General features: G+C 32.1%; 11 protein-coding genes and 3 pseudogenes across 13 annotated transcripts; 3 read left to right on the top strand and 11 right to left on the bottom strand.

Annotated features, from left to right (window-relative positions):
- The first annotated feature begins 9,855 nt into the window (after positions 1-9,855).
- On the top strand, positions 9,856-14,649 carry LOC148195581 (patatin-like protein 1). Its single transcript, XM_088095565.1, has 7 exons — positions 9,856-10,073; positions 11,388-11,572; positions 11,923-12,088; positions 12,247-12,393; positions 12,525-12,815; positions 13,396-13,571; positions 14,363-14,649. The coding sequence occupies exons 1-7, from the start codon at positions 9,897-9,899 to the stop codon at positions 14,472-14,474; spliced, it is 1,254 nt and encodes a 417-aa protein (XP_087951691.1). The 5' UTR covers positions 9,856-9,896; the 3' UTR covers positions 14,475-14,649.
- Positions 14,650-16,642: 1,993 nt separating this feature from the next.
- On the bottom strand, positions 16,643-27,682 carry LOC148195580 (helicase-like transcription factor CHR28). Its single transcript, XM_088095564.1, has 12 exons — positions 27,564-27,682; positions 27,391-27,493; positions 25,370-25,544; positions 24,643-25,292; positions 23,944-24,015; positions 23,790-23,867; positions 22,801-23,698; positions 21,893-22,023; positions 20,686-20,907; positions 17,921-18,514; positions 17,473-17,682; positions 16,643-17,056 (listed from the first exon to the last, which is right to left on the bottom strand). The coding sequence occupies exons 3-12, from the start codon at positions 25,467-25,469 to the stop codon at positions 16,952-16,954; spliced, it is 3,060 nt and encodes a 1,019-aa protein (XP_087951690.1). The 5' UTR covers positions 25,470-25,544; positions 27,391-27,493; positions 27,564-27,682; the 3' UTR covers positions 16,643-16,951.
- A 7,467-nt stretch (positions 27,683-35,149) lies between these two features.
- On the bottom strand, positions 35,150-37,064 carry LOC124826532 (patatin-2-Kuras 1-like). Its single transcript, XM_088095248.1, has 7 exons — positions 36,885-37,064; positions 36,612-36,796; positions 36,328-36,481; positions 36,102-36,248; positions 35,735-35,983; positions 35,440-35,609; positions 35,150-35,279 (listed from the first exon to the last, which is right to left on the bottom strand). The coding sequence occupies exons 1-7, from the start codon at positions 37,062-37,064 to the stop codon at positions 35,150-35,152; spliced, it is 1,215 nt and encodes a 404-aa protein (XP_087951374.1).
- A 9,906-nt stretch (positions 37,065-46,970) lies between these two features.
- LOC148195579 (patatin-17-like) lies at positions 46,971-49,254 on the bottom strand. Its single transcript, XM_088095010.1, has 7 exons — positions 48,771-49,254; positions 48,495-48,679; positions 48,211-48,364; positions 47,981-48,127; positions 47,614-47,862; positions 47,360-47,529; positions 46,971-47,200 (listed from the first exon to the last, which is right to left on the bottom strand). Exons 1-7 carry the CDS (start codon positions 49,146-49,148, stop codon positions 47,071-47,073), a joined length of 1,413 nt encoding a protein of 470 aa, XP_087951136.1. The 5' UTR covers positions 49,149-49,254; the 3' UTR covers positions 46,971-47,070.
- Positions 49,255-54,429: 5,175 nt separating this feature from the next.
- Positions 54,430-56,503, bottom strand: LOC148195578 (patatin-17-like). Its single transcript, XM_088094881.1, has 7 exons — positions 56,244-56,503; positions 55,968-56,152; positions 55,684-55,837; positions 55,454-55,600; positions 55,087-55,335; positions 54,839-55,008; positions 54,430-54,678 (listed from the first exon to the last, which is right to left on the bottom strand). Exons 1-7 carry the CDS (start codon positions 56,421-56,423, stop codon positions 54,567-54,569), a joined length of 1,197 nt encoding a protein of 398 aa, XP_087951007.1. The 5' UTR covers positions 56,424-56,503; the 3' UTR covers positions 54,430-54,566.
- Positions 56,504-64,421: 7,918 nt separating this feature from the next.
- LOC148195577 (uncharacterized) lies at positions 64,422-80,112 on the top strand. Its single transcript, XM_088095247.1, has 5 exons — positions 64,422-64,477; positions 64,730-64,812; positions 64,865-64,950; positions 77,691-78,338; positions 78,692-80,112. The coding sequence occupies exons 1-5, from the start codon at positions 64,422-64,424 to the stop codon at positions 78,707-78,709; spliced, it is 891 nt and encodes a 296-aa protein (XP_087951373.1). The 3' UTR covers positions 78,710-80,112.
- A 602-nt stretch (positions 80,113-80,714) lies between these two features.
- On the bottom strand, positions 80,715-84,781 carry LOC124828851 (patatin-1-Kuras 2-like; annotated as a pseudogene). Its single transcript, XR_015780850.1, has 8 exons — positions 84,429-84,781; positions 84,164-84,348; positions 83,896-84,049; positions 83,227-83,373; positions 82,886-83,142; positions 82,395-82,564; positions 82,108-82,243; positions 80,715-80,955 (listed from the first exon to the last, which is right to left on the bottom strand). The product of XR_015780850.1 is annotated as a patatin-1-Kuras 2-like (transcript).
- Positions 84,782-90,232: 5,451 nt separating this feature from the next.
- LOC148195576 (uncharacterized) lies at positions 90,233-90,877 on the bottom strand (annotated as a pseudogene).
- Positions 90,878-94,783: 3,906 nt separating this feature from the next.
- LOC148195575 (patatin-17-like) lies at positions 94,784-96,865 on the bottom strand (annotated as a pseudogene). The gene is made up of 7 exons (XR_015781040.1): positions 96,663-96,865; positions 96,394-96,578; positions 96,131-96,284; positions 95,878-96,057; positions 95,548-95,790; positions 95,247-95,417; positions 94,784-95,116 (listed from the first exon to the last, which is right to left on the bottom strand). The product of XR_015781040.1 is annotated as a patatin-17-like (transcript).
- Positions 96,866-97,034: 169 nt separating this feature from the next.
- On the top strand, positions 97,035-99,407 carry LOC148195574 (patatin-like protein 5). Its single transcript, XM_088095246.1, has 5 exons — positions 97,035-97,127; positions 97,218-97,364; positions 97,496-97,786; positions 98,364-98,539; positions 99,121-99,407. Exons 1-5 carry the CDS (start codon positions 97,035-97,037, stop codon positions 99,230-99,232), a joined length of 819 nt encoding a protein of 272 aa, XP_087951372.1. The 3' UTR covers positions 99,233-99,407.
- A 1,990-nt stretch (positions 99,408-101,397) lies between these two features.
- On the bottom strand, positions 101,398-112,435 carry LOC124826544 (helicase-like transcription factor CHR28). The gene is made up of 12 exons (XM_047299379.2): positions 112,317-112,435; positions 112,144-112,246; positions 110,123-110,297; positions 109,398-110,047; positions 108,699-108,770; positions 108,545-108,622; positions 107,556-108,453; positions 106,648-106,778; positions 105,441-105,662; positions 102,676-103,269; positions 102,228-102,437; positions 101,398-101,811 (listed from the first exon to the last, which is right to left on the bottom strand). The coding sequence occupies exons 3-12, from the start codon at positions 110,220-110,222 to the stop codon at positions 101,707-101,709; spliced, it is 3,060 nt and encodes a 1,019-aa protein (XP_047155335.2). The 5' UTR covers positions 110,223-110,297; positions 112,144-112,246; positions 112,317-112,435; the 3' UTR covers positions 101,398-101,706.
- Positions 112,436-121,100: 8,665 nt separating this feature from the next.
- Positions 121,101-123,017, bottom strand: LOC148195573 (patatin-17-like). The gene is made up of 7 exons (XM_088095245.1): positions 122,838-123,017; positions 122,562-122,746; positions 122,278-122,431; positions 122,052-122,198; positions 121,685-121,933; positions 121,390-121,559; positions 121,101-121,230 (listed from the first exon to the last, which is right to left on the bottom strand). Exons 1-7 carry the CDS (start codon positions 123,015-123,017, stop codon positions 121,101-121,103), a joined length of 1,215 nt encoding a protein of 404 aa, XP_087951371.1.
- Positions 123,018-132,855: 9,838 nt separating this feature from the next.
- On the bottom strand, positions 132,856-135,139 carry LOC148195572 (patatin-17-like). Its single transcript, XM_088095021.1, has 7 exons — positions 134,656-135,139; positions 134,380-134,564; positions 134,096-134,249; positions 133,866-134,012; positions 133,499-133,747; positions 133,245-133,414; positions 132,856-133,085 (listed from the first exon to the last, which is right to left on the bottom strand). Exons 1-7 carry the CDS (start codon positions 135,031-135,033, stop codon positions 132,956-132,958), a joined length of 1,413 nt encoding a protein of 470 aa, XP_087951147.1. The 5' UTR covers positions 135,034-135,139; the 3' UTR covers positions 132,856-132,955.
- A 5,174-nt stretch (positions 135,140-140,313) lies between these two features.
- Positions 140,314-142,367, bottom strand: LOC148195571 (patatin-17-like). The gene is made up of 7 exons (XM_088094865.1): positions 142,132-142,367; positions 141,852-142,036; positions 141,568-141,721; positions 141,338-141,484; positions 140,971-141,219; positions 140,723-140,892; positions 140,314-140,562 (listed from the first exon to the last, which is right to left on the bottom strand). The coding sequence occupies exons 1-7, from the start codon at positions 142,309-142,311 to the stop codon at positions 140,451-140,453; spliced, it is 1,197 nt and encodes a 398-aa protein (XP_087950991.1). The 5' UTR covers positions 142,312-142,367; the 3' UTR covers positions 140,314-140,450.
- Between the last annotated feature and the right edge of the window lie 1,812 nt (positions 142,368-144,179).

Genomic DNA, 144,179 nt, shown 5'->3' with positions numbered 1-144,179 from the left:
AATACCACCTAACGAGTAACTGAACCTGACCGAACGGTCAACAACGAATGCTCGATTTTCTACATAATTCTGCAGAAGTTCTGCAGAATGAAATACACACTAGAATTTACCAAAACTGAATATTTTTCTTAACCCAGAATTCACTCCAAAGTATGTATAATCTACAACTCAACAATCACAACATTTAACATGTCAAACAACCAAAGTCGAACACCCAAACATTCAATTTCACCCACATGCAAAACCATCAAACAACGTTTTCATACATCATCAACAAAACAATTAAATTAACTAGCTTCACTTACCTCTTAACCAAATCGAACAGCTTCTACCCTTCCAGAAATTTGATCACTTCCAGAAAATCCTAAGAACACCTTTAACTCATTGATTGGTGAAAAGAAACCAACCAAAGTACCAAAAAGGAAGTTAGAAAGAGAAAGAGAAGACTAATGAACACATGCAAACAACAAGGTTTACTTGCATGTGCCATTAATTCACAAGAATTATAGGAACGAAGCTTACCAGCTCTAATCACTACACCGACCAGTGAAACAAAAAGCTCTTGTCTTCCAGATTACTTATGCATAATCTGATATTTAAACAGATGAAGTGAGACTGAAGAACTTTAGAGAGAAGAAGAAGAAAAGAAGATAGTAGAAGTTTTGGAGAGATGGATGTATTAGAGAAAAGGAACGAAACTTTTGAAAATTTCATTTATATATCAAACTTATTTTAATAATAAACGTTCGGTCTCATCCTCTGCCTAGTGGCTTCTCCACTAACTTGGTTCTCACACCTTTCATTTGAGAATGAGAGCACAAGGTTAATAATTTCAACAATATTGTCTCAAATATTTATATATACAACATTTTTTTTAAAGAATTTTGATTTATTTTACATAATAGTTTTTTTTATTTTTTTATATAAAAAATATACTAAATAAAAATAGGAAAATGTTAAAATAATTTTTATATTAACATAGCTATAATCCAATTTTTAAATACAATTTTGAAATTTATTTTAATTATGCACATAAATATTCATGATAATAAAAACTTGGATAAAAAATAGAAAATATGTTATTTGTAAAAACAATATTTTTATAAATTGTTGATTTTTTAATAAAGTGTTATTTAAAAATATAATTATTACATTTATAAATATTTTAATTATCGTATCTATTATTTACAAATCAATACTCTAAATTCTATAAAACACTTTTCACTATATTACTTAAAATTTTATTTTTCTTTACTTTTTTAAAAAAATTAAAATTAAAATTGTTAAATCAATCATTTACCACTAGGTATGAAACTATACTTGATACTTATGGTATAACTCTTTATGCTCAAGAGTATAATCCTTGTCCTTTCATTTTTAAATGAAAAAAGTTTTTGAACTGATTCTTTTTATACCAAATTACACGTCAAAAGTTCAATTTCTTGAAGATGGAATTCCAAAATGTTATAGTAAATCGTGTTATTTGGATAACCATTTGATACAATATTTATTTTTTATGCTTTTACCTTTTATAAAATGTTACATATTGCAATAAATATTTTGTTTTTCAATTTAAATTTCAGTCATACTTAATTGACTTTTTTTTTATATAAAAACTGCTTCCTACATAATAAATCAATTAAAAATTTCTTAAAAATTAATATACTATATATATATATAATTAGTCGCATAAATTTTATATGAGCATATATAACAAATAGAATGGTCCAAATTAGTGTGGACAAAAAAATCAAAGTTCTGGGATGTTCGTGTTTACGTGTGGCACCTTTACTACCTTTGCTATTTGTTGTTTTATTGTTGTTTGAAATGAGATACAGAATATATGTATGTATGCTTTTAAATTCACATTATAATCACGTGAATTCAAATTGGCTTAATTACCTACTTAGTCCCCATGTTAGGAGGTAATTTTCTGTTTAGTACCCGGTTTTAAAAATGTAGGCATTTGGTACCTATGTTTTGAAATTTGTATCAATTCAATCCTATCCAGTTAACGGCGTTATAATTGATGCGAGAAATTAAGGACGTTAATGATAGCCTGGGTGGGTGGAATAGCTATCAAATGTTTGAATGCATCTTCATTAACGTCCTTAATTTCTCGCATCAATTATAACGCCGTTAACTGGATAGGATTGAATTGATACAAATTTCAAAACATAGGTACCAAATGCCTACATTTTTAAAACTGGGTACTAAACAGAAAATTACCTCCTAACATGGGGACTAAGTAGGTAATTAAGTCATTCAAATTATTATACTATTTATAAATTTATTTTATTTCTGTTAACTTTTGAAATTTTAAAATTATTGTCAAGCTTCGATAAGCAAATAATTTCGGTTAAATTATTTTCATCGGTTCCCATTTTCTTTTATCGAAATCGCAAATTGGTTTCAATACTTTTATTTGTTTCGACTTGATCTCTAATTTGAAAACTTAATGTAAATTTTTTTTAGTATTTAATTAACATTATTAAAAAAGTTTCACATCTCAATTTATAATTTTCTTTAAATATATTTTTAATTATTTTTATTTTTTATTTTTTAAATTTTAAAAATTGTCATGTGTCAATATGATATCATACCTTATGAGAGTAATAGTGTGATGTTACTATCATACCAAATGTCATTGTTTTAGTCTTAATTTGATCTTATATTTTTGTTTTTTTTCTCTTAATGTTTTAAAATTAAACAATTTTGTCCATTTTCAAATAGAAACTATAGTAGCACAACCTTCTTACCTCACACCACCAATTTCCTCTTCTTTTTCTTTCCTTCTTGGATAGCCCCAAAGGTGACCCTCGAGGAAACCATTAAAGGAGGAGCGACAACGAGAGGTTATGGTAAGGAAACCCTCTCGTCAAAAGAGGCAGAAGAAAAACCCTCATTCATGGGGATAATTTTCCTAGCCAGCAAGGAACAGCAACGACTGTAGCCAATATTAGGAGAAGAAGAAAACATACCTAGAATGAGCAAGTAGACTTGAAGAAGAAGAAGAAGGCAAGGAACACAAACTCAGCATAAGCGTGAAGAATGCTCGAAATGATACGAGAACAAAGAAATAAATCAAGTACAAGAATAAGGAGTTCAAAATGAAACAACTTTCATTCACATTTCCCTTCGTGTGTAACTCTCGACATTTCATCCCTCGAATTTAATCGCTAAGATGTAGCCATGTCAGCCTTGATCAAAACCAGTGCAAAAGAACGTTTTGCATGATAGGACAATCATGCGATGTTTAAAAACATTAAAAGATATATATATATATATATATATATATATGTGTGTATATATATATATATATATATATATATATATATATATATACGTATATATATATGTACATATATATATATGTATATATATATATATATACATATGTATATATATATATATATATATATGTGGTTAATTCCTTTTCCATACAAGAAAAAACATTAAAAGAGCTTTCATTTGTTGGATAAGAACATCTTTTGAGAAGTATTGGAGCATTCTTGAAAGAGCAAAGAAAATCAAGGTTAAAAGTTTTCAAGAATAAAAGAAAAGATTTAAGAGGCATCTGAATTTCACCATTAAAGGTGTATCATGTTTTATTTTTCTTGTAAAAACTCTTAGAATTTTTGTTTCCTGAGTGTTGGCAAGGTTCTTGGTGTAAATATGTGGAGTTAATTTTTGTTTGGTTAAAGATTAAGATTACACACAAGAATCTTGTAAGTCTATAATCTTGACATTCTCCTGTAGTGAATTTCCTTTTAACTCAGATTGAACAAGTATAAAATCTTCTATAATTTCTTTCATTTTCTTTGCTTGATAATTTTTAATTCTTTAAAAAGTTGAAAAGCTCGTTTAAAACCGTTTAATACACAATTAAAGAAGAGTAAAACCAATTTTAAATCAATTCATACATTTTTGGTTGAAATATTACATTTTTAACAAACATGATAATATATATTATTTAGAATATAGATGAAAGTAGAAAAATATAAAATAAAACAACATCTATAAGAGGCAACAAAAATAACATACAACATTGTGTATACACATCTCACATTGTTCAAGATATTATTGTCACAGTTAACAATTAAAAATACATCTTAACTTTATTTATACATGTTTGTTGTTCAAGTAGGAAAAATATCACTTCATTTATATATGTCATCATCATAGGTACGTGGCTCAAGCACAAAAATCTCACTCGAATGAGTAGCATAACATAAAATAGCCAAGGTCTCATCAATTTTTTTTTGTTTAAGCTAAAATTATGCTAAACAAAAGAAAGAGATTTAAAATTGGTGATAATCTAGCGCTTAAAAAAAATACTAGAAAATAGAAATCATGCAACATTGCTATTAAGGAAATTTTAGTTAATTAAAAGATGGTGATAATATGTTAAAATAATTTTAAACATTTTAATTGATTAAGTCTTCTATTAAAATAGCTTAAAACCTCAGTCTATAAAACTCTCATCGGTCTAAACATTTTGAGTACCAATTTTTTTAAATTTTTTTAAGAAATCTAAGAAATCATTTTGAGAGTTATTATTGGAGAAAAATAAGTTCTTGATGAAAATCTTAGAGAGCTTTTGAAATTGTACTATTGCTGCATATTGTGTAATAAGGTGATGTTGCTCTCTTTTCTCTATTTCTTTGGTGTGTTTTGGTTTTCGGTTTTTCTGAATAATGATTTTAGAAGGTTTTTTCTTGAGTAGGATGGTAATGAGCCGCCTCCTTTGGCATGTAAAAAGTGGACCGGTTGGGTCTATCCTGAATCGATGCGAGTTAATTTTTCTTTTTCATCCGGCATAATGTTTAGTTCACGAGTACGTGAGTCAGCCCGTGACTTGTATAATTTTTTTTTTTTTTTATAAAATACTAAGGTGTATGATTATAATTACTTTATTTTTATTTAATTAAATTAGTAAGAATATAATTTTTATAACTTCATCTTTTAAAGAGTTAAATATGTTTTTAATCCAAACTTTAAAAATGAATGGATATGATCTATTTAATCCATTTATGTTAAATTTCTTTGATATATTAAATGTATTTCATGTTAGAATTTTACTTGTTTAGACCGTTTGACATATTTGCGCTTCAGTGTCAACTAAGAAACATGTTTGACATATCAAACAAATTTAATATAATTGAATTAGAAAGGTTATATCCATTTACTTTAAAGTTTGAGGACTAAAATATATCAAAATTTCAAAGATGGATGATTTCCAATTTCGCATCAAAGTTGAGACAAACATACTTAATCCTTTTTTAAAATAAGTAACATTCATAATTTTATAATTTCTGATTTTTAGGTACAAGCCTCTTGAAAATAGAATTAAGGTTTAATCATTTAGATAGTCTCTATTTTTGGTGACATTTCTCAAATAGGTCCCTCACTTTTTTTTTTGTCTCAATTGAATTCTTATTTTTGAAAAATTGAGATGATTACGTCCTTGACATTAGTTCCGTACTAACACTGTTAAAGAGAGCGCCACGTGTCAGCTCATAGTTTTTTAAAAAAGTTTAAATATTTTTTTAATTATTTTTATTTTTTATCTATTTTTTTAATCTAAAAAATAAATAAAAATTCCTAAGTGTCAAGTTAACATTGTGCCACATTGCAATGATAGTGTGACTGACACTGATAATGCCACGTGTCATTGTTAGGCCTCGTGTTATTGTATTTGTCTCAATTTGGTCCCTATATATTTATATACATATTTAATAAAAATACTTGTATATATTTATATACATATTAAATTTTGTTTGAATTTGGAGAGGGACAAAATTGTTTAATTTTAAAAAAAAATTAGGACTAATTTGAGACAAAATAAAAATACAGAGACCAAATTGAAACAAAATAAAAATACAGGGACTAAATTGAGACAAATGCAATGAGATATGGTTTGACAGTGTGACGTGGAGTGACACGTGGCATTGTCAGTGCCATGTCACACTGTCCACTAGTACAAAAATCGTGTATAACGTCGAATATTTTGGGCTTTTAATGACTAATTCGCGAACAATGTCATATTAGGATACATTAAATTGACGTCGAATTTTTTAAATTCGACGTCAAATTAACGTCGAATTTTTTAAATTCGACGTCAAATTATCGTCGAATTTTGTAAATATACAACGTTAACTTAACTTCGAATTTTGTTAATATACAACCTTAATCAATTTTTTTTTTGTTTTTTTTAATTAAGGCTTAAATGCTTACTTCGTCCCCATGTTAAGAGGTGAATTTCTGTTTAGTATCCAGTTTTAAAAATGAAGACATTGGGTCTCTATGTTATGAAAAGTATATGAATAAGGTCCACAAAGAAAGAACAAGTTCAACAAATCATCAAAGAAAAAGCTGAACAAGAGAGAGAAAAAGCTGGACAGTAAAAGAGAGAAGAGAAAAAGTACGGTCACATTAGCATGGACTTAACGCCGTTGCTGTCAACTTAACGGACAGGACCTTATTCATACACTTTTCATAACATAGGGACCCAATGTCTTCATTTTTAAAACCGGGTACTAAACAAAAATTCACCTCTTAACATCGCACGAAGTAAGCATTTAAGTCTTTAATTAATTGTGATAATTTTTTACAACTCTACAAGACTTGAAAAGTAGAAAAACACAACAAATTTCAGTTTTTGGTATTTTATAATGCAAGAACTATGAACGTAGTATCAACAACAAACAACAATAACCAACAACAAACAAGTTCAACGAAACAAAAACAAACAAGTTCAACAAAAAACAAAAACAAGTTCAACAAAAAACAAAAACAAGTTCAACAAATAAGTTCTTCAAAACGAAAACGAAAACTAACCTTCAAATAGAAAACCAACTTACTTTATTTGAGAAACCGATCAAACAGAAGTGGATAACTCGTCTCAAATATCACCTTAGCGAGCTCCCATCTTCAAACAAATGTATGATGAGAAAATCTAGAGACAAGGGAGAGATCTCTAGAGGAAAAATGGTTTAGGAAAAAGGGTTTAGAGAAAATGGTTTAAAATAATGAAAGTTGTTTATAAGAATTATATTTATAGTTTAAACTTTTATTATTAAAAATAACCAAGTCTCAAACACAAAATCAATTCTAAAACATAATTTTCTAAACTCTTATAAATGCTATTGAATTGTTTTTTTATATAGAGGTATCTCAAATACACCCTTTAACATAATTAGATGCTTATAAAGAATGATCTTCCAATACTTTACCATTTATTTGTTATCGATGAGGAAATTAACTACTATTGTACTTGAATGTGAAAGTATAAGAACTGAACCTGAGAGGTAATAAAATTTATTACAGAGGATTAATGTATATGATTGGTATTTTTTTTTATATGTATAGTTAAACGAAGTGTTAGAGTTGAATAATAATTCACAGTCGAAACATTTGGTTTAGCATTATTTTAGTGTTGTTAAAACGGGTCATTCGGCCCAACCCGATCCGGCCCATTACGGATTGACCACTTAGTGAGTCAACATAGCCTGACTTATTTATTAGTGTGCCTAAAAAGTTCAAATTCGGCTCGGCTCATCATGGGTTGGTGGGTTAAATAAGTTGGCTCACTGACTCAGTTAATTACAAGTTTTTTTTTAAATAAAAAAAATTACAATTTTTGTTTGTAATTCAAATTTAAATAATTTCACTTTAAAATGGTATTAAACTTCAAAGACAATTCAAAATAAAAAAATTAACATACAACTCAAATATAATCCAAAAGACGCTGGAATAGGCAAGCCTTTTTATGAAAAATTTATCTTTTCTTCAATATGATTGATAATTTTAGTCCCATGTAAAATAGTACTCCTTCTCTTTCTTAATATGTGACATTTAAAGTTTGATTTTGCAATTCAATAAAAATATTAATTTTCATAATTATTAAGAAAAATAATTTTCAATAATTCCTTTATTATTTTGACATTTTTTTTACAAAGAAAATAACTAAAGTATCAATTGTTTTTTCTCGATGTAATAACTTATCTTCTTTCTTTTGGAATAAAGTTTCAATGTTCAATTTCCACCAAAGAATAACGTGTGCAATAGAGTATTGAATTTTTCTTTTCATTTCAACTAATTTTAAACACTACTTGACACCTAATGTATTATTGTGACTGGGCTTTGAATATTATTACAATCCAAATGTATTTCTATTTTATAAAAGATGTCCATTCAAAGTTTGACATAAATATTAGTTCTACTAATAAAGCTTAATTATATTTTTTATCCTTTAATTTGTTTGAAAATTAATAAATATATGTAATTTTTATTTGATGTAATTAAGTTTGTTAGTTTTTAGAAATGATCTAATTGGTCATTTTCATTAAATTTTCGTTAACTTTAAAAAAATTGTCACTCTCTCAAGTCATTGTCATGCTATGTGATAGTGGTATCAGTAGGGATGGCAACGGGTCGGGTCGGGCACGGATAGTGCCTACCCGCAACCCGACCCGACAAAAAAAAATCCACCCGCTACCCGACCCGCTACCCGCACGGATATCCGCTTAAAAAATATCCGCGGGTATTTTAAAACCCGCGGATATCCACGGATACCCGCAAATATTAAAAAAATATATATTTTAATAAATTAATAAAATAAAATTTAAATAAAATGATAAAAAATATATAAAATATAATATAAATTAAATTAAATATAAATTTTAATTAAATTTAATATTGTAAAATATAAATTAATGTTAATTTTAATTAAATTTAACTTAATAAAATATAAATTAAATTTTTATTTTTATTTTTTGCGGGTAGCGGGTATCCGCGGGTACGGATAGTATAATATCCGCACCCGACCCGATTATAAGCGGGTATTAAAATATCCGCTACCCGCGGGTTGCGGGTAGTAAATATTCGCGGGTATCAACTATCCGTCGCGGATTTTATCCGCGGATATCCGCGGGCGCGGATTTTTTTGCCATCCCTAGGTATCAGTATGTGTTTGTAGAGTGTCCCATGTAAGTATTAATGTCACATAATTGTGTTTTGAATTTAGTTTAGTTTCTATATTTAAAATTTTGACTCAATATAAGAAAATAATGTTATTTTTCTCTAAAATTAGATCAAATTAATAACTAAGCTTAATTAGAACTTACATATAATTAATAATTTAAATAATTTTTTAAAATTTATACATCAAATCACTCTTTCTACATTTTGAAACTAGTTTTATTTTCTATATGTTTTTAGTTTAAAAAAAATCCTTCTTTTAAAATTATAATTTTTTTAAAATATTAAAAATGTAAATATAAAATGATACTTGTAATTTTAAAATTTTAATATGTAAACTAATTTAAAAAAAATGCATTTCTTGTTAACTTATTTATAAATTTAATGTGACAAATATATTTATATGTTTTAACTTACTATATAATGAGTTTAATATTATTATATATTCAGCGTTGAGGGCGTGGGAACATTTTGCAGATATATAAATTGAAAAGACGAACAGTAGTACAAAAGAAAATCTATGAACAATACTCTTACAGAGAAAGAAGAGTATCTTAAACTAAAATTACATTTAGATCCTTGTTATAAATAAATAAAATAAGGTGTAAACTAATTCCAAACGAGACACTCTAAATGAAGGATTTCAAAACTTTTTATTTTTTTAAAACACACATTAGTAATATTCAAATGCATAATGATTTTCCAAGAGTGTCTAAGAAGATTGTTTTCAAAATGATAATTAAGTATATATATATATATATATATATATATATATATATATATATAAATGTATTAGTATTATTATTATGAGTGAAAAAAACGTGGCTAATGTTCCATTGGTTTAAAAAGTCTATAAATAGGGTTGTTATATGCAGAGAAGAAAGTGAAGGTTTTGAAGCAATTAGAGGAAATCAATGGCTCCTTTTCTTTTTCTTTTTCTGGTGTTATCTTCTCAGTTGGTAGGTGGAATGAACACAAAGCTTCCATCTCCATCCTATGGTAACCTTATAACCATTCTCAGCATAGACGGAGGTGGTGTAAGAGGTCTCATTCCTGCTGTAGTTCTTAATCACTTGGAAAAATCTCTTCAGGTCAATCACTCTAATAATATATATATATATATATATATATATATATATATATATATATATATATATATATATATATATATATACTTTCTTTTCTCAACTATTACTCAACTTCATTTATCTTTAGGATAATGATACTTTGATAACATTTTTTTGACAATATTTTAACACCATCTACGTGTCATTATGTGATTGGTTCATGATGGTGTTTATGATTATTATTATTGATTGTGGAGTAATTTTGGATCAATCACAGAATAATGACACGTAGATGTTAAAATGTTATCAAGAAAATGTTGTCAAAGTATCATTATCCTTATTTTTTTCTATACATTCTTCATTATCATCATATATTTTACACATATATACAAACACATACACACACATATATTGGAAATAGTTTTTCCAAACATTTGGATTAAGGTAATTTTAGAGAGTTTTCTAGAAACTTTGTTAAAATAATACATTGTTATGAGTTAATTGGTTTGTATATTATTAAAAATAAGAAATTAAAGAAATTGCATAAGAGTTTATGTAAATAAGCTTATACATAAATTAATTTTAACCACTGATAGAATTTATTTTATTTTACTTTTCTAAGAGTGCCTGTACGGAAGTTGTCCAAACAAATAATTACAGACACATAAAAAGATTGGACGAAGCTAGATTGTACCAAAAGTGGGAGGAAAATGAACTAGAGATCACATATGGTCATCTCTATAATTGAATTCAATCATTATATATTATCATTTTATATATCGTTTATATAAAGATGAGAATATATATATATATATTCTTTTGCCCTAATGAAAAAGAATTACAAAGTACACTGTCATAAAACCTGAATGACAACCATAATTTATTTTCCAACAGCATCTGTTTTATAATAAGAAACAAGTATTAGATCATCTATCCTATAATCTTTTTAATTGTTCTATAAGACTCCTTGACCAATCCCAAAATATGAAAACCTAGTTTTTCATATACTAAACAAGCACATCCAGATCTAAAAATTTAATCAAGTGTCACACAGTTTCAAGATTTGAGACTTCATTTTTCTTAAAGCAATATAACACTATTTTCTACGTAGTCACAGGACCATAAAACAGCCAAACAAATCACCTAGGAATACTTGTATTAATTGGTTTCTTTAATGAACAACTAATGTAAAGATTCCACTGTAATTCTCTATATGATGATGCATAATGATGATGATGATGCATAATGATGATGATGATGATGTGGTTCATGGTTCATATATACTTTTTTCCCTTTAACCCTAGAAGAAAATAAGAAGTTAGTTTGGTTGAGTTGCAGGCATGGGATAAAAGTGCATTGCTAGCAGATTATTTTGATGTGATAGCAGGGACCAGCACAGGAGGACTCATGACTGCTCTGCTATCTGCACCTAACCCACAGGACCCCACTCGTCCTCTCCTCAACACCACTCAAGTCATAGACTTCTATCAAAATTATGGCCCTTCTATCTTCGACCCAAATAGGTATTTCAAATCTATATCATTCTCAATATACTTATATAATCAAAATCACCATGCAGAATATTTTATTCAATATCAGCACTTTACAACGACAGATCTTTCCTTCTCATTCTATAATGTTTCAGTTTTGGTGTTTTTTTTTCTCATGTATATGGTCAATGTGTATGTATATGTAAGCATGCACTTTTAAATGTGTCTTTACACACGTTTTTTTATATGTATGTTTAGTCAAGACTCATGCAGACATTGTTAGGTTATGATATCATAATCTTATGATTTTTAAATGTTTATGGTTAGGGTAAATAAAAGCCATTAGAAACATTTGATTAGTTTTGTTTGAAAAACATGTGCAGAGTTTGGGATAATTCATTCCCAGGTCCCAAGTATGATGGCAAGTTCTTGCATAATTTAGCAAGTGAATTACTGCAAAACACACGACTCAGCGAAACACTGACAAATGTTGTGATTCCAACCTTCGACCTTAAGAAACTTCACCCAGTTATCTTCTCAAACTTTCAGGTTAGTAGAATTCATATTATAGTACTGTTTTCTTTTCACTTCAAAAGCTGATGTTTGATGATTTTAAGGTGTAGATCGCATAAAATATAACATTATATACTACAATAGTTCTTATTTTATCTGCATTTTTCTTACAATTTTGCTAATTGATGATGCAGCTGAAGGAAGTTCCTAGCTTTGACGCAAAATTGTCTGATATATGCATTGGAACCTCAGCTGCACCAACTTATCTACCACCTTATTACTTCAAAAATGGCGACACTGAATTCAATTTGATTGATGGTGGAGTTGCAGCAACTAATCCGGTGAACTATCTCCTTTTGAAACTCACCTTAATATGAATGATTTCACTTGTTTAATAATGTGTGATCCCAGTATGAAAATCTGGTGGAAACTCAATCATTTGTTCATGATGAAAAAAGAACACTGTTTGCAGGCTATGGCTGCTTTGACAGAAGTGATAAAGCAACAGAAGGAGAAGAATCCTTACATGACTCCTAAGAATTCAAAGGAAAACATCAATATCTTGTTGCTGTCTATAGGTTGTGGAACTGCAGAAGCTGTTGGTGTTGATGCCCAAATTGCAGAGCAGTTCTCAGCAAATCAATGGGCAGCGACAGGCCTTGCAACTGGTGCTTATGATTATGGTTCCAAAGACATGACCGAGTTTTACATTTCCACTGTCTATCCTGGCCTCCAATCTTCAGACTACTACCTTCGAATTCAGGTGTGCTTCATCTTTGGATTTGTAAAACAGTGATCATTACAGTGGAAAAGTTTGTTTGCGATACTTGAAAAACATGATCAAACGTAGTTTCTGTCAGTTTTTGAAACTGGTTTTTGACAGAAAATAGGTTGTTCAGTGTTTGTTTGGAAGAATCTTTCTTTGCAACCTTTTGTAAAAGGAAAAAAAGTAGTTTATGGATAAACAAAACCCGTTTTTCTAAACTAAAATTAGATCATGTATGAGTTCCAAATCGGATTTTAAAGAGTTTTTACTGTAAAAATATTCAGTTTTTGTTTTATATTTTTCTTGGAAGTTTATGATGTTAAACTTATTAATCCATCTGAATTTGTTCATTAGACAAGAATCTTGGGTTTGAAACCTAAAAGTTATGCATGAGTGTTTCTGACATGTTAATGAATAAGGTTAGGTTAACGCAATTAGAGTGGGGTTCTAAAAATAAAAAGATCAAAACCATTTACATAATAATGTAACAATTAAGATTAAGTTTAATAATTGAAAATTAATGGAAATATTATAACATTGGGAAATATTGAAGTGCATGTGGAATGTTGATGTGCAGGAATATAACTTAGATCCATCCATGGATGCCCTTGACAATGCCACTGCTGTGAACTTGAAAAATCTTGAAAAGGTTGGCTATAACCTTCTGAATGAACCAGTTTTGAGAAAGAATGTTGCCACTTTTGTCCCAGAGGAAGAAGAAGAATGGGGTACAAATGCTCAAGCTCTTGAAAGGTTGCACACTGTGTTCTTGTTCTTTCTCCCACACATATATATATATATATATATATATATATATATATATATATATATATACATGTATATATGTACATACATACGTGTATATATGTACATACATACATGTATATATGTACATACATACATGTACATACATACATACATGTACATACATACATGTACATACATACATACATGTACATACATACATGTATATACATACATACATGTATATACATACATACATGTATATATATATATATATATAACATTGAGTTTTGTTTTATTTATTTAACAAAGGGTTTTTTTTAGAGGGTCAAAAATTTGAAAATCTTTAATTATTTATTTGTGTTTTTTAAAGTTAATTATTTGTATTGTTCACCTAATTTTTTATGAATTTAAATATTTATCACAAAAGTGAAAATAAAAGAGAATTAGTATTTATTTATTGCAGAGTATAAATGATAAAACAAAAGAAAAATCTTCATGAGAAGTTGATTAATATATGTTTATTATTTGTGAATAAAAAAAATTAAACTACATTTATGAGGAAGCTAGTGTTTTCTAAATTCCAAGTGTCATTTAGAAAATTCTCAAAAGAGATAATTGTATCGTTTTCCCAAATATTTTAACTATATAGTATATGTGTTTTTACCAACATGATTCTAAGTCCACCATTAAGTAATATGTACGAGTTGTTGTGGTTTTTTTGATGTTGATGTTCAATTCTCATAAATAAAAACCCTAATATAAGAATTGTTTTTGTTTTCATAACTTTTTTTGTGAAGGTTGGCTGAGGTTCTGTACAGAGAGAAAAAGCTTCGTACTAAGAGAAAGAAATCAATGGAGAAAATGGGACGACCATTTATTAAAAATGTTGTTGGACAGACAAGTTATTAGAAAGGCATGATGAATAAATGTACTAATAGGTGCATAGACTTGTGAGTTCTATGCTTATGGAAAATAAACACATGAAATAAATCATGTATGGTGAATGTTTTGAGGACATTATGGAATTGTTCCTTAGTTTCTTTCTTGTTTTTTTTTGTTAATGAATTTGTATTGCAACACTATACTTCCTGAGTAACCTTCTTATGCCATTTATCTCTTAAATGTTTTTGTTTTACATTTATTTAATTTATGCTTAACGTTTGTCTTGGAGTATGCTTTAAAGCATGAACTAGTTGTTGGGAGTGGTAGGAAATGGGTTTTCAACAATTGAAATAACTAAATCAATCCAAATAAAACCATATGCCAATGATGGAACTGTTTTTAGACCCTAACTTTAATGCAAGTATTATTGAAGAAAATTACATCTAATTCTGTTAAAAATTCAATTTCTTGAAGATGGAATTCCAAAATGTTATAGTAAATCGTGTTGTTTGGATAATTATTTGATATAATATATCAGTTGGATTAAAAAAAATAAAAATGTTATTTTGGAAAAAAAATCTAACTAAAAAAATGAAAATAAGTATAAATAACCAATAAATTCATAAATATTATTCATATTCGTTTTCATTCAATAAAAATAACAAATATCTAACTTCTTTTAATTTGGATATAAAAACGAGTAAATACATGCTTATCTCGTCTTCATTTTCATACTAATCCTAATGTTTATCTATGTAAATTACTAAAGAACTCATTATTTATTACATAATATAAAAAAATTGTATATATATATATATATATATATATATATAATATTCTTATAATCCTACTTTTTTGTTTCGTTACACAGTTAAAATAGCTTGTTTTCTTACAATAACATCATTAGTAAATGAAAGACAACGTTTCAATAAAAGTAAAAAAAAAATGGTAACATTCATGGTTGGTCATTTGGCCATTGAGCATTTCTATTACACACAATTGCAGTGGCACTAAAGACAAAAAATGCATACAAAATAAATAGTTAATAAGCATGTATTAGACTATCAATTCCCTTAACAAAAATAGTATGTCCAATCAACAAGAAATAAAACATGAATGAATGACACAGCACATGTTCACAGTTCTGCTTCTCCTCTCATTCCTTCTAAGCATCTCCTCTTCCCACAACCAAACTCATTCCAACCCCAAACCCAAAACAACCGTCCAACCAACACCAAACACCCAACACTGTCACTCATTCATCATCAACAAAATCAAAACTAAAACTAGTCCACAGAGACAAAGTTCCCACCTTTAACACTTCCCACCACCACCACCAGACCCGATTCAACGCCCAAAGAAAGCGAGACGCCAGAAGGGTCGCCGCCCTCCTCCGCCTCCTGGCCTCCGGAAAACTCACCTTGGACTTGGAGGCATTCGGGTCGGATGTGGTCTCGGGTATGGAATAGGGAAGCGGAGAGTACTTTGTCAGAATCGGAACCAATACGTGGTCATAGACTCAGGCAGCGACATTATATGGGTCCAATGCGAACCCTGCACCCAATGCAGCCACGTGGACAACGCCGGCTGCCACGAGGGATGCTGCCGCTACGAAATCTCCTACGGAGACGGGTCCTACACAAAAAGGGAACATTCGCTCTTGAAACACTCACCTTGGGACGAACCCTGATCCGAAACGTGGCAATCGGGCACCGCAACCAGGGAATGTTCGTTGGCGACGCTGGGCTTTTGGGCCTCCGGGATGGGCCCATGTCCTACACAAAGGGAAATGATTTAACTTCACTACCGATGGGTGGACATTGCTGACATCTTTTTCTGTTTTTCCTTTTTCTTTCTTTCACATATAGAGATTCCCCAGTGTGAAGACTGGTAGAGCAATTGGATGATGAGGGAAGGGGAGCCACCACCAAACCATCAATAGGTCTCTGTTCTCTGCATTTTGTTGGGACCTCAGATTATTAGCACCAAATTCAGCCTTACATGTTTCCATTCACGTCAATGTCAAGTACATAAATAAGGTGTTTAATAAAAATTCTAAATTTTGCAAACAGTAATGATATTCATTTAAAGTTTTGAATTTGTTCTAAAATAAGAGTCCACATTGAGTGGGTCAATCTATACAGCTCGACCCACAGTATAATCAGTAATTCAAATCTAGCTAGAAAACTGTACACTGCAACAAAAGGTCATATTTTCATAAACCATATTATAATTTAATAAGAATATTTACAGACGGCCTTCAGCTATATAATAGCATGGAGGACAAAATTGCCCTTGTGGGCTTCAAAACAGATTAAATTACCACTTGGATCAACCAAGCCTCTCCTACCAAATTTTGCAAAGGGTGTAAGCAGGCACCAAAAAAAGTCATACCCTCCTTCAGAACAACCATTCCAACTCCATGCCAAATCGCCCAAAACAAACCAAAACTTCAAATTATCCATCCGTCATATGAGAAGAAGAAGCAAGGAGAGGTCTTGAGTCTAGACCATGAAGAGATATTTCAGATCATCCACTGTAAGGCGAGTTCCAGACCCACCAGCATGGTCTTCCCCAAAAGCAGATGCAACCATTTTTCTCTTTTCTTCCTGCCAATGGTACAACACAAGAACACTGGGAATTTATTTGACAGATACATTCTATCTTCATCTCAATCACACAAACTCCCCCCTCCCATATATATCAAAGCCTACTCGATAAATAACCTTTTTTTTTAAGAAAATATCACTTCATGTGCTAACTTCCCCTTAACTTTTTACAAGATTGACTTTTCTCCTTGAACCACAATAGAACTTCTGTTAATTTCGCAAGTCCAATTTTGTTTAATGAATAACAAAAGTAAGCAATATTAAAAGGAGGTTAAAGGTGAAAGCGAAAACAACTAGGGACTTGTAAAGTCCGATTGGCTGCTAAACATCACTCCTGCTCACCTAAATCCGAAATGGCCACCATGCATGAACTCATTTTGGCACATATAAGAAAATTAAACTGACGGATATTGTACCTGAAGAGACAGTATCCGATCTTCAACGGTATCTTTTATAGTAATCCTTGTCACAGTAACAGGACGAGTTTGTCCAATTCTATGGGCTCGATCAATAGCTTGATCTTCAGTAGTTGGATTCCACCAAAGATCCAAAAGAATAACATGACAAGCAGCAACCATATTCAAACCAAGGTTTCCCGCCTTTAGTGACATCAGCATGACAGTTATCTGAAACAAATTTCAATTAGTCAGCCAATTGAAACACTTAAAACACAGTAGATAATCGAAGTCCAAGTAATAGCAAAATATACCGATTAAAATTGTAACAACATGATTGATATAGCCATTAAGAGGATTAAATTTCATACCACTTCATCTACTATCGATAGTTTCTCATATTGCTTTATCCCATTTATTGATTCGCATATAAAAGTTACAGCTATAACAATGTTGGGAAGGGCCTAACCTCAGGTTCAGAATTGAAATCCCTAACAGCTTTGTCCCTTGCACCCAGAGTCATCCTACCATCAAGTCTCCTGTACACTATACCATATTGACACAATGATGTCTCAACTAAATCCAACATGCTAGTCCACTGGGAAAAAACTATAGCCTTTATCGATCCTTCGGTTGTAGACCCTGAATACTTTCTCGTGTGTTTTGCAACCCTAGCCTCTGAATCACTGTCATCAACATCTAGATCAACAGAAGACGACGGCGAATTTCTACAACATCCAGAGTTCTGTAAGTCAGAATTGGATATTTTCACGTTACAATTTGACTGCAAAACCTCAAGAACAGCTTTGATTTTAGATGAAATGTAATCATCCCGCTGCACTTGCGAATAATCACTAAGATGTGAATTTGAAGAACTAGAAGTGCCTCCCTCATCAGAGATACAACTTTTCAAAGTAACTTTGGAGAAAACAAGATCATCACCGATTGTTTCTTTACAATTAACAGCAGGGCAAGTATTATCATCACCAGACAAATATTCCTGTACACATTCATAACAGAAGACATGGCCACACATGGTAATAACAGGGCGATCAGGGTGATCCTGTTGAAATCATAGAGCATATCAGCCAGAGCCATTATTGACATCAAATCACCACTTACCACCCATTATAACAGGTTAAATGAGTAATCAAAATCTAAAAATTACTTGAAGTATGTAGGGAAATAAAGAACTATGTTAGTGATACCAATCACACAAATCACATTCTCATCATCACCTCCATTTGTAATTATTAAACTCTCTAAAAAAAGAAATACAAAGATGCTGAAATGAATAAACATATTTTGAACATATTTTTTCCTAATCAATATGGAGATGTTGATGATATTTTTATCCCAATAATCTGTTATTTATATTACTCTCTCAAGTCGGTAAATAAAGATCCATCATTTCCAACTTATTTACAAGATCCTAGAATCTATCCTGAAGTAGCTCATTAATGTAAGTGTCTGCTATTTGTTATCCCATATCATGTCGTATTGGATTGTCGGTAATAGTCATGTATCTCCTCCTTCAAACATGAGAATCATCCAAGTTTCTTCTACCCTTACAATGAAATTACTTTTGGTAGACGAGGTAATTTTTCGTTCCCCTAAGATTTGTAGGTTTATTGGGTGGGTCATATTCATGTAGGAATTTAAAGATTTTACCTCACGGCTTCAGCATGTGTGGTGACATCTATTTTGTATATCCTCAAATTTTGGTGCTAATGATTTAGTTCAATCCACAACCCATTCAAAGTTCTATAATATTCCAATGCAGAGAGGGAAACACGTTAAGAATTAAACACCCTACTCTCGCAATCTCATAGCATGCAACAAATCCTTCTTCAAAGAAAAAGTATTATTCAAGTCATCACATATCCCTTTAGCAAAGAAATCACAAAATTAGAGACATTGGACATCAACCCTCCACCATTTTCTAATCTTGACTGTCCCTTGAGAATCCTCTAAATGTACTGCAATGTGATGAACTTTACCACAAACAGTGAAAGAATCACATGACAAAGAAGACTTGTTTGACACAAAATGAAAACTCATATTTACTCTGATCAGAGCCAAAAGGGAAGCCAGTACCCCGTGGAATAGGCTCAGGACATGACCCTGTCTGTAAAGGCAGGGGTGAGTGACCATCAAAAAGCAAGGGGCTTGGGCTACACACGCCGGTACTAATAGGGCATGTGACAACATTTGGCAACTCTGTCGGCAAAACAGTTGTCTACATTGTGATCGCCAATATGAGTTGCACCTTTCTAGGCTGCCATTAACCTCAACAACAACAGAGGCAGGGCAGACACCAGCTGTGTCAATGGGTTAAGTGGTAGCGGAAACAGAACTCACAATATGGGGAGCCCTAATACCAACTTGAACTGTGTAGGGCAATAGAGAATTACTTTATTGACAATAATCAAACAAATTACATTTTCATCCCCTTTATTTGTAACAATCAAACTTAAACTAATTAAACAAAAATAAGCTTAAATGAATATGAATATTCTAGAGACTTCTTATCATAATCAATATGGAGATATTCAAGGTATTTTTATCCTAATAATTCTCTACTACCAACAAAATTCAACTAAGCAATTATGATAAATGTCACATAGATACAACATTCAATCAATAAAATATAGTACCACTAAAAAGCAGATAATATCCTTGTATAATATCTCTCCATCTCAATGAACTTTTCTTTTATCAACAAAAATGTCAGTTGCATGAAAAAATAATACTGAGACACGGATAACAGCAGTAAACTTAAGATTAAAAACAATTAGGTGTGAAATGCATTGAGATGCAATTGACAGTTGTGGATGTTTTCCTGCACTACTAAAACATCTTTAAATAGAAAAGCATTTCCCTAAAACTATTTCTTATTTGTTTGGGATAATAAACATGTCTATTTTTGAAAAACCAACAACTTTTGCTAAACTCATAACTATATTCACATTACTTAAATAGAACACAGGTGTTCAACTTAACCCAATTTAGTAAACAAACAACGTCCATGGGAAGTGCAAAATGCACCATACTCCTAAAAAAATACCCATACAAATTTCAGTTAAAAGTCCACTTCCAAATGTTAAAAATCGCACAATATAGGAAGAAAACACCATAACTTATATAAGATATAACCAAAAGGATCTAGAGTACCATCATATTCATAACAAATGACACAAATACCAAAAAATATAGCATCTGAACTTAACTCACATTGCAAACATGACAGATAGTAAAGGTTGCATCCAAACAACTAAACAGATTAATCAGCAATTCCCTTGGAAGAGTTTTTGCCATTTCAACAGAATCCTTCCCAACAGGATCAGAATCAATATCTTTAACAAGACGTGGATGATCACAAGCCTGTCGGAGACGTAAGAGCATTAAAAGAATATTAGCATAGTTTTGATTGACTGTCCCAGCAGCAGCATATGCCTACAAAGCACGAGCTTTAAGTGTCAGATCCACAATACTTCAGAAATATAAAAATCAAATGAACCAAAATAATTCTATAATTTACACAAATGTATGCTACATTTTGATAAATTAGATACAAAGAATGATATGGGAAATTTAAAAACCCCACCAACCCAGCACTTCTTATATATTAAGTGTATGACAACCCATAACTGATTCACCCATGCAACAAGGTGGGGAATCTGACAGAAATGCACTTATCAGGCTTTTAATAAGTACAAAACTGAAGCTTCTGCCTGTTTATGGAAGTAAAACAATTTAGTAATCATGCAAGATTTAAGAAAATCACCAATGAAATTATATTAATTGCATAATCATATGCATTTCAGAACTAGTTATTAAAAGACTCAACAGCTACATTAATTTAAAATTTTACCATTAAAAATATCCTATACCTGAGTGCTCTAAACATATGATCAAACAGTATGTGATGTGTGCTATCCAAGGTATTTGTGTTATGTTCTAGTTTCTTAAATAGGATGTGTGATGGACTTGATTCATTCTATTAGCTTGTTAGAATTTCGAGAATATACACACATATACATACACACAAAATACCAAATGTATTGGAATATCTTAATGTTATTTTAGAACATCTATAAGAAATAATCTGACATCAATTTTGTTAAACACCACAGAAGAGAGAAACATTGAGATGAAACCGTGTTTCTAAGACAGCACAAAGTGCAATATTTATATTGAGAAAAGAAATACAATAAATAAAGAAGAGTTTATATCCTCTAATAACAAATATATGATACGGAATAAATTAAACTGTCCCTAATGATACATATCTAATCTAGATATTCTTGATTTTATAATTATAACACTACCCCTCAACTTGAAGCATATAAGCCATTTATAGATGTTGCACTTAAAAGAAACAAAAAAGTATAATTACAAAAAGTCTTGGTATTAATATAAACCAATTTGAAGAACTAACATTAAATTGATTGCGTGAGTCTGATTCCAACTTAGTATAGAAGGCTCGCTCCTCAATGGAGAAATCCACTTTACTGAGCTCAATTGTTTTAGGAGGCAAATTGATTATTGGCTTCCCATCAAGCAAAGTTCCTAGACAAATGCAATAAATTGATGTTATATAACAGAAAAGACCAATACTCATACTATATTTGACTATAAATCAAAGGGAAATTCGCCTCAAATACACAAATCAAAACCTAGATGGCTGAAATGTTCTGTCCACACCCTAAAACAAATAATATTACATTCATAATCAAACATAAAGAAAAAGGATTAAGTTATTACATTCTACACAGTGGGAATGGTAATAGAAATTGGGATGAGTTCGGTAAATAAAAGGAATAATTCCATCATATAAAAACATCTGAAAATCTTCCAAAAAATGTAAACAGACTGACAATGCAATATTATGCACAGACTATACTTTAATTGTAAATAAATTAAATTCACTAATCCAGCAGCAATGAAGGAAAAGTATCCTAGCAGATCTGCTTTTATGTTATGGTCTTTGATTAAATCCCTGTGTGATCCTGCATTGGCAGGTCATCCGAAAACTACCCAATATAAGCCCACGTAGCTAACTTACAGTGGAGCAAGTTAAGAGAAAAAAAGATTTCCCAAAAAACAGTTTTTTAATATGCTATAGAAGGGCTTGCAACACTACACCAAAGTGGCTACCTTTCTTGATGCAGGAATAAGTAGTCCCCTTATCAGATGAAGTGAGAAACCAAAACTGACATCTAGACTTAAGTAGAGATCAATGAGAATTTAGCAATGAGACTGAAAACCCATACCACCGGCAAAAAGGTAAACATGTACAACCCATCGTCAATTGGTGCATGAGAAATCAGAATATAGTAAATTCACCTTTTGTACGACGTAGCATTATGGCCCTTAAAACTGCTTGAAGTTTCTTGTAACCTTGAATGGAATCTCGGGATATAGGAACCTTTATGGTGTTGTAGAATGATTTATATACAGCATAAGGATCATACTTCAGGAATCTAAAGTAGCTATACAAATCATCAATAGTATTTTGAATAGGTGTTCCAGATAAGCACCACCTTCTTTTGGCTCTAAGGCTGCAGCAAGCTCTAGCCACCTGAGTTCTGTGATTTTTTATTGTTTGAGCCTCATCTAGAATAACCCTAAACCAACCTACTTTTGCAAGAGGACCAGAACCACATTCCGTAGAACTGTCAATTCCTTTTCTACCCTTTTTACCCTTCTTATTTCCGTTAAATTGTTTTTTCCTTTTTTTAACAGAAAACTCAGAAGATAACCCAAATCTTTCCCCATTTTTGTCCTCAATATCGTCATCCTCAACTAATGGTTGCTTAGGAACTTCATTAGTCACAATAGAGTATGTTGTTAGAACCACATCAAATTTTGCAAGTTCAACATGATTCTTAGTCCTACTGCCCCCATGATAAACTAAAACAGAAAGCTTTTCATCTCCAACTTTCTCATCAAGTTCCCTGGCCCACTGTCGCATAACACTGGCAGGGCAGACAACTAGGGTACCAGCAGCTGGCCTTTTTCTACCAGGTGTCTGTGTTGAACTGCTAGGTTCTCTACTAGGAAACAAATCATCAGCTTCCATACTATTTTTATGCTTTTCCACATCTATACCACCATTGTCATCATCGTCATCCAAATTCAAAGCTTCAGTTTTATGATTGAACACATCATCTGTTTTTGATTTTGACTGTAATGACCTCAATGCCAGAATGAGGGAAATCATTGATACTGTCTTTCCAAGACCCTGCTTGAACAAGGTTTTCATAGTCAGGTAACAATAATCTGAATTAAAGATAAAGTGCTGTAGCTTAAAAAAATTATCACCAAACATTGACCTGATCATCAGCCAAAATCCCCCCCAAGCAATGCAAACTTTTGGTTTCCCTCTGAAGCATCCAAGCCAATGCAATTTTCTGAAATATAAAGTACTCAGAAATAAATGGTCCAGAACAGAAATAATAAAAGAAATTGAATACACAATCCAGATACCTGATGTCTCAGAAGAGAGACAGACAATACACCAGCAGGTAAGTCATATTCTGTTTTAGGTTGACTGATATCCTGTGATAACCAAATTCACAATTGACAATTATGATTCTCTACGAGTACAACACATACTGATGCGAGCACTGAAAAAGAAAATTTGAAGCAGCTTCCACAAATCACATTGATGTAGGACAAACATCAATAAAGCATAAGATTAAACACTAAACCAAGTGAAACTCAACATTTGGCTTAACTGTTTTACTTTAGAACTAATTGTCCGTTCCACACTAACTATTGTTGTGGGGTGTTACTTCATTTAGAGTATGTTTGGTAGAGGTGAGAGAAAAAGGTAAGATAGAAAAAAGCAGGTAGATTGGAAATAGATGAGAAATAAAGTGAGCATTAGAGGTGTTTGTTTGAAGAAAAATAGAAAGGGAATAGGAGAGGGAAAGAGAGATGGGTAGAAATAGGTGAGAAATAGTAGATCCCACGAATTTCCCAATCAGTCAACTTTGACAACCCATCACATACAAGTCCTAAACACAGATTCAAACTCAAGTAAATATTTTTCATAAAACTTGAGATAAAATATGTCAACTAGTTGATTTCTGCTCAAACTAACAGAGTGATTATCTTCTTCATACAACTTTAAGAATTTAAGGTGTTAAATATACAAACACAATGATAAACATCATGTAATACCTGTAATGCTGCCTCATAAATAAGTCTCTCGTCATTTTCGGCAGACCTTTCATCACCTATTCCAGAACGATATGCAGATTCACTATATGTGACATTCAAAGTTTGTGGAGTTATGGCCTTTCCAAGCACCAAAGATGATGGAAGAATCCTGTTCCCACCATTTTGATACAATAAATGACCTTCGTCATAGCCCCTGATAAAACTATCACGAATGTAGGCCCTATCACCGGATATGCTAGGCCCTATTCCCTGGCGACGATTCTTATATGTATCATGAAGATGACTATTGTCTGTGCTATCTTTTAAGTTGCTTAATCGGATGTCTGGTGCATATAAAGGAGAAGGAAGAGCCCTTGTTACAGAAGGCTGAAGAGTTGAAGGAAGGGTCCTCTTGAAAGCTTGATGAGATGACATTTTCTCATAATCTGCACCATGAGACTTTGAAATTCGGGAATTAACTGGTTGTTGCGGACTTGTATTTCCATTCTGAGCATGGTATGAAGGTTCATCTCTTCGCACAATTCTGTGGTTTAGTGCATTGGTACTGGACACAGGTAGTGTAAGAGGTTTGCTTTGTGAATGATTATACAAACTAGAAGAACTTAGGTTTGAACTATTAGCCCCTGTTGAAGTATGCCGCCGACCATAATCTGCATATATTATTGCAGGTATGATGATTACTACAAATTATATATATCACAAGGGAGCTTTACTAAAGATCACGCACCTGAACTCCTTTCATTAGTTGTTGGAAGAGTTCTCTTTTGAACATCTATCTCCTCCAACTCATCATCATCTGACGAACTAATAATATATATCTCATCCATGAAATTGTAATAACAATATATCTTCCCTCAGCCACCCTAGAATCTACAAACAGAACCATAAAAAGTTGTGCCAACCTGCAGTCATAAAGTTTCATGAATATCCAACTCCACATGACAACACACGATAAAGCCATAGGTACCAGTTACCAGATACCCATACATAGATAAATAACCCTCTAAAATCACTATAACAGGAAGCACACTGACCACTAATTTGAATATACTGCAAACTAAAAATGTGTACTACTCCATGCAAATATAAAATACTAAAAAAAAAATAAAAACAAAATTAAAGAAACTCAAGATAAATAGTCACGGTTTGCAAACAATCACAATCAACGTATGAGCAATAAGAACATGTTAATGAAGTAAAAAAGAAAATAAGGAAAATGATGGTGAAATTAATAGAAAAAAGAACATGACAAATTAGATGGAAAAAAAAACGTGGCTGTAAATATAAAGGAAGAAAAAACTAACTCAGTATAAAAGTAGTCCTAAAAGGTGGGAAGGAATAGAGTCAGAAAAGAGGTAGGTTATGTAGAATACTTCCCCCGAAAATACCCAAACAAAGTTCAGGGTGTATAAATGGATTTCTGGAGTCAAAATATATCATGATAGAGCCACAACACAATGCAAAAAGACACTTTTGTGGCTACTAATGCAGCCATTATGACTACTGTTAGAAACCACTGCATCAATTGACCACTATAGATAAGCCTTCCCAAAATGAAAACACCTTCCCTCAGATACTCAACTGTTCTATACACCTTTGCTATTAAATCAAATACTCAACTGCCCATAAGCATTTATCCTGTAGCAAACCACACAAGGGTACACCTTGAGTTCTATATAATTTCTACTTTTTTCCGACAAACAAATGCAATTAAGATATTATAAAAATGTGGTAACAATCTCATTATTCCTTTTACATGTAAATCCAACCAGTAAAGGGGAGCGGGTAAGAAAAAGAAAGTATAACACGACATAAATATCACTATATTATAAGGGCAACCTGTGAAATAAGTGTTGAAGCAAATGAGTTCCACTAACAAAACTCTTACAGATAAAAATGATGATAATTTTATTGGCAGAAGATAATAGATATCGCAAAATAGTTAACAATATTATTACTTAGATTGAAGTACAAAATATCCAGAGCAACTTTCCTCTATTTTCATTGAATATGAGTAAGAAAATGCACCCAATAAAGTATTAACAGCTCCATTGCAAATGAAGTATGAACTAAGATGTATCAATGAGGATAAGCACGCGGTTAGATCTTTTAAGTGAAGAGAATACTAAAGATTATTAAAATAACTTTTGCAAATTCATAGACCTACGCAACTCTTTGGTCCAAATTGTATGTTACTTTCATTTTATCTCATCCTTCCATCCCTCTTAAAAGATCTTTCCAACAAACTACCAATTAAATTCACAAGTAGAGTTCAAATTCAAACAATCACTGAAATACCTAAATTTTTCCCTCCAGGTAAAAAACATAAAATTAAGTAATACCAAAATCAAATCCTTTCTCTTCCTTCTATCTATTAGTGTTCCACCCTATCATCAATCAATTAAACAAAAGTACATCACCAATGAAATTCACAATAAACCGAAACTAAAAGAAAATTGTAACTACCATACACACTGCCATTCTATATAAACAATCAAACAGAACTGCTCTCTCACATTAAAACGACCAAGTTCATGTATTTCCACTATTTAAGAAATCCATGCCCCAAGCGACAGCAACAATTGTAAAAGAAGACCAACGAAAATAAAAATCCGAGGCAGATCAACCACATTGCACAGGGAAGAGCGAACCAAAATTCAAAAAGCGTGCAAAACCACCAAAACCTCAACCATTGGGGAAAAATAAAAGGTAAGAATATAAAATTGCTAGAGAGTAATTGAGGGTTGCCTTTTGAGTTGAGAAATGCGTGAAAAGGAAACGATCTTTGGAGAAGAAATTGAAGAACGCAGTAGAGCATTCACAGAGACTAGGGTTCTCCCTAGTTTTGCACCTAAAACCAGCAATCGACAGTAAGAGAGGATCAAAACGACATAGGTTGAAGATAGTTTGAGTTCACTTACGCAAAATCTGAGAAAAACACGGAATGAGAAATTGCAGTTCCTACTTCCTTCAGGTTCCAATTCTTTCCCTCTTTCAAAGTATCTGTATACTTCAACTTTGACCTTTACCACTGTAATCTCATTTGTAAGTTAAGTTGTTGTGATTTACTTCATCGCTAATTTATATATATTAATTTATAATTAATGAAACCAATTTATTAAATAACTTTTTGTTTAAAGATTTATTTTTTATCATACAAATACATTAATCTATTAACACAACAAAGATTTCACACATTTATAAAATAATAAAAGCAGTTATAAGTATTTACTGATACAATAAAGATAAAATTATACGATAAAAAAAATAGGAGTCCATCACTAAAATATGTATACCAAATCAATTATCAAAATTGATATCCTGAAAATCAGGATTTTTAATATTTAGTTTTAGTGGTTTATGTACCAAATATAAAGTGAATACTTCCATATCAGAATAAAGGGTAAAGTAATATAAGAAAATATATAACATGGCATAGATAATTTATGGTAACTCTTCATGCTTTAACAAGTGCATTATAATTTAATTTTTTTTTATGAATTTATGTTGATTTTATGTTGTATATAAGTTACATTGATTTTATTGTTTTGTATTATATTAAAAAATAAAAATATTTTAAAATATCAATATCAATGTAGTTTTAAAAATATGACAAATGGACATTAAACAAAACGATATAAAAAAAACAAATAGTTGAGAAACCCAATTTTTGAAATATTTTGTTTGATATTACTTTCACCCCTTATCTATTTATAATAGACTGAACACAAATGGACATAAAATAGATAGTGTTAATTATTAGCATATGACTTAATTATTAAAACTGATATTTAAGAGAATAACATAATTAGCAGTTAGTTTATTTAAACATTAGTTTGTATGTTTTAAATTTATAATTTTTTTATTTCTTACAACTTAATATTGTAACATAAATTATTTGAACAATTATTGAAACAAAAGAAGTTTTGTTAAAGCTAAAAGTTCATCATTAATATGATCACAAAAATAATTAACATACCATTTTTAATATATAACTTTAATTAATCGCATCATAATTATACATAGTGCATAATTCAATCAGCACATTAAAGCGTCAGATAGTTATTACGTACGTTTAATTTGCAAATAAATAATGGCTTAAACATAAAAAAAAATATCTGTCACTTATATATAAGAAGATTAATTTACGAGAAAGAAAGGAATCCGAAAACCTTTGTAATAGATTTTATATATGATTAATCTCTCTCTTACTATATAAGCGGTTATTTGTAAAAAAAATATAAATATAATGTATTCATTATCTAATTTTATATGGAAGTTTTGAAATAATATTTTGTGCATTGAGATCGAAAATAGTTCATTTTGCTTCACGTTAATAAACATATTTTTATTATTATTACTATGTATAAATATTAGAAAGTGAGTTTTAAGTCTAACTCAACCCCACAAAACCGGCATGTAAGGTGAGGTTTGCACCTCAACTGAGTGAAATAGAATAATAGAATGCCCACATAAAATACCATATTAGAAAGATGGGTTTTGAGCCTAACTCAACCCCACAAAACCGGCTTGTAAGGTGAGGTTTGCACCTCACTTATATATTATATTTTGGCCTTATCTCTAGTCGATGTGGGACTTCCAACAATAAAGATGTTTATCATAATAAAATCATAAATACATTATACCAAAAACATGACCAAAGAAAATAAAAGTGAATGATTTTTAATTTATTATCATAAATTATTATAATAACACTTTGTTTTGGGCATAGGATATGGGATGTAGGATCGAGATCAACATCCAACATTTAGATAATAATTCAAAAGGATTCAAATGATATTCTTTGCTTCCAATTTTTTATATTTATTTGTTTAGTACTATTCAGAAACCTTTGTAAACGATGTTTCAATGCTAAATTTAGTTTAACGTTTAACAATTCAAATATTAATGTCGCAATAAATGCAAAATCACTTACCTCGTTAACTCAAACCTATATTTATAGATTTTGGAGTGGGCATTTAATTAGCAACGGCCTAATTGCGGTCCAATTCAATCACATTTTACTTTAAGTTATTCAGCACTAGAGTTAAACTCTCTGTCAATTGACCATTTAGTTCGTCTTTATGGTTGTCTAGTCACGAGGATGGTCTGTGGAGGAGTCCGACTAACGATTGACTGTCTAGTTTGTTGTTGATCGGACGATCATACGATACACAGGCTTCCTAAGTCTGAGCTTGTCATGACAGATGAAGGGGTTCGTAATAAGATGGGGCTTCTACCTTTCGATCTTTTATGAAGTAACCTCGACCCTAGTCGCTTGTCTGGTTAGCCTCTGGACCATTCAATTAAGCGGTTAACAATTTTCAAAAATTTGAAATGTTACCATTGAGGTAAAGACGTATGGCACTTCGAGTCTTATGACAATCAGAATTCACAAGGTCTGATGTTGAGAGTCGTTGGACATCCAACGGTTGAGGATGGTTGATGGGGAGGTTCCTCTTGGATATAAATACGAGTGGCCTTACTTGTCATTTTCACCTTTGCCTTCAACTTTTCTTTGTCAACAATTGTTTAACTTTTCTTTATCTTTTAGGCAATAATGACAATTGTTGATTTATCATCGTTTTCTGCATTTTTCCTTGTTTTATGTTGTCAATGGTTGTTGTGCTCCTTTCCTCTTGGGTTTCTAGCCTATGCTTCGCTACCGCTCAAAGGTATGGTGAGGACATAACGCTCGTGTTCCAAAGAACCTCTGTTTGGTGCGTGCTCAACAACCTGTTTGAGGCGCTCAACACCAATGGCTCAGGGCAAATTGGCCCTGGCCCTTCTGTGTTGTCCATTTTTTATGTTTTTCTGTGTTTACGTTTTGTTTTGAATATTTCTTGTTTTCTAACTCTTGTACATATGTGTGTATTCTCAAAAGAGGTTGAACAACTTAGGAGCCTACCCTGCCCCTACCAACATTGAAATAATAACAAAGTTTTATGCAAATGCAAGAACTTACTCTGATGAAGTTGAGCCTCTATTGAGTTATGTGCAAAGGAAACATGTTCCTTTTGATGCAGAGGCAATTAACTCTTTTTCTGGCACAAATTTGCAGATGGGCAACAATCTATGTTAGTATACCCAATTAGTTGAAGAAAGAGCTAATTTTGGAGAGATCGAGATAGTAGTTTGTCGACCACGGGGTGCCTTTCAAAGAAGCAAACATCAACAGTCTGTCCATATCAAGAGATTTGTTCTTACCCCGGTGAATAAGTTTTAAACGATGTTGATTCTTGCTAACCTCTCTGCTTGCTCTCATGTCTCTAACATCACTGTGGGTCGGTCTCTCATCCTATACAACATCATTTGTGGGAAACATGTGGATGTAGGCTGACTCATTCTAAGGAGATATGTTAGTGCGTTCATGCTTTTGGTACAAAATCTCATGTTCGACACCCTTCCTTAGTCAGTCATCTTTGTCAGCTAACGAGGGTGAATGTCTTCATCCTCCTTTCGACTGACATCCTCGAAAGATTGATGTAGCTGAGCCTGATGAGGAGGAAGATGACTATAACTCTGTTGGGAGTGGAGAAAACATTTCTTAAGTTGTAGCTGGAGACTCTTTTGCAGGATTCTTTTTGTAGATAGACTTGAGTTTTAATTTCATTCTTTATTTTCTCTTTTTTTTAATTCTAGTTTTAGTTTCTAGTTTTTAATTTTGGAACTCTTTTTAACTTGTTTGGTGGATAGTTCTGATGCATTTGGTTTAATGACTTGAGTGAATGATACATATGTTTGATTTGATTGAAAATCTTTTATGCTTGCTTTTTACTATTATGAGTTTTGCTTTGAAAATTTGATTGAGATGATGTTGATTGAACTTGTTAAACATAAATTGTGGTTGCTCTTATTTATCCTAACTTTGATGGATGCATTGTTTTTATTGTGATCAATATTCATGACTTTGTGTTTGACAAATTTTGGAACCCTGAGTAAACTTGTGAGATATTGTGCCTTAGAATTTTTGTTGAATGTTATCACTTGGGAGTCACAATTGATTTTTCTTGAGTTTCTCTCTTTGAACCATTCACTTGCATGTTACATATGATCAATGTCATCTTTTTCTTTTACCTCTTCTACAATATTTAGCCAAAAAGAAAAGTTTTCTCATTCTTGGAACCTTGAGCTAAATTAAAAGTTCTTGACCACCATACCTTAAGTTAAGAAGAGCATAAAATTCAACATTAGGGAAGAAGTTCAAGTTTGGGGGCGTTCATGTAAAGGAGCATTGAAATAACAAAAAAAAAAGAAAGAAAAAGAAAGAAAGAAGAAAAAAGAACGAAAAAGAGAAAGAAAAAAGAGTTTAATGAACGAAAGTTGGGAGATAAGTTGGGAAGTGGTATATTTGGTTTTGAGTAAAAGAGAAATCTATGTTATATCATGATTTTACTTGTTTGCTCTCTTAGCTCAAGGTGCTCTATATATAAAAAATCCAAGTTTTCTTAAAGTCCTGCCACAATACAAGTCACAAAAGTTCTTCTGATGGTAACTTGCTTGTAAATGTTAATTTTCATCATTATCTAAGCCACATTTTATTAACAAAATCAATTTTTCTCTAACTTGTAACTTAATCTTCATTTTTATTTTGCTTTTATAAATACCTTTATTTTGGGCTACATTTATTAATTTATATCTCTAATTTTTTATCTTATTTTGTAATAGGAAAACCCTTAACCAAATCAAATAGCTTGACAACCCAGATAATCAAGAAAAACATAAAAAAAGGGAGATTCTAAAGTCCAGGTAGCTCAAGGTATTTTCTATTTGAGTTATTTTAAATCTTAGACTTTTATTTTATTTCATTTTTAAACACTTATTTTAAACTTATTTTGTTTTTCTAATTTTAACGAAAAATGATTTTTTTTGTGTTTTTAAAGGTATGAGTATTTATGTGATCGTCTGCATCATACTAATACGTAATATTTTTCTTTTTCTAAATAATTAAATAGTATTTTAAAATATATGAGTACTCATGTGACGTTCTAATACTTAATACCTTTATTTTTTACAAACATGCCAAAATTTCTAAAAGAATAGAAAATCTTCAAAACCTAAAAACATCAACATTTTCAACGAATAATATTTTCATTGAGAACTACGTGATCTTAAGTTTTTCATCATGATTGAAGATATGTAGGAGCAATGTTAATCTTTTGTCGAATATGGTTCGTGGTGTTGTTATGATTTGGGTTGCAACACAAGTTATCTCAATTTTTTTTTTACCAAAATATTATACATGAATCAAAAATTTATTTAAATACTATAGTGCTACAATTATTTAAATAATGTCTTTTTTTCTAGTTATAATTCTTTTTTTAAAGAGTCTTCTAAAGTTTAATTGAAAAGAAATTGGTTGAAAGAAAGTTGAATTCTCTGCTAATTTTTTTTTTCTAATTTTTCAATTAAAGAAGAAGAATAGAAGATTTAGGTTTAATGTCTTAGTAGGTTCCTATTTTCGTTCGAAATCTCAAATAGGTCCATTTCTTTTTTGGCGTCTCAATTGGGTTCTTGTTTTTGTAAAATTGAAGCAATTAAGGGCTTTCCGTCAAATTAAGAAGACGTCGTTAAGGAGGGTGTTACGTGGCATGCTGATAGTGTCTTTTTAAATGATGTGGCATTAAAACCGTGTGTGAAGTGTATTTTTTTAATTTTTGAATTAAAAAATGGAGTGCAAAGAGGGAAAATAAAATTTAAATAAGGGCAAAGTGGTTATCTCATTTCATAGAATACATGAAAAGGTCTAAAAGCACTGCCAGTACCAAACATTGCTCCTGGAATGACATCCTTCATCTTCTCTGGCAACCAAATCACGCTTCCATGGCAACCACCGTAGACAGAACTACAAATTGCAGGAACCCAATCGCGAATTCGCCCAACATTTTCACCACTGCGAGACAAAATTAGAACCTGCGAAAATTCCCAAATCAAAAACCAGAAAAAAGATGTATGTGAACTGATGCAAAATTGACAAAAAAAAGTTCAATCTGCGAAAATTCCCAAATCAACCACCACTGTGAAGCATCTTCACCTGACCACCTCGTTAATGCTGCCGCAGAGACCACCTAAACACACCAGCGCCTCTTTGTGAGCTACTCGCTAGACTGCCACCAATCGTGATTCGATCTCCACTGTCTTCGCAACCTGAAACGCACAAAAACCAGAAACGAAAGAGGAACCCTAAAACGTAGAAAAAAAATCCCAAAATCAGCGAACCCTAGTCGCGCAAGCACGATCGAGACTCAGTAGGTGAAACTCAAGAGTGTGATTCCTTTTGTTTTCCACCATCATCGCGAGAGATCATTAGAATCGTGAAACACCTGCAAAAATAAAAACGCATCCACAAGAGAAATTTTTCTCTCGTGGACAGAGATCTCCATGGCAATTGGCAGCAGCACACTTCGTGGTGCAGGCAGAGGAGGCAGAAGCAAGCCTTCCAAATCCCAATTCTGAAACCCTAATTTGGGTGAGAAAGGGACTTCCACGTGGCAAGCCCCCATTGATACTTATTTTAATTTGATTTCCCAACTTTGCCCTTACTTATATTATATTTCCACTATGTAAACTTCATTTTTTAATTCAAAAATAAAATAAATACAATTGAGACATGCTTTTAATGCAACATCATTTAAAAAGACATTGTCAACATGCCACGTAACACCCTTCTTAAGGTCTTCTATATTTGACGAAAATCTCCTATTTGATTCAATTTTACAAAAATAATGACCCAATTGAGACGTCAAAAAAGAAAATGACCTATTTAAGATTCTGGACAAAGATAGAGACCTACCGAAACATTAAACCGAAGATTTACTATGCTGAAAAGTTCGAAAATGTTCTTTATAATCATTGATTGATTTATAAATATTACTATTTGTTACTAATATGATGGGTTGATTTTTCTAATATATATATATATATATATATATATATATATTATATAAAAGTTTGTCTTCACTTAAATATTAAATTTTACTAGTACGTATTATAAAAATTAAAGATACAAAATAAGCTAACAATGGCAACGGAGATATATTTTTATTTTTTGTAATATTGCAAAAATCAAAAGAGTTTACACAAAAGGAACATTAAACATAAATTTATAATATAATTTTTATTTTGATTTTAAAATGGGAAGTGACCCATTTCAACTTTTCAATAACCAATCAGTGGTTAAGGTGACATGAGGTCTCCATTTTTTTTTCTTATCAGTAAAAAAATATATAAAATAAGATAATTGAATTGTCTTATCATGTAAAATATACATATAATCAATCTCCATATTATGTAATGATAGATCTTTGAAGAGATCAATTATCATGCACATTTTCATCTTAATTGAGAGTGTGATTTATGTGCGGGATTCAAAAGCTAAATAAATATATAAAGAATTCTTAAAATTAGCATGGAACCTTTTTATTTATAATAGGAAAATGCTTGGTACACTATTCATGGTTCTAGTTTATTATTATATAGATATTACAACAAGGTCATATAATTGACATTAAATATGTATGTTCTTTTGGAATGCCCAATCTGCTTGAGCAAGGGTTTCAAGAAATGGTCTTCCTCCTTTTTCCATATATTTGCTTCTCCGACGACGTTGTCTTTCTCCATGCAAAATATCAGCAATCCTTCACAAAATTATAAAACCAAAATAGAATTCCATATTATATATAAATTGAATCGAAAAATACAACATAATTGAAGCCTCAATCACTGTAGGTTTTAGCCATTAAAATTATAAATAATAAATAAATAAATTAAAAGGTTATTTGTTCTTTTTCTTTTCACCTGTCAAGAGCTTGAGCATATGTTTCTAAGCCTTCTTCTAAATCAAAAGTATCCAAATTAAACGTCACCATTTTTTTCTTTAACAGTTGTTTTCCAGTCTCTTCAAGACCGTCCAAGCTTGCTTTTGTAACATTAACTGGGTCGGAGAGATCAGGATTCAAGTCGTATTCCTGCCATTCATTACCTTATTCATCAACTTATTATCCAAAACTTTATGAATATGGAATAAAAAGTATTTAGTTAAAGTTAAATGTAATTAGTTTAATATTTTGTTGTAATGAAAAGAAATATTTACTTGGACTCGAAGGTAGGTATTGCGAGATTGAAAACCTGAGAAGATTGAAGAAAGATAGTATTCAGTGATTGCTGTATAAGCACGACCTTGAAAATTGGTATCAATAACAGCCCATGTTTGTTTCGGCCATGTGGCAGCCTGGTCAGCATCAAAAGTCTCCTCAATTTTTGTAGCTCCAGTCCCCAAAGACAACACTAGAATTTCAGGATCCTCATTCTGCTGTAGCACTTCACTCACTGCTATTTGTGTCTGCTCATATTAAACATAACATTCTTAAACTTCATACATAGATCATATGGTATATCTATATAGGTATATGCATGCATGGAGGATAAATCATAACCTTATATCTACTAAATTAACTTACTGGATTCACAGCTGCTTCACCACCATCAACCAAATTGAACTCAACACCATTATTCTCAAAATAGTAAGGTGGGAACTGAGTGGGTGCAGTTGAAGTGGATATGCATATATCCGACAAAAAGGCATTTAAGTAGGGAACCTTCTCAAGCTGCATCAGAAAAAACATTATATTAATTCGTGTTTGGAGTTTAATGTAGGAAGAAATATATGCATATGCTGCTAATAACCTTGTAGCTTGAGAATACAAATGGCTTTTGTTTCTTGATATCGAAAGCTGGGATTACAAGATTGGTCAATGCTTCACCAACTCGTGTTTCCTTCAATGCTTCACTAGCTGCGCCATGTAAACCCTCTCCGTCGAACAGGGGACCGTTTCCTGGTCTGCATGTTAAGATTGTTGTTTCACTTTATTATGACAGTTCCATCTAATTATTGACACATTAATTACGAATTAAGACAAAATAGATAGAGTTAATCTGCATTAGCAACTCTAATATTGATATTATTGTACCTAGATGAGTTGAATATACGAGGACCATTTAGTTTGTAGAAGTCTACTATCTGTGCAGGAGTATAAGCAGGACGAGTAGGATCGTCAAGGCTTGGGGTGGCTAACATGGCTGTTGTGATTGAACCAGTGCTGGTTCCTCCCATCACATCAAAGTAATCTGCTAAATCTGCTTTTGGATCCTTAGCCTGCAACTCAACCAAATTCAAATTAACCTCGTAAACATCCATTCACTCCATTTCAAATTCTTACGTAGTATTAGCAATAAGAATGAACCTTAAGAGCCTTGTCTAAGTAATCAAGAACTGTTGCTGGAATGATGGCCTTGATACCCCCACCATCAATGCTCAGAATTGTTATCAGTTTTCCATTGTTGGACGGAGGCTGCTTTTGGGCACTGAATCCACCAATCAGTTGCCCAGCAAAGATCAACACAAAGAAAACCAAACGAGCCATTAATGGCTTCCAAAGGTATAATGTAGAATTAGTAGAGAGAGAGAGTGGTGTGTGTTTTGTGCAGAAATGTTAAGTTTATATTTATAGATATATTTGGAGGATGCATGGATATACTGTGTTTCAGAAAAACCTAGTACGGACTATTTTACGCATGAAAATCGTGCTGCAAAAGGGTAGACCTCCTGGTCCAGCTTTTGAGTACGTGCTGGGAGGAATGACATGATGTTTTTCTATGTAACATTATTATTATCTGACCTACATTTGATCTGGGGTAGTAGTGAGAAGGGAGAAGATAAGATAGAAAAAGAAAAGAATACGAGAATGTTAGGCTCTTTTGAATTGTTGGATGAAAGGAAAGTGAGCGAATTTGAATTAAATTTCAGTGAAAATTTTATATTCAATAATTATATTATATAATAAATTACTAATAAATTCTTGGTGGTATAATTGTATATAAAATAAATAATTTTGAACTAAATTAGGTAAGTAAAGAAAAAAATATTTATATCTAAATTAATGTTAGTTGACATTCGTCCACGTCCAATCTTAGTTCAACTTGTTTTAATTCTTTTGTCTACACTATATATATTTTTTTATTTTGGTTTGACTCAACTCAAATTTTGAGTGTTGGTTTCACCTTCCGTTTGTATCGATTTTTGGTTAGGATTCAACTTGGCTTGACCTTAGTCTAAATTGATTTGGTTTGATTTTTGACCTAAACTCACTTAATTAGATTTTCGACCCGATGATCCTTCTTGACCTTTCATTAGTGTTGATAGATATATCTCAACTTTTGACTTATACAAATCCTTCTTAAAGTTCGATTCGATTCGTATTGATTGAACTTTAAGCCTAATTTAACTTTGTTGTGCTTTTCGTCTAAGCTTATTAGACTAAGTTTTTAGTCTTAATCAATTTGATTGAGTCTTTAACCTAAACTCATTTGGCTCCACTCAATGTGTAGAATGAAAAGTAATAAAATTTTTATAATTTTTAAAATATTTAAAATTCTTTTATTTTATTCATTTGAATTACTTTCCAAAATTTATTAAATTTCAATTATGTTAATTATTTTATCTAAAAAAATCATTTTACCTCATCCACACAAATTTTCTATTTCATAACAAAACTATATAAACTATAATTAAATATATTTACAATTTCATCAGTTATTGTTTTTGTGATTCATCACCATCTTCTTAAATTTTTTTTTCTTTCTTGAAGCCTTACATTACATTGATGGCTAAATTGACCCCTCTTTTTGAAAATTCTTAACAAGTAATATCACTCTAGACCTTTATTTGTGTGTTCTTTATCTGAATTTTGATTTGCCTCGACTTTGATTCCAAGCCTTTTGGTTACTCTTCCTCTAATTTTTAGTACTCAGCTAAACCAAAATTAAAATTGGAAGTCCCAAACGTTTTGCATTGTTACAGTATTAACGATTAGTTATTAATAATTGTTTCAGTTAAAAATTATATTAACTAGCTATTAGAACAAAATAAAATATTTTAATTAATGTCTATTTAATTTATTTTTATATTTATTAATGTTAAGTTTAGAGTAAAGTAGAATTATTTGTTTAACTTTTTTATCAGTCTAATTGACCTACGTTTGATTTATTTTTAACATTTATTGAAATTAATATAAACTTAATTCATCAAGTTAAATTTATTTTTTAATATTTATTAAAGCTAGTATTTTGTGTACTTTAATTTTCTATTACTTAAATTTAGTTTACACAAGTTTAATTTATTTTTAATATTTATTAAATTAATCATTTTATTTCTTACTATTTATATTAGTATATATAGACTTAATCAATTCAGGTCTAATTTATTAGAGCTAATTAGAATATATTTCTTTTTTTAAATTTTATTATGAGTTTATGTGACTTGAATATTAAAATACTTATATTTATTTTTAATATTTCCTCGTACTCACAATCCACGTGACTAAATTTGCGCATCGTGAGTACGATGTCTGTCAATCAATACTTACAAATCTTTATTTTTCTTTAAAAATAAAATAGGATCACATCATCGAAACTTATTCATATTTCTATCTTTATAAATGATTTGTTCTTTCTGACAAACTTTTTTAATTATTGACGGTTGACACTCAATAATTCATCTATAATTTTCTTGAAATGAAACATTAAATAAAAAAATAAACATGAAGGGATAACACTAAACCTATGTAAAAAAATACAAAGCAAATTTTTATAAAAATTTAAATACAACAAAACATAGAAAGTTGAATCTTGTTAAGAATAAAACTCAAACTAATAAAAAAATAAAGATGTTCAATCCATTTGAAATCAATTCTATTATCAATTCCACAAATAACAAGTTTACGAGACAAAATATTTTCTTTTTATAAATTTAAAAAATCTTGGTTATCATCTACTTACAAAGTTATGTTGAGTTAGAAGTTTCCAATTACGAGTCTAAAAAGTTTAACCTAATTAAATTCATTTTGTTTCACCATTTAATTTGAGGAGAAATGGATCTTTTAAGTTAAAATATGTCCAAATAATGTAAAATATAATCTTGAGAGAGAAAAAAGAGAATTTTTTGGTAGAAATTCTATTGCATACTTACTATAAAAAACAATGATTCTTACTTTGTTCATCGTTGGATTTGACTAAAATTTTGATAGCATGTTAGCGGTGTAAGGTTGTTTATTCTAACCCTTGAGATCGTCAATTCAAGGTCTGAGGTTAGAGATCTCAATTCTTTAGAGTAGCTTTATATTTTGGTTTTTATTTTCTTTGTTCTTCATATTTGAGAGAATTATTACACTCACTGATTATAAATATATGTTTGTGCTTTTGATTTGACTTTGTCGTACCTATGCTTGATTTTAGTGGAGTTTAATTTATTGGCTTGTTCTTGTGGACTTTTACTTCTCACATTGGAAGGGCTTTTTCACGTTAAAAATATTGCTGTTTTTTTTTATGATTATTGTTGGCATTTTATTTTATTGTTCTTCCTCATAGAATTTTACAAGTTTGGGAGGATTTTTTCCACTACCACTACAACAAAATTGGTAATTAGCTAGGAAAATTAGTGAGGAAAAATATTTCTCACTAATTTCTCGTTTTAAATAACGACAAAAAATATTGTAGCTAATTTGAAGCTAATTAACTATGATTTGATAAATGTATGTTGTTACGATAGTAATTTCTCGAAAAAAATTTAATATTTTTAGCTACGAAATAATTTTGTCAGTAATCCGTAGTTAACAAATGAAACTTATATTTAGCGATCAAATAATATCCAATCTATTCTCTCGCAAATTTATATATATACAAAAAATTTCACAAAATTAGATTAAAAAGGAATAATCTCTTAAAGAAATTTAATCAATAATGTGTTATAAAACTATTGTTGATATATTTTGTTATTGTTAGCAACAAAGGTTGAATTGGAGGCAAAAGAGTTTTGATGATGAAGCTGACCTTGGGATTGAAGATTAGCAAAACTGTTATCATATTAAAGCTTTTATTTTTAACTATTTGTAATTTTATTCTAGATTAACTTTTGTATTTTAGACTTATTTTTGTCAAGATTACAACAAGGCAAAGAGAGCTCAAAAAACACTCGATTACCACTTGGGATAATCGATTATTCTAGAAGAACAACTCCTTTAATGGCTTGTAGATAATTAATTATCACTTGAGATAATCAATTATCTCAGGAAAAATACTTTGAAAACGTTCGTAGATAATCGATTATCACTTGGGATAATCGATTATCCATGACAATTGTAAGAAGACTCTTGAGCTTTTGACTTATTTTCAAATTGAGCCTATATATAGCTTATTTTTTAGCTCTTCTAAAGTTATGAAATCTTAAAACTTTCTTTAGAACTAAGTGTTTTGTCAGAACTCTCTGTGTTTTAAGTTAGGTTGAGAAACTTGGTGCTAAGTAGAACGGAGTGTTGGTCTTAGTGTGTCTAAGTGTGGTAACACATCTATTGAGCAAAGTTTAGCTTGTCCATCCTTATGTGTGTCAAAAGGAGGTGTTGTAACTCTCTTGTCAGTCAAGTGAGGTTTACTTCTCAACCTCTACTCTACTTCACTTTGTAAATTGTTGGTTTATTTCTAGTTATAAGTTAATTCCTCTTTTAGAGAGATTAGCAACTAGGCGTAAGATCTTTTTTATCTGAACTAATATAAAATTTACTTGTGCAAGTTGTTCTTTCTTATGATCTTTTATTTACTTGTTCTTACTTGTCTTGATTTTCTTCACTGTGAAGTTGTTTTTAAAGGGAAGTCCATTTAAAAAAAAACTAGTTTTATCAGAAAAAAATTCAGGCCCCTCTTAGTTGTTGTCAAACTCCAAACATTTCGTCGTATATTTCGAACAATTGGTATCAAAGCTTGTTTTGATAGTTTTTCAAAAAGTTTATGAAAATGGCTAGATAAAAAAATTATGCTAAGGATGCTTCTATCAATAGATCCCCACTTTTTACAGGTGATAATTATCCTTTCTGGAAATTTAAATATTTATGAATTCTATTGATAAAGGTGTTTGAGAAACTGTTTTAAATGAACCCATTATCCTTACTATTATTGTGAATGATGTGCATGAAGTTAAGCCTTACTTGTAGTGGACTGATGAAGATAACAGGCAAGCTCAACTTGTCGTGAGAACTCATAATATAATTGCCTCTACTTTGGTGTTAGATGAATATTTACAGGATTTATGTTTGCAAGACTGCTCAAGAGATGTGGGAGGTCCTTCATGTCACATATGAAGGAAGTGACGAGGTGAAGCATGATAGAAAGAACACCTTGATATAGAAGTACGAGATAATATGGATGTAACAGGGTGAAACCATCATAGATGTGCAAAAGCGATTCACGCACATCGTCAACCACCTCTTTGGATTGGGTAAAACTTTCAAAATTGATGAACTTAATGTTAGAATACTAAAATCTTTGAACAAGACTCGACAACCGGAGGTTTCCATGATATTCGAGTCTTCAGATTTTACTTCATTGTCAATGGTGGGGCTCTTTGGTAAATTAAGAGAGCACGAGCTTGAGTTGAGTAAATTAAGTATTGATGAAGATCAAGGCAAAAAGAAGACTTTGGCCTTTAAATCTGAAATCTCCAAAAAAAAGTCTGAAGAAGGATGAGGACTTTGAGGATGAAAACATGAGTCTTATTACTAAAAGATTTACCAAGGTCATGAAGTCCAAGGGTAAATGTAAGTTTTGAAAAGAGATAAAGGAAAATCAAGCTATGACGTCTAACTACAAGGGTTACAACTATGGTGAGAGGGGACATGTAAGAGTCGACTGTCTAAATAACAAAATAAGTTAGGACAAGAAAGAAAAGAGGTATCACAAAAAGAAGAAGGCTTACATCGCTTGCGATGACAATGATTCAAGCTCATCCAGCTTAAGAGACTCTGATTAGGAAGCAAACTTGTGTTTGATGGCAAACAATGACAATGGAAGTCAAGTAAGTATTTCCAACTATAATGGTGATTCTGTTGATTTGCAAAAAGCCTTTTCAGAATTACTTGATGAGTGTGAAAAATTAGATGTTGTTCATGAAAATCTTCCATTCGCAATAAATGTCATCACCTATCTCCTTACCTCAAACTTGTATTTATAGATTTCAAGATAAACTAGTATAGACTTAATCATGGCCCAACAACCGATAAACATGTTTTACCTAGAAACTTGATTATTGATAATACTTAAGGTGTCAAAATGTTTATGATCGTTCAACAATTCCTGGAATCTGACTTAACTATTGGCTAATTCGAACTCTAATTATCATGGATCATTCAATCAATAGTTCACCAGACGGTCATATAATACACCACCCATAACATTGGTTTAATACCTGCTTATAAACAGATCGGATGCGGGTATTATACTATCCGTACCCGTAGATATTCACTACCCGCAAAAAATAAAAATAAAAATTTAACTTATATTTTATCAAGTTAAATTTAATTAAAATTAAAATTTAATTTATATTTAATTTAATTCATATTATATTTTATATACTTTTTATAATTTTCTTTAAATTTTATTTTAATAATTTATAAAAACATATATTTTTAAATATTTCTGGGTATTCGCGAATATCTATGAACATCCACTGCGAGTTTTAAAATACTCGTGAGTATTTTTTAAGCGGATATCTATGCAAATAGATTTTTTTTTATTGAGTCGGATTGCGAATAGGTATTATCCGTGTCCGACCCGACTCGTTGTCATCGCACCTACAAGTCAAGTTTGAACATTAATGAAAAGGGACAACATGAAGACTTTAATGATGACAAGACCCTAATTTGTTTTCATATTTATATAAATTATTATATAATTTAATATTTTTAAATATATTTTTTATATATTTTATATATTTAACATCTATTTTCTTTTCTTTTAACATCTATATAAAACTTTGGACATTCTCAAAATATTTATTAAAATTCATCACTGGTCACACGTATATAATCAAGGAACCTTTGCATCAAAATAAGGAACAAAGTATAAGAATTGATGTACTATATTTTCATACTTTTCATTAGTATGCCATGCATTTATCCAACTTCAATACATAACTATATAGGTTATAAACTCATTTATTATCAAGGCGTAATATGAAATTTTCACTTTTATAATTTAAAGTAACATTGTACTCATTTGGGAAATATTTTCTAATATTCTATAACACATACAAATAAAATCTGTTATCTCAAATTCAAATGTTGAAGGAACTATGGAAAACAAAGGTAACAAAATTAAGATAAAAGGTGTTAAGTTTATTATAGGAAGGGGTTCATTAGGATTAACCATACTTTCAATCCAAATAATTATGTGTGGCTTTGAGTACTTTATTTGGAATGAGAGATGGGAAATAATATTTCAACATCTTTGGAACACTTGGTTTGTTTTAGTTATATAGATATTAACACTAGTGCAGAAATGACCTTTAACGTCACATATAACATCTTACCACCGAAAATCTAATGTAAAAAATGACCGATGACATTTTTGTAAATAAACCGTGATTATAGAAGTAGGTTCCCCAGGGTCAAACGTCGAATCCTCGTTTAGACGTCGGCCCCCTCAGATCAGACGTCAAAAATGTCCAAAAATATCTCATTTTAAGCGGTAACATTTTTTTTTACGACATAGACGTCGACCTCCCCAAATCAGACGTCAAATCATTCTTTAGACGCCGGCCCCCCAAGATCAAACATTAAAAAGGTTTGAAAATATCTTATTTTAAGTGTCCATATTAATTTTTTTCACGACATAGACGACGGACCCCCAAATCAGACGTCAAATCCTTCTTTAGACGTCAGGCCCCCATATCAGACGTAAAAAAGGTCCAAAAATAAACGTCGATGCCCCCAGATCAGACGTCAAATCCTCTGCCAGAAGCTACAAAATCAAAATTGAAAGGTCACTTTGCAAACATTAGACGTCGAACATAGAAGGGGCCAGCGTCGAATACACATTAGACGTCGGATCCCCTTCCCCAGACGTCATTAAGCTGTGAAAATATCCAAAAAGTAAGTCAAAAATGGATTTGTTTAGCAATTAGACGTCGGATCTAGAGGGGGACCAACGTCAAATTCCCTTTTAAACCCCAAAAACTCAGAATGTGAGCCTCACTTTCTTTTGTGTTTTCGTTTGAGTTTTTTCTTTGGTCGCGTTCGCCACTTACACGCTTTTTCTCTCGCTGCGTTCAACTTCTTCCTCTGCTTTCTATCGTTTGCCATTAACATTTAGGTAAGTTTTCTTCCACTTTGCATCGTTTAAAATCATTTTGCACCGATTATATTACGTTTGGAACCATTATCTTTCATTTGAACCCATTAAAATTTGTTTTCATTGACTTTTGGTGCAGTTCTTGGACGCATTCTAGGACAATTGGAACTACAATTTTTGAACCGTTATTGTGCGCGTTTTTCTTCTCACCCTCATAGCGACATCTGTGTACTCCCTCACCTAATAATATTTTTTTTTAAAGTTCATTAAATGACTACAAAAGACGTCAATTAACGTCTGTTATAAATGCAATAGACGTGAATTGACGTTGTTCAAAGACAACATATGTTAATTTAACGTTTCCGCTATGACATTATACATTTAACAGACGTCAAAAACCTAAAATAACAAACGTTAAAAGCTTATTTTTGTATTAGTGTAATGTATTTACTACGCTGAAAAATTCGAAAATGTTCTTTATAAGCTGGTGGTAGAATTGAGAAATAGTAGTATTTTTTTTACTAATATGATGGTTAATTTTGTTAATATATGTACAATGACAAATTTATGACCTTTATGCAACTTTTGTATTTATTATCTTTTGTATACTAGAACGTTCAAATGCTTTTATTCAATATATATATATATATATATATATATATATATATATATATATATATATATATATATATATATATATATATATTTATTTCAGAAAAAAAAATGAAAAATTCTATCACAATAATCAAAGTAAAAAAGAAATGCACAAACCCTGCCTTACAAATGTTTTGACTGAATTTAGACAGTAAGAACCTTAAAACAATAATCAAGTGTGTTTTTCTCATTTGTTTGACTCAAAACAATAGGTCAAAGAAAAAGAAAACCTAAGGTACGAACAGATAATAGAAAAGTTAGGATGATATAGTGTTTGTAGGAAACAAAATGGGCTGGGGAGAAAATTGAAACAAATATAAAGATAAAAAATTTAAAAATAAAAAGTGACAAGAATCGAAAAATAGGCACCAATAAAATTGTACAAATCATTACCACCTTCCCAAGATCTCACCAACAAATCAGCAACACATTTTCCAAAGTTTCCGGAGATTCCACACCTCAACACATGTAATGCTGCGCACAGGATGGGGTGTAGAAGAAATTGATGGAGTGCATCAAGCAATTGCCAACCATAAGTTCCAGCTATGTACAAAACTAACATAACCATAATATTAATATAATGGAAAAGTGTCCACATAATAGACATAAAATAATATAACATTTTTTTAATATTTTTTTTCTTACTCGATCTAATAGAAAAAAAAAAAATACTAAAAACCATTATCTAACAAAAACTCAAGCAAAACTCAAGTCTCTTGATTTTGAAAGAGTTAAAACTTATGTCATCTGAAATAATATTTACATCTAAAATCTAATGTTAGCTGTTTAATATTATATTATTATTTGTGATAATATATAATTCTATTATTATTATTAATTACATCCTTATTATATATATGAGATAAGTATTATTTTAATGGAAATATAAACATATTTAATCCTATAAATATAATTCATAATTCAGAAAAAATATTTATTTAATAATCATTCGTACTCGTTATATTTGTAAAAATTGAAAGTGCCTTCTATCTCAAGGGATTCAATTTTAATTAGTAAGAATTTTCAAAGTTAATGTAAAATATTTTTTTTCGTAAATATACAGATGAGACACGTAAGAATAAACATGCCTCAAAAAGCTATAACTCAAGGTTTTTTTGTATCCTACTAGTCAAAGACTGGACCAGGCTGAGGTCTACCAAAGAAAAACGTTGAAAATTCAGCATGCCCGTGATGAGCACATGGGTTTCTATCTATTATATTAAGAGGGAAGGGTGTGTGGGTCTACTACAATTATAAACTTACAAGAATTTACATTAAGCATAATTTATAATATTATTTTTATTTTTATTTTGAAATGGGAAGAGACCCATCTCAGCTTTTCAATAACCAATTGGCTAGGTTAGCTGTTAAGGTGATCTTAGGTCTCCATCTTGTGTAGTGGTAGAGTTTGAAGTGACGAATTAGGTCTAACATGCACATTTTCATCTTAATTGAGAGTGATTTATGTGAAATAAAGAACTTCTTAAAACTAACATGGAGAATGAACCTTTTTATTTATAATAGGAAAATGATTGGTACACTATATATGAATGGTTCTAGCTTATTATATATAGATATTACAACATGGTCATACAATTGACATTAAAAATGTATGTTCTTTCCGAATGCCCAATTTGCTTTAACAAGAGTTTCAAGAAATGGTCTTCCTCTTTTTTCCATAGACTTGCTTCTCAGACGACGTTGTCTTTCTCCATGCAAAATATCGGCAATCCTTCACAAAATTATAAAACCAAAATAGAATTCCATATTATATATAAATTGAATCGAAAAAAACAACATAATTGAACCTCAATCACTGTAGGTTTTAGCCATTAAAATTATAATTAATAATTAAATAAATTAAAAGGTTATTTGTTCATTTTTTTTTCACCTGTCAAGAGCTTGAGCATATGTTTCCACGCCTTCTTCTAAATCAAAAGTATCCAAACTAAACGTCACCATTTTTTTCTTTAACAGTTGTTTTCCAGCCTCTTCAAGACCGTCCAAGCTTGCTTTTGTAACATTAACTGCGTCGGAGAGATCAGGATTCAAGTCGTATTCCTGCCATATTGATTCCCTCATTCATCAAAATATATTATCCAAAACTTTATGAATATGTTATAAAAACTTTATGAATATATGTACCTGGACTCGAAGGTAGGTGATGCGAGATTGAAAGCCTGAGAAGATTGAAGAAAGATAGTATTCAGTGATTGCTGTATAAGCACGACTTAGAAAATTGGGATCAATAGCAGCCCATATTGGTTGTTGCCATGTCCCAGCCAGACTAGCATCAAAGCTGTCCTCAATTTTTGTTGCTCCAGTCCCCAAAGACAACACTAGAATTTCAGGATCCTCATTCTGCTGTAGCACTTCACTCACTGCTATTTGTGTCTGCTCATATTAAACATAACATTCTTAAACTTCATACATAGATTATATGGTATATGTATATAGGTATATGCATGCATGGAGGATAAATCATAACCTTATATCTTCTAAATTAACTTACTGGATTCACAGCTGCTTCACCACCATCAACCAAATTGAACTCAACACCATTATTCTCAAAATAGTAAGGTGGAAACTGAGTGGGTGCAGTTGAAGTGGATATGCATATATCCGACAAAAAGGCATTTAAGTAGGGAACCTTCTCAAGCTGCATCAGAAAAAACATTATATTTATTCGTGTTTGGAGTTTAATGTATGAAGAAATATATGCATATGCTGCTAATTGATAACCTTGTAGCTTGAGAATACAAATGGTTTTTGTTTCTTGATATCGAAAGCTGGGATTACAAGATTGGTCAATGCTTCACCAATTCGTGTTTCCTTGAACGCTTCACTAGCTGCGTCATGTAAACCCTCTCCATCGAACAGGGGACCGTTTCCTGGTCTGCATGTTAAGATTGTTGTTTAACTTTATTCTGACAGTTCCATCTTATTATTGACACATTAATTACGAATTAAGACAAAACAGATAGAGTTAATCCGCATTAGAAACTCTAATATTAATTTTATAATACCTAGATGGGTTGAATATACGAGGGCCATTTAGTTTGTAGAAGTCTACTATCTGTGCAGGAGTATAAGCAGGACGAGTAGGATCGTCAAGGCTTGGAGTGGCTAACATGGCTGTTGTGATTGAACCAGTGCTGGTTCCTCCCATCACATCAAAGTAATCTGCTAAATCTGCATTTGGATCCTTAGCCTGCAACTCAACAAAATTCAAATTAACCTCGTTAACATCATTCATTCATGCCATTTCAAATTCTTACGTAGTATTAACAATAAGAATGAACCTTAAGAGCCTTGTCTAAGTAATCAAGAACTGTTGCTGGAATGATGGCCTTGATACCCCCACCATCAATGCTCAGAATAGTTATCAGTTTTCCATTGTTGGACGGAGACAGCTTTTGGGCACTGAATCCACCGATCAGTTGCACAGCAAAGATCAAAACAAAGAAAACCAAATGAGCCATTAATGGCTTCCTAATGTATAACGTAGAATTAGTAGAGAGAGAGAGAGAGTTGTCTGTGTTTTGTGCAGAAATGTTAAGGGTGTATTTATAGATGCTGTGTTTCAGAAAAACCTTACGGGTTATTTTACGCTTGAAAATCCTTCTGCAAAAGGTAGAGCTCCTGGTCCAGCTTTTGGGTACGTGCTGGAGGGATGACATGATGTTTTTCTATCAAACTTTGTGTAACATTATTATCTGACCTACATTTGATCTGGGTAATAGTGAAAAAGGAGGAAGAAAGATAGAAAAAGAAAAAAAAAACAGAAAACAAGAATTGTTGGATGCAAGGTGTACCATACGGTCCATACCCACCAACCATTGGCTACCGTATGGTATCCCGTCCAACCAGGACGTCTTTCTAGGTTGTCTTTTCAGTGTGTTCAACCAGATCATTCTTAGGATGTCAAGACCGTTCTTTTAAGTTCATCCAATCAGGACCTCTTTTCAGAATATTTTTCAAAGCTGTCTTTCTAAGACAGCTTATAGTGCTTTGAACAAGGGATTTTAATCCTATACACAAAACATTTTGCGTTCGTCATCTCATTGTAGCCATAAGAAATCAGTAAGTGGTGTTTTAAAAGACTTCAATTGTTGCTTTAAAAGACTTCAATTGTTCAACTGTTCGGCCTCAATCGTTTGGTCATACTTTAGTTTCAAGTGTTCGGCCTCTCATGGCCTTACAAGTAATTAGCCAAATTTGGCCCTAAATATTCGGCCTCGGCCATGCAACCTTGGCCATCCAGCTTCGACCATTTGGCTTCAACCATTCGGTCATCCGGTCTCGACCATCCGACCCCAGTAAAGATAAAAAATGACAATGCTCTTTGAAAGAATCGATTATCACTTGGGATAATCGATTATCCCAAAAGAACAACTCCTTTAATGACTTGCAGATAATTAATTATCACTTGGGACAATTGATTATCTCAGGAAAAATATTTGAAAAGGTTCGTCGATAATCGATTATCAATTGAGATAATCAATTATCCATGACAGTAATAATCGATTATCCATGATATTTGTAAGAAGACTATTGAGCTTTTGACTTATTTTTGAACTGAGTCTATATATAACTTATTTATGAACTCTTCTAGATTTACAAAATCTTAAAATTTTCTTGATAACTTAGTGTTTTGTCTGAACTCTCTCTGTTTTAAGTAAGCTTGAGAAACTTGGTGTGATCTTAATGTGTCTACGTGTGGTAGCACATATGTTGAGCAATGCTTAGCTTGTTCATCCTTATGTGTGTCAAAATGAGATGGTGTAAATCTCTTGTCATTCAAGAGAGGTGTATTTTTATACCTTTACTCTACTTCACTTTGTAAGTTGTTGATTTATTTCTAGTTATTAGTTAATCTCTCTTTTAGAGAGATTAATAATTGGACATATGATTTTTTTATCTGAACTAGTACAAAAATTACGTATGCAAACTTTTCTCTCTTATATATTTTTATTTATTTATTTTTAAAAGAACCTAGATTTATAAAAAACCAATTCACCTACTCTTTGTTATTGTGAAAGTCCAAAATTTTCTATTTCCATAAATTATTTAAATTCATAGCTTTTTATTTATTAAATAATTTTTAAAAATTGTAAATGATATTTAACTAAAACCATATTATTTTCTTCTCAATTTGAATTATAAAAAATATTAAAACAACTTTCATTAATTATATTTGAAATAAAATTATTAACTAATTTATACTTTTAATCATTTATTATTTTTGATCTTAAAGTTTTTATATGTCAATTTATTCAAAATAAAAATTGATTAATTAATTTATATGACTAATGTTTATTATATTTGGTTTTACAATTTTTTATATCTTAATTTATTTGTAAATTAAATTCTTATAATTTGTAACGTCAAATATAATAAATTTTAACGATATAAATTAATAAATTAATTTTTTTGAATAAATTATATTAGTTTTTTTGTAGTCAAAATCCTAATAGTTTAGTTAATGTTAGTGATTAATTTATAATTTAATTAGTTATTAATTATAATTTTTTTATTCATAATAGCAGTTATTTTAAAAATTAATAATTTTTAGTTTATAAATTAGTAGGTAAATTAGTCAATTGTGACCAATTATTTTTTATCTCAATATTATTCAAAGATTTTTTTATAATAAATACTATCTATAACAATATATTAATATACATTTCATTAGTAAAAAAACAGTCTTTTAACGTGTCTAATACGCCTAATTTTTTACAAAACCGAAGCATATTAAAATGTGGTGATATTTTTGTAATTATGACGAACTTATACGCCTCAGTTCACTAGGAATCGAAGCCTATTGATTCTACTCCTTTGGTTGTCTAGGAAACCAAAGCATAAAACTGAACGTTCATTCTCTGAAACCGAACGTTCCAATCTTTTTTGTCGACTTCTACGACTTCAGTCTTCTCTTAACCACGACCTAAAGGCCTTACTGACTCGGTTACTTGCAGAACCGAAGCTTATGCACTCTACTGCCTCAGTTATCTACGAAACCAAAGCATAAAACTAAATGTTCATTCTCTGAAACCGAACGTTCCAATCTCTTTTGTCGACCTCTACGACTTCGGTCTTCTCTGAACTGCGGCCTAAAGGCCTTACTGACTCGGTTACTTGCAGAACTGAAGCCTATGCACTCTACTGCTTTGGTTATCTACGAAACCGAAACATAAAACCAAACGTTCATTCTCTGAAACCGATTGTTCCAATCCCTTTTTTAGGTCTTTAGGCATCAGTTATCAGATAAACCAAGTTAGTTGCTCTTTCACTAGTTCAAATTAATGAAACCTGAAAAGAGTTTACATAGTTTTCTTCTTCCCCTAGCGCGCCTCCTCGTTCTTCTTCTTCCCCTACGACCTCCAGCACCATTGGGAGAAACCCTATCCACCTTGCCGTCAGCCACCTAGCGCTGCCGCTATCATTCATCAACGCGCCACCATAATCAAGCCCTCACTATCTTCATCGCGACAGAGAATCTTCCATGGCCATCTTCACGAAGCTCCGCCGTCATCCTTGCAACCTCCATCTACATCACAACTTGATCATAGAAATATGCACAGCGGCGCAAGAGGAACGCGCCACCATTCATCTTCTCCGTCATGAACACACCTGCATAAGAACAGAAACCCTAATCCTCCTTTGCCGTCAGCTATGCCGCCGCTGCCAGGACCATGTCTTCGTCGCCAACCTCCATGGTTGCTGTGAAATCAACTCCATCATCACCTGCAAACCCAGAAATCAGAAAATCCCAATTGCCATGGAACCCTAAATTGAGTCGTTGTTCAACCTCACGAGTTCGTCTACTCGCAATGGTACCTGCAACAAAACCTAGAAATCGCGAACTCTTCTCGAATCAAATGCACGAGCCTCATGCCGCTATGAACCCTGAGTTTGTCATGAATCTGCTTTCTCAGGTGCTCACTTTTTTCACTTTATGGGCATTATTTGGACCCAAACATTTATTCATATTTGTTTCGTGGTTTTTGTACTTTCTTTTCCCATCACCACATGCTAAAGTGTGGCGTGTGATTTGTTTTCCCATTGTTGATGGACTTTGTGCTTGTTTGTAGAGGCTTTCTCAAGATGGTTGACAATTTGAATTTTAAAGACTTTGTGGCCTTCTTATATGCATTCAGTGTCAAAGCTAATGTACAACAAAAAATAAAGCGTACGTTTTAATTACTTGGAGAAGGCAAGAGGGGTTGAAGTTGTTTGAGGAGAGGGTGAAGGAGGGGGTGAGGCCGAATATGATTAATTTTGTGAATGTTCTGTTTGCGTGTAGTCATAATGGTTTGGTTGATCATGGGCGGTTTTGCTTGGAGCTTGCAATATGAGAGTCGAACGTGTTGCGAAAAAGAAAAAACCCCTCTATTGCATCGGTTGGATTGGAACCGAGGTAAAAACACACACCCCTCTACTGTCTCGATTGGATTTGAACCGAGGCAAAATCACACATCTTTTTGCCTTGGTTCAGAATTGAGACAAAAAACCTACTCTTTTTTGTCTTGCCTGTATATGTCTCAGTTGCGGAACCGCTGCGTATAAACGAAAATAACCGCTATTATTTTCTTTTATTGCACTAATGTTTATATGTCTACTAAGATATATATATATATATATATATATATATATATATATATATATATATATATATATATATATATATATATATATATATATATATTGCATATGTATTTATATAATTACTTAGGAATAATCATAATTCACACAATAAAATAATATGAAATAAGTAAATAAAAAGAAATAAATTAAGAATATTTCACATAATAAAATAACATGAAATGAAAAAAAAGCTATATATAAAAATAGTAGATATCTCTTCCCCTTACCTTAATAATTGTTGTGAAAGATAAGTGAGTTGTAGTAAAAATTTCGCCATGCTCTCATTTTTTTCATCTCTGCTTTCTCACATTTGATGCACTTAGTTCTTATCCTCTTACCCCCTATTTATAACGACCAAGGTAATTATTGTTACTTGTATAAACTAAGTTTTCGTTAATGTTTTAATTTCTAAAAATATTATTACTTGCATGAGCCTAGCCCTCACTGTATTTTTAATTTTTAATATTAATACCACCCATAGCATTGGTTTGACCCTTGCTTGATATCTTATATTATACAATCGTTGATTCACCCCCTTCACATATTAGTTTTTTAAAAAAATTTCTACTAGCTGGGATAGATCCTCAGTACGCAATCAAACAATTTTAGTTTTAAAAATTTTAAATAATGGTCCATTGAAACAATACTCACGTATTATTAAGCTTTTTCATGTTGAAATAGTTCGATGTCCATTAAAATAATATTTACATATTATAATTAATTTTAATAATTTAATATTATGGTTATTATTTACGATGATACATAATTATATTATTATTAACTACATTATTATTAGATAAGTATTATTTTAATAAAAACATAAATTAATATTATAAATAAAAAATATTTACTTAATAATTATTTATACTTACTTTATTCAATTTTGACCTATAAAATTGTCAAGTCACTTTCAGTATTATGGTAAAATCATTTTTTTTTCATAAATATAGTTGATAATAACTAGTCAAGATTGGACGAGGCTGAGGTCTACTAAAGACAAACGTTGAAAATTCAAGATGCCCGTGATGAGAACATGGGTTTCTATCTATAACATTAAGAGGTGTGGGTCTACTACAATTAAAAACTTAAAAGAATTTACATTTAACGTAAATTTATAATATTATTTTTATTTTTATTTTGAAATGGGAAGAGACCCATCTCAGCTTTTCAATAACCAATTGGCTAGGTTAGCTGTTAAGGTGATCTTAGGTCTCCATCTTGTGTAGTGGTAGAGTTTGAAGTGATGAATTAGGTCTAACATGCACATTTTCATCTTAATTGAGAGTGTGATTTATGTGAAATAAAGAACATATCTGAAAACTAACATGGAGAATGAACCTTTTTATTTATAATAGGAAAATGATTGGTACACTATATACTAATGGTTCTAGCTTATTATATATAGATATTACAACATGTTCATACAATTGACATTGAAAATGTATGTTCTTTCAGAATGCCCAATTTGCTTTAACAAGAGTTTCAAGAAATGGTCTTCCTCTTTTTTCCATAGACTTGCTTCTCAGACGACGTTGTCTTTCTCCATGCAAAATATCAGCAATCCTTCACAAAATTATAAAACCAAAATAGAATTCCATATTATATATAAATTGAATAAAAAAATACAAAATAATTGAAGCCTCAATCACTGTAGGCTTTAGCCATTAAAATTATAAATATTAATTAAATAAAGTAAAAGGTTATTTGTTCATTTTTTTTTCACCTGTCAAGAGCTTGAGCATATGTTTCCAAGCCTTCTTCTAAATCAAAAGTATCCAAATTAAACGTCACCATTTTTTTCTTTAACAGTTGTTTTCCAGTCTCTTCAAGACCGTCCAAGCTTGCTTTTGTAACATTAACTGGGTTGGAGAGATCAGGATTCAATTCGTATTCCTGCCATTCATTATCTCATTCATCAACTTATTATCTATAACTTTATGAATATAGAATAAAAACTTTATGAATATGTACCTGGACCCGAAGGTAGGTGTTGCGAGATTGAAAGCTTGAGAAGATTGAAGAAAGATAGTATTCAGTGATTGCTGTATAAGCACGACCTTGAAAATTAGGATCAATAACAGCCCATATTGGTTGTTGCCATGTCCCAGCCAGACGAGCATCAAAAGTCTCCTCAATTTTTGTTGCTCCAGTCCCCAAAGACAAAACTAGAATTTCAGGATTCGCATTCTGCTGTAGCACTTCACTCACTGCTATTTGTGTCTGCTCAAATTAAACATAACATTCTTAAACTTCATACATAGATCATATGGTATATGTATATATGTATATGCATGCATGGAGGATAAATCATAACCTTATATCTACTAAATTAACTTACTGGATTCACAGCTGCTTCACCACCATCAACCAAATTGAACTCAACACCATTATTCTCAAATAAGTAAGGTGGGAACTGAGTTGGTGCAGTTGAAGTGGATATGCATATATCCGACAAAAAGGCATTTAAGTAGGGAACCTTCTCAAGCTGCATCAGAAAAAACATTATATTAATTCGTGTTTGGAGTTTAATGTATGAAGAAATATATGCATATGCTGCTAATTGATAACCTTGTAGCTTGAGAATACAAATGGTTTTTGTTTCTTGATATCGAAAGCTGGGATTACAAGACTGGTCAATGCTTCACCAATTCGTGTTTCCTTCAAAGCTTCACTAGCTGCGTCATGTAAACCCTCTCCATCGAACAGGGGACCGTTTCCTGGTCTGCATGTTAAGATTGTTGTTTCACTTTATTCTGACAGTTCCATCTTATTATTGACACATTAATTACGAATTAAGACAAAACAGATAGAGTTAATATGCATTAGCAACTCTAATATTGATATTATTGTACCTAGATGAGTTGAATATACGAGGACCATTTAGTTTGTAGAAGTCTACTATCTGTGCAGGAGTATAAGCAGGACGAGTAGGATCGTCAAGGCTTGGGGTGGCTAACATGGCTGTTGTGATTGAACCAGTGCTGGTTCCTCCCATCACATCAAAGTAATCTGCTAAATCTGCAGTTGGATCCTTAGCCTGCAACTCAACCAAATTCAAATTAATCTCGTAAACATCATTCATTCACGCCATTTCAAATTCTTACGTAGTATTAACAATAAGAATGAACCTTAAGAGCCTTGTCTAAGTAATCAAGAACTGTTGCTGGAATGATGGCCTTGATACCCCCACCATCAATGCTCAGAATTGTTATCAGTTTTCCATTGTTGGACGGAGGCTGCTTTTGGATACTGAATCCACCAATCAGTTGCCCAGCAAACACCAAAACAAACAGAACCAAATGAGCCATTAATGGCTTCCCAACTTATAATATAGAATTAGTAGGAGAGAGCTATGTGTTTTTGGCAGAAATGTAAAGTGTATTTATACTGTGAAGATACATGCATATACTATGTTTGAGAAAATCCTGGTACTGCACTTCTCGTACAGCTTGGTGGGAGGGATGATCCGATGTTTTACTATCAAACAGAGTGTAATATTATTGCCATCTGACCTACGTATTATTGTTTTTTTTTATCTGGGGTAGTAGTGAAAAGGGAAAAGGAAGATGAAAAAAAAAAGGTAGAAAGTTATTATAGCTTCTTTGGATTGTTGGATGAAAGGAAAGTGAGTGAATTTTAGTTAAATGTCAGTGAAAGTTAATTTTATATTCAGTAATTATATTATATAATAAATGACTAATTTATTCTTGATGGTATTTTATGAATTGTGTATATAAAATAAATTTGAACATTGAATAATTTTGAAGTAAATTTTTTTAAGAGTTATATATATATATACATATATATATATATATACATATATATATATATATATATATATATAAGTAATTAAATAATGATTTGAAAATTGGGTTGGAATTCTTTTCTTATATAAATATAAAAAAAGATGAAAAAAATTGTAATATATGAAATTTGAATTTAAATAAAATTGTAAATTGTGACTGAAAATAATGTGACATGAACTAATTTTAATTAATCATGAAAAATGTCGACAAACAATATATAAAGAAAATAGTTTCTTATTTAAAATTTAAATAATTTATTTTTGAAATATGTTTATAAAGCAAAAAGGTTTGACGTTAAGAGTTACTAATTTTGAAAAATATTTTTAGTTGATTACATGTTATAAAATTAGATGAGTTGAAAAATAAATAAATTTTCTACAGTAATTTTATATTTTTATAGAACTTTAATTTATTTTTTAATATTTATTTATAAGAAAAAAGAAAAAAAATTAGTAATATCAAATTAATATTTTAAGATCAATTTAAATTAATAAAATATCAATTATATATATGTGTGTGTTTTACACTAAAATATTCTCATGTTTTATTTTTGTTATGAAATTTAATTTTTATATTAATTTATGAAATTAAAATTTTTTATAAGAAGTATAAGAAAATGTATATGAATATTTTTTCTTTGTAAGTGCAATATTGAGTTGTGGAGAATGTAAGACTTAGAAAAAATAAAATATCTAAAAAGAAATGTAAGGGCGCACAGGGTAATAATTAAAATTAAAAATGATAAGTTATACAAAAATAAAATGTAGCATAATTGATTAGAGATCTTATAATGAGTTACAATTAACTCATTATATATCATATAGTCATATAGTTATGTACATGAAGAGGAAAAAACTTGATCCATGATATCATAGTCATTCTAGCCATACATATCTATAATCTCTATTTCAAATTATCTCTGTTAGGAGGTGAATTTTATACTTATATCAACCCAAAAATCTGACTTGAGCAAGGTAAGGTTTGCATTTATATAAACTTTTCTTATCTCTAGTTGATTTGGAATTTTCAATCGAGTCTCTCACGCCAAGTCATATACATATCAAGGATGTGATTAAGTATTAATTGATGATTCGATAATGGATGATACGATATGTCAAACAAACCACAACTCAGATAAGATTAAACAATCAGATATCATATTAAGAAATGAATTTTAAGTCTAATTCAATCTCACAAAATCAATTTGTAAAATGAAATAATACTTATTTACATAATGTAAACTTTTCTTATTTCTAATCAATGTCTATGCTTAAATAATTTTCATAATCAACATGATTCTCATAATCTCAAATCATACTATTAAGTGTATAATATCTAAAATAAATAAAAAATAATATACATCGATATTATATTAATGAATTAAGAATAAATTGCATTTATTAAAAGTTAATTTAAAATTCGGTAATAGATTAGTGTTAATTTTTAATATTGATATTTTTAAAGTGCATTTCGTGCTATACAAATCTACCAATATTAACTATTCATAATCAACTGATAGTATCGACTTTTTTAATTGATGTTAAATATTCTTTTCCTTATAATACGTTCTTTACAATACCTAATACGACAAAAACTAAGATTCTATTATTAAAAGTTAAATATTGAATATAATAGATAATGTATGAACCATAAATTTTATTTTTATACAAATTCACTGATTTATCATCTATACTTGAAGTTTTGTAAGCTTATTCCTACCTATTTTTGGTTTGTTGATAGATCAACTTGTGTCGTCAGAATTCAGCTCTGTTAATATTGCAGTAGATTTTATACCATTGTTAAATTATTATAAATTATTACATGCGATAAATATTTCTCAATTCAAATTTTAATTATACTTACCCTTTTAGAAAAATCTTCCCTAAGAAATCAATTAAAATTTTCCTAAAATAATAAATCAAAATTTATATTTATATCTTATGAATGAGTTACGTAAAAGTGTATGCAACATTGAATTAATAGTGGTATAGTTAGGTGGCATGTTTAAAGAGTACTCTATTACACTGCGTCAGCGTGGACGTGATCAGAACTAGCACATTTCAAACATGTCAATTAAATTTAAACTAATATTTATAAATTTATTTCAAGATTATTTAATCTTTCTTTAATTCAAATTCTTAAAATGATTTAATAGTGAGAATCAGTTAAGAAAAGTTAAAAGTTATATTATATTTAGTTTTTATGTAAATTGCCAACATGAAAAAAATACAACAATAAAAAGTATGATAATTGTCTTTTGTTGAAGGTGAGATCCCGTCTCTGTTATTTTTATAGAAATATTTTTATGAATCATGCTATTTTTATTGAATTTATCTCTATATATTTTAATATTATTTTTGTTAATTAAAGCAAATGTAAACCGATTTTTTTTATGACATTTTAAACTACAACTCCTAAAATAATATATAGCAGCAGCATATTTATGCGTATACATAATTTTAAATCAGATAATATTATTAACAATTTAAGGTACCTAATTTATTATTAATATTTTTCACCAACCATCATCTTCCCGTTATTCATTCCTTTCTCTCCGTACTGTTGCTCATTCAATTAGAAAGCCTGCACCAGTTACAAATTATTGAAGGCATTTTGTTTTTCATCCCAAAAAATACTAATAATGAAAGACTTTTTGTTTGTCATAGAAAAATAAATGTTGTTGAATGATTTTCTTATATTGTATATATTTGTTCAGCATGACATAAGCATGACATAAACAAGCTAGTACAATGTTATCATTAAGTTAACTTTCTAACTATTCAATTTTTTCCGTTATGACTCTTTGCTTATTTATGATTTTTTTTTAATAATTATATTCTTTCTTTTTAGTTCAATAAATATATCCAATAAGATTTATTAAGTATTTATATTTTGATTAGTCTAAACATACCTTGTGACAATACTCATATATGATAACTAATATCGATACTTTGATATTATGGTTATTATTTATGATGAGGAGGTATCATTTCATTATTATTTGTTAAGAGAACGATGAAAGCAATCGTCATCATCATTTGTGAAAAGTGTAAAAATGGCTTAGTGAAAATCATTCCCATGTTGTTGTAATTGTCATTACTTGGAGAACAATTTCCTCAAGGTTGAATTTGGAGATTAGGACAACGATGGTGTCGAATTCAGTAAAAACGTCACCACATGAGGTCAAACTCAGCTCTCCCACGAGATGGAATATAACCCGGTGGTCTCCAACATACAAATGAACAATAGACAATACGATACCCAACTTGAGGCCTTATGTGCTCAACAAAGGTGGACCTCCATAACTCCAAGGACTTCAACAAAGGTTGACCAGCTTAGAGAATGGGATATCATCTCCCCAACCTCGACCATACTCCCGTATATAAGGTCTTCACAATCCCCAAATGGAGCACAACCCACTAGCTCAACAAGGTTCACATGGGAGCTGAGACTACTATCTTTAACGATTGGCTCAAAGAGAGTGAAGCAAGTCAACCCAGCATAAAATAGAAGAAACTCGTGGTTTCTCTCGCCACTCCAAACGAGAGCACTACAAGCACAAACATCGAAGCCTTTGCTGAGATGCATAATCAACGTAATCTTAGGATTCTAGAGAACACCTTAGAAAACGGATAAATAGACAAGAGTCAGGAAAGTGGTAGTCGATCTGCTTGGCACAAACCCAAAGATCTTGAAGCAAATCAATTTGGTGCGTGATCGAGAGACTCATGGACGTCCTACCACTCAAGATGAGATCGCAGTAAATAAAGGCATCACCGCTCTTACCAGGACAAAAGCCTTCGGTAATTACCGAAGGGCAAAAGCATTCGGTAAATCCTTCGGTAAGATCCAGGCAGATCTAAGTCATAATTGTATTTTTTTTATCCAACCAAACAAACCTGCATAAAATATTCACAGCCTAGACAGACCTGCATAACATTTTCAAATCATATATAGACCTCCATAATATGCATCCCAAAATCATCCAATCATTAATGACAAAAACAACAATATAACATCATTTGTATTGTTCAAATTTAAGAACTTGTATTTGTATAAGAAACATGAAACATAAAACAATATCATCTAGACATGAGCAAATGTAATATAGCAGAATCATAAAATGGGTCAAATATGATGGTTTGACATACTAAATTGCATACAGGTCGTTCTAACTTCATATCAATGGTTCTAACAACTTTAATACATCAATTTGGACTTGTTTAAACTTCCAAACAGCACATAATCACAGCAGAACGAAATTTGACCTGTAATGACTAAATTAGGTACTTTTTACTACACTTTTTAAGGTTTTAAGTAGTGATTTTGAGTTTTAGGGAATTCTTTGCTTATGACCACTTTCCTACCATCATTTCACTACTTTAGACTTGTTAAGATGTTAACATTACTTAAAATTACTCTACTTTAGGTGAATTGGCAATTTGTCACCCTTTAAGTGAACTCTTTAGGTTGAAACTACTCAAACTTTGAGTTTTAGGTACTTGTTTGCTTTTGAGTAGTTTCATATCTTCACTTGACTACTTTAGACTTATTAGGATATTAACATTAGTTAAAATTAGTTTACTTTAGGTGAATTGCAAATTTCTCACCTTTTTAGTAGACTTTTTTAGGTTCTAACTATTCAAAATTTGAGTTTTAGGTACTTGTTTGCTTTTGAGTAGTTTCCTAGTGTCATTTCACTACTTTAGACTTGTTAGGATATTAACATTAGTTATTGTTAGTCTACTTTAGGTGCATTGCCACTTTATCACCCTTTTAGTAGACTTTTTTAGGTTCTACATACTCAAACTGAGTTTGAGGTAATTCTTTGCTTTTGACAAGTTTCCTAGCATAATTCCACTAGTTTAGACTTGTTAGAATATTAACATTATTTAAAATTATTGTACATTAGGTCTAGTTGCTATTTCTCACCCTTTAAGTACACTTTTTAGGTTCTAAATACTCAAATTTTAAAGCAAGAGGTAATTCTTTGCTTTTGACAAGTTTCTTAGCTTCATTCCACTACTTAAAATTAGTGTACATTAGGTCTAGTTGCAATTTCTCACCCTTTAAGTACACTTTTTAGGTTCTAAATACTCAAACTTTGAGTTTGAGGTAATTCTTTGCTTTTGACAAGTTTCCTAGTTTCATTCCACTAGTTTGGACTTGTTAGGATGTTAACATTAGTTAAAATTAGTCTATTTTGGGTCAATTTTCAATTTCTCACCCTTTAAGTACACTTTTTTGGGTTCTAACAACTCAAACTTTGAGTTTTAGGTAAATCTTTGCTTTTGACTCTTTTCGTAGCTTCATTACACAAATTTAGACTTGTTAGGATGTTAACATTACTTAAAATTGGTCTACTTTAGGTTAATTGGCAATTTCTCATCGTTTTAGTACACTTTTTTAGGTTCTAACAACTCAAACTTTGAGTTTTAGGTAGTTTATTGCTTTTGAGTAGTTTCCTAGCTTCATTTCACAACTTTAGACTTGTTAGGATGTGTAGAATACACACTCTTAGGTTACTTTAGGTGAATTCCCAATTTCTCACCTATTTAGTACACTTTTTTAGGTTTTAAGTACCCAAATTTTGAGATTTAGCTACTTCATACAATTTGACATCTTTCTTAGCTTCATTTAAGTTCTTTAAACTTGTTAGGCTAAGAAGATTACACATTGTTAGGTTAGTTTAGGTCAATTTCGAAATTGTCACCTATTTACAACACTTTTTAGGTTTTAAGTACTTCAATTTTGAGATTTGTGTACTACTTCCAATTTGACATGTTTCTTAGTTTCATTTAAGTACTTTAAAGTTGTTAGGATATGAAGATTGTACATTGTTAGGTTACTTTAGGTGAATTCTCATTTTCTCACCTATTTAATACTCTTTTTAGGTTTTAGGTAGTTAAATTTTGAGATTTTGCTACTTGATCCAATTTGACATCTCTCTTAACTTCATTTAAGTACTTTAAACTTGTTAGGATAAAAACATTATACTTTATTTGGTTATATTAGGTGAATTTCGAAATTGTCACCTATTTAGAACACTTTTTAGGTTTTAAGTACTTCAATTTTGAGATTTAGGTACTTCTTCCTATTTGACATGTTTCTTAGCTTCATTTAAGTACTTTAAACTTGTTAGGATATGAAGATTGCACATTGTTAGGTTACTTTAGGTGAATTCCCATTTTCTCACCTATTTAGTACACTTTTTAAGTTTTAAGTAGCCAAATTTTGATATTTAGCTACTTGATACAATTTGACATCTTTCTTAGCTTCATTTAAATTCTTTACTCTTGTTAGGATAAGAACATTGCACATTCTTAGGTTACTTTAGTGCAATTTGCAATTTTTGACATTTCTAGTGCATCTTTCCAGTTTTCATAAGTAGATTTTGATTTCTTTCCTATTTTCATTAGTTACCATAGTTTTCAATAGTCTTATTAAAACATGCTTAGATATTTACATTACAGTTTCATCCGTTAGTTTAGAGCAATTTTCATAATTTGAGAGCTCTAGCATAGTTTTAGGTTCTCAATAGTCAATTTTTGAGTTTTTGTAGAGAGGTAGGTTTTAGGTTGTTTCTTAACTTTCTTTTAACATTTAAAACTTGTTTACAAAGCTATACTGCATTTTACTGCATTGCATTTAGTGCAGTCCTCATTTATATACTAGTTTGAGTGTACTTTTAGGCTTTCATTAGTGAGTTTTAGAATCTCTTAGAATTACTGACTTTTGAAACTGTTATTATTTTTCTTTAGACATTTAAGACTTGCTTGGGAAGTTTCATTACAAGTTTCTTTCTGTTTTAGTTCAGAATTTTACCTTCTTTAACCTAGTTTTAGAGTGCTTTGGTAGGTTTTGAGTATTGAAATTTTGAGTTTCTTGAAGATTTTAATTTTTAAGTTGATTTATAGCTTTCTTTAGTCATTCAAATTTTGTTTAAATAGATTTTACCTCTATCTTTGAATGAGTTTTACAGATTTGTTTTTGAATTGATCTTAACAGCGGTTAAGTATCTTAACATAAACTTTCATTCTCTTATTAAATAGTCCAAACAAATTAACAAATAGCTTTAACCCCATTACCCCAAAACCATATGTTCATGACCATATTACAGAAACTTCTCTACATCTCTCACTGGCGTCGTCTCAACTCCTTCAGCCATCTTCGGACAGTTCCTCCTCACCAACCTGGCCCTCCATGGCGAGATCCACCTCGACTCCTTCGCGGTCTCCGCCGCCCCTTGCGGCCACTGCTAGCAGTTCTTCTAGGAACTTCACGACGCCCCTGATATCCAAATCCTATCACCTCCCACGCCAACCCTCACTTCACCCCTCTCTCCCACTTCCTCTCCCACCGCTTCAGCCCCCACGATCTTCTCCCCAAAACCGCCCCTCTTCTTTTGGAGCCTCGCCACAACGCCCTCTCTCTTCCCACTCCCATTCCCTAAAACAACAACCCTAATCTAATGCTCGTAGAGTGAAGAACATGACCATCATGGCGAAGAAGTCGGTAAAAGGGAACTTGGACCATGGGAACGAAGGCAGGCACAGGTGCTGGAGTGCTTCGATGGCATCAGAGAGCATGTGGACGAATCTTGTGGCCAGAATGACCTCGGCGGCCTAGGCCTTGACAGGAAGAGGTTGTCGTCGGTACGGAGGAAGCGAAGTTGTTTTCCGAAAATGCAAGGAAGGAGACGACGCTAATGAAGAAGGGACGATGGTTGTTCTCGTGAAGGAGAAACGCGTTGCAATTTCTTCCCTATAGTAGCACGTTGGAGGTTCTAATTTAGGGTCTACTTGCAGGTTTGATGGCATCGCGGATGGAGGTGGTGAGGCGCTGTTGGGGTTGTGCGAGCTTAAGGCATGCGTTAGGGTTTCTGTTCTAGGTTTGATTTGGGGTTTTTTAGGCTGCTGTGTTTTCTGGGTTTTGTCTTATAGGTCAGGAGGAGAAAGTCGCAAGGAGCTTCGCCGTTTGGATGTTCAATGACGTTGCTTGCGGCGTAGAAAAAAGTCTCACAGTGCATGTTTCCTAGAGGATTGAGGGTTTTGCGATTCTGATGGTTATGGCTGTGGAGGCTCGCGACGGCGACGAATGATTGCTCTTGGTGGTGGTCCGATGCGAGCTTGGAGGATGACGAGGTTTTGATGGCTGCCTCGCGATGATGAAGGGAGAGTGGTGGTGGAGAGATTGAATTTGTAATGGCACAGCTCGCATTGGGTGGTGGCACGATGAAGTTGCTCGTGTTTGGGTGTTGATGGTGGAGGTGCGTGATGGAGGATGGCGACGATTAGGGTTTCTACGGCAGCGACCTCACGGCGGCATGGTGGCTAGCCAGTGCGACATTGTGTTGGCAGTGCGGCATTGAGATAACGCCAGTGAAGGAGGGAGAAAAGCTAGACATATTAACTCAGTGTCAGAAAAAAAATGACATGACACTCCACCGTTAGCCAGCTCAGCTTCTTTTAAACGTCGTTGGTTTTGGATGACGAAAAATTATAAATTTCTTAAAGAGAATGATCAAAATATAACAAAAAAATAAATTAGCTTCATATATTAATAACTAAAAACATGTTTTACCCTTATATGAAGTGAAATTTATATTGCAAAATGTTTAACATAAGTGACAACCTACTAAAAAAGGTGATAAAGTACAGGTGATAAAGTACATTGTACAAATCTTACAAGTTAATAAAACTAAAAGGTTAAAAAGGAAAAACAAAATTCTAGCGAAACAGTCAAACATGGTATAAATTATGGATCAAAAAAGGCACGACATCCGAGTATAACCTATGAAAACAATAATGCAACCAATTATAAAGAATAATAAAGTATATATTATTATCTTTTTCATTGAAAAATAAAGTAAAATGAGAAAAGGCAGCACGTCATATTGTGTCATCATGATTACTTTAACGTTGTGTTTGGAATTTAGTTTGTTGATTCCTAATAGTAGTTACAGTATCAAACGTTGAAAGTGGCGCAAACCTTTACACATGTAAAGGTTTTGAACCTTAAAATAACTAATTAAAGATTGGGACAACAAACTCCTTTTATTTGCACACTATTCTAAGTCAAATTCTTACATAATTCCAACTATATAAAAAGAAATTAATTCCATGTCTGCACACATAACCAAGCCTTTTTTTAATGTTTGTGTATTCCAACCAAAAGATTGACATAAGTAGAATAAAGAAACGTATACAATAGTACAAGTCACTACACACATGTTTCATTTCGTGTTTTTTATAGGCTTTTAAAATTAGTATATTTGTTGTTTAATCCTTAACATGTCATTTATTTATTTTATTAATATAGGTTAAATATGTTTGAAATATTAAACTAATTTAGTTTTTATATTTAGAATTGTAAATTTATTTTTTAGTCAATTTTTGTTAAATTTATTTAAAGTTCAAAGTATCAAAATAATGTACATAGTTGAAATGTTATCATAAAATAAAATATATTTGGAACATAAATAAATTTAATAACATTTAATTAAAGAAAATAAACCTATTTATTATAAAGTTGAGAGACTAAATTAAAGTAAAAGAAAAATTAATTTCAATTTTTTTACTAAAAATTAAAAATCAAAAACATACTTAAACTTATTAATATATTGTGTGGCATTGCATCATTTATTAGTCTAGAAAAATAAATTCTGATCGAAAAATGTTATTGTTAGCATGTTTTTACAAGTAAAAGAGTTAAACTTGTAATTCTTCTCACTAATAGAAAGAATTAAACCTACCATCTCTCTTATTCATTCATGTGTTCTAAAAGAATGAGTGGTAAACATATTCATATCAACCTATTTTACCTCACTTTTTTAAGTTCTATATCAATAAAAGAATCCTAATTAAGAAGCATGGCATTCAAATCATAATATTTTTCATTTGATGAATATCTTTTCTTAAAAAAAGAATCACATAAAACTTTTACGAATATTAAGAATTATACGTTTTATCAAAATAATTTGGCTGTTAACATAATCATTTTGCATTACGTTTACAAGTGAATAATTTGTGATGGTAAAGTCTCCAGCCTTCCATTATTAGTCATTTTTTATGATAAAAAAATGCCTTCCATTATTAGTAACTGGTGCAGGCTGTATAATTGAATGAGCAACGGTACGGAAAGGTAGGAATGATTATTTAATCGAAGTATATTTAGGTAGAGAAAAATAGAATTTTAAGTTTTTTTCGTATGAACCATATTTTTTATTTTATATGTCAATTTTTTTTGTTAAATTCAAGTCTATTATTTTTAAAAAAAAATTATTATTTTAATTCCTTTTCATTTTTATTTTTTTTAGCATTTCTTACTCTAAAATCACGGTAGAAATACGTATTTTTCATCAATAAACAAAGTTATTATCACCTTTCTCATTTCACATTGAATTAAAAACATTAAAAAATACTTACATTAAGAAGAAAAAATTATGAAACAAGAAAAAAAAATGAGATAATAAACTTCTCTCTTCTCAGAATGAAAAGGAAAGAAAGACTTACCGTGATAACACGACAACATAAAATGTCGACAATAAAAAAGACGAGGGAAGAAAAATGAAAGAATGACAATGAAAACGGCAACACAGTTTGCGTTTGATGACCATGAAGGAGGATATAATATCAAATGAATTTATTTTTTTATTCACAATTTGTTTAAAAACTAAAAATAACATAACTTTCTAACTTTTTTTTATTTAATTTTCAATATTAAATCATTTCAGGATGTGAATTAAGGAAAGATGCAATTAATCTTAATATAAATTTATTAATAATCTTATAACTTGGCATGTTTAAAATGTGCTAGTTCTAAACACCTACGTTTAAATTTATTAATAATATTATTTGATTCTCAATATTTAAAACACCTACGTCACGCCGACACATTGACCCAATCCAAACAACAACAAAATATCAAATGGCTATGGTTGTAATGGTGCCACTCTGTAACCAGGAACATGCGACATAACTAATTGTACCACTCTATTAATTCAATGTTGCACACACACTTCTACCTAACTCATTCATGAGATATAAATATAAATTTTAATTTATTATTTTACGGAAATTTTTAATTGATTTTTAAGGAAGATTTTTCCGAAAAAATTGAGTATAACTAAAATTTGAATTTCGTGAGAAATATTTATTGCATATAATAATTTATAATTTAACAATGATATAAAATATACTGCAATTTTACCCGAGCTGAATTATGTCGAGCCAAGTCAATCTATAAACCAACCTAAAATATTACCCACTAATAAACTTACAAAACTTCAAGTGCAGAGGATAAATTAGTGAATTTTTTTAACATTATCTATTGCATTCAATGTTTAAATTTTAATCATAGAATCTTAATTTTTATATATTACATATTGCTAAGTACATATTATAAAAAAAATGAATATTTAACATTAATAAAAGAAATTCATACTACCATGCAAAAACTTGATTATGAATAGATCTGTTTGCACAAACTGCACTTAAAAATATCAATATTGAGTTAACAATGTACCATTGAGACAAGCATTTCCAATTTAGAACAAATATTGTGTAAGGTTGGAGTAAGAACAATATCGACTTGTTGAAGACTAGAGCATATAGGAATAAATTTAATATAGTTAGATGGGTTTTTAAAGACATTTTTTTTTTGTCAAAAAAAAACTTTTGATACAAATATCATACTATATTTGTATGAGTCGGTAATTAAGGTTAATTATTGACTTTAATAGCTCTGACGAGTTTTTAGGGAAGAGTTGGCTAAGGGACAAACAATACCAATTGAATCTAAATTCAATTTATATAAGAGATTACTTTTAATTTAAAATATTAAGACAACAAGTTTATGTTTTTATCCATGTGAGATATTCAACTTTTTTACTTTTATCCAATGTGAGAATTAATTAGATTCACACTTGAATCTCGATAAAGTCTTGTAAAAACTTCTCTCTAACAATGGAATAATAGTCAATCTATGTATTTTGTACATAGATGAAAATTTTAATAGGAAGCAATTTGTATAGCAGATTGATTGTCACCCTATAAAACATCTACTATTGAGAGTGAGATGTTTATCTATTATAGAGAGTTAGGCATAAGTGTTTCAATTTCTCACTATGTAACACCCCAAATATTTTAAGGGTATTACTAATAGTAAAAATTTTAATTTGATATTTGATCAAAATAACCAAAACTTTATTTCGATTCAAAGTACGGTTCCAAACTTACAAACTTTAAACAATATAGTCTTCGCTACTTAACATAAGTTTGAAATTAAACTTACAAGTCTTACACAACATATTTTTCTGATACAAATTTATTCTTTTTACAAAAACCCCTGAAAGTTTTTCCCAGCATGTCTCTCTCATCATCCTTCTCGCTTCCATAAACCTTACAAGTATATTTTGCTTACTCACAAAGCCTTATGTTCAGACTGCTCTCTACATGCTTCCTTAAGCCTTACAAGTATACTATGTTTTACTTTTCGAAGCCTTATGGTAAGACTACTCTTTGCCTGCTTCTAAAAGACTTATGAGTATTTTGTTTATGTCAAAGCCTTATGGTCAGACCACTCGCTGTCTTCTTTCATAAGCCTCATGAGTCACTCTGCTTATATCAAGGTCTTATGGTATAAACCAAATATACTACTTCCAGTAGTAGAAAAAACTTAAACATCATTTCATAATTAATGATTCTTTATATCCACCCCAACATTTCATAAAATCAACAAATCATATCATCTCATCCACCTAAATCAATCATATTCATTCTTTAATTGTAAATTGGAAATAACCCATTTCCGTGTCAATACCCATAACGAGTCAGATACACCTATAATTAGATATCGTGCTCTTCTTATAATCTTATCTTACCCATAATGAATACAACCTCAACATAATTTTACCAATCGAAATATATATATATATATATATATATATATATATATATATATATATATATATATATATATATATATCAACCATTTAAATTGTTATGACGTTACATAAAATTATGTTCCTAATACATGTCCCACGTTGAAAATCTAAATGGGTAAATTGAATCATAATTTACCTAGAGTCTAGGGTAAGAATTTCATTATGATATAAGAATTAATAAAATAAAAATTGAAATTTCTCATCACAAACATAAAACTACATTATTTTGAGATCTTTAATAAACACGACCTAATTTAAAAAAAAAAATTGAACAATCAATATACATCAACATGTCTTAGTAACTACATATTCAAATTTTAGGTTAACTAACGGTTAACTAGGTAGAGATTGAGATTTTACTTAGACAAATTCAAGAACAACATTCAAGTGGGTTTCAACTCTATCTAAAATAGGGAATTGATTCCTCTAAGTACATACATTCAGTTACAAATCCGAGTGGTCAATTTATAGTAATAATCTATCAAAATTTCAACTTAATCTAATGGTAAACGATGTGGGAATTTAGATTTCTCCAAGATAACTTAGAGAGAGATATAAAGTGATAGTCCTTCTGCCCAAAATTATAAGATTACTTCCTCTAAGTACAGTCCTCAAATTAAAAATTCTGACGGTCAAAGTTAATTACTATGTCTTATGAACCATATATTCAATTTCCAGATTAAACTAACGATAGACTAAGTGGCAATTAGAGTTTTACTAAGGTAGCTTCGAAAATTGAAAACATGGTCAAAAATTTAAATGTCGCAATTTGATTGAGTATTTATCCCAACATTTTTATAGTTCACATATTCAACATAATAGAATGCATTCATCACATATTTCATATTAATTGAGTATTATTACAAAATAAATTAACAGCACATAATCTGTTCAGTAAGAATTAAGTTAAAAATTCGTCGAGTAGACTTCTAGGAAAGAGAGGTGCATCACAATGGACAACTTAAGTACCAAGTGTTTCCTAGCCAAAGTGTTCCAAAACTAGTTCTTAACAAATTTCTTATTCACAGATTCAAAATAACGACATAATTTTTCATTAACAATACTAACACATAAATTAAAGGCATAAATAGTTATACAACCAACACATAGACATACACCAAAAATTCAAGGCATGGACAATATTAAATCATTAATATAAAAGGATAGAAATGTTAGCTCCTCTTACTTGATTCTCTCTTCTTCCTAACTAAAGAGCACTTCTTCAGAAACTCTTGCTACCTTCTCTACAACTCAGATTCTATCCCTAAAATCTTCTTATTTTCTATGAAACTCTTAGTTTCACTCTCCTCGTGAAAAACTTCATTTCCTCATCCCTATTTATAGTTGAAGTTAGGGTTACTATAACAGTACTGTAGCAGAACTACATTTCACTGTAGCAGCACTGTAGCTTGTACTACATTTTTACTGTAGCAGTACTGTAACAACACATGATTCACGAGATATTCTCACTGTAGCACCATACATATTTCACTGTAGCATTTTACTGTATGTATTTTATTGTAGCATTTATACATATTTTTTTTTCATATTTCTAAAAAAATCTAGCATCTTAATTAAAGCTATTTTCAAGGGTCTTATAATCTCTCAAACAACAAAAAATTTCGTCCTCGAAAATTGACTATTTAACAAAAGAGATATGGATATTATTTTCTCATAAATTCCTCTAATTCCCAAGTCATTTCCTGTGTGTCTTCATTCCAAAGTAGCTTTACCGTGCGAATTTCTTTTCCTCTTAGCTTTTTCATTAGAACATCTGGTACTTGCACCGGTCTAACCTCCATTGTTAAATTCTCCTTGACCTAAATCTCATCAACTTCCAACACATGCTTTGGATCTAGAATATACTTCCTTAGTTGGGATACATGAAAAACGTTATGCAAATTTGTCAATTGAGGTGGTAGCACTATCTCATAAGTCACTGGTCCAATCTTTTTGAGAATTTGATATCGTCCAAGAAATTTAGGTGTCAGTTTCCTCATCTTGATAGCTCTTTCGATTCCTGTAGTTGGCGTTACTCGTAAGAATACATGATCTTCTACCTCAAATTCCAACTGCCTTCTCCTTTTGTCAACATATATTTTTGTCTACTTTTGTCAACATATGAAATATTGAAGGAAACCAGCCAACAACGTCCTTTTAGTGCCTAAACTAACAATAAACGTGATTAATTTGCATGAAAACAATTTACCTTTCTAATGACCTCATGTTGAGTTCTTAATTCCTTTTAAGCTATAGATTGTGTTGCTTTACCCATCTTGCTACTTGAAGGTTTTGACTGAAAACATCCTAAAGTCCACTCAACTATGCAAATGGCCCTTTAACATGTTTGATTTAAATTATGAAGAATGTAAACGTGTCATATTATTCTTGTTTTTTTCTTTCAAATTATCTCTTATTAATATAACCTTTTATTATCTTTTGTATTGATGTCGCGGTAAGATCCGGAAAATATCATCTGAAACCAGAGAAAAACAAAATTCTGAAATAAGTGTTTTAAAAAGTATTTCGTTTTTTTTAAAAGGACGACCCGCCGACGAAGCCTTCACCATCTTCGATTCCGGTGAGCGGTGGGTTTCGACCCGCCGACCATCTTCCATGGAAGCCTGCATCTCCTCATGATCGTTCCCATTTCCAGCGTCAATGGAGCTCTGGTTTTGTGAATCTCGTTAGGAAAACATGAAAGGAGAGGATTGAGGTGCAGAGGGAGACATGAGAGAGCTACACTCAAATTTATTGAAAAATTTGCAGGGTTAAAATAGGATATTGAAAATTATGGGGGTGCAGGGAGAAAAAAATAAGGTGTAGGATGAAAGACTCCTGCTTCAGATATTTTTGTTTTTAGTTCAAATGTTTTTTTCTTTATTTTTTTGAAATAAGTAATGCCATACAAAATCTAAAAGGATACTCCTAATTAGTGTCTTGGACACTGGTTAAGAATAAGAAAAAAATATATTTTTGACAATATTTTATATAATATTCATGTTATTTTCTTATTAGTTTATTATTTATTTGTTATTGTATTGAGATATTCTAAGAATAATTAATAAACATTAAAATTTACAAAATTTCATAATTAATTGTGACATTAAATGAATTATGACATCAATAATTATTAATGTAGTTTTTACTTTATTATAAGAGGATAAATATATTCATAAGTGTTATATTAATTGATAATTTATTTGATACACACAAAAAATTAAAAAAAATAATGAAATGATAAGATAATTTTAAGGCTTTATTTTTCTTTTTAACTATTTTGCTTTCATTTTAATGTTACTAAAACTTATAATATAATTAAACGTTAAAAAAAGAATATGGATAAAACTCATATATTCAATCAATCTTCAAGTTCAAAACTGATTATATGTGGTTTGTTTTTCTCAATCCAACTAAGCAGAAACAAAACCAATAATATGAAAAATGAAATAAAATTGAATTTTTTTATCATTCTATTTATCATTCATACAAATTTAAAACAAAAAAAATAATTTAAAAGATTGACAAAAAGCAATACGAAGAAAGAGGATTTTTTTTTTCATAAAAATTGCAAATTTTCTATCACAGAAAAATTTAGAAAAATGCTAGAAATTTTAAAGAGACGCTTTTTGAGCATCCCAATTATATAGAAACCATATATAATAAAGACGTCACATGCATAATATAGGAAATCAGTTGAGAGTAATTAGAATTACAGTCATCTTCAAGATAGCTTCAAAATTTAAATTTAAACTCTAAAGAGATCTAAATATAAGCTGGAAGGAAAAACGGTATCCCAAATTTCAGGAATAACTAATAACACCACCGGAGATTAGGCGACAGCATTGTCCTCAACATCCAAAGCCGTCTCTAAAGGAACCTCCTCACCATATGCTCCCATCCAAATGGATGATCATCGCAAGAAGAAACATACACAAGCAATACAAACAAGCAAGGGTGAGCTAGATAAAAATCATGTTATTCAATCACACACGACATGCAAAAGTCACTCAAACATGGTACATTGACATCACAAGACTCATTGCTTTATAGACCGACACGTCCGGACCAGAATGATTGCCGAGCTATGGCGGGTTATGCACTCGTGGTGACCTCTACTGCTTTGCAAAGCCGTTGCCAATGGGTTCCACCCTACCACACTCACGAGGTTAATCCGTTCCGCGCCCTGGAGCATATTGGAAGCCTCCAAGACTAGGACCTCCTGCTACTCCTCACCACATGGATCAATCCTCTCTACTTGAGAATGAAAGACCATTGGAGCGTCAGGAAAACCCCCAAGACTGAGCTACCATGCAATCATTCTACACTAAGGATCTCACCAAGACATCCTACACAGATGGAACTTGATTTACAACTTGGATCATACTTTCATCACTTTGTAATCATATACTTTCTGCCACAATCAACATATACACAATCTCAACAATATACATTACTCACCACTCACAAATTATAAAAATAACATCTCCACAATTGAATCTAAGTTAATCAATACCAAGAACCAAACAACTCCAACTAACCCACAACTCATAAAATGCATCAATTTATACATACCTACAAGTAATATAATTATTGATTAACACTCACGTTTCAATATAAGAAATGACTATCCTTACTTTATTATATATATATATATATATATATATATATATATATATGATCCTTACTTTAAATTTCAAACACACAGTGACTGATTCCTAAAGTTATAATTGACTAGAAATTAAAACATGATAACTTTATGCATCTACAATCAACTTGTTTTATTTTATTTTCATCCTAGTAGAGATCTTTCTTTTTCCCAATTGGTCACCGGAGAGGACCCAGATGTCTGAATGCATCAAACTCACCTTCGACGCCAGCACATATGACTAGTCACAACTGATTGGACCAGGCCAGGGCAGCTCTATGATCAGGGATGTGCCAACTCAGGTTTTTAAGGTTCTCTATCCTACCAACAAAGAAAGGCTCTCAATAATTAACAATTAATTTATTTAAATTATCTACCATGTTCTCTTATGCTCTAAATCTGAAATGCCTAATTTTAATATTTTCACTTCCTCTCAGAGCAACCTCAAACAGTACCTGTACATCTATTTAATACCTATATACATGCTATTACAGAACCCTTACTCCAGACCTTCCAACAAGATCATTTTCAGCCAACAAACTCATTCAAAACATATTAAATTCATCACATCACAACATGCACAATTTCACAGTTTCAGTTATAACACCCAATACAATAAAAGTCATAAAACAGTTTCACAAGATCACACCAGTTCAACATTCATATGCATATATTTTTATAAAATAAATTCATACAAAAATAATTAGCTCCCCTTACCTTGAAGTTGAGTAGTATAGTCAACTAGAGTGCCCTAACCGTGTCTTCACAGAGAAAACCTAAACAGTGCCCTACAACCACCTAAATGGTGATGGAAACAGCTCTTAGAGCTAGAATAGACAGAGAATCAAAAGGAGCACCATGCAACCAGTAAAGTTGCATGCCCTAATTCAAGAAAAAGTGGAGAAACTGACTTACCCGTCCAAATAGAAATCTAATCGGATAGAAGGGAAGCTCTCAACTCCGTGAGCGAAAGAACACCACCTATTTGAAATTTCAACGGTTCAAATGAGTGCAAGGATAAAGAGAAGGCAGAGCAAGAAGGAGAAAATGGAGATAAGTTTAGAGAGAGAAAGGGGAACTGGAAAAATGAACTCAAAACTGGAAAAATGAGACATCTTCTGAGATCCTAGTGCCCTTAGCTTCTTGGACCAGGCTGCAGGGCCCAGTAGCCTTACATTTTCAGGCTCTTACACTTTTCATTTTGGCAAAAATTAAAGGGGTGTTACTCCCTCCACCCCCACACGTCTCTTCCTCCACCTCCCCAATTTTCTAAAATGCCAATTATATCCTTCTAAAATGACAATTATATCCTCAAAAGTTAAAATTTTTTATTTTTATTATTTTAATATTTTAATTTATTTAAAACTTCTGATTTACTTCCCTCTGCACCTCTTCCTCTCTTCCATTTTCGTTTACCTTTCTCTCTTCCGTTAAGCTTCTTCTCCACCTATAACAAATTCATATTTTAACAAATTCATATTTTAACAAAATTATTACGTTTAAAAACTAACCATATATAACATTTAAAATTATAAATTTAAATATAAATTACTGTAAATAAAATAAACAAATAAAATAAAAACGAAACGTAAAAGGAACACTGCCTCTGGACGGATGACATCCTTCAACGGATGTCAACATCCGTTGAAGGCAAAACGGATGTCGACATCCGTTTTGCCTTAAACGGATGTTGACATCCGTTGAAGGATGTCATCCGTCCATAGGCAGTGTTCCTTTTACGTTTCGTTTTTATTTTACTACGTTTTTGCGGCTCATGCAAGGATTATAGGCTTGGATATTAAAAGGATTATTGGAAGTATGGAAGGATTTAGGGTTTAGGATTATTGGAAGGATTATGACTACGTACTTGGAGAGGAACCACGACAAGGACACTACACCATAAACGCACTGCACCACGTACTGCACCGAGAACAAGAAGAAGATTGTTTGATAATTCTTTTCACGATCACCAAGCTTTGTAGAAAAATATTTTACTCATACAAGAAACTACGTAGGTTATCAGTGAAATATGTTATAAATGAATAAAATTAAAAAACAACAATTTTAAAAATAAAATTTTACTGAGGGGCAAAATAGTAAAGGAAAGGTGGAGGAAGGGGCAAAATAGTAAAGGGGAGGTGGAGGAAGAGATGTGTGGGGGTGGAGGGAGCAACACCCAAATTAAAGAGACGTTCTTTTTTTTTCCCCAAAAATTAAAGACCATTCCTTTCAAACGTTTGAAGCATTCATCTTTTAAAATCTTTCAGATTTTCACATTTCAAGCTTTCATTAAAATACAGTATTTAAACGTTAGAAAGATATTTTTACTTACTTATTGATAAAGACGTTAAACAATTCTAAAATAATTGTTTTTGTGTTTAAAAAATATTATAAGAATAAAAGATAAAATAAATATTTATCTTTAGAAATCTATTATGTTATATGCGTTTATACTATTTTAATTTAATTATTGAAAATTTTAATATAAATATAATAAAATCAAAGATACTTGAAACAATATCCTAAGGACATTGGTTAACATTCTCCAATCCAAAAACATATGTTCTTGTCCCTACTCTAATTAAGAAACTCAATTATCCAAATGACACAATAAAAATCCTCTTAATTATATATATATATATATATATATATATATATCACTACAAGAAATGTTAAAATTACCGGCGGGTATTTACCGAAGGCCTATAGGCCATCGGTAATCTTTTTTATTGAAGGATCTTCCGAAGGATGTGGGCCGCCAGTAAAGGGCTCAAGAAATTGGATTAAAGGGTTTAGTTTCCCTCTTCGAATGAAACATTCCGTGAGCGTTTTTATCTGTGTTCCTCTTCTCTTCTTCCTTTTCCCCCATTTTCTTACTCTCATTCCCAACAACACAGTTTCGAAATACACAATCCTCCCCCAGCTTCCAGAGCTTTCTGCGTTTCCGAATGTCCACCGCACCGCCGTAGCCTCCGGTGAAGTCCCAGCCTCTGCACAAGTTCGCCCTTCCATTCTTGAAATGGGGAGCCAGCGGCAAGAACCACCACACCAACACAGCGCATCAACACCGCTGCCGCCGAACCTGATTCCGACCTCGACTCCCGCCCCCACCGCCTTGGATCCAGGACCAATCGCAACCGATTCTCACTCCCCACCTGCTCCCTCAAGCCGCTAGCTCCACCACCACAACCCCGCAAACCCGCGCTCCCCAAGTCTGCGCTTGAGATCGGAATTGGACCTTCACGGAACCACGCCAACAACGGCGCGGGAGAGTTTCACGACGCAGTTTCGAACCACGGCGAGAACCCCGCTCCGAAGTCCCTCCGGCTACGATAGAGTTCATATACCTGCATTTAGTGTTTTTGATGATTCCACATATTTAAATGCACTTTTTGATGAGGAATCAGATGCTCACGATGATAGACATGCAGTTTTTGATGATGTGAAAGTTGATTTGGCTGATTTTGAAAATGTTTGTACTGATTTAGGATTAGAACTTGAACTTGAGTTTGCTGGGTTCTTAAATTCTTTAGAACTGAACAATGAAAAACTCACTGCTTGTACATGCCTTGGGGGTGGTTGTGAAATTTGTGAAGAAATCAGTTCTGCCATATGTTCTGCTTGTATTTGGTTATACATGATTTTGTTTTCTTTGCCATTTTGTAGGTTTTGGTGGGTATTATTATCTCTTGGAGCCACTCTGGTGGGTGGGAATGATCACGATTATTTTGGGAAACTGGAGTCCTTGGACAGGTGTTGTACCTTGAAGCACATGCTATTGGAATCTCAACAACCGGAATTGGTTGCTTCTTTGATGACCCTGGTATGATTCTTTGTTCACCACTGCTTTGAGAACTTTTATGGTTTGCTTTCAGGATTATGTACGTTATTGGTAGTTGATAACACTCTAGATTTACATATTTTTCTCTGTTAAAAATCATTTCTTAGATTTCTTTAGTTTTTAATTTCTTAGAATTAGGCTAGTTTTATGTTTTTCTCTTAATTCTTTAGTTTTGTAAAATTTTAGTTAAAAATAGGTTTTTAGATGTAATTTTTAATCTTTGATAATAATTAGGAAATTAGTATGTTTTTGAAATTCTTTTAATAAAAATGTTTGGTTTTAAATAGGTTTTAATCTCATAATATTTTTTTTTTCTAACTCTTTTATTATTTTAGGATCTGGTTTGGGCTTGAACAGCCAGCAGAAACACTGAGCTCTGATCCATCTTTGGGCTATTTTGTGGCTGAATCTATTGAACAGCAGGGAGCAACAATTGGGCCAATTCTCCTTTAATGAAACGTTGCGTTTCAGAGGCTGTCATTGGGGGTCTCAGGTTTGCAAATCATTTTGGCAAAATGAAGAAGTCTTCGTGCATTTGAGTAAAAGAAAAGAACCTTCGAGCTAAGCTAGGGCTCCCATGAGTGAAGAGAGAGAAGGGAGAAGATCAACCCTGCCCAAAGGAGAAGAGCTTCCTGGATAGCTGACCGGTGAAGATAAAGAGAAGAAGACGACTGGAGCTGACCAGTGAGAAAGAAGAGCTGACCGGAGCTGCCACGTGGAGAGCTCGAAGCGTCACAGCAAGGTTCTCCATCTCCCATTTTTCTTTTTCCCCTTTCCTTTTCCCTCTTTCGTTTTCTTTTGTTTTTCTGACCCTATAAAAAGGGCTTTCACCTTGTAAATAGAATACTGGACACACTTTGAGATACACTCTCTGTTCATAGTTCTAAGCTCTTTAGGTTAGGGTTCCTTTCCGCTTTCGTAGAAGTAGAGTTCTCGACTTTTGGATTTTGTTGAGACGATCGCGAGGGTGACAGGCCGCGAGAGTCTTGGTGATTTCCGGTAGTTTGTAAAATTTTCTTTTCATGTTAATAAAGTTGATTTTGTGTTCTTGTTCTGTTCTTATTTATGTTTCGATTTTGTTCTTTGTTTTTGATTTCTGTACTTGTTATGTGTTGAGAAAATGATTTGGATTCTGTAACTCTGCAATTTTATGGTTCCGTTTGGAATTAAATGTCTCCGTAGCGAGCATTCTTCATCGAGATGTCTTCTCGAGACAGAGAACAGTCCAATGCATAAAAATTGATTCAAATATGTGTTTCTTGAATTTGTTTGTGCATTTTAGATTGATGAATAGGTTAATGAACATTGATTGGAAAAATTAGTGGAAAGAGTCAATTTACAGTTCTGAAATATGACTTAGAATATCCTGTATTGGAATTCATATTATCAGGATGTCTTCCTGAGAGCTCTAAGCACTCTTTTATTCAGTTCAATGTGCAATTCACCTATGACTTCAATTCTGTTTTTTTTATTGTGATACTGTTTTTAGAATTTAGGTACTGTTTTTGATTTGTTTCAATTCTAAATTCTGTTATTGGTTGATTTCTGGTGATATATAGATTAGGTTAGAGTGATCTGTATTGCATTTTAATTTTCCTTTGATTTTTGTTTTCCTATGAATAGACTAAGTTTAGTAGATTAGATGTTGAACTGTCTACTCTTAGAATCTTGTTCAGTTTTAGTTTTAGTTTCATTTTGCTGTATTAGGTGAGTTTTAATTGCACTCAGTTCTCATTTTAGTTAGGTTCTGTTTTGTTATGCAGTTATTTCACAAGTTAGATTAGGTTCCAGTTTTGTTTTTATTTCTTTGCATTTTATTTCTTGATTTTTTTTTCTTTCATACAGATTTGATTCCTTTATTCTTTTCTCTTTAATTTCATTGTTTCATATTTCATTTCCCCACCTTGCTTTAGTAGTTATTAGATAGTAAATAAATACAAGATTTAACTCTACACTTTAGACTTAATTTTAGCCGAGTCTTTGGATTGATACCTAGGTTGTCCCTATACTTCATTAGTGGGGAAACTTAGTTTGTTCTGTTTTTGTGCGACGAAAAACAGTTTAACAGTAGTTTCATTTGGGTGAAGCAAAAGCCATGTTAATTCGTATAAGTTGCAATTTTAATTGGAAATTATAAGGGCTTATGAGGTGTTACATGAATTTATGAGACTTGGTTACAATGAGTATTGTCTAAGAAGGGGACAATTCTGTCTTGGCAGAAGCATTTGTACAGTTTTTCATATTTGATCTGAAATTTTCTTCTCTATTATTTCAATTATTTTTAAAGGCAATGCATGTTGTGTTGGGTTGATTAACTTTGCATGAAATTGTATTATTCTTCTTGATTTTTACATTACCGTCATACATATATTTGAGAAGTGTTTGTTTTGCTTTGCTCATTACCCTTTTTCCATGTATTAGCAGTAGTATCCTGAACTCATAATACACCAAACTTTGGTTGCTGACTGGGACCACTGAAACCTACTGTTGTTGAACTAATTTGCATGTATACTGTAACATTGCTGATGCTTTCTCCATGGGGTTGATGACAGGAAAACTTTATTACTTGCATCTGGTATCTTAATTGCTGGAGGAACAGCTGCATATATGCAATCAAGGTTTAGAGTTAGTAAACCTGATTTATTTGGACATAGCAATGGACAAAACAGCGATAGTGAAGTCACAGAGGAGGTTGGCGTTGATGCAACAAAAAATAAACACAAGAAAGGGTTGAAGTCACTCCAACTCCTTGCTTCAATTATACTAACTGACATGGGCAAATTAGGTGCAAGGGATCTTTTAGGTTTAGTTGCTATAGCGGTAAGTCTGTTTTATTGTGGATTATTATGCTTCATGCATGCCTTCAATTTTTCAAAATGAGGCATAATTTAATGTTCGTATATATATATATTCAAGTATTCAACATGTTTTTTTGACATTGTTTATGTTTAAAATTATGAAATGTAGCCCTGATTTAGAGCTCACCACATGTAATATATAGTCATATACTGGTGAAAGAGATCAATAAAGTATCCTTATGGCATGTCAAAGGCCCTCATTTTCTTCACCTTTGTACAGCCTGTGATAGCTGGATGTCTGGAAGGAAAAACAGAATACTTCTAATAGGAAGTATCTTATTAGCTTGAAGTTTTCATAAAACCACAGTATCTTATGCAGCATTCCAACGCCCTATTTTTTTTTTCACCCTTCGGAAATTACCGAAGGCTTTTGGCCCTCGGTAATTACCGAAGGCTTTTGGCCCTCGGTAATTACCGAAGGGCAAAAGCCCTCGGTAAATGTTAGCGACAAGGGATTTACCGAGGGCTCTTTGGCCGTCGATAAGCCTTCGGTAATTACCTTTTACCGACGGTTTTGGGCTGTTTCCGAGGGCTTCTGGCCTTCGGTAATGCCCTTCTTTTTTGTAGTGTATATATATATATATATATATATATATATATATATATATATATAATAATAATAATAATAATAATAATAATAATAATAAAGGGAATGTTACAATTATCACTTTACCCGTAAGAAATTATATTTAAAGCTTAATAAACTTTCCATTTCATTAAAATGATACAATGAAAATCCTCTTAATTTTAATTAAAAAAGAACATGACGAAATGGACCAACCCAAGTTTGTTTTAGTCAAACTTTTCAAGATTCTAGGTTAAGATCTACCAAAAAAAAATAAACAACAACTTGTCCAACCTACTAAATTAAAAGAGAACATTTTTCATAGAACCTTATTTTTTCAAGAAATGTTCTTTTGGAATGCCCAATTTGCTTGAGCAAGAGTTTCAAGAAATGGCCTTCCTCCTTTTTTCATAGATTTCCTTTCCAGACGACGTTGTCTTTCTCCATGCAAAATATCAGCAATCCTTCACAAAATTATAAAACCAAAACAGAATTCGATATTATATATAATTGAATTGAAAAATACAGTATAATTGAGCTTTAATCACTGTAGGTTTTAGGCATAAAAATATTTAAGTAAATTAAAAGGTTAAATTTGTTCATTTTTTTTTTCACCTGTCAAGAGCCTCAGCATTTGTTCCCACCCCTTCTTCTATATTAAAAGTGTCCAAATTCATCTTCACAACTTTTTCTTGTAGCAGTTGTTTTCCAGTCTTCTCCAGGCCTTCCAAGTTTTCTTCAGTAACATTAACTGAGTTTGAGAAATCAGGATTCAAGTCGTATTCCTGCCATTCATTACATCAATCATCGTTATCCAAACTAGAAATAGGATAATGATATTTTGACAACATATTTTTGACAACATTTTAACATCATCTACGTGTCATTCTGTAATTAGTCCAAAATTACTCCACAGTCAATAATAATAATCATAAACACCAACATGGACCAATCACAGAATGATATGTAGATGGTGTTAAAAGGTTGTTAAAAAAAATATTATCAAAACATCATTATTTTAGAAATAGTTCTTAAAGCATATATTATGAGCATGGAATAAAAGTATTAATGGGAGTCAAATGTCAACTAGATTTTTACATGCATACATCAATTCGAAGGTATGTACTCGTAGAAGGTGGGAATCTTGAAAAGAGTGAAGCAGGATAGTATTTAGCCATGGCTGAAGAAGCACGACCCTGCATATCTGTTGCAATAGCATCCCATATATCTTCTGTCCAAAGGCAGCCACGCGAGCATCAAAAAAATTACTCTCCACATATTTTGTATGTCCAGTTCCCAAAGACAAGACCAAGATTTTCGGATACTCTGCGTGTTGTAACACTTCACTTACGGTTACATGTGTCTGTCAAATTTCACTTCACATGGTTAAACTTGAGACATTGAGTCGTGTATATATATAAATGCATGCATCATAATTGACATGTACCGGATTCTGAGCTACTACACCACCATCTACCATATTGAACTCAACTCCATCGTTCTGAAAATAGTAAGGTGGTAGCTGAGTGGGTGTAGCTGAAGTCGATATGCATATATCTGACAACAAGGCATCTAAATAGGGAACATTCTCAAGCTGCATCACAAAAATATTATGTTAATCAGTGTTTGGAAAGCCTTATTGAACAAGGTATCAACAAAGGACAGTTTAGTGCACAGATGTGTAAGGATTGGTAGTAGTACTTCTTTTGGCTTATTGAACAAGGACAATTTAGTATAAGGATTGGTTGTAGTTCTTGGGTATCAGTCATACAGCACAAGCACATACAACTGAGAAAATACTGATAATAGAAAAAAAATTTTATACTGATAAAAGAAATTTACAGCAACATTCTCAAAATTATGAGAATTTTGAAATGAAAGAATAGGAGAGAATGGGATGTATAACAAAGGGCAAGTGATTTCTTTTATAGTCACCAAACCTTAATTTTTTAGAAGTTCTCACCAATGTAAGACTTCATTCCTCACAGTAGTACTCCTTTTCGGTTATGTAAGCAAGTCGAGAAGAGCGTACTGGAACAGTTATGATGTGTAGCCTAAGAAATTAGTCTAAGTGACAGAGTAGCAGACATATAAATACAAAACTTATGCTGCTAACCTTGTAGTTTGAGAATATGACTGGCTTTTGTCTCTTGAGGTCGAAAGCTGGGATTACAACATTGGTAAGTGTTTGACTAAGTCGAGTATCCTTCAAGAGTTCACGAGTTACGTTATGTAAAAACTCCCCATCGAACTTGGGACCGTTTCCAGGTCTGCATGTTAGTTTGTTTCGTCAAGAGGAAACACAAAACAAAAGCATGTTATAATTAGTTGCCTTTTAATAGTTAATATTGACGATGTTCTGAGAATATCAGTGCTATTCTTACCTAGATTCATTGAATATATGAGGGCCATTTTGTTTGTAGAAGTCTACAATTTGTGCAGGAGTAAAGGCAGCACGAGTAGCATCATCAGGGCTTGGGGTGGCTAACATAGCTGCTATGAGTCCACCAGTGTCAGTCCCTCCTATCACTTCAAAATAATGTGCTAAATCTGCATTTGGATCCTTAGCCTGCATTCAAGTTAACCTCATAAGCATTCATTCATGCAAATTCAGTACATGGATATATAGTATTAACAGTAAGAATGAACCTTAAGAGCCTTATCTAAGTAATCAAGAACTGTTGCTGGAATAATCCCCTTTATTCCGCCACCATCAATGCTCAGAACAGTTAACCTCTTTCTATTGTCAGATGGAGTCAGTTTCTGGGTACTGAATCCACCAGTCAGTTGCCCAGCAAAGAGCAAAACAAAGAAAACCAAACGAGCCATTAATGGCTTCACAAGGTAGTATAGAAGTAGTTGAGAGAATTGTTTGATTTGTGCTGAAATGTTAAGGTATTGTAGAAAGTTTTTTGCAGGATAGATTCATGTACCCTTTGACAGAAAACTTTGTTCACGGATCACCCTGATAATGGTTGAGGCTGAAAGCTTTTCTTAGAGATTTTGTTCGGATAAGGCTGAAAGCTTTTCTTAGAGATTTTGTTCGGATAAGGCTGAAGATTCCTTACAGATGATGTGATGAACTGTTCTGTCTGTAACATTTTAAATTATTTAAATTGGTGCATTATGTTTTTCTTTTCTAAATTATTATAAAAATTATATTTTATTTTTAAATTGAATTATAAATATTTTATTTGTATATTTATAAAACTTGTATAAAATCTCCTCTGCAGAGGTTATAATATAATTCTTATAAAATATTTCACACGTCATTTACTTAAAAAAAAAAATTATATACTTCTTATAAAATATAGAAACTAGATACTTTATAATTTTATCTAGTACTATAACATATATTTTTAATTTTTTTTTATTAAATATATTTATTTCAAACTTACTTCTCAATTAATATATATATATATATATATATATATATATATATATATATATATATAAATAATTTAAATTTTATCATGAAGGTAAAAATATATACAAAAATGTAAATAATTCAAATACTGTAATAATGAAACTTATTTAAAATGTTAAATAAATTTAATAAAATTTAAATTGAAAAAAATTAAATTTAAATATTTTTAAAAATGATAAGATAAGGCTAAAATTTGAAAAAGAAATTAATTTTAATTTTCAGATAAAAAACCAAAAACATATTTAATGTTTAATTATAAAGAGATGCATTTTTTTTCAATTTTATCATTTTAATTACTCCTTTTTAAATTTAAATAATTATTTATAATAAAAAAATTATTTTTCTTTTATCATTTTAGTAACTATTTGTTTTAATTCAAATAATTATTTATTATTAAAAATTATTTACACTCTTATCTTTTTGTAACTACTTTTTTAAATTTAAATAATTAATTTTATTTTAATTATCCAATTCTATCATTTAAAATATATAATTTTTTAATTTATTAAATTCATATCACTGGTTAACTTTCATAAATTTTTATCTTAAATTCTTGAGTTTCTTATATTCTTTTTCTTGATTTAAACATCATTTTCACCGATTTTTTCCTCACTCAACTCATGCAAATCTGTTTGAAAACAACCTGTTTCGGTGTACATTTTTCTGTGTGTCTCTGTTGCTCCTGGATGTCTGGGATGCTTGCATTTCTTCAACTGTTGTCCTTCGTATTCACCAAAGGAGGGGGAGGTACCTGCAAAGATACTCCGACGCTCAAGTCAGATATGAGTTATGGAGCTGAAGCTCTGAAGAGAATAATTGGATATTGCTCTGAAATATTATTCAGGATCTCTAGAGCATAAAGAGAACGTACCTGGACTTTGGTCCTGTCACTGCATTTATAAGCAAAATAAAATAACCACCTTACCTAAAAATGTGGCTAGTGGCTTTGACAAATATCTTAACTGGCTAAAATATCTAAGATATTTATGTTATTACATAAATATCCTTACTACATAACATGTTTCGGTGTACATTTTCCTGTGTGTCTCTGTTGCTCCTGGATGTCTGGGATGCTTGCATTTCTTCAACTGTTGTCCTTCGTATTCACCAAAGGAGGGGGAGGTACCTGCAAAGATACTCCGACGCTCAAGTCAGATATGAGTTATGGAGCTGAAGCTCTGAAGAGAATAATTGGATATTGCTCTGAAATATTATTCAGGATCTCTAGAGCATAAAGAGAACGTACCTGGACTTTGGTCCTGTCACTGCATTTATAAGCAAAATAAAAATAACCACCTTACCTAAAAATGTGGCTAGTGGCTTTGACAAATATCTTAACTGGCTAAAATATCTAAGATATTTATGTTATTACATAAATATCCTTACTACATAACATGCCCCCCAAGTCCGAGTTAACCGTTCCGGTTTATGAACGTGGTAACTATAGGACTTATGAGTTTGAGGGAGGTTGTGTTGGGGAGCGTGTTTGTGGTTGTCGTTCATGTGTGGATTGAACGTTTTAAATCAAGGATGACCGAGCAATTGGGTTTGATGAGCCAAAAAGAAGCGAAGACGAATGGTAAAAAGCTGGAACAAGTGAGGCCGAGCGTGAGGAAACGTATGACCGAGGTTGAAACTAAAGGTAAGTCGAACGTTCGTGCACCTGGGTTGGCGAGCGCTTAAGAAACAAAAGGTCGAACAAATTTGAGGCCGAACGGCCAACTTCTTGAAGGCTCGAAAACATGGATTGACGAGCGCTTGTTGATGTGGATTGACGAGCGGTATTTGAACGCTCGTTGCATCGGTTTGACGAGCGCTCGTTGAAATGAATTGATGAGCGACATTTGAACGGTCGTTGACATGGGTTGACGAGCGCCCGTGTTGAAGTATGGTCGAACATCTTCGAGGCCGAACGTCCGACAGCAAGGACGCTCGCACACAGTGATTGTCGAGCGTTTCGAATTCTGAGGCGAGGCCGAGTGCGGGACGTTTCAGGACGAACGTCATTTACGTACGCGAGGCCGAACAAGAGTATGGCCGAACGATTGAATGTTGAGATCGTGCATGACCGAACGCTAAAGGCCGAACGTCAAAGACATGGAACGATGGCCGAATAATCACTGAGTGAGTGTTGAGCCCTTGAGGCCGAGTGTCGATGATAGTCGAAGCGACGAACGCTCGACAATCGAATGGCCGAATGATTGGCCCCAAGAGAACGAACGTCGTTTGCGTCGAGTGACCGGATCCAAATGGAGTGTCGAGCGTGAGGGCGGTTTGGACGCTCGACACGTAGGTTGAATGCGTGGACAGTTTGAACGCTCGTCACATGGCTTGTCGAGCAGTATTTGAACGCTCGTTAACAAGGATTGTCGAGCGGTGTTGGAACGCTCGTACACATGAATGGACGAGCGGTCGAGAGGTCGAGCGGTATTTGAACGCTCGTTAACAAGGATTGTCGAGCGTTGAGGCCGAACGCTGATTGAGTTGATGCTCGTTAACAATTGAATGTGGAGCGTTGAGGCCGAACGACTGAACGAGTGGACGCTCGTTGACAATTGAATGTCGAGCGTTGAAAGACAGAATCTTTGAAAAGTTGATGTTCTTGGGTGAACATAAGCTAGGCTACGGGGATGGTCCCCTAGGTTTGATGGTCTGGGTGTTCTAGGGCGAACATCTACCAGCGGGAGTGTGTCCCTTTGTTTGATGCTCCTGGGTGTTCTAGGGCGAACATCTACCAGTGGGAGTGTATCTCGAATGTACTGGGTGTTCTTGGGCGAACAGTGACCCATGGGAGTGTATCCCGTAGAACGCTCGTGGACATGGTTTGTCGAGCGGTTGATGTTCTGGGTGTTCTTGGGCGAACAACTACCAGCGGGAGTGTGTCCCTTTGTTAAATGCACCTGGGTGTTCTAGGGCGAACATCTACCAGCGGGAGTGTGTCCCTTTGTTCAATGCACTTGGGTGTTCTAGGGCGAACATCTACCAGGTTGAGAAGTGATTCAGGATGGACGGCTCTCAGGTGTCCGCTTTTATGTACAAGAGACGATTATCTGCACTGTAAGAAATAATATTGAGTATATAAGTGAGACCATTTGGTCAAATTGCAAACCTGGTGACCGAACGTTCATTAGGCCGAATGCTGCACGCTTGAGGCCGTACGTCAAAAAGATGAAGTGACCGAATGCTTCCTGCGGAAATAGCCGAACGTTAATGAAGTGAATGGCCGAACGGTGGCTGCCAAGATGCCGAACGTTAATGAGGCCGAATGCGGGAGCGCTCGTATTGAAGAATGGTCGAGCGGTAGAGACCGAACGTGAGGACGAGCGGTTGAAGGTGAAGGGATACCGAACGGCCCATTGTTTGAACGTTCGTACACCTACTGATTGTCTAGCGTTGCCGAGCGATCGAACCCGAGGGCGAACGGCTAAATTCTCGAACGTTCGTGCACAGCCGTTTCCGAGCGTTCGAATCCGAAGGGTGAGGCCGAACGATCGATTACTTGAGCGCGCGTCCATAGGCATTGTCGAGCGTGCTGATCCGAATGGCGAGGACGAACGGTCTGCTGTTTGAACGTTCGTCCACACTGAGTGTCGAGTGTTAGCGCTCAAATCCGAAGGGAGGACGAACGTTACTTATTCGAGTGGGCGAACGCTTAGGAACCGAGCTGCCGAACGTTGGTGACGAGTTGGCGAACATTGAGGACGGAGTCGATGAATGTTGAGGATGGTTTGAACGTTCGTCCCATTGCGTGTCGAGCGGTTTTCTGAGCGCTCGTTGATATGGACTTGACGAGCGCTCGCTGAAATGGACTGACGAGCGATGTACTGTTTGAACGCTCGTCCACATATAGTGTGTAGCGTTCCCATCCTAAGAGCGGGGACGAACGGTGGAAGTGATCGAGTGACCGAACGCCAAGAGGCCGATCATGAGTATACGCGCTCGTGTGCGAGTATCAGGTTCAGTCGAATGGGCGAACGCTTGTGGACCCGAGTGGAAGCACGGTTCAGACCGAGTCACCGAACGTAAGGGTGACGGGTGGCCGAACGGTCGAGGCCAAAGATGGCCGAACGCTGCTGATACTGGTGGCAGAATGGTGGAGGCCACGGATGGCCGAACGCTGAGGTCGACAGAAGGAACGTTACTTGCGTCGCGGACGAGCGCTCGTTGAATTGGATCGACGAACGATGTACTGTTTGAACGCTCGTCCACATATTGATTGTCGAGCGTTCGAATCCAAGTCGAGGACGAACGTCTGATAGCTTGAACGCTCGTCCACATTGATTGTCGGGCGTTCGAATCCAAGTCGAGGACGAACGGTCTGAGGACGAGCGGCTGATTGTTTGAATGCTCGTCCACAGGCCTTGTCGAGCGTTCCGGTCCGAAGGATGAGGACGAGCGGTCCCAGGACGAACGGCCGATTTCTTGCACGCTCGTTCACATGCCTTGTCGAGCGTTATTCGAACGCTCGCTGAAATGGATTGGTGAGTGGTCTTTGAACGCTCGTTAACAAGGGTTGTCGAGCGGTGTTGGAAATACACATGAATTGACGAGCGGTCGAGAGGTACGTCAGGTCGAGCGCTAGGGACCGAATGTCGATGATGAGCGAAGAGACGAACGCTCTAGGCCGAAAAGCCACGAGAGAATGGTGGACGAGCGTTGTAGAGACGGGTAGCTGAACATGAGTAAGGCGGAGTGGTTGAACATCAGTGTGGCCGAATGGCCGAACGCTGGAACGCTCGTGGCCATGGATGGTCGAGCGTCATTGAAGCTGAAAGGCAGAACGCTTGGCAAAGCTGATTGCTGGACGTTTGAAGCCGTACGTCCGTTAGGTCAAATGTCCGATCACGAGTAGGGCCGAACGTCACGAAAGTTTCGTAACCGAGCGTCAGTTTGGTTGAATAACCGAACGCTGGTGGATGGCGCGATTGTTGCGGAAGACGTGGAGAATGGGTCTGCGATCAACCGAATCACGCGTGGATGGCGCGATTGTTGCGGAAGACGTGGAGAATGGGTTTGACCAGAAACCCTAGTTTTGCGCACCAGCTCTTGCATATTGGCGGGAATGTGTCTGCATTTTACACGGCAGATTCCGCCTGGGCCCAACTTGGAGATTTAGGGTTTTCGGCGTTCTGCGATTTCCCAGAATGGATAAGATTGTTAAAGTTGTGGGGTTGAGTTGCATCCAATAACCCACAGGAATAGCACCACGAAGCTCCAGCACAGGAAGAGTGGCAAGTGTGAAGATGACAACCCCATCAGGCCAACCCAATTTCCTCAAAGAATTGGCAATTTTCAAGCCAAAGCCAGAGGCTTTGATGGAGTCAACAGCAGCATTTGCATCCCTTGAAACAGCGAACCAAGCCAGGGACAAAGAGGCCTAAAATATGATCCAGAAGGCGAATTTAACTGGCTTTTCCCCAGAAAGCAGCAACCTTTCGGCTTCATCAGCAGGGTCGAAGCATTTATCAGAAGAAGCTCGTATTTGGGTTAGTGGGAAAGGGGTAATTGCAATTGGAGGTCTGAAATGGGGAGAACCTTGAAGGATTGAGAATGAGAAGGTCGATTTAAGAGATTGTCTACCCCTTTGGATGAGAGGATGAAAATTGAAAGATGAAATCCCGCTGTGGGTTTTTCTGATATGGAATGTCAGTGACAAAGATGAGGCAGCCATTATTAACCCAGCAATTTGATAAGAAAAAGTGTGGAACTTAGAATTGAGAAAGGTTGGTCAGTATCATCGTCGTCTTGAGGGATCAGCGTAATAGTGTTTGGGAGGTGATTTAGGAATTTAGGGCTTTTTGATTTGCGGATCGTGCAATCATGAAGGCGATGGAGGTGATCTAATGGTGCTTCCGTGACAGCAGCGGTTGGTGGCGCGGCGGAGGCTGATGGGTGGACCCGATTTGGGGGTGTGATTCGATCTGGTAATGACAGTGGCGTCACGGCTTACGGAGGAGAATCTTGGTGGCGATGCAGCGATTTGATGGAGTAGCTCTATCCGAGGAAGTGATTCATCGAGGCCGAGTGCTCCTCTTGCGGTTTTTGTGAGATGACACTCGGCCCCACGGTGGGCGCCAAAATGTTTCGGTGTACATTTTCCTGTGTGTCTCTGTTGCTCCTGGATGTCTGGGATGCTTGCATTTCTTCAACTGTTGTCCTTCGTATTCACCAAAGGAGGGGGAGGTACCTGCAAAGATACTCCGACGCTCAAGTCAGATATGAGTTATGGAGCTGAAGCTCTGAAGAGAATAATTGGATATTGCTCTGAAATATTATTCAGGATCTCTAGAGCATAAAGAGAACGTACCTGGACTTTGGTCCTGTCACTGCATTTATAAGCAAAATAAAAATAACCACCTTACCTAAAAATGTGGCTAGTGGCTTTGACAAATATCTTAACTGGCTAAAATATCTAAGATATTTATGTTATTACATAAATATCCTTACTACATAACACAACCCAAGCTAACTGATAAAAATATATTAATAATGTACGAATCTATTTGGGTTTATTTTATTTAAATTTTGAAAAATAAACAGATTTCTATTTGTGTCGTCTTTGTCTAATGCTTACTTTAGAAATAAATATCTTTAGACTTATTTTAATAAGCAAATTCTAGGTGAAAAAATAAGCAAACTTTAGGCTTCTTTTTTGTATTTAATTAATTTAAAAATAACTTTGATATTAAAAATATTTTCTTCTTACCATTCATTTATCTAATATGCTTATTTTTAAAATAAGTAGTTTTTTGAGGTCATTGTAACAAGTAAATTCTACCTACAATTGACTTTTTTAAATTATACTCATGTTCGAAAACACTTATATTTTAAATTAAACTAATTAGTTTTTAATAACTTTTTTTTTCTTGTACTCACATAACCAATAATTTAACACGCCTTTTAGCATTTATATTATTTTATAATGCTTAATATTTTGTCGTATTCATTGTAAGTCCTATCTCAGTTTTCAAAATCCAAGTAGCAATGTCGTGTTGTATGTCGACATGCACTGGTGCAATCGATTAAAAACTTGTCTTTTTTATGTATTGTCATTATCACTTGTTTTTTTTAACCTTTTCTTTAACTCATAAATCAAATATTAAATTATATTTAATTTATTTTATCAATAAACTTATTATCTATCTTTTCACATTTTTCATTAGCATTTTTATTTTACATTTTATTAGCTAAGTTTTTTATTTACATATTTTATGACTAGAGTAATATCAAAACGATGTTGTTTCAATATATACATGATGAAATAAAAAATGAAGTTCATGTTTGCTTCAAATCCAAACAAAAAATAATACAAAAATATACAGACATTAAATTACATAATTTGTTTTTATAAAAAATAGTAGGATTAACAGCAGGCCCATCCCTAAGAAGTTTCTCCTTAACTCTCTTCCACACCTTGGAAACACCCTTACAAGTAATCAGAAATCATACAATAACACAATTTTCTTTATGACATCTTAATACTTACATTTAAGTAAGGAAAATAGCTTGAAAATCCTCATTAACAGCCTCTTCCCCTACACTTTTGTTTTCTCTTTCCCTACATTTTCACAATCGTGCTGAGTCACAAATTGTTGCTCCAGTCGTGAAATAGTGTCGATCTTTATGCCATGAGTCTTCACCGCATTGTGTTTTGTAAAACCTACGCCGTGAGGCTCTTTTATAAAACTCTCCACACTGCACTACGAGGCTCCTCCATAAAGCTCTTGACATTGTGTCGCAAAACCCTTGTTACAAGTCTCTTCTTTAACTAGTGACCCTTTGAAACCCCATGCACTCTCCGCTAGATTTCAGTTACAAATTAGACCATTAGAACATACCAACATCTTTTAATAAAATAATTCCAATTCTAAAGCATTTCAAAACCTAATAACAACTAAAATTCAACACATACATTCATTTCACAAACATGCAAACTTACTTCAAAACTCAAGCACTAAATTAACAAAATATAATACTAGTTTTCCTTACCTTACACCGAAGCTACGAAACTCTAAGAATGAACACCATTTGCTTCCCGCACAAGAAACTCTAAAAACATCTACGAATTACCAAATTGTAATAGGGAAGAGTCCTTAAGACCACAAATTGACAAAAAACCAAAAAATGAACACTAAAGATACATGCGTCAGGGTTTCCTAAGCATGATCATAAACAGAGAACGAAAGAAAAAAGAAGTAAAAACTTACTTGTCCTAAATGAAAAACTAATCGGTTAGAAATAAAAATTACTTTTTTTTGATCTCATAGAAACTTTCTGATTGTCAAACATATAATCAATGTGTAAGATAATCTAGGAAGAATGTAGAAAACTCTAAAAAACGTGATTTCTAGAAAGATAATACATTTTAAAATAATGAAATTCGTTTATAATAAAACTATTTAATATTAAAATAACCTAGTTTCACTATTTTTAGACTACCACCACTTCTAAAATATCATTTTCTAGAGTTATTATATAATTTAACTTCATCCAACTTCAAGAGTCTAAATTAAAAATTATATATGAGTTGTGTTTTTTGGTTATCCAATGTTTATATTAATGACCTTCAATACAAAAAAGTTATGCATGTTCAGTATTAATCAAATAATGTTTTTACTATTTCATATAACATTATATATATATATATATATATATATATATATATATATATATATATATATATATATATATATTGATGTACTTTGTAACGTCAGTTGTTGTTGAATGCGTAAATTCATTACTTTGTTGTTGAATGCGTAAATTCATTACTTTGTTGTTGAATTCGTAAATGCATTACTTGTTTTCTTCTTATTTGTTTCTCTTTTCTATGGGTATGATTTGTGATAATATCATTTTTTAGTGTCCTAATTCTAATGTGATGCTAAATTTCATATAAATAAAAAGTATATTTATGCTAGGATGATATTAATATTGACTTAGTCAATATCTACAGAGTTCGATTAATCTTACACACTAATGTAAAGTACAAAAAGAGACTTCTACGATGTTAAATAACGACATTTAAAAAATCAACATCATAAGAAATTATGTAGTGATAGTATTTGTAATTTTTGTGACCTGTCATTAAAAGTGAGATAGATGAGAACAACGATGTTATACAGAGAACCATTGTTAAAAATGAAATTCTTTCGACCCAGCTTCTTTTTCTTAGACAACTTCATTTTAAAATACTTTGACAACATTTTAACACAATTAACGTGTCATTCTGTCATTCTGTGATTGGTCCATGTTGGTGTTTATGATTATTATTATTGATTGTGAAGTAATTTTGGATTAATCACATAATGATACGTATACAATGTTAAAATATTGTCAAAAGTATCATTTTTCTTTAGCTTTTCCTCTTCCCCTATACTTTTGTTTTTCTCTTTCCTTGCATTTTTACAATTGTGGCCAGTCACAAACTGTTGCTCAAGTCGATAAATAGTGTCGATCTTGACACATGCCACGAGTCTTGGCCGCACTGTGTTTTGTAAAATCTATGTCGTGAAGCTCTTTTACAAAGCTCTTATGTGAGTGAATTGTGTCTATCTAGAAAAGGCAAGAAAAACAAAGAAGCAATAACTTCTTAATTAGAAGTGACGTAGAATTAACCTTGTTTTTACAGTAGGGAGGATGCTTGGTATATTATTCATGGTTCTTGCTGGCTGTAAGAGTTGCACAGAACTCATATATATATATAAGCCATCAACCTTATTCTGTAGATAGTACAACAAGCATGGATAACTAATACAAATGACATCACATAACTTTGGTCTTTTGAAATGCCCAATTTGCTTTAGTTTTGTCAGAAGGAACCCTAAGAGTTTCAAGAAAAGGTCTTCCTCCTTTCTCTACAGATTTTTGCTTCAGACGATGCTGTCTTTCTCCATACAAAATATCAGCAAGCCTTCATAACAACATAAAAACATTCCCCACAAAATCAGAATTAGATATTATACATATCTGAACCATCAGCCACGGTAGGTTTTAGGTATTAAAATTGATGTATAAAATTAATAATTGAGTAAATATTTCACCTGTCAAGAGCCTCAGCATTTGTTCCTACGCCTTCTTCTACGGAGAAAGTGTTCAAATTGATCTTCTTAACTTTTTTCTTCTAAAAGTTCTTTCCCAGTCTGTTCAAGACCGTCCATGTTTTCTTTTGCAACTTCAACCAAGCTGGAGTGAGCAGGATCCAATTCGTATTCCTGTCATTGATTACTTGAGCAGTGAATTATTCAAAGATAAACAATTCAAACCAATAAATAATTTATAAGAAAGTGTTGGAAATATTAGAATAATTTAAAAAATAATTTTAATGGTGTCTTGTTTGTAAACCTGAATTCGAAGGTAGGTAATGGCAGGTTGTTGGAAGAGTGAACCATGATAGTACTCTGTCATGGAGGTAGTTGCACGATCAATGAAAGTGATCCCATGAATAAGCCATTCCCAATCGCTCCATGTGGCAGCCATTTCAACATCCAAATCCGGCTGAGTTTCTTTTGTTCCAGTTCCCAAAGACAATACAAGTATTCTGGAATACTTATTGTGTCGTAGTGCTTCACTCACGGTTGCTCTAGTCTGATAAAAAAGTATAAGTATCCATGCATCATAATTTACATCTAATTAATTTTATTATATTTGTAATAAATAGCGAAATTAATTTACCGGATTCCCATTTACTAAGCTCTCATCAAGGATACTAAACATACTCAAGTCCGCACCGCTAATCAAATTGAACTCAACACCATCATTCTCAAAATAGTAGGGTGGTAGAATAGTGGGTGCTGCCGAAGCCGATATGCTTATATCCGACATCAAGGCATTGAAGTACGGATACCTTCCAAGCTACATCACCAAAAAATTATGTTACTTATTTTTTTCAGTAAAGAAATATATAATATATGCATACGCTGCTAACCTTGTAGTTTGAGAATATAACTGGTTTTTGTGTCTTGATATCGAAAGTTGGGATGACAACATTGGTCAATGTTTGATTAAGTCGTGTATCCTTAAACACTTCACGACTTATGTTGTGTAAAAACTCTCCATCGAATATGGGACCGTTTCCAGGTCTTCATGTTGCTCGTTTACAAACACAAACCAAAGCATGTTATTATTTGTTGCTGTCAATTGTTAATATTGATGATGTTGGGAGAATATTAATTGATGTTATTATTATACCTAGATTTATTCAATACATGAGGGGCGTTTTCTTTGTAGAAGTCTAGAATTTGTGCAGGAGTAAAGGCAGGACGAGTAGGATCATCAAGGCTTGGGGTGGCTAACAGAGCTGTTATGAGTCCACCAGTGCCAGTCCCTCCTATCACATCAAAGTAATTTGCTAAATCTGCATTTGGATCCTTGGCCTGCATTCAACTTAACCTCATAAACATTCATTCATACATACAGTTTCAGTACATGAATATATAGTATTAACAGTAAGAATGAACCTTAAGAGCCTTATCTAGGTAATCAAGAACAGTTGCTGGAATAATCCCCCTGATACCACCACCATCAATACTCAGAACAGTTAATACGTTTCCACTGTCAGATGGAGTCAGTTTTTGGATACTGAATCCACCGATCAGTTGCCCAGCAAACAGCAAAACAAAGAAAACCAAATGAGCCATGAATTTCTTCACAAGGTACTATAGAAGTAGTTCAGAGAACTGTGTGATTTATGCTGAAATGTAAGGCCTATTTATAGAGTTTTTTTGCAGGATACATACATGTACCATTATTAAACAAATGTTAGGCACAGCTTATTTTATGCATGATAATGGTGCTTCTCATTGCTTACATAAGAAGCGGCAGAGTTTTAAATGGTTCCAAACGGAAAGGATAATACAATTAAATCAATTCCTNATAGTACTGTTTTCTTTTCACTTCAAAAACTGATGTTTGATGATTTTAAGGTGTAGATCGCATAAAATATAACATTATATACTACAATAGTTCTTATTTTATCTGCATTTTTCTTACAGTTTTGCTAATTGATGATGCAGCTTAAGGAAGTTCCTAGCTTTGACGCAAAACTGTCTGATATATGCATTGGAACCTCAGCTGCACCAACTTATCTACCACCTTATTACTTCAAAAATGGCGACACTGAATTCAATTTGATTGATGGTGGAGTTGCAGCAACTAATCCGGTGAACTATCTCCTTTTGAAACTCACCTTAATATGAATGATTTCACTTGTTTAATAATGTGTGATCCCAGTATGAAAATCTGGTGGAAACTCAATCATTTGCTCATGATGAAAAAAGAACACTGTTTGCAGGCTATGGCTGCTTTGACAGAAGTGATAAAGCAACAGAAGGAGAAGAATCCTTACATGAATCCTAAGAATTCAAAGGAAAACATCAATATCTTGTTGCTGTCTATAGGTTGTGGAACTGCAGAAGCTGTTGGTGTTGATGCCCAAATTGCAGAGCAGTTCTCAGCAAATCAATGGGCAGCGACAGGCCTTGCAACTGGTGCTTATGATTATGGTTCCAAAGACATGACCGAGTTTTACATTTCCACTGTCTATCCTGGCCTCCAATCTTCAGACTACTACCTTCGAATTCAGGTGTGCTTCATCTTTGGATTTGTAAAACAGTGATCATTACAGTGGAAAAGTTTGTCTGTGATACTTGAAAAACATGATCAAACGTAGTTTCTGTCAGTTTTTGAAACTGGTTTTTGAGAGAAAATAGGTTGTTCAGTGTTTGTTTGGAAGAATCTTTCTTTCCAACCTTTTGTAAAAGGAAAAAAAAGTAGTTTATGGATAAACAAAACCCGTTTTTCTAAACTAAAATTAGATCATGTATGAGTTCCAAATCGGATTTTAAAGAGTTTTTACTGTAAAAATATTCAGTTTTTGTTTTATATTTTTTCTTGGAAGTTTATGATGTTAAACTTATTAATCCATCTGAATTTGTTCATTAGACAAGAATCTTCGGTTTGAAACCTAAAAGTTATGCATGAGTGTTTCTGACATTGACATGTTAATTAGGTTAACGAAATTAGAGGGGTTCTAAAAATAAAAAGATCAAAACCATTTACATAATAATGTAACAATTAAGATTAAGTTTAATAATTGAAAATTAATGGAAATATTATAACATTGGGAAATATTGAAGTGCATGTGGAATGTTGATGTGCAGGAATATAACTTAGATCCATCCATGGATGCCCTTGACAATGCCACTGCTGTGAACTTGAAAAATCTTGAAAAGGTTGGCTATAACCTTCTGAATGAACCAGTTTTGAGAAAGAATGTTGCCACTTTTGTCCCAGAGGAAGAAGAAGAATGGGGTACAAATGCTCAAGCTCTTGAAAGGTTTGCACACTGTGTTCTTGTTCTTTCTTAACATGAGTCAAGTTTCCCATATATATATATAACATTGAGTTTTGTTTTATTTATTTAACAAAGGGTTTTTTTTAGAGGGTCAAAAATTTGAAAATCTTTAATTATTTATTTGTGTTTTTTAAAGTTAATTATTTGTATTGTTCACCTAATTTTTTATGAATTTAAATATTTATCACAAAAGTGAAAATAAAAGAGAATTAGTATTTATTTATTGCAGAGTATAAATGATAAAACAAAAGAAAAATCTTCATGAGAAGTTGATTAATATATGTTTATTATTTGTGAATAAAAAAAATTAAACTACATTTATGAGGAAGCTAGTGTTTTCTAAATTCCAAGTGTCATTTAGAAAATTCTCAAAAGAGATAATTGTATCGTTTTCCCAAATATTTTAACTATATAGTATATGTGTTTTTACCAACATGATTCTAAGTCCACCATTAAGTAATATGTACGAGTTGTTGTGGTTTTTTTGATGTTGATGTTCAATTCTCATAAATAAAAACCCTAATATAAGAATTGTTTTTGTTTTCATAACTTTTTTTGTGAAGGTTGGCTGAGGTTCTGTACAGAGAGAAAAAGCTTCGTACTAAGAGAAAGAAATCAATGGAGAAAATGGGACGACCATTTATTAAAAATGTTGTTGGACAGACAAGTTATTAGAAAGGCATGATGAATAAATGTACTAATAGGTGCATAGACTTGTGAGTTCTATGCTTATGGAAAATAAACACATGAAATAAATCATGTATGGTGAATGTTTTGAGGACATTATGGAATTGTTCCTTAGTTTCTTTCTTGTTTTTTTTTGTTAATGAATTTGTATTGCAACACTATACTTCCTGAGTAACCTTCTTATGCCATTTATCTCTTAAATGTTTTTGTTTTACATTTATTTAATTTATGCTTAACGTTTGTCTTGGAGTATGCTTTAAAGCATGAACTAGTTGTTGGGAGTGGTAGGAAATGGGTTTTCAACAATTGAAATAACTAAATCAATCCAAATAAAACCATATGCCAATGATGGAACTGTTTTTAGACCCTAACTTTAATGCAAGTATTATTGAAGAAAATTACATCTAATTCTGTTAAAAATTCAATTTCTTGAAGATGGAATTCCAAAATGTTATAGTAAATCGTGTTGTTTGGATAATTATTTGATATAATATATCAGTTGGATTAAAAAAAATAAAAATGTTATTTTGGAAAAAAAATCTAACTAAAAAAATGAAAATAAGTATAAATAACCAATAAATTCATAAATATTATTCATATTCGTTTTCATTCAATAAAAATAACAAATATCTAACTTCTTTTAATTTGGATATAAAAACGAGTAAATACATGCTTATCTCGTCTTCATTTTCATACTAATCCTAATGTTTATCTATGTAAATTACTAAAGAACTCATTATTTATTACATAATATAAAAAAATTGTATATATATATATATATATATATATATAATATTCTTATAATCCTACTTTTTTGTTTCGTTACACAGTTAAAATAGCTTGTTTTCTTACAATAACATCATTAGTAAATGAAAGACAACGTTTCAATAAAAGTAAAAAAAAAATGGTAACATTCATGGTTGGTCATTTGGCCATTGAGCATTTCTATTACACACAATTGCAGTGGCACTAAAGACAAAAAATGCATACAAAATAAATAGTTAATAAGCATGTATTAGACTATCAATTCCCTTAACAAAAATAGTATGTCCAATCAACAAGAAATAAAACATGAATGAATGACACAGCACATGTTCACAGTTCTGCTTCTCCTCTCATTCCTTCTAAGCATCTCCTCTTCCCACAACCAAACTCATTCCAACCCCAAACCCAAAACAACCGTCCAACCAACACCAAACACCCAACACTGTCACTCATTCATCATCAACAAAATCAAAACTAAAACTAGTCCACAGAGACAAAGTTCCCACCTTTAACACTTCCCACCACCACCACCAGACCCGATTCAACGCCCAAAGAAAGCGAGACGCCAGAAGGGTCGCCGCCCTCCTCCGCCTCCTGGCCTCCGGAAAACTCACCTTGGACTTGGAGGCATTCGGGTCGGATGTGGTCTCGGGTATGGAATAGGGAAGCGGAGAGTACTTTGTCAGAATCGGAACCAATACGTGGTCATAGACTCAGGCAGCGACATTATATGGGTCCAATGCGAACCCTGCACCCAATGCAGCCACGTGGACAACGCCGGCTGCCACGAGGGATGCTGCCGCTACGAAATCTCCTACGGAGACGGGTCCTACACAAAAAGGGAACATTCGCTCTTGAAACACTCACCTTGGGACGAACCCTGATCCGAAACGTGGCAATCGGGCACCGCAACCAGGGAATGTTCGTTGGCGACGCTGGGCTTTTGGGCCTCCGGGATGGGCCCATGTCCTACACAAAGGGAAATGATTTAACTTCACTACCGATGGGTGGACATTGCTGACATCTTTTTCTGTTTTTTTTCCTTTTTCTTTCACATATAGAGATTCCCCAGTGTGAAGACTGGTAGAGCAATTGGATGATGAGGGAAGGGGAGCCACCACCAAACCATCAATAGGTCTCTGTTCTCTGCATTTTGTTGGGACCTCAGATTATTAGCACCAAATTCAGCCTTACATGTTTCCATTCACGTCAATGTCAAGTACATAAATAAGGTGTTTAATAAAAATTCTAAATTTTGCAAACAGTAATGATATTCATTTAAAGTTTTGAATTTGTTCTAAAATAAGAGTCCACATTGAGTGGGTCAATCTATACAGCTCGACCCACAGTATAATCAGTAATTCAAATCTAGCTAGAAAACTGTACACTGCAACAAAAGGTCATATTTTCATAAACCATATTATAATTTAATAAGAATATTTACAGACGGCCTTCAGCTATATAATAGCATGGAGGACAAAATTGCCCTTGTGGGCTTCAAAACAGATTAAATTACCACTTGGATCAACCAAGCCTCTCCTACCAAATTTTGCAAAGGGTGTAAGCAGGCACCAAAAAAAGTCATACCCTCCTTCAGAACAACCATTCCAACTCCATGCCAAATCGCCCAAAACAAACCAAAACTTCAAATTATCCATCCGTCATATGAGAAGAAGAAGCAAGGAGAGGTCTTGAGTCTAGACCATGAAGAGATATTTCAGATCATCCACTGTAAGGCGAGTTCCAGACCCACCAGCATGGTCTTCCCCAAAAGCAGATGCAACCATTTTTCTCTTTTCTTCCTGCCAATGGTACAACACAAGAACACTGGGAATTTATTTGACAGATACATTCTATCTTCATCTCAATCACACAAACTCCCCCCTCCCATATATATCAAAGCCTACTCGATAAATAACCTTTTTTTTTAAGAAAATATCACTTCATGTGCTAACTTCCCCTTAACTTTTTACAAGATTGACTTTTCTCCTTGAACCACAATAGAACTTCTGTTAATTTCGCAAGTCCAATTTTGTTTAATGAATAACAAAAGTAAGCAATATTAAAAGGAGGTTAAAGGTGAAAGCGAAAACAACTAGGGACTTGTAAAGTCCGATTGGCTGCTAAACATCACTCCTGCTCACCTAAATCCGAAATGGCCACCATGCATGAACTCATTTTGGCACATATAAGAAAATTAAACTGACGGATATTGTACCTGAAGAGACAGTATCCGATCTTCAACGGTATCTTTTATAGTAATCCTTGTCACAGTAACAGGACGAGTTTGTCCAATTCTATGGGCTCGATCAATAGCTTGATCTTCAGTAGTTGGATTCCACCAAAGATCCAAAAGAATAACATGACAAGCAGCAACCATATTCAAACCAAGGTTTCCCGCCTTTAGTGACATCAGCATGACAGTTATCTGAAACAAATTTCAATTAGTCAGCCAATTGAAACACTTAAAACACAGTAGATAATCGAAGTCCAAGTAATAGCAAAATATACCGATTAAAATTGTAACAACATGATTGATATAGCCATTAAGAGGATTAAATTTCATACCACTTCATCTACTATCGATAGTTTCTCATATTGCTTTATCCCATTTATTGATTCGCATATAAAAGTTACAGCTATAACAATGTTGGGAAGGGCCTAACCTCAGGTTCAGAATTGAAATCCCTAACAGCTTTGTCCCTTGCACCCAGAGTCATCCTACCATCAAGTCTCCTGTACACTATACCATATTGACACAATGATGTCTCAACTAAATCCAACATGCTAGTCCACTGGGAAAAAACTATAGCCTTTATCGATCCTTCGGTTGTAGACCCTGAATACTTTCTCGTGTGTTTTGCAACCCTAGCCTCTGAATCACTGTCATCAACATCTAGATCAACAGAAGACGACGGCGAATTTCTACAACATCCAGAGTTCTGTAAGTCAGAATTGGATATTTTCACGTTACAATTTGACTGCAAAACCTCAAGAACAGCTTTGATTTTAGATGAAATGTAATCATCCCGCTGCACTTGCGAATAATCACTAAGATGTGAATTTGAAGAACTAGAAGTGCCTCCCTCATCAGAGATACAACTTTTCAAAGTAACTTTGGAGAAAACAAGATCATCACCGATTGTTTCTTTACAATTAACAGCAGGGCAAGTATTATCATCACCAGACAAATATTCCTGTACACATTCATAACAGAAGACATGGCCACACATGGTAATAACAGGGCGATCAGGGTGATCCTGTTGAAATCATAGAGCATATCAGCCAGAGCCATTATTGACATCAAATCACCACTTACCACCCATTATAACAGGTTAAATGAGTAATCAAAATCTAAAAATTACTTGAAGTATGTAGGGAAATAAAGAACTATGTTAGTGATACCAATCACACAAATCACATTCTCATCATCACCTCCATTTGTAATTATTAAACTCTCTAAAAAAAGAAATACAAAGATGCTGAAATGAATAAACATATTTTGAACATATTTTTTCCTAATCAATATGGAGATGTTGATGATATTTTTATCCCAATAATCTGTTATTTATATTACTCTCTCAAGTCGGTAAATAAAGATCCATCATTTCCAACTTATTTACAAGATCCTAGAATCTATCCTGAAGTAGCTCATTAATGTAAGTGTCTGCTATTTGTTATCCCATATCATGTCGTATTGGATTGTCGGTAATAGTCATGTATCTCCTCCTTCAAACATGAGAATCATCCAAGTTTCTTCTACCCTTACAATGAAATTACTTTTGGTAGACGAGGTAATTTTTCGTTCCCCTAAGATTTGTAGGTTTATTGGGTGGGTCATATTCATGTAGGAATTTAAAGATTTTACCTCACGGCTTCAGCATGTGTGGTGACATCTATTTTGTATATCCTCAAATTTTGGTGCTAATGATTTAGTTCAATCCACAACCCATTCAAAGTTCTATAATATTCCAATGCAGAGAGGGAAACACGTTAAGAATTAAACACCCTACTCTCGCAATCTCATAGCATGCAACAAATCCTTCTTCAAAGAAAAAGTATTATTCAAGTCATCACATATCCCTTTAGCAAAGAAATCACAAAATTAGAGACATTGGACATCAACCCTCCACCATTTTCTAATCTTGACTGTCCCTTGAGAATCCTCTAAATGTACTGCAATGTGATGAACTTTACCACAAACAGTGAAAGAATCACATGACAAAGAAGACTTGTTTGACACAAAATGAAAACTCATATTTACTCTGATCAGAGCCAAAAGGGAAGCCAGTACCCCGTGGAATAGGCTCAGGACATGACCCTGTCTGTAAAGGCAGGGGTGAGTGACCATCAAAAAGCAAGGGGCTTGGGCTACACACGCCGGTACTAATAGGGCATGTGACAACATTTGGCAACTCTGTCGGCAAAACAGTTGTCTACATTGTGATCGCCAATATGAGTTGCACCTTTCTAGGCTGCCATTAACCTCAACAACAACAGAGGCAGGGCAGACACCAGCTGTGTCAATGGGTTAAGTGGTAGCGGAAACAGAACTCACAATATGGGGAGCCCTAATACCAACTTGAACTGTGTAGGGCAATAGAGAATTACTTTATTGACAATAATCAAACAAATTACATTTTCATCCCCTTTATTTGTAACAATCAAACTTAAACTAATTAAACAAAAATAAGCTTAAATGAATATGAATATTCTAGAGACTTCTTATCATAATCAATATGGAGATATTCAAGGTATTTTTATCCTAATAATTCTCTACTACCAACAAAATTCAACTAAGCAATTATGATAAATGTCACATAGATACAACATTCAATCAATAAAATATAGTACCACTAAAAAGCAGATAATATCCTTGTATAATATCTCTCCATCTCAATGAACTTTTCTTTTATCAACAAAAATGTCAGTTGCATGAAAAAATAATACTGAGACACGGATAACAGCAGTAAACTTAAGATTAAAAACAATTAGGTGTGAAATGCATTGAGATGCAATTGACAGTTGTGGATGTTTTCCTGCACTACTAAAACATCTTTAAATAGAAAAGCATTTCCCTAAAACTATTTCTTATTTGTTTGGGATAATAAACATGTCTATTTTTGAAAAACCAACAACTTTTGCTAAACTCATAACTATATTCACATTACTTAAATAGAACACAGGTGTTCAACTTAACCCAATTTAGTAAACAAACAACGTCCATGGGAAGTGCAAAATGCACCATACTCCTAAAAAAATACCCATACAAATTTCAGTTAAAAGTCCACTTCCAAATGTTAAAAATCGCACAATATAGGAAGAAAACACCATAACTTATATAAGATATAACCAAAAGGATCTAGAGTACCATCATATTCATAACAAATGACACAAATACCAAAAAATATAGCATCTGAACTTAACTCACATTGCAAACATGACAGATAGTAAAGGTTGCATCCAAACAACTAAACAGATTAATCAGCAATTCCCTTGGAAGAGTTTTTGCCATTTCAACAGAATCCTTCCCAACAGGATCAGAATCAATATCTTTAACAAGACGTGGATGATCACAAGCCTGTCGGAGACGTAAGAGCATTAAAAGAATATTAGCATAGTTTTGATTGACTGTCCCAGCAGCAGCATATGCCTACAAAGCACGAGCTTTAAGTGTCAGATCCACAATACTTCAGAAATATAAAAATCAAATGAACCAAAATAATTCTATAATTTACACAAATGTATGCTACATTTTGATAAATTAGATACAAAGAATGATATGGGAAATTTAAAAACCCCACCAACCCAGCACTTCTTATATATTAAGTGTATGACAACCCATAACTGATTCACCCATGCAACAAGGTGGGGAATCTGACAGAAATGCACTTATCAGGCTTTTAATAAGTACAAAACTGAAGCTTCTGCCTGTTTATGGAAGTAAAACAATTTAGTAATCATGCAAGATTTAAGAAAATCACCAATGAAATTATATTAATTGCATAATCATATGCATTTCAGAACTAGTTATTAAAAGACTCAACAGCTACATTAATTTAAAATTTTACCATTAAAAATATCCTATACCTGAGTGCTCTAAACATATGATCAAACAGTATGTGATGTGTGCTATCCAAGGTATTTGTGTTATGTTCTAGTTTCTTAAATAGGATGTGTGATGGACTTGATTCATTCTATTAGCTTGTTAGAATTTCGAGAATATACACACATATACATACACACAAAATACCAAATGTATTGGAATATCTTAATGTTATTTTAGAACATCTATAAGAAATAATCTGACATCAATTTTGTTAAACACCACAGAAGAGAGAAACATTGAGATGAAACCGTGTTTCTAAGACAGCACAAAGTGCAATATTTATATTGAGAAAAGAAATACAATAAATAAAGAAGAGTTTATATCCTCTAATAACAAATATATGATACGGAATAAATTAAACTGTCCCTAATGATACATATCTAATCTAGATATTCTTGATTTTATAATTATAACACTACCCCTCAACTTGAAGCATATAAGCCATTTATAGATGTTGCACTTAAAAGAAACAAAAAAGTATAATTACAAAAAGTCTTGGTATTAATATAAACCAATTTGAAGAACTAACATTAAATTGATTGCGTGAGTCTGATTCCAACTTAGTATAGAAGGCTCGCTCCTCAATGGAGAAATCCACTTTACTGAGCTCAATTGTTTTAGGAGGCAAATTGATTATTGGCTTCCCATCAAGCAAAGTTCCTAGACAAATGCAATAAATTGATGTTATATAACAGAAAAGACCAATACTCATACTATATTTGACTATAAATCAAAGGGAAATTCGCCTCAAATACACAAATCAAAACCTAGATGGCTGAAATGTTCTGTCCACACCCTAAAACAAATAATATTACATTCATAATCAAACATAAAGAAAAAGGATTAAGTTATTACATTCTACACAGTGGGAATGGTAATAGAAATTGGGATGAGTTCGGTAAATAAAAGGAATAATTCCATCATATAAAAACATCTGAAAATCTTCCAAAAAATGTAAACAGACTGACAATGCAATATTATGCACAGACTATACTTTAATTGTAAATAAATTAAATTCACTAATCCAGCAGCAATGAAGGAAAAGTATCCTAGCAGATCTGCTTTTATGTTATGGTCTTTGATTAAATCCCTGTGTGATCCTGCATTGGCAGGTCATCCGAAAACTACCCAATATAAGCCCACGTAGCTAACTTACAGTGGAGCAAGTTAAGAGAAAAAAAGATTTCCCAAAAAACAGTTTTTTAATATGCTATAGAAGGGCTTGCAACACTACACCAAAGTGGCTACCTTTCTTGATGCAGGAATAAGTAGTCCCCTTATCAGATGAAGTGAGAAACCAAAACTGACATCTAGACTTAAGTAGAGATCAATGAGAATTTAGCAATGAGACTGAAAACCCATACCACCGGCAAAAAGGTAAACATGTACAACCCATCGTCAATTGGTGCATGAGAAATCAGAATATAGTAAATTCACCTTTTGTACGACGTAGCATTATGGCCCTTAAAACTGCTTGAAGTTTCTTGTAACCTTGAATGGAATCTCGGGATATAGGAACCTTTATGGTGTTGTAGAATGATTTATATACAGCATAAGGATCATACTTCAGGAATCTAAAGTAGCTATACAAATCATCAATAGTATTTTGAATAGGTGTTCCAGATAAGCACCACCTTCTTTTGGCTCTAAGGCTGCAGCAAGCTCTAGCCACCTGAGTTCTGTGATTTTTTATTGTTTGAGCCTCATCTAGAATAACCCTAAACCAACCTACTTTTGCAAGAGGACCAGAACCACATTCCGTAGAACTGTCAATTCCTTTTCTACCCTTTTTACCCTTCTTATTTCCGTTAAATTGTTTTTTCCTTTTTTTAACAGAAAACTCAGAAGATAACCCAAATCTTTCCCCATTTTTGTCCTCAATATCGTCATCCTCAACTAATGGTTGCTTAGGAACTTCATTAGTCACAATAGAGTATGTTGTTAGAACCACATCAAATTTTGCAAGTTCAACATGATTCTTAGTCCTACTGCCCCCATGATAAACTAAAACAGAAAGCTTTTCATCTCCAACTTTCTCATCAAGTTCCCTGGCCCACTGTCGCATAACACTGGCAGGGCAGACAACTAGGGTACCAGCAGCTGGCCTTTTTCTACCAGGTGTCTGTGTTGAACTGCTAGGTTCTCTACTAGGAAACAAATCATCAGCTTCCATACTATTTTTATGCTTTTCCACATCTATACCACCATTGTCATCATCGTCATCCAAATTCAAAGCTTCAGTTTTATGATTGAACACATCATCTGTTTTTGATTTTGACTGTAATGACCTCAATGCCAGAATGAGGGAAATCATTGATACTGTCTTTCCAAGACCCTGCTTGAACAAGGTTTTCATAGTCAGGTAACAATAATCTGAATTAAAGATAAAGTGCTGTAGCTTAAAAAAATTATCACCAAACATTGACCTGATCATCAGCCAAAATCCCCCCCAAGCAATGCAAACTTTTGGTTTCCCTCTGAAGCATCCAAGCCAATGCAATTTTCTGAAATATAAAGTACTCAGAAATAAATGGTCCAGAACAGAAATAATAAAAGAAATTGAATACACAATCCAGATACCTGATGTCTCAGAAGAGAGACAGACAATACACCAGCAGGTAAGTCATATTCTGTTTTAGGTTGACTGATATCCTGTGATAACCAAATTCACAATTGACAATTATGATTCTCTACGAGTACAACACATACTGATGCGAGCACTGAAAAAGAAAATTTGAAGCAGCTTCCACAAATCACATTGATGTAGGACAAACATCAATAAAGCATAAGATTAAACACTAAACCAAGTGAAACTCAACATTTGGCTTAACTGTTTTACTTTAGAACTAATTGTCCGTTCCACACTAACTATTGTTGTGGGGTGTTACTTCATTTAGAGTATGTTTGGTAGAGGTGAGAGAAAAAGGTAAGATAGAAAAAAGCAGGTAGATTGGAAATAGATGAGAAATAAAGTGAGCATTAGAGGTGTTTGTTTGAAGAAAAATAGAAAGGGAATAGGAGAGGGAAAGAGAGATGGGTAGAAATAGGTGAGAAATAGTAGATCCCACGAATTTCCCAATCAGTCAACTTTGACAACCCATCACATACAAGTCCTAAACACAGATTCAAACTCAAGTAAATATTTTTCATAAAACTTGAGATAAAATATGTCAACTAGTTGATTTCTGCTCAAACTAACAGAGTGATTATCTTCTTCATACAACTTTAAGAATTTAAGGTGTTAAATATACAAACACAATGATAAACATCATGTAATACCTGTAATGCTGCCTCATAAATAAGTCTCTCGTCATTTTCGGCAGACCTTTCATCACCTATTCCAGAACGATATGCAGATTCACTATATGTGACATTCAAAGTTTGTGGAGTTATGGCCTTTCCAAGCACCAAAGATGATGGAAGAATCCTGTTCCCACCATTTTGATACAATAAATGACCTTCGTCATAGCCCCTGATAAAACTATCACGAATGTAGGCCCTATCACCGGATATGCTAGGCCCTATTCCCTGGCGACGATTCTTATATGTATCATGAAGATGACTATTGTCTGTGCTATCTTTTAAGTTGCTTAATCGGATGTCTGGTGCATATAAAGGAGAAGGAAGAGCCCTTGTTACAGAAGGCTGAAGAGTTGAAGGAAGGGTCCTCTTGAAAGCTTGATGAGATGACATTTTCTCATAATCTGCACCATGAGACTTTGAAATTCGGGAATTAACTGGTTGTTGCGGACTTGTATTTCCATTCTGAGCATGGTATGAAGGTTCATCTCTTCGCACAATTCTGTGGTTTAGTGCATTGGTACTGGACACAGGTAGTGTAAGAGGTTTGCTTTGTGAATGATTATACAAACTAGAAGAACTTAGGTTTGAACTATTAGCCCCTGTTGAAGTATGCCGCCGACCATAATCTGCATATATTATTGCAGGTATGATGATTACTACAAATTATATATCACAAGGGAGCTTTACTAAAGATCACGCACCTGAACTCCTTTCATTAGTTGTTGGAAGAGTTCTCTTTTGAACATCTATCTCCTCCAACTCATCATCATCTGACGAACTAATAATATATATCTCATCCATGAAATTGTAATAACAATATATCTTCCCTCAGCCACCCTAGAATCTACAAACAGAACCATAAAAAGTTGTGCCAACCTGCAGTCATAAAGTTTCATGAATATCCAACTCCACATGACAACACACGATAAAGCCATAGGTACCAGTTACCAGATACCCATACATAGATAAATAACCCTCTAAAATCACTATAACAGGAAGCACACTGACCACTAATTTGAATATACTGCAAACTAAAAATGTGTACTACTCCATGCAAATATAAAATACTAAAAAAAAAATAAAAACAAAATTAAAGAAACTCAAGATAAATAGTCACGGTTTGCAAACAATCACAATCAACGTATGAGCAATAAGAACATGTTAATGAAGTAAAAAAGAAAATAAGGAAAATGATGGTGAAATTAATAGAAAAAAGAACATGACAAATTAGATGGAAAAAAAAACGTGGCTGTAAATATAAAGGAAGAAAAAACTAACTCAGTATAAAAGTAGTCCTAAAAGGTGGGAAGGAATAGAGTCAGAAAAGAGGTAGGTTATGTAGAATACTTCCCCCGAAAATACCCAAACAAAGTTCAGGGTGTATAAATGGATTTCTGGAGTCAAAATATATCATGATAGAGCCACAACACAATGCAAAAAGACACTTTTGTGGCTACTAATGCAGCCATTATGACTACTGTTAGAAACCACTGCATCAATTGACCACTATAGATAAGCCTTCCCAAAATGAAAACACCTTCCCTCAGATACTCAACTGTTCTATACACCTTTGCTATTAAATCAAATACTCAACTGCCCATAAGCATTTATCCTGTAGCAAACCACACAAGGGTACACCTTGAGTTCTATATAATTTCTACTTTTTTCCGACAAACAAATGCAATTAAGATATTATAAAAATGTGGTAACAATCTCATTATTCCTTTTACATGTAAATCCAACCAGTAAAGGGGAGCGGGTAAGAAAAAGAAAGTATAACACGACATAAATATCACTATATTATAAGGGCAACCTGTGAAATAAGTGTTGAAGCAAATGAGTTCCACTAACAAAACTCTTACAGATAAAAATGATGATAATTTTATTGGCAGAAGATAATAGATATCGCAAAATAGTTAACAATATTATTACTTAGATTGAAGTACAAAATATCCAGAGCAACTTTCCTCTATTTTCATTGAATATGAGTAAGAAAATGCACCCAATAAAGTATTAACAGCTCCATTGCAAATGAAGTATGAACTAAGATGTATCAATGAGGATAAGCACGCGGTTAGATCTTTTAAGTGAAGAGAATACTAAAGATTATTAAAATAACTTTTGCAAATTCATAGACCTACGCAACTCTTTGGTCCAAATTGTATGTTACTTTCATTTTATCTCATCCTTCCATCCCTCTTAAAAGATCTTTCCAACAAACTACCAATTAAATTCACAAGTAGAGTTCAAATTCAAACAATCACTGAAATACCTAAATTTTTCCCTCCAGGTAAAAAACATAAAATTAAGTAATACCAAAATCAAATCCTTTCTCTTCCTTCTATCTATTAGTGTTCCACCCTATCATCAATCAATTAAACAAAAGTACATCACCAATGAAATTCACAATAAACCGAAACTAAAAGAAAATTGTAACTACCATACACACTGCCATTCTATATAAACAATCAAACAGAACTGCTCTCTCACATTAAAACGACCAAGTTCATGTATTTCCACTATTTAAGAAATCCATGCCCCAAGCGACAGCAACAATTGTAAAAGAAGACCAACGAAAATAAAAATCCGAGGCAGATCAACCACATTGCACAGGGAAGAGCGAACCAAAATTCAAAAAGCGTGCAAAACCACCAAAACCTCAACCATTGGGGAAAAATAAAAGGTAAGAATATAAAATTGCTAGAGAGTAATTGAGGGTTGCCTTTTGAGTTGAGAAATGCGTGAAAAGGAAACGATCTTTGGAGAAGAAATTGAAGAACGCAGTAGAGCATTCACAGAGACTAGGGTTCTCCCTAGTTTTGCACCTAAAACCAGCAATCGACAGTAAGAGAGGATCAAAACGACATAGGTTGAAGATAGTTTGAGTTCACTTACGCAAAATCTGAGAAAAACACGGAATGAGAAATTGCAGTTCCTACTTCCTTCAGGTTCCAATTCTTTCCCTCTTTCAAAGTATCTGTATACTTCAACTTTGACCTTTACCACTGTAATCTCATTTGTAAGTTAAGTTGTTGTGATTTACTTCATCGCTAATTTATATATATTAATTTATAATTAATGAAACCAATTTATTAAATAACTTTTTGTTTAAAGATTTATTTTTTATCATACAAATACATTAATCTATTAACACAACAAAGATTTCACACATTTATAAAATAATAAAAGCAGTTATAAGTATTTACTGATACAATAAAGATAAAATTATACGATAAAAAAAATAGGAGTCCATCACTAAAATATGTATACCAAATCAATTATCAAAATTGATATCCTGAAAATCAGGATTTTTAATATTTAGTTTTAGTGGTTTATGTACCAAATATAAAGTGAATACTTCCATATCAGAATAAAGGGTAAAGTAATATAAGAAAATATATAACATGGCATAGATAATTTATGGTAACTCTTCATGCTTTAACAAGTGCATTATAATTTAATTTTTTTTTATGAATTTATGTTGATTTTATGTTGTATATAAGTTACATTGATTTTATTGTTTTGTATTATATTAAAAAATAAAAATATTTTAAAATATCAATATCAATGTAGTTTTAAAAATATGACAAATGGACATTAAACAAAACGATATAAAAAAATAGTTGAGAAACCCAATTTTTGAAACATTTTGTTTGATATTACTTTCACCCGTTATCTATTTATAATAGACTGAACACAAATGGACATAAAATAGATAGTGTTAATTATTAGCATATGACTCAATTATTAAAACTGATATTTAAGAGAATAACATAATTAGCAGTTAGTTTATTTAAACATTAGTTTGTATGTTTTAAATTTATAATTTTTTATTTCTCACAACTTAATATTGTAACATAAATTATGTACACAATTATTGAAACAAAAGAACTTTTGTCAAAGGTAAAATTTCATCATTAATTCATATGATCACAAAAATAATTAACGTACCATTTTTAATATATAATTTTAATTAAAATCATATTTTAATTATACATAGTGCATAATTCAATCAGCACATTAAAGCGTCATGTAGTTATTCTTACGTTTAATTTGCAAATAAATAATGGCTTAAACATAAAAAAAGAATGTCTGTCACTTATATATAGAAGATTAATTTAAGAGAAAGAAAGGAATCCGAAAACCTTTGTAATAGATTTTATATATGATTAATCTCCCTCTTACTATATAAGCGTTTATTTATAAAAAAAAAAATATAAATATAATCTATTCGTTATCTAATTTTATATGGAAGTTTTGAAATAATATTTTCTGCATTGAGATCGAAAATAGTTCATTTTGCTTCACGTTAATAAAAATATTTTTATTATAGGAAACTTATTTTTATTATTATCACTATGTATAAAGATATTTATCATAATAAAATCAGAAATACATTATACCAATATCCCACAATGATTAACATTAATTCATAAATGTATAATAGCAATTTGAAAAATGTCTAAAACAGTATACCATCTCTTTCAATAAAACACAATTTTTTATTGGGACAACCAATTAAAATAGGTTTAATACATCATTTATTCCCTAGTTTTGGGGTTTGATTCAAAATGGTCCTACCTTTTGAAAAAATTCAGTAAGACTCCATATTTTGTTTAAAAGTGTTCAATTCGGTCCTTTTCGTGGACGTCGTTAGAAACATAACGGTGCAGATGCCACTGTGGCCAAATCTGAGTGAGTTGTTGTGTTGGATGATTATGTGGCACTGTGAAGTGAATTGGTGGAAATATTTTAAAAAAATAAACTGACGTAAATTGGGTGGTAGGTTTAAGTGTGGGTTAAAGCAAAATTACTCTTATCTAAGACTAATTTGGCCATTTTTGGGTTCAACATTGTGCTGCAAGTGGTTTTCTATTGAGTGTTGGGTGGTGATTCCTTCAAAGTGAAATTGGAACAGCGTACATGCATGAGGTAAGTGGTCCTAATCTGAGGAGAAAATGCAAAATAAGATAGCAAAATATCACAGAAAAGCTGAGGAGAGGAAGACATCAGCATAGGCTAAGAGAGGCACAAAAGTAACCAGGGTTTTGGAGATTGCCAACCTCATGAGGGCAGTTGGAAGAGCACCTACCAAAAGATCTTTCTATTAATAAATGTTATACTTTGAAATCACATTTGTAAACAAATATGACCAAAAAGAGAAACATAGAAAGGGAAAATATCATGGCATAATAGATGACATAGTGTGGTGGTGAGAGTCCCTTTTCCTTTTGAATTTAACTTAAAGGGTTAAAGAGATGCAATATAAAGAAAAAAGAAGATATGGGAGTGTATATTATCATCTTATATTATATACAAACCAATTAGAGTGTTTCTGAGCGATTGATTAGTGCATTAGAATTTATAGACATGATTAGTAAATTAAGAATAAGTTATTTAAAAAGGGAAAAGATTAGACATGTGACTACTTTGTAGACCAGAGAAAACAGTGGAAACAATTTTCGTCTTTGTGTTTTTGTATTTGGAGGGTGAATCTCCAGTGGAAGGCAATTCTCACCAATACTGATCTAGAAAATGATTGAGTGTCTACATGAAATGCATTGTCATACAGCAGATAACATTGCAGACATATGATAGAAGTCACATAACAGTTTATATGTATGGTATATATATGAATAAAAATATTAGAATAAAAATAAAAATAATAGCATTATATAGCAAATAAATCCATTCCGCTTATCATCACTTCTTCTCAATGTTACTAAAACCCAATATAGTATTGAACTCGTGGAATTATTGGAACAATAAATCCCTAATTGAATTAAATACATGAATTAATATAAATTATGAGTGTGCATAAACACATGCGATAGCACTATAGTGGGTATTTAAAAAACACTGGTGTAATTGAAATATTCAAGAAAATGGACCCTAGGCAAGGCTTCAAAGGATATATTTCTGTTTTTATGCAGAAAATGGTTTATTATTTGATAAAGCAACTAGATCCATGATACACTACATTCCAAAATAAATAGTAATAAGTCAATGAACATTACAAAAGATGTTCATGTTTTTCAAACCTTTTCTTGGTTAGAAGGGGTATACAAAATCAATCTGGTGGAACCGTTACAAAATTGTTATGGGAGAGTGATGTACTTGCAAATCCTCCCTCAATCCTTAGACCATTGCTGAAATCTTACTAATGAACTATAGCAGTTCCAGATTATTTCTGTTCCCACAGGTCCAACAAAGTTCATCTTTTAGTAGATCCAAATTTGCATAAATTTCCCTACTTTGGGGTTGTGGAAGGTGTTGCCGTCGATTGGGAAGAAATAGGTGGTGACGGTGGCGGTGGCCGTACTGCAACTTCAAGTGTCTCTCTTGTAATCAAAATAAGGAACAAAAAGTAATGTGTCACCTACATTACGTCATTTTTAATTTTTTAAAATATTTAACACTGCAACGTATTTATCAAATTTCATAGCTCAGTCAGGTTTGGCCACGGTGGCACTTGCACCGTTAGATTTTTAACGGCGTGAATGAAAATAACCGGATTGAACATTTTTTAACAAATTATGGGACCTTATTGAACCTTTTTAAAAGATAGGATCATTTTGAACCAAACCCATAACAGTATGGACCAAATGATGTATTAAACCATTAAAATAAAAGTGAATGATTTTTAATTTATTATTATAAATTATTATAATAACACTTTGTTTTGGATATAGGATCTCAGGTGTAGGATCGAGGTCAGCGTCTAACATTTAGATAATAATTTAAAGGATCCAAATGATATCCTTTGCTTCTAATTTTTTATATTTATTTGTCCATTCAGAAACCTCTATAAAAGATGCTTCAATGCTAAAGTTGGTTCAACATTTAACGATTCAAATATTAATGTCATAGTAAATGCAAAATCACTTATCTCCTTAATTTAAACCTATATTTATAGATTTTGGAGTGGGCATTTTTTTAGCAATGGCCTAATTGCGATCTAATTGGTGGTAATCACATTTTACTTTAAGTTATTCAGCATTAGAGTTAAACTCTCTGTCAATTGACCATTTAGTTCGTCTTTATGGTTGTCTGGTCACGAGGATGGTTTGTGGAGGAGTCCGACTAACGATTGACTGTCTAGTTTGTTGTTGATCGGACGATCATACGATACACATGCCTCCTAAGTCTGAGCTTGTCATGACAGATGAAGGGGTTTGCAATAAGATGGGGCTTCTTTCTTTCGATCTTTTATGAAGTAGCCTCGACCCTAGTCACTTGTTTGGTTAGCCTTTGGACCATTCAATTAAGTGGTTAACAATTTTCAAAAATTTCAAATATTACCATTGAGGTAAAGACGTATGGCACTTCGAGTCTTACGACAATCAGAATTCACAAAGTCTGATGTTGAGAGTTGTTGGATATCCAACGGTTGAGGATGATTGATAGGGAGCTTCCTTTTGGATATAAATACAAGTGGCCTTGCTTGTCATTTTCACCTTTGCCTTCAACTTTTCTTTGCCAACGATTGTTTAACTCTTCTTTATCTTTTAGGTAATAATGACAATTGTTGATTTATCATCGTTTTCTGCATTTTTCCTTGTTTTATGTTGTCAATGGTTGTTTTGCTCCTTTCCTCTTGGGTTTCTAGCCTATGCTTCGCTACCACTCAAAGGTATGGTAAGGGCGCTCAACACTCACGTTCCAAAGAACCTCTGTTTGATGCACGCTCAACAGCCTGTTTGAGGCGCTCAACACCAATGACTTAGGGCAAATTGGCCCTGGCCCTTCTGTGCTGTCCATTTTTTATGTTTTTCTGTGTTTGCATTTTATTTTGAATATTTCTTGTTTTCTAACTCGTGTACATATGTGTGTATACTTATTTTGTTAAACCTTTCTCTAGTTACTTACCTGGAAATACTACGTTTGCTCTGAATGTCTTTTTTACATAATGGCATCTTCCTCTTGTTTTAAAAGGATCAAAATAACCACTAGCTAGCCCTCAAGGGGTCAAAAGAAGAAGAAGAGATTTTACTCCCATCGTTTCCTCACCAAGGAACATGAAAAGAAATTTGCTTTGGTGCAAAACTGAAGATTACTTATGGAGAGAACGAAAGCTTTGAAGCTTGGGGAGGTATCGGAATTTATGCAGGAATTTCTCAAAAGAGGTTGAACAACTTAGGAGCCTACCCTTCCCCTACCAACAATGAAATAATAAAAAAATTTTATGCAAATGCAAGAACTTACTCTGATGAAGTTGAGCCTCCATTGAGTTATGCGTAGAGGAAACATGTTCCTTTTGATGTAGAGGCAATTAACTCTTTTTCTGGCACAAATTTGCAAATGGGCGACAATATATGTTAGTATACCCAATTAGTTAAAGAAAAAGCTAATTTTGGAGAGATTGAGAGAGTAGTTTGTCAACCAAGGGGTGCCTTTCAAAGAAGCAAACAACAATAGTCTGTCCATATCAAGAGATTTGTTCTTACCCCGGTGAATAAGTTTTAAACAATGTTGATTCTTGCTAACCTCTCTGCTTGCTTTCATGTCTCTAACATCACCTTGGGTCGGCCTCTCATCCTATACAACATCATTTGTGGGAAATATGTGGATGTAGGCTAACTTATTCTAAGGAGATATGCTAGTGCGCTCATGCTTCTGGTACAAAACCTCTTGTTCGACACCCTTCCTTAGTCAGTCATCTTTGTCAGCTAACAAGGGTGAATGTCTTCATCCCTCCTTTCGACCGACATCATCGAACAATTGATGTAACTGAGCCTGATGAGGAGGAAGATGACTATAACTTTGACGGGAGTGGAGAAAATATTTCTTAAGTTGTAGCTGGAGACTCTTTTGCAGGATTCTTTTTGTGGATAGACTTGAGTTTTAATTTCATGCTTTATTTTTTTTTAATTCTAGTTTTAATTGTGGAACTCTTTTTAACTTGTTCGGTGGATAGTTTTGTTGCATTTGGTTTAATGACTTAAGTGAATGATATGTATGTTTGATTTGATTGAAAATCTTTTATGCTTGCTTTTTACTATTATGAGTTTTTCTTTAAAAATTTGATTGAGATGATGTTGATTGAGCTTGTTAAGCATAAATTGTGGTTGCTCTTATTTATCCTAACTTTGATGGATGCATTGTTTTTATTGTGATCAATACTCATGACCTTGTGTTTGACAAATTTTGAAACCTTGAGTAAACTTGTGAGATATTGTGGCTTAGAATTTTTGTTGAATGTTATCACTTTGGAGTCACAATTGATTTTTCTTGCGTTTCTCTCTTTGAACCATTCACTTGCATGTTACATATGATCAATGTCATATTTTTCTTTTACCTCTTCTACAATATTTATCCAAAAAGGAAAGTTTTCTCATTCTTGAAACCTTGAGCTAAATTAAAAGTTCTTGACCACCATACCTTAAGTTAAGAAGAGATAAAATTCAAGATTAGGGAAGAAGTTCAAGTTTGGGGGAGTTCATGTAAAAAGGGAGCATTGAAATAACAACAAAAGAAAGAAGAAGAAAGAAAAAAAAAAGAGAAAGAAAAAAGAGTTTAATGAACGAAAGTTTGGAGATAAGTTGGGAAGGGTATATTTGGTTTTGAGTAAAAGAGAAATCTATGTTATATCATGATTTTATTTGTTTGTTCTCTTAGCTCAAGGTGCTTTGTATCTATAAAGTCTAAGTTTTCTTAAAACCATGCCACAATACAAGTCACAAAAGTTCTTGTGATGGTAACTTGCTTGTAAATGTTAATTTTTATCATTATCTAAGCCACATTTTATTCACAAAATCAATTTTTCTCTAACTTGTAACTTAATCATCACTTTTATTTTGCTTTTATAAATACCTTTATTTTGGGCTACATTTATTAATTTATATCTCTAATTTTGTATCTTATTTTGTAATAGGAAAATCCTCAACCAAATTGGAGAGCTTGGCAACCTAATCAAGAAGAACATAAAAAATGGGAGATTCTAAAGTACAGGTAGCTCAAGGTGTGTTATTTGAGTTATTTTAAATCTTAGACTTTTATTTTATTTCATTTTTAAAGACTTATTTTATTTTTATAATAAAAAGATTATAAAATTAAAAACGAAAAATGATTTTTTTTTGTGTTTTTAAAGGTAGGAGTATTTGTATGATCGTTCGTCCGCATCATACTAATACGTAATATTTTTTTTTCTAAATAATTAAATAGTATTTTAAAATGTATGAGTACAAATGTATGAATACTCGTGTGATGTCCTAATAGTTAATACCTTTATTTTTTACAAATATGCCAAAATTCTTAAAAGAATATAAAATCTTCAAAAACTAAAAACATTAACATTTTCAACGAACAATATTTTCATTGAGAACTACGTGATCCTAAGTTTTTCATCATAAATAAAGATATGTAGGAGCAATGTTAATCTTTGTCGAATTCACTTCCAAAAAAAAACAAATCCAAAATAATTTTGTAACAGTTTCTTATGAACTAGGTAACCCTTAAGGTGAATCCTTGTTAGGCCAAAAACATATTTTTGTTTCTTTAGAGTGTTATTTTGGAGAAAATTAAACATTTTTTAGAACCACATCAACTTCATATATTTAATTAAAGATACTGCTTTCTCGATAAATGTAATAGATTACTAATATCTTATTTTTGCGTAAGTGACTCCTGAACTCAAAATTTGATTTTCATAAATATGTCTTATTTTATGATTTTTCATAATTTTTCTAAAACAAATTATGGTGACTATAACAAAAAATCTTTTTTTAAATTTGTTATTTTTATGATTCCTTCGTCTTATGATTTTGGTTGCAATTATCTCAATTATTTTACCAAATATTATACATGAATAAAAAATTTATTTAAATACTATGTTGCTCCAATTATTTAAATAATATTTTTTCTAATTATAATTTTTTTTAAAGAGTCAATCTCTGAAGTTAAATTGAAAAGAAATTGGTTGAAAGAAAGTTGAATTCTCTGTTAAATTTTTTTATATTTCAATTAAAGAAGAAGAATAAACGATTACTATCCTGAAAAGTTTGAAAATGTTCTTTATAATCATTGATTAATTTATAAATAGTACTATTTGTTACTAATATGATGAGTTGATTTTTCTAGTATATATATATATATATATATATATATATATATATATATATATATATATATATATATATATATATATATATATATATATATATATATATATTGGTCTTCACTTAAATATTAAAATTTTATTAGTACGTATCATAAAAATTAAAGATATAAAATAAGCTAACAATGGCAACGAAGATATATTTTTATTTTTTGTAATATTGCAAAATCAAAAGAGTTTACAGAAAAGGAACATTAAACATAAATTTATAATATTATTTTTATTTTGATTTTAAAATGGGAAGTAACCATTTCAACTTTTCAATAACCAATTAGTAGTTCAGGTGACATGAGGTCTCCATTTTTTTTTTCTTATCAGTAAAAAAAATATAAAATAAGATAATTGAATTCTCTCAAAGTCATACAAACAAAGTAAAATATACATATAATCAATCTCCATATTATGTAATGATAGATCGGGACTCATAAGCTAAATAAATATATAAAGAACTTCTTAAAATTAACATGGAACCTTTTTATTTATAATAGGAAAATGCTTGGTACACTATTAATGGTTCTAGTGTATTATTATATAGATATTACAACAAGGTCATATAATTGACATTAAATATGTATGTTCTTTTGGAATGCCCAATCTGCTTGAGCAAGGGTTACAAGAAATGGTCTTCCTCCTTTTTCCATATATTTGCTTCTACGACGACGTTGTCTTTCTCCATGCAAAATATCAGCAATCCTTCACAAAATTATAAAACCAAAACAGAATTCGATATTATATATAATTGAATCGAAAAATACAGCATAATTGAAGCCTCAATCACTGTAGGTTTTAGCCATTAAAATTATAAATAATAAATAAATAAATTAAAAGGTTATTTGTTCTTTTTCTTTTCACCTGTCAAGAGCTTGAGCATATGTTTCTAAGCCTTCTTCTAAATCAAAAGTATCCAAATTAAACGTCACCATTTTTTTCTTTAACAGTTGTTTTCCAGTCTCTTCAAGACCGTCCAAGCTTGCTTTTGTAACATTAACTGGGTCGGAGAGATCAGGATTCAAGTCGTATTCCTGCCATTCATTACCTTATTCATCAACTTATTATCCAAAACTTTATGAATATGGAATAAAAAGTATTTAGTTAAAGTTAAATGTAATTAGTTTAATATTTTGTTGTAATGAAAAGAAATATTTACTTGGACTCGAAGGTAGGTATTGCGAGATTGAAAACCTGAGAAGATTGAAGAAAGATAGTATTCAGTGATTGCTGTATAAGCACGACCTTGAAAATTGGTATCAATAACAGCCCATGTTTGTTTCGGCCATGTGGCAGCCTGGTCAGCATCAAAAGTCTCCTCAATTTTTGTTGCTCCAGTCCCCAAAGACAACACTAGAATTTCAGGATCCTCATTCTGCTGTAGCACTTCACTCACTGCTATTTGTGTCTGCTCATATTAAACATAACATTCTTAAACTTCATACATACATCATATGGTATATCTATATAGGTATATGCATGCATGGAGGATAAATCATAACCTTATATCTACTAAATTAACTTACGGGATTCACAGCTGCTTCACCACCATCAACCAAATTGAACTCAACACCATTATTCTCAAAATAGTAAGGTGGGAACTGAGTGGGTGCAGTTGAAGTGGATATGCATATATCCGACAAGAAGGCATTTAAGTAGGGAACCTTCTCAAGCTGCATCAGAAAAAACATTATATTAATTCGTTTTTGGAGTTTAATGTAGGAAGAAATATATGCATATGCTGCATATAACCTTGTAGCTTGAGAATACAAATGGCTTTTGTTTCTTGATATCGAAAGCTGGGATTACAAGATTGGTCAATGCTTCACCAACTCGTGTTTCCTTCAATGCTTCACTAGCTGCGCCATGTAAACCCTCTCCGTCGAACAGGGGACCGTTTCCTGGTCTGCATGTTAAGATTGTTGTTTCACTTTATTATGACAGTTCCATCTAATTATTGACACATTAATTACGAATTAAGACAAAATAGATAGAGTTAATCTGCATTAACAACTCTAATATTGATATTATTGTACCTAGATGGGTTGAATATACGAGGGCCATTTAGTTTGTAGAAGTCTACTATCTGTGCAGGAGTATAAGCAGGACGAGTAGGATCGTCAAGGCTTGGGGTGGCTAACATGGCTGTTGTGATTGAACCAGTGCTGGTTCCTCCCATCACATCAAAGTAATCTGCTAAATCTGCTTTTGGATCCTTAGCCTGCAACTCAACAAAATTCAAATTAACCTCGTTAACATCATTCATTCACGCCATTTCAAATTCTTACGTAGTATTAGCAATAATAATGAACCTTAAGAGCCTTGTCTAAGTAATCAAGAACTGTTGCTGGAATGATGGCCTTGATACCCCCACCATCAATGCTCAGAATTGTTATCAGTTTTCCATTGTTGGACGGAGGCTGCTTTTGGGCACTGAATCCACCAATCAGTTGCCCAGCAAAGATTAACACAAAGAAAACCAAACGAGCCATTAATGGCTTCCAAAGGTATAATGTAGAATTAGTAGAGAGAGAGAGAGTGGTGTGTGTTTTGTGCAGAAATGTTAAGTTTATATTTATAGATATATTTGAAGGATGCATGGATATACTGTGTTTCGGAAAAACCTAGTAGGGACTATTTTACGCATGAAAATCGTGCTGCAAAAGGGTAGACCTCCTGGTCCAGCTTTTGAGTACGTGCTGGGAGGAATGACATGATGTTTTTCTATGTAACATTATTATTATCTGACCTACATTTGATCTGGGGTAGTAGTGAGAAGGGAGAAGATAAGATAGAAAAAGAAAAGAATACGAGAATGTTAGGCTCTTTTGAATTGTTGGATGAAAGGAAAGTGAGCGAATTTGAACTAAATTTCACTGAAAAATTTATATTCAATATATATTATATAATAAATTACTAATAAATTCTTGGTGGTATAATTGTGTATATAAAATAAATAATTTTTAACTAAATTAGGTAAGTAAAGAAAAAAACATTTATATCTAAATTAATCTTAGTTGACATTAAATTATGTCGTCGACGTTCAATCTTAGTTCAACTTGTTTTAATTTTTTTGTCTACACTCTATTTTTTTTTTGGTTTTGGTTTGACTCAACTCAAATTTAGGTTTCAGTCTGACTTGGTTTGACCTTCCGTTTGGGTCGATTTTTGGTTAGGGTTCAACTTGGTTTGACCTTAGTTTAAATTGATTTGGTTTGATTTTCGACCTAGACTCACTTAATTAGATTTTTGATCCGATGATCTTTCTTGACCTTTCATTAGTGTTGGTAGATATATCTCAACTTTTGACTCATACAAATTCTTCTTAAAGTTCGATTCCACTCGTATTGATTGAACTTTAAGTCTAATTTAACTTTGTTGTGCTTTTTTCAGTCTAAGCAAGACTAAGTTTTTAGTCTTAATCAATTTGATTGAGTCTTTAACCTAAACTCATTTGGCTCCACTCAATGTGTAGAATGAAAAGTAATAAAAATTTTATAATTTTTAAAATATTTAAAATTATTTTATTTTATTCATTTGAATTACTTTCCAAAATTTATTAAATTTCAATTGTTTTAATTATTTTATCTAAAAAAATCATTTTACCTCATCCACACAAATTTTCTATTTCATAACAAAACTATATAAACTATAATTAAATATATTTACAATTTCATCAGTTATTGTTTTTGTGATTCATCACTCTAGACCTTTATTTGTGTGTTCTTTATCTGAATTTTGATTTGCCTCGACTTTGATTCCAAGCCTTTTGGTTACTCTTCCTCTAATTTTTAGTATTCCGCTAAACCAAAATTAAAATTGGAAGTCCCAAACGTTTTGCATTGTTACAGTATTAACGATTAGTTATTAATAATTGTTTCAGTTAAAAATTATATTAACTAGCTATTAGAACAAAATAAAATATTTTAATTAATGTCTATTTAATTTATTTTTATATTTATTAATGTTAAGTTTAGAGTAAAGTAGAATTATTTGTTTAACTTTTTTATCAGTCTAATTGACCTACGTTTGATTTATTTTTAACATTTATTGAAATTAATATAAACTTAATTCATCAAGTTAAATTTATTTTTTAATATTTATTAAAGCTAGTATTTTGTGTACTTTAATTTTCTATTACTTAAATTTAGTTTACACAAGTTTAATTTATTTTTAATATTTATTAAATTAATCATTTTATTTCTTACTATTTATATTAGTATATATAGACTTAATCAATTCAGGTCTAATTTATTAGAGCTAATTAGAATATATTTCTTTTTTTAAATTTTATTATGAGTTTATGTGACTTGAATATTAAAATACTTATATTTATTTTTAATATTTCCTCGTACTCACAATCCACGTGACTAAATTTGCGCATCGTGAGTACGATGTCTGTCAATCAATACTTACAAATCTTTATTTTTCTTTAAAAATAAAATAGGATCACATCATCGAAACTTATTCATATTTCTATCTTTATAAATGATTTGTTCTTTCTGACAAACTTTTTTAATTATTGACGGTTGACACTCAATAATTCATCTATAATTTTCTTGAAATGAAACATTAAATAAAAAAAATAAACATGAAGGGATAACACTAAACCTATGTAAAAAAATACAAAGCAAATTTTTATAAAAATTTAAATACAACAAAACATAGAAAGTTGAATCTTGTTAAGAATAAAACTCAAACTAATAAAAAAAATAAAGATGTTCAATCCATTTGAAATCAATTCTATTATCAATTCCACAAATAACAAGTTTACGAGACAAAATATTTTCTTTTTATAAATTTAAAAAATCTTGGTTATCATCTACTTACAAAGTTATGTTGAGTTAGAAGTTTCCAATTACGAGTCTAAAAAGTTTAACCTAATTAAATTCATTTTGTTTCACCATTTAATTTGAGGAGAAATGGATCTTTTAAGTTAAAATATGTCCAAATAATGTAAAATATAATCTTGAGAGAGAAAAAAGAGAATTTTTTGGTAGAAATTCTATTGCATACTTACTATAAAAAACAATGATTCTTACTTTGTTCATCGTTGGATTTGACTAAAATTTTGATAGCATGTTAGCGGTGTAAGGTTGTTTATTCTAACCCTTGAGATCGTCAATTCAAGGTCTGAGGTTAGAGATCTCAATTCTTTAGAGTAGCTTTATATTTTGGTTTTTATTTTCTTTGTTCTTCATATTTGAGAGAATTATTACACTCACTGATTATAAATATATGTTTGTGCTTTTGATTTGACTTTGTCGTACCTATGCTTGATTTTAGTGGAGTTTAATTTATTGGCTTGTTCTTGTGGACTTTTACTTCTCACATTGGAAGGGCTTTTTCACGTTAAAAATATTGCTGTTTTTTTTTTATGATTATTGTTGGCATTTTATTTTATTGTTCTTCCTCATAGAATTTTACAAGTTTGGGAGGATTTTTTCCACTACCACTACAACAAAATTGGTAATTAGCTAGGAAAATTAGTGAGGAAAAATATTTCTCACTAATTTCTCGTTTTAAATAACGACAAAAAATATTGTAGCTAATTTGAAGCTAATTAACTATGATTTGATAAATGTATGTTGTTACGATAGTAATTTCTCGAAAAAAATTTAATATTTTTAGCTACGAAATAATTTTGTCAGTAATCCGTAGTTAACAAATGAAACTTATATTTAGCGATCAAATAATATCCAATCTATTCTCTCGCAAATTTATATATATACAAAAAATTTCACAAAATTAGATTAAAAAGGAATAATCTCTTAAAGAAATTTAATCAATAATGTGTTATAAAACTATTGTTGATATATTTTGTTATTGTTAGCAACAAAGGTTGAATTGGAGGCAAAAGAGTTTTGATGATGAAGCTGACCTTGGGATTGAAGATTAGCAAAACTGTTATCATATTAAAGCTTTTATTTTTAACTATTTGTAATTTTATTCTAGATTAACTTTTGTATTTTAGACTTATTTTTGTCAAGATTACAACAAGGCAAAGAGAGCTCAAAAAACACTCGATTACCACTTGGGATAATCGATTATTCTAGAAGAACAACTCCTTTAATGGCTTGTAGATAATTAATTATCACTTGAGATAATCAATTATCTCAGGAAAAATACTTTGAAAACGTTCGTAGATAATCGATTATCACTTGGGATAATCGATTATCCATGACAATTGTAAGAAGACTCTTGAGCTTTTGACTTATTTTCAAATTGAGCCTATATATAGCTTATTTTTTAGCTCTTCTAAAGTTATGAAATCTTAAAACTTTCTTTAGAACTAAGTGTTTTGTCAGAACTCTCTGTGTTTTAAGTTAGGTTGAGAAACTTGGTGCTAAGTAGAACGGAGTGTTGGTCTTAGTGTGTCTAAGTGTGGTAACACATCTATTGAGCAAAGTTTAGCTTGTCCATCCTTATGTGTGTCAAAAGGAGGTGTTGTAACTCTCTTGTCAGTCAAGTGAGGTTTACTTCTCAACCTCTACTCTACTTCACTTTGTAAATTGTTGGTTTATTTCTAGTTATAAGTTAATTCCTCTTTTAGAGAGATTAGCAACTAGGCGTAAGATCTTTTTTATCTGAACTAATATAAAATTTACTTGTGCAAGTTGTTCTTTCTTATGATCTTTTATTTACTTGTTCTTACTTGTCTTGATTTTCTTCACTGTGAAGTTGTTTTTAAAGGGAAGTCCATTTAAAAAAAAACTAGTTTTATCAGAAAAAAATTCAGGCCCCTCTTAGTTGTTGTCAAACTCCAAACATTTCGTCGTATATTTCGAACAATTGGTATCAAAGCTTGTTTTGATAGTTTTTCAAAAAGTTTATGAAAATGGCTAGATAAAAAAATTATGCTAAGGATGCTTCTATCAATAGATCCCCACTTTTTACAGGTGATAATTATCCTTTCTGGAAATTTAAATATTTATGAATTCTATTGATAAAGGTGTTTGAGAAACTGTTTTAAATGAACCCATTATCCTTACTATTATTGTGAATGATGTGCATGAAGTTAAGCCTTACTTGTAGTGGACTGATGAAGATAACAGGCAAGCTCAACTTGTCGTGAGAACTCATAATATAATTGCCTCTACTTTGGTGTTAGATGAATATTTACAGGATTTATGTTTGCAAGACTGCTCAAGAGATGTGGGAGGTCCTTCATGTCACATATGAAGGAAGTGACGAGGTGAAGCATGATAGAAAGAACACCTTGATATAGAAGTACGAGATAATATGGATGTAACAGGGTGAAACCATCATAGATGTGCAAAAGCGATTCACGCACATCGTCAACCACCTCTTTGGATTGGGTAAAACTTTCAAAATTGATGAACTTAATGTTAGAATACTAAAATCTTTGAACAAGACTCGACAACCGGAGGTTTCCATGATATTCGAGTCTTCAGATTTTACTTCATTGTCAATGGTGGGGCTCTTTGGTAAATTAAGAGAGCACGAGCTTGAGTTGAGTAAATTAAGTATTGATGAAGATCAAGGCAAAAAGAAGACTTTGGCCTTTAAATCTGAAATCTCCAAAAAAAAGTCTGAAGAAGGATGAGGACTTTGAGGATGAAAACATGAGTCTTATTACTAAAAGATTTACCAAGGTCATGAAGTCCAAGGGTAAATGTAAGTTTTGAAAAGAGATAAAGGAAAATCAAGCTATGACGTCTAACTACAAGGGTTACAACTATGGTGAGAGGGGACATGTAAGAGTCGACTGTCTAAATAACAAAATAAGTTAGGACAAGAAAGAAAAGAGGTATCACAAAAAGAAGAAGGCTTACATCGCTTGCGATGACAATGATTCAAGCTCATCCAGCTTAAGAGACTCTGATTAGGAAGCAAACTTGTGTTTGATGGCAAACAATGACAATGGAAGTCAAGTAAGTATTTCCAACTATAATGGTGATTCTGTTGATTTGCAAAAAGCCTTTTCAGAATTACTTGATGAGTGTGAAAAATTAGATGTTGTTCATGAAAATCTTCCATTCGCAATAAATGTCATCACCTATCTCCTTACCTCAAACTTGTATTTATAGATTTCAAGATAAACTAGTATAGACTTAATCATGGCCCAACAACCGATAAACATGTTTTACCTAGAAACTTGATTATTGATAATACTTAAGGTGTCAAAATGTTTATGATCGTTCAACAATTCCTGGAATCTGACTTAACTATTGGCTAATTCGAACTCTAATTATCATGGATCATTCAATCAATAGTTCACCAGACGGTCATATAATACACCACCCATAACATTGGTTTAATACCTGCTTATAAACAGATCGGATGCGGGTATTATACTATCCGTACCCGTAGATATTCACTACCCGCAAAAAATAAAAATAAAAATTTAACTTATATTTTATCAAGTTAAATTTAATTAAAATTAAAATTTAATTTATATTTAATTTAATTCATATTATATTTTATATACTTTTTATAATTTTCTTTAAATTTTATTTTAATAATTTATAAAAACATATATTTTTAAATATTTCTGGGTATTCGCGAATATCTATGAACATCCACTGCGAGTTTTAAAATACTCGTGAGTATTTTTTAAGCGGATATCTATGCAAATAGATTTTTTTTTATTGAGTCGGATTGCGAATAGGTATTATCCGTGTCCGACCCGACTCGTTGTCATCGCACCTACAAGTCAAGTTTGAACATTAATGAAAAGGGACAACATGAAGACTTTAATGATGACAAGACCCTAATTTGTTTTCATATTTATATAAATTATTATATAATTTAATATTTTTAAATATATTTTTTATATATTTTATATATTTAACATCTATTTTCTTTTCTTTTAACATCTATATAAAACTTTGGACATTCTCAAAATATTTATTAAAATTCATCACTGGTCACACGTATATAATCAAGGAACCTTTGCATCAAAATAAGGAACAAAGTATAAGAATTGATGTACTATATTTTCATACTTTTCATTAGTATGCCATGCATTTATCCAACTTCAATACATAACTATATAGGTTATAAACTCATTTATTATCAAGGCGTAATATGAAATTTTCACTTTTATAATTTAAAGTAACATTGTACTCATTTGGGAAATATTTTCTAATATTCTATAACACATACAAATAAAATCTGTTATCTCAAATTCAAATGTTGAAGGAACTATGGAAAACAAAGGTAACAAAATTAAGATAAAAGGTGTTAAGTTTATTATAGGAAGGGGTTCATTAGGATTAACCATACTTTCAATCCAAATAATTATGTGTGGCTTTGAGTACTTTATTTGGAATGAGAGATGGGAAATAATATTTCAACATCTTTGGAACACTTGGTTTGTTTTAGTTATATAGATATTAACACTAGTGCAGAAATGACCTTTAACGTCACACATATAACATCTTACCACCGAAAATCTAATGTAAAAAATGACCGATGACATTTTTGTGAATAAACCGTGATTATAGAAGTAGGTTCCCCAGGGTCAAACGTCGAATCCTCGTTTAGACGTCGGCCCCCTCAGATCAGACGTCAAAAATGTCAAAAAATATCTCATTTTAAGCGGTAATATTTTTTTTTTACGACATAGACGTCGACCTCCCCAAATCAGACGTCAAATCATTCTTTAGACGCCAGCGCCCCAAAATCAGACATTAAAAAGGTTTGAAAATATCTCATTTTAATGTCCATATTAATTTTTTTCACGACATAGACGACGGACCCCCAAATCAGACGTCAAATCCTTCTTTAGACGTCAGGCCCCCATATCAGACGTAAAAAAGGTCCAAAAATAAACGTCGATGCCCCCAGATCAGACGTCAAATCCTCTGCCAGAAGCTACAAAATCAAAATTGAAAGGTCACTTTGCAAACATTAGACGTCGAACATAGAAGGGGCCAGCGTCGAATACACATTAGACGTCGGATCCCCTTCCCCAGACGTCATTAAGCTGTGAAAATATCCAAAAAGTAAGTCAAAAATGGATTTGTTTAGCAATTAGACGTCGGATCTAGAGGGGGACCAACGTCAAATTCCCTTTTAAACCCCAAAAACTCAGAATGTGAGCCTCACTTTCTTTTGTGTTTTCGTTTGAGTTTTTTCTTTGGTCGCGTTCGCCACTTACACGCTTTTTCTCTCGCTGCGTTCAACTTCTTCCTCTGCTTTCTATCGTTTGCCATTAACATTTAGGTAAGTTTTCTTCCACTTTGCATCGTTTAAAATCATTTTGCACCGATTATATTACGTTTGGAACCATTATCTTTCATTTGAACCCATTAAAATTTGTTTTCATTGACTTTTGGTGCAGTTCTTGGACGCATTCTAGGACAATTGGAACTACAATTTTTGAACCGTTATTGTGCGCGTTTTTCTTCTCACCCTCATAGCGACATCTGTGTACTCCCTCACCTAATAATATTTTTTTTTAAAGTTCATTAAATGACTACAAAAGACGTCAATTAACGTCTGTTATAAATGCAATAGACGTGAATTGACGTTGTTCAAAGACAACATATGTTAATTTAACGTTTCCGCTATGACATTATACATTTAACAGACGTCAAAAACCTAAAATAACAAACGTTAAAAGCTTATTTTTGTATTAGTGTAATGTATTTACTACGCTGAAAAATTCGAAAATGTTCTTTATAAGCTGGTGGTAGAATTGAGAAATAGTAGTATTTTTTTTACTAATATGATGGTTAATTTTGTTAATATATGTACAATGACAAATTTATGACCTTTATGCAACTTTTGTATTTATTATCTTTTGTATACTAGAACGTTCAAATGCTTTTATTCAATATATATATATATATATATATATATATATATATATATATATATATATATATATATATATATATATATATATATATTTATTTCAGAAAAAAAAATGAAAAATTCTATCACAATAATCAAAGTAAAAAAGAAATGCACAAACCCTGCCTTACAAATGTTTTGACTGAATTTAGACAGTAAGAACCTTAAAACAATAATCAAGTGTGTTTTTCTCATTTGTTTGACTCAAAACAATAGGTCAAAGAAAAAGAAAACCTAAGGTACGAACAGATAATAGAAAAGTTAGGATGATATAGTGTTTGTAGGAAACAAAATGGGCTGGGGAGAAAATTGAAACAAATATAAAGATAAAAAATTTAAAAATAAAAAGTGACAAGAATCGAAAAATAGGCACCAATAAAATTGTACAAATCATTACCACCTTCCCAAGATCTCACCAACAAATCAGCAACACATTTTCCAAAGTTTCCGGAGATTCCACACCTCAACACATGTAATGCTGCGCACAGGATGGGGTGTAGAAGAAATTGATGGAGTGCATCAAGCAATTGCCAACCATAAGTTCCAGCTATGTACAAAACTAACATAACCATAATATTAATATAATGGAAAAGTGTCCACATAATAGACATAAAATAATATAACATTTTTTTAATATTTTTTTTCTTACTCGATCTAATAGAAAAAAAAAAAATACTAAAAACCATTATCTAACAAAAACTCAAGCAAAACTCAAGTCTCTTGATTTTGAAAGAGTTAAAACTTATGTCATCTGAAATAATATTTACATCTAAAATCTAATGTTAGCTGTTTAATATTATATTATTATTTGTGATAATATATAATTCTATTATTATTATTAATTACATCCTTATTATATATATGAGATAAGTATTATTTTAATGGAAATATAAACATATTTAATCCTATAAATATAATTCATAATTCAGAAAAAATATTTATTTAATAATCATTCGTACTCGTTATATTTGTAAAAATTGAAAGTGCCTTCTATCTCAAGGGATTCAATTTTAATTAGTAAGAATTTTCAAAGTTAATGTAAAATATTTTTTTTCGTAAATATACAGATGAGACACGTAAGAATAAACATGCCTCAAAAAGCTATAACTCAAGGTTTTTTTGTATCCTACTAGTCAAAGACTGGACCAGGCTGAGGTCTACCAAAGAAAAACGTTGAAAATTCAGCATGCCCGTGATGAGCACATGGGTTTCTATCTATTATATTAAGAGGGAAGGGTGTGTGGGTCTACTACAATTATAAACTTACAAGAATTTACATTAAGCATAATTTATAATATTATTTTTATTTTTATTTTGAAATGGGAAGAGACCCATCTCAGCTTTTCAATAACCAATTGGCTAGGTTAGCTGTTAAGGTGATCTTAGGTCTCCATCTTGTGTAGTGGTAGAGTTTGAAGTGACGAATTAGGTCTAACATGCACATTTTCATCTTAATTGAGAGTGATTTATGTGAAATAAAGAACTTCTTAAAACTAACATGGAGAATGAACCTTTTTATTTATAATAGGAAAATGATTGGTACACTATATATGAATGGTTCTAGCTTATTATATATAGATATTACAACATGGTCATACAATTGACATTAAAAATGTATGTTCTTTCCGAATGCCCAATTTGCTTTAACAAGAGTTTCAAGAAATGGTCTTCCTCTTTTTTCCATAGACTTGCTTCTCAGACGACGTTGTCTTTCTCCATGCAAAATATCGGCAATCCTTCACAAAATTATAAAACCAAAATAGAATTCCATATTATATATAAATTGAATCGAAAAAAACAACATAATTGAACCTCAATCACTGTAGGTTTTAGCCATTAAAATTATAATTAATAATTAAATAAATTAAAAGGTTATTTGTTCATTTTTTTTTCACCTGTCAAGAGCTTGAGCATATGTTTCCACGCCTTCTTCTAAATCAAAAGTATCCAAACTAAACGTCACCATTTTTTTCTTTAACAGTTGTTTTCCAGCCTCTTCAAGACCGTCCAAGCTTGCTTTTGTAACATTAACTGCGTCGGAGAGATCAGGATTCAAGTCGTATTCCTGCCATATTGATTCCCTCATTCATCAAAATATATTATCCAAAACTTTATGAATATGTTATAAAAACTTTATGAATATATGTACCTGGACTCGAAGGTAGGTGATGCGAGATTGAAAGCCTGAGAAGATTGAAGAAAGATAGTATTCAGTGATTGCTGTATAAGCACGACTTAGAAAATTGGGATCAATAGCAGCCCATATTGGTTGTTGCCATGTCCCAGCCAGACTAGCATCAAAGCTGTCCTCAATTTTTGTTGCTCCAGTCCCCAAAGACAACACTAGAATTTCAGGATCCTCATTCTGCTGTAGCACTTCACTCACTGCTATTTGTGTCTGCTCATATTAAACATAACATTCTTAAACTTCATACATAGATTATATGGTATATGTATATAGGTATATGCATGCATGGAGGATAAATCATAACCTTATATCTTCTAAATTAACTTACTGGATTCACAGCTGCTTCACCACCATCAACCAAATTGAACTCAACACCATTATTCTCAAAATAGTAAGGTGGAAACTGAGTGGGTGCAGTTGAAGTGGATATGCATATATCCGACAAAAAGGCATTTAAGTAGGGAACCTTCTCAAGCTGCATCAGAAAAAACATTATATTTATTCGTGTTTGGAGTTTAATGTATGAAGAAATATATGCATATGCTGCTAATTGATAACCTTGTAGCTTGAGAATACAAATGGTTTTTGTTTCTTGATATCGAAAGCTGGGATTACAAGATTGGTCAATGCTTCACCAATTCGTGTTTCCTTGAACGCTTCACTAGCTGCGTCATGTAAACCCTCTCCATCGAACAGGGGACCGTTTCCTGGTCTGCATGTTAAGATTGTTGTTTAACTTTATTCTGACAGTTCCATCTTATTATTGACACATTAATTACGAATTAAGACAAAACAGATAGAGTTAATCCGCATTAGAAACTCTAATATTAATTTTATAATACCTAGATGGGTTGAATATACGAGGGCCATTTAGTTTGTAGAAGTCTACTATCTGTGCAGGAGTATAAGCAGGACGAGTAGGATCGTCAAGGCTTGGAGTGGCTAACATGGCTGTTGTGATTGAACCAGTGCTGGTTCCTCCCATCACATCAAAGTAATCTGCTAAATCTGCATTTGGATCCTTAGCCTGCAACTCAACAAAATTCAAATTAACCTCGTTAACATCATTCATTCATGCCATTTCAAATTCTTACGTAGTATTAACAATAAGAATGAACCTTAAGAGCCTTGTCTAAGTAATCAAGAACTGTTGCTGGAATGATGGCCTTGATACCCCCACCATCAATGCTCAGAATAGTTATCAGTTTTCCATTGTTGGACGGAGACAGCTTTTGGGCACTGAATCCACCGATCAGTTGCACAGCAAAGATCAAAACAAAGAAAACCAAATGAGCCATTAATGGCTTCCTAATGTATAACGTAGAATTAGTAGAGAGAGAGAGAGAGTTGTCTGTGTTTTGTGCAGAAATGTTAAGGGTGTATTTATAGATGCTGTGTTTCAGAAAAACCTTACGGGTTATTTTACGCTTGAAAATCCTTCTGCAAAAGGTAGAGCTCCTGGTCCAGCTTTTGGGTACGTGCTGGAGGGATGACATGATGTTTTTCTATCAAACTTTGTGTAACATTATTATCTGACCTACATTTGATCTGGGTAATAGTGAAAAAGGAGGAAGAAAGATAGAAAAAGAAAAAAAAAACAGAAAACAAGAATTGTTGGATGCAAGGTGTACCATACGGTCCATACCCACCAACCATTGGCTACCGTATGGTATCCCGTCCAACCAGGACGTCTTTCTAGGTTGTCTTTTCAAGTGTGTTCAACCAGATCATTCTTAGGATGTCAAGACCGTTCTTTTAAGTTCATCCAATCAGGACCTCTTTTCAGAATATTTTTCAAAGCTGTCTTTCTAAGACAGCTTATAGTGCTTTTTGAAGAAGGGACTTTAATCTTATACACAAAACATTTTGCCGTTCGTCATCTCATTGTAGCCATAAGAAATCAGTAAGTGGTGTTTTAAAAGACTTCAATTGTTGCTTTAAAAGACTTCAATTGTTCAACTGTTCGGCCTCAATCGTTTGGTCATACTTTAGTTTCAAGTGTTCGGCCTCTCATGGCCTTACAAGTAATTAGCCAAATTTGGCCCTAAATATTCGGCCTCGGCCATGCAACCTTGGCCATCCAGCTTCGACCATTTGGCTTCAACCATTCGGTCATCCGGTCTCGACCATCCGACCCCAGTAAAGATAAAAAATGACAATGCTCTTTGAAAGAATCGATTATCACTTGGGATAATCGATTATCCCAAAAGAACAACTCCTTTAATGACTTGCAGATAATTAATTATCACTTGGGACAATTGATTATCTCAGGAAAAATATTTGAAAAGGTTCGTCGATAATCGATTATCAATTGAGATAATCAATTATCCATGACAGTAATAATCGATTATCCATGATATTTGTAAGAAGACTATTGAGCTTTTGACTTATTTTTGAACTGAGTCTATATATAACTTATTTATGAACTCTTCTAGATTTACAAAATCTTAAAATTTTCTTGATAACTTAGTGTTTTGTCTGAACTCTCTCTGTTTTAAGTAAGCTTGAGAAACTTGGTGTGATCTTAATGTGTCTACGTGTGGTAGCACATATGTTGAGCAATGCTTAGCTTGTTCATCCTTATGTGTGTCAAAATGAGATGGTGTAAATCTCTTGTCATTCAAGAGAGGTGTATTTTTATACCTTTACTCTACTTCACTTTGTAAGTTGTTGATTTATTTCTAGTTATTAGTTAATCTCTCTTTTAGAGAGATTAATAATTGGACATATGATTTTTTTATCTGAACTAGTACAAAAATTACGTATGCAAACTTTTCTCTCTTATATATTTTTATTTATTTATTTTTAAAAGAACCTAGATTTATAAAAAACCAATTCACCTACTCTTTGTTATTGTGAAAGTCCAAAATTTTCTATTTCCATAAATTATTTAAATTCATAGCTTTTTATTTATTAAATAATTTTTAAAAATTGTAAATGATATTTAACTAAAACCATATTATTTTCTTCTCAATTTGAATTATAAAAAATATTAAAACAACTTTCATTAATTATATTTGAAATAAAATTATTAACTAATTTATACTTTTAATCATTTATTATTTTTGATCTTAAAGTTTTTATATGTCAATTTATTCAAAATAAAAATTGATTAATTAATTTATATGACTAATGTTTATTATATTTGGTTTTACAATTTTTTATATCTTAATTTATTTGTAAATTAAATTCTTATAATTTGTAACGTCAAATATAATAAATTTTAACGATATAAATTAATAAATTAATTTTTTTGAATAAATTATATTAGTTTTTTTGTAGTCAAAATCCTAATAGTTTAGTTAATGTTAGTGATTAATTTATAATTTAATTAGTTATTAATTATAATTTTTTTATTCATAATAGCAGTTATTTTAAAAATTAATAATTTTTAGTTTATAAATTAGTAGGTAAATTAGTCAATTGTGACCAATTATTTTTTATCTCAATATTATTCAAAGATTTTTTTATAATAAATACTATCTATAACAATATATTAATATACATTTCATTAGTAAAAAAACAGTCTTTTAACGTGTCTAATACGCCTAATTTTTTACAAAACCGAAGCATATTAAAATGTGGTGATATTTTTGTAATTATGACGAACTTATACGCCTCAGTTCACTAGGAATCGAAGCCTATTGATTCTACTCCTTTGGTTGTCTAGGAAACCAAAGCATAAAACTGAACGTTCATTCTCTGAAACCGAACGTTCCAATCTTTTTTGTCGACTTCTACGACTTCAGTCTTCTCTTAACCACGACCTAAAGGCCTTACTGACTCGGTTACTTGCAGAACCGAAGCTTATGCACTCTACTGCCTCAGTTATCTACGAAACCAAAGCATAAAACTAAATGTTCATTCTCTGAAACCGAACGTTCCAATCTCTTTTGTCGACCTCTACGACTTCGGTCTTCTCTGAACTGCGGCCTAAAGGCCTTACTGACTCGGTTACTTGCAGAACTGAAGCCTATGCACTCTACTGCTTTGGTTATCTACGAAACCGAAACATAAAACCAAACGTTCATTCTCTGAAACCGATTGTTCCAATCCCTTTTTTAGGTCTTTAGGCATCAGTTATCAGATAAACCAAGTTAGTTGCTCTTTCACTAGTTCAAATTAATGAAACCTGAAAAGAGTTTACATAGTTTTCTTCTTCCCCTAGCGCGCCTCCTCGTTCTTCTTCTTCCCCTACGACCTCCAGCACCATTGGGAGAAACCCTATCCACCTTGCCGTCAGCCACCTAGCGCTGCCGCTATCATTCATCAACGCGCCACCATAATCAAGCCCTCACTATCTTCATCGCGACAGAGAATCTTCCATGGCCATCTTCACGAAGCTCCGCCGTCATCCTTGCAACCTCCATCTACATCACAACTTGATCATAGAAATATGCACAGCGGCGCAAGAGGAACGCGCCACCATTCATCTTCTCCGTCATGAACACACCTGCATAAGAACAGAAACCCTAATCCTCCTTTGCCGTCAGCTATGCCGCCGCTGCCAGGACCATGTCTTCGTCGCCAACCTCCATGGTTGCTGTGAAATCAACTCCATCATCACCTGCAAACCCAGAAATCAGAAAATCCCAATTGCCATGGAACCCTAAATTGAGTCGTTGTTCAACCTCACGAGTTCGTCTACTCGCAATGGTACCTGCAACAAAACCTAGAAATCGCGAACTCTTCTCGAATCAAATGCACGAGCCTCATGCCGCTATGAACCCTGAGTTTGTCATGAATCTGCTTTCTCAGGTGCTCACTTTTTTCACTTTATGGGCATTATTTGGACCCAAACATTTATTCATATTTGTTTCGTGGTTTTTGTACTTTCTTTTCCCATCACCACATGCTAAAGTGTGGCGTGTGATTTGTTTTCCCATTGTTGATGGACTTTGTGCTTGTTTGTAGAGGCTTTCTCAAGATGGTTGACAATTTGAATTTTAAAGACTTTGTGGCCTTCTTATATGCATTCAGTGTCAAAGCTAATGTACAACAAAAAATAAAGCGTACGTTTTAATTACTTGGAGAAGGCAAGAGGGGTTGAAGTTGTTTGAGGAGAGGGTGAAGGAGGGGGTGAGGCCGAATATGATTAATTTTGTGAATGTTCTGTTTGCGTGTAGTCATAATGGTTTGGTTGATCATGGGCGGTTTTGCTTGGAGCTTGCAATATGAGAGTCGAACGTGTTGCGAAAAAGAAAAAACCCCTCTATTGCATCGGTTGGATTGGAACCGAGGTAAAAACACACACCCCTCTACTGTCTCGATTGGATTTGAACTGAGGCAAAATCACACATCTTTTTGCCTTGGTTCAGAATTGAGACAAAAAACCTACTCTTTTTTGTCTTGCCTGTATATGTCTCAGTTGCGGAACCGCTGCGTATAAACGAAAATAACCGCTATTATTTTCTTTTATTGCACTAATGTTTATATGTCTACTAAGATATATATATATATATATATATATATATATATATATATATATATATATATATATATATATATATATATATATATTTGCATATGTATTTATATAATATTACTTAGGAATAATCATAATTCACACAATAAAATAATATGAAATAAGTAAATAAAAAGAAATAAATTAAGAATATTTCACATAATAAAATAACATGAAATGAAAAAAAAGCTATATATAAAAATAGTAGATATCTCTTCCCCTTACCTTAATAATTGTTGTGAAAGATAAGTGAGTTGTAGTAAAAATTTCGCCATGCTCTCATTTTTTTCATCTCTGCTTTCTCACATTTGATGCACTTAGTTCTTATCCTCTTACCCCCTATTTATAACGACCAAGGTAATTATTGTTACTTGTATAAACTAAGTTTTCGTTAATGTTTTAATTTCTAAAAATATTATTACTTGCATGAGCCTAGCCCTCACTGTATTTTTAATTTTTAATATTAATACCACCCATAGCATTGGTTTGACCCTTGCTTGATATCTTATATTATACAATCGTTGATTCACCCCCTTCACATATTAGTTTTTTAAAAAAATTTCTACTAGCTGGGATAGATCCTCAGTACGCAATCAAACAATTTTAGTTTTAAAAATTTTAAATAATGGTCCATTGAAACAATACTCACGTATTATTAAGCTTTTTCATGTTGAAATAGTTCGATGTCCATTAAAATAATATTTACATATTATAATTAATTTTAATAATTTAATATTATGGTTATTATTTACGATGATACATAATTATATTATTATTAACTACATTATTATTAGATAAGTATTATTTTAATAAAAACATAAATTAATATTATAAATAAAAAATATTTACTTAATAATTATTTATACTTACTTTATTCAATTTTGACCTATAAAATTGTCAAGTCACTTTCAGTATTATGGTAAAATCATTTTTTTTTCATAAATATAGTTGATAATAACTAGTCAAGATTGGACGAGGCTGAGGTCTACTAAAGACAAACGTTGAAAATTCAAGATGCCCGTGATGAGAACATGGGTTTCTATCTATAACATTAAGAGGTGTGGGTCTACTACAATTAAAAACTTAAAAGAATTTACATTTAACGTAAATTTATAATATTATTTTTATTTTTATTTTGAAATGGGAAGAGACCCATCTCAGCTTTTCAATAACCAATTGGCTAGGTTAGCTGTTAAGGTGATCTTAGGTCTCCATCTTGTGTAGTGGTAGAGTTTGAAGTGATGAATTAGGTCTAACATGCACATTTTCATCTTAATTGAGAGTGTGATTTATGTGAAATAAAGAACATATCTGAAAACTAACATGGAGAATGAACCTTTTTATTTATAATAGGAAAATGATTGGTACACTATATACTAATGGTTCTAGCTTATTATATATAGATATTACAACATGTTCATACAATTGACATTGAAAATGTATGTTCTTTCAGAATGCCCAATTTGCTTTAACAAGAGTTTCAAGAAATGGTCTTCCTCTTTTTTCCATAGACTTGCTTCTCAGACGACGTTGTCTTTCTCCATGCAAAATATCAGCAATCCTTCACAAAATTATAAAACCAAAATAGAATTCCATATTATATATAAATTGAATAAAAAAATACAAAATAATTGAAGCCTCAATCACTGTAGGCTTTAGCCATTAAAATTATAAATATTAATTAAATAAAGTAAAAGGTTATTTGTTCATTTTTTTTTCACCTGTCAAGAGCTTGAGCATATGTTTCCAAGCCTTCTTCTAAATCAAAAGTATCCAAATTAAACGTCACCATTTTTTTCTTTAACAGTTGTTTTCCAGTCTCTTCAAGACCGTCCAAGCTTGCTTTTGTAACATTAACTGGGTTGGAGAGATCAGGATTCAATTCGTATTCCTGCCATTCATTATCTCATTCATCAACTTATTATCTATAACTTTATGAATATAGAATAAAAACTTTATGAATATGTACCTGGACCCGAAGGTAGGTGTTGCGAGATTGAAAGCTTGAGAAGATTGAAGAAAGATAGTATTCAGTGATTGCTGTATAAGCACGACCTTGAAAATTAGGATCAATAACAGCCCATATTGGTTGTTGCCATGTCCCAGCCAGACGAGCATCAAAAGTCTCCTCAATTTTTGTTGCTCCAGTCCCCAAAGACAAAACTAGAATTTCAGGATTCGCATTCTGCTGTAGCACTTCACTCACTGCTATTTGTGTCTGCTCAAATTAAACATAACATTCTTAAACTTCATACATAGATCATATGGTATATGTATATATGTATATGCATGCATGGAGGATAAATCATAACCTTATATCTACTAAATTAACTTACTGGATTCACAGCTGCTTCACCACCATCAACCAAATTGAACTCAACACCATTATTCTCAAATAAGTAAGGTGGGAACTGAGTTGGTGCAGTTGAAGTGGATATGCATATATCCGACAAAAAGGCATTTAAGTAGGGAACCTTCTCAAGCTGCATCAGAAAAAACATTACATTAATTCGTGTTTGGATTTTAATGTAGGAAGAAATATATGCATATGCTGCTAATTGATAACCTTGTAGCTTGAGAATACAAATGGTTTTTGTTTCTTGATATCGAAAGCTGGGATTACAAGACTGGTCAATGCTTCACCAATTCGTGTTTCCTTCAAAGCTTCACTAGCTGCGTCATGTAAACCCTCTCCATCGAACAGGGGACCGTTTCCTGGTCTGCATGTTAAGATTGTTGTTTCACTTTATTCTGACAGTTCCATCTTATTATTGACACATTAATTACGAATTAAGACAAAACAGATAGAGTTAATCCGCATTAGAAACTCTAATATTAATTTTATTATACCTAGATGGGTTGAATATACGAGGGCCATTTAGTTTGTAGAAGTCTACTATCTGTGCAGGAGTATAAGCAGGACGAGTAGGATCGTCAAGGCTTGGGGTGGCTAACATGGCTGTTGTGATTGAACCAGTGCTGGTTCCTCCCATCACATCAAAGTAATCTGCTAAATCTGCAGTTGGATCCTTAGCCTGCAACTCAACCAAATTCAAATTAACCTCGTTAACATCATTCATTCACTCCATTTCAAATTCTTACGTACGTAGTATTAACAATAAGAATGAACCTTAAGAGCCTTGTCTAAGTAATCAAGAATTGTTGCTGGAATGATGGCCTTGATACCCCCACCATCAATGCTCAGAATTGTTATCAGTTTTCCATTGTTGGACGGAGGCTGCTTTTGGATACTGAATCCACCAATCAGTTGCCCAGCAAACACCAAAACAAACAGAACCAAATGAGCCATTAATGGCTTCCCAACTTATAATATAGAATTAGTAGGAGAGAGCTATGTGTTTTTGGCAGAAATGTAAAGTGTATTTATACTGTGAAGATACATGCATATACTATGTTTGAGAAAATCCTTGTACTGCACTTCTCGTACAGCTTGGTGGGAGGGATGATCCGATGTTTTACTATCAAACAGAGTGTAACATTATTGCCATCTGACCTACATATTATTGCTTTTTTTGATCTGGGGTAGTAGTGAAAAGGGAAAAGGAAGATGAAAAAAAAAGGTAGAAAGTTATTATAGCTTCTTTGGATTGTTGGATGAAAGGAAAGTGAGTGAATTTTAGTTAAATGTCAGTGAAAGTTAATTTTATATTCAGTAATTATATTATATAATAAATGACTAATTTATTCTTGATGGTATTTTATGAATTGTGTATATAAAATAAATTTGAACATAAAATAATTTTGAAGTAAATTTTTTTAAGTGTTATATATATATATATATATATATATATATATATATATATATATATATATATATTTATAAGTAATTAAATAATGATTTGAAAATTGGGTTGGAATTCTTTTCTTATGTAAATATAAAAAAGTATGAAATAAATTGTAATATATGAAATTTGAATTTAAATAAAACTGTAAATTGTGACTGAAAATAATGTGACATGAACTAATTTTAATTAATCATGAAAAATGTCGACAAACAATATATAAAGAAAATAGTTTCTTATTTAAAATTTAAATAATTTATTGTTGAAATATGTTTATAAAACAAAAAGGTTTGACGTTAAGAGTTACTAATTTTGAAAAATATTTTTAGTTGATTACATGTTATAAAATTAGATGAGTTGAAAAATAAATAAATTTTCTACAGTAATTTTATATTTTTATAGAACTTTAATTTATTTTTTAATATTTATTTATAAGAAAAAAGAAAAAAAATTAGTAATATCAAATTAATATTTTAAGATCAATTTAAATTAATAAAATATCAATTATATATATGTGTGTGTTTTACACTAAAATATTCTCATGTTTTATTTTTGTTATAAAATTTAATTTTTATATTAATTTATGAAATTAAAATTTTTTATAAGAAGTATAAGAAAATGTATATGAATATTTTTTCTTTGTAAGTGCAATATTGAGTTGTGGAGAATGTAAGACTTAGAAAAAATAAAATATCTAAAAAGAAATGTAAGGGCGCACAGGGTAATAATTAAAATTAAAAATGATAAGTTATACAAAAATAAAATGTAGCACAATTGATTAGAGATCTTATAATGAGTTACAATTAACTCATTATATATCATATAGTCATATAGTTATGTACATGAAGAGGAAAAAACTTGACCCATCATATCATAGTCATATTCTAGCCATACATATCTATAATCTCTATTTCAAATTATCTCTGTTAGGAGGTGAATTTTATACTTATATCAACCCAAAAATCTGACTTGAGCAAGGTAAGGTTTGCATTTATATAAACTTTTCTTATCTCTAGTTGATTTGGAATTTTCAATCGAGTCTCTCACGCCAAGTCATATACATATCAAGGATGTGATTAAGTATTAATTGATGATTCGATAATGGATGATACGATATGTCAAACAAACCACAACTCAGATAAGATTAAACAATCAGATATCATATTAAGAAATGAATTTTAAGTCTAATTCAATCTCACAAAATCAATTTGTAAAATGAAATAATACTTATTTACATAATGTAAACTTTTCTTATTTCTAATCAATGTCTATGCTTAAATAATTTTCATAATCAACATGATTCTCATAATCTCAAATCATACTATTAAGTGTATAATATCTAAAATAAATAAAAAATAATATACATCGATATTAT

This window comes from Vigna umbellata, chromosome 7 (assembly GCF_029865625.1).
Source record: "Vigna umbellata cultivar VRB3 chromosome 7, Vumbellata_1.0, whole genome shotgun sequence".
Lineage (NCBI taxonomy): Eukaryota > Viridiplantae > Streptophyta > Magnoliopsida > Fabales > Fabaceae > Vigna > Vigna umbellata.
Note: the sequence above shows the minus strand (reverse complement) of the source record. Positions and strands in the feature narration are given on the sequence as shown.

What these genes read in the sequence shown, in the direction of transcription:
- LOC148195581 (XM_088095565.1), top strand. Translation starts at nt 9,897, where the DNA reads ATGGCTCCTTTTCTTTTTCTTTTTCTGGTGTTATCTTCTCAGTTGGTA. An exon ending in TCTATCTTCGACCCAAATAG is followed by an intron (nt 11,573 to 11,922) that starts GTATTTCAAATC and finishes AAACATGTGCAG; the next exon opens with AGTTTGGGATAATTCATTCC. An exon ending in GAGTTGCAGCAACTAATCCG is followed by an intron (nt 12,394 to 12,524) that starts GTGAACTATCTC and finishes CACTGTTTGCAG; the next exon opens with GCTATGGCTGCTTTGACAGA.
- LOC148195580 (XM_088095564.1), bottom strand. Translation starts at nt 25,469, where the DNA reads ATGGATGAGATATATATTATTAGTTCGTCAGATGATGATGAGTTGGAG. An exon ending in GGATTTTGGCTGATGATCAG is followed by an intron (nt 23,699 to 23,789) that starts GTCAATGTTTGG and finishes TTGTTCAAGCAG; the next exon opens with GGTCTTGGAAAGACAGTATC. An exon ending in ATTTCAATTCTGAACCTGAG is followed by an intron (nt 17,683 to 17,920) that starts GTTAGGCCCTTC and finishes AATTTGTTTCAG; the next exon opens with ATAACTGTCATGCTGATGTC.
- LOC124826532 (XM_088095248.1), bottom strand. Translation starts at nt 37,064, where the DNA reads ATGGCTCGTTTGGTTTTCTTTGTGTTGATCTTTGCTGGGCAACTGATT. An exon ending in ACTTAGACAAGGCTCTTAAG is followed by an intron (nt 36,797 to 36,884) that starts GTTCATTCTTAT and finishes GTTGAGTTGCAG; the next exon opens with GCTAAGGATCCAAAAGCAGA. An exon ending in ATACCTACCTTCGAGTCCAA is followed by an intron (nt 35,610 to 35,734) that starts GTAAATATTTCT and finishes AATGAATGGCAG; the next exon opens with GAATACGACTTGAATCCTGA.
- LOC148195579 (XM_088095010.1), bottom strand. Translation starts at nt 49,148, where the DNA reads ATGTCATCCCTCCAGCACGTACCCAAAAGCTGGACCAGGAGCTCTACC. An exon ending in ACTTAGACAAGGCTCTTAAG is followed by an intron (nt 48,680 to 48,770) that starts GTTCATTCTTAT and finishes GTTGAGTTGCAG; the next exon opens with GCTAAGGATCCAAATGCAGA. An exon ending in TATGCTCAAGCTCTTGACAG is followed by an intron (nt 47,201 to 47,359) that starts GTGAAAAAAAAA and finishes AATTTTGTGAAG; the next exon opens with GATTGCCGATATTTTGCATG.
- LOC148195578 (XM_088094881.1), bottom strand. Translation starts at nt 56,423, where the DNA reads ATGGCTCATTTGGTTCTGTTTGTTTTGGTGTTTGCTGGGCAACTGATT. An exon ending in ACTTAGACAAGGCTCTTAAG is followed by an intron (nt 56,153 to 56,243) that starts GTTCATTCTTAT and finishes GTTGAGTTGCAG; the next exon opens with GCTAAGGATCCAACTGCAGA. An exon ending in CGTATATTCAACTCATCTAG is followed by an intron (nt 55,838 to 55,967) that starts GTACAATAATAT and finishes CTTAACATGCAG; the next exon opens with ACCAGGAAACGGTCCCCTGT.
- LOC148195577 (XM_088095247.1), top strand. Translation starts at nt 64,422, where the DNA reads ATGGCGAAGAAGTCGGTAAAAGGGAACTTGGACCATGGGAACGAAGGC. An exon ending in GGGAACGAAGGCAGGCACAG is followed by an intron (nt 64,478 to 64,729) that starts GTGCTGGAGTGC and finishes GTCTACTTGCAG; the next exon opens with GTTTGATGGCATCGCGGATG. An exon ending in CGTTAGGGTTTCTGTTCTAG is followed by an intron (nt 64,813 to 64,864) that starts GTTTGATTTGGG and finishes TTTGTCTTATAG; the next exon opens with GTCAGGAGGAGAAAGTCGCA.
- LOC124826544 (XM_047299379.2), bottom strand. Translation starts at nt 110,222, where the DNA reads ATGGATGAGATATATATTATTAGTTCGTCAGATGATGATGAGTTGGAG. An exon ending in TCTCTCTTCTGAGACATCAG is followed by an intron (nt 108,623 to 108,698) that starts GTATCTGGATTG and finishes TTTATATTTCAG; the next exon opens with AAAATTGCATTGGCTTGGAT. An exon ending in ACTCACGCAATCAATTTAAT is followed by an intron (nt 105,663 to 106,647) that starts GTTAGTTCTTCA and finishes CGTGCTTTGTAG; the next exon opens with GCATATGCTGCTGCTGGGAC.
- LOC148195573 (XM_088095245.1), bottom strand. Translation starts at nt 123,017, where the DNA reads ATGGCTCGTTTGGTTTTCTTTGTGTTAATCTTTGCTGGGCAACTGATT. An exon ending in TTGTATTCTCAAGCTACAAG is followed by an intron (nt 122,199 to 122,277) that starts GTTATATGCAGC and finishes TTTCTGATGCAG; the next exon opens with CTTGAGAAGGTTCCCTACTT. An exon ending in TATGCTCAAGCTCTTGACAG is followed by an intron (nt 121,231 to 121,389) that starts GTGAAAAGAAAA and finishes AATTTTGTGAAG; the next exon opens with GATTGCTGATATTTTGCATG.
- LOC148195572 (XM_088095021.1), bottom strand. Translation starts at nt 135,033, where the DNA reads ATGTCATCCCTCCAGCACGTACCCAAAAGCTGGACCAGGAGCTCTACC. An exon ending in ACTTAGACAAGGCTCTTAAG is followed by an intron (nt 134,565 to 134,655) that starts GTTCATTCTTAT and finishes GTTGAGTTGCAG; the next exon opens with GCTAAGGATCCAAATGCAGA. An exon ending in TTGTATTCTCAAGCTACAAG is followed by an intron (nt 134,013 to 134,095) that starts GTTATCAATTAG and finishes TTTCTGATGCAG; the next exon opens with CTTGAGAAGGTTCCCTACTT.
- LOC148195571 (XM_088094865.1), bottom strand. Translation starts at nt 142,311, where the DNA reads ATGGCTCATTTGGTTCTGTTTGTTTTGGTGTTTGCTGGGCAACTGATT. An exon ending in GTGAAGCAGCTGTGAATCCA is followed by an intron (nt 141,220 to 141,337) that starts GTAAGTTAATTT and finishes TAATTTGAGCAG; the next exon opens with ACACAAATAGCAGTGAGTGA. An exon ending in TATGCTCAAGCTCTTGACAG is followed by an intron (nt 140,563 to 140,722) that starts GTGAAAAAAAAA and finishes AATTTTGTGAAG; the next exon opens with GATTGCTGATATTTTGCATG.